Below are 144,179 nucleotides of genomic sequence, written 5' to 3'. Positions count from 1 at the left end.
GTGCATTAAGTCTGAGTGTGTGCTATCTGATGCCTGGCTACTTCTTTTTTGTCTTTGGTTGGAATGGGGTTTGAACTCAGGGCTTCCCACTCGCTCTACCACTTGAGCTACACCTACATCCATTTTGCCTGGGTTGTTTTGGAGATGGGAGTCTCACAAACTGTTTGCCTGGGCTAGTCTAGGGTTCTCCCAATCTCAGCTTCCCAAGTAGTTAGGATTACAAGCATAAGCCACAGCACCAGGCTAAGAGAGGCTGCTTAATTGGCCTTTCTAACCCCCTTCTCAAATTTTTTTTTTTTTTGCTCCTTACTATAGAAAATGAAAAGGCCAAAATTCACTTTCCCAGACCCCCAAAGCTAAAGATGACCTGTCTTTGCTCAGTGAGAACCTATTGAGGGATTCTGGAAGCTGTTTCCCCTGCATAATGAAAGGGAAAAAAGTCACAAAACAAGGTTCTGCCGCCTTGGACCTGTGCTCTCTTCCCAACCTTTGACTCTTGTCACAATAGTGCATGATTCCAGGAGCTATGGCAGCCATGTTGTAACCAAGAGGCAATAAGCCTAAGAATAAAAATAAATCATGATAATGAGGAGTCCTCCCTTACATCCTGGGGCTGCTATATCTACCTAGAGATACTCTGAAATCTAACTACCAAATAAATGTCTTTCGAGTTTAACTTAGTGGTTCTCAGCTTTAGCATAAGGCCACGGCCCAGCCCTGAAAAATCAAGAACCAGTGGTTTATTTTTCATTTTTTTGGTATGACTGGATTTTGAGCTCAGGGCTTCATGCTTACAAAGTGGGCATTCTACTGCTTGGGCCACACTTCCAGTCTATTTTGCTCTGGTTATTTTGGAGATGGGATCTCGTGAACTATTTATTGACTGGCCTTGAGTCATGATCCTCCTGATCTCAACCTCCTAAGTAGCTAGGATTATAGGTGTGTGCCACCTGTACGCAGCTTCAGAACCAGTGGTTTAAGCCAGTGCTTCTCAACTGCTAATTGCATACAAGTCACATAGGAATTGTGTGAAGATGTGCTCCCTGATCCACTGGGTACAAACTGAGGCCTGGGTGTACTCTTAGCAAGTCAGTGAGGCCAGTCCAGGGGCCACTGTTACTCTGGCTGAAGGCATCCTAACTGGTACATCCTCTTTCTGAAAGCAAAGGCCATCCTGATGTCATGGTGGGGCAGTGGGGGGGCAGTGGGGGGTAGTTCGCTGGAACTGTGGAGATAGCAGGAAAGGCTCCTCTTGGCCAGAGGTCTGTTAGCTGCTCTGTGTCACCAGCCCCTAGCTGTAGCCCCAGAGTTCAGAAGTTACCAATCAGCTGGTGGTAAGTCGAATCCCTGGTCACCAGGCTGCAGGCTGCTTGCCAAAGTCCTGTCCTGCTCTTGCTGCCTTAGCCAGGCCAGCCCTTCTGACCCAACACCCCAGGACTACCAGGCCCAGGCCACAGGGGTGCCATCCAGAGCTCCTCCTTCCACCCAGGCCTTGGCCAGCTATGTGCTTAGCTGGCCATCGGGGGGGTGGCCCTGCAGGTAGCATTCTTTTTCCTTAGTTCTGTTGGTCATGATTAAAAATCCAGCATCTAAAATTAGTGGTGGGAGGACAGGAGGGCAAAACTGGTCCTGTTTGGGGGTTGGTGCCAGTGGGGTATGGGAGGAGGATATAAAGAAAGGATGTAGGAGGGTGAACATGGTGAAAATATTAGGTACGCATGTATGAAAATGGAAAAATGAGAACTGTTGAAACTATTCCAGGAATGGGGGAAGGGGAGAATAAAGGAGAATGATGGAGGAGGTAAATTCAAGTAAGATATATTGTAAGCACTTTTGTAAATGTCGCAGTTGTACCCTCAGTATAACAATAGGATAATAAAAATTTAAAAATAAAATGAAATCGGTGGTGATGAAAGTTTTGGACCAGCAAGAAAGCATTCTGGCAGAGGCCTCCCCATCCTCTACCTGGTCCTTGACTCCCTCTTCCAGCCTATCAGGGAGGCTGTACCTGCTCCTGAGCAGTCCAACAGCCCAGTCCATCTGCTCTATGGTTCTAAACATCCCAGAGAGGCCATCAGTGATCCCCTGTGCCACCCATGACCTCTCCTTCTCCCCCGCATGTCCACCTCCACCCAGCTGTTCCTTCTATAGCAAAATCTTCCAGCCAGACTTCCCATCCCGTCTCCACTCCCCTGTGCCCATTCCCTCCTAGACTCCTAGGCCTGGGTCCCAACCACCCTCCAAGCTGCACTGACCTCCAACTCAAGTCTGCACAGTTCAGGGCTGTCCTTGGGTCTCTAGACCCACCGGCCATGGCTGGCATAGGTCAGTCCCCTCTCCCCACCTTTCCACACACCTGCCCATGGGCACTTGCAGGACCGGCCACTGGTTTCACGCTCAACTCTGTGCACCCACTCCTCTTCTTCAGCTTCCTCCTCCTGACCTTTGCTCCTCTGCCGTTGTGACTACCAGCCACCGTGGACCTCATGTATCCAACTGAACCCTGAACTTGCCCTGCCGTCACCATCCACTCAACTGCTCACAAGAAGTTCCCCTTGATTCGTCCCTTCCACTTCACCCTTAAGTCCGTCAGCTCAACTTTCAAAATACAACAGCTTCTTAATCCATCCCTTTTGGTCACCTCCAAAGTGACTCCCCTAGCTGTCACCTCCATTGTGACCTCTTGCAGTGCCCCTAACTGGTCTCCCCACTTGCCCCCAATCATCTGTTCTCCACTGGGCAGATAGAGCAATCCTAGTAAGCCTGTCACACCTCATCCCTCCTCTGTCCTAAACCTCCATGGCCTCCATCGGTCACAGAAAAAGGTGGACCCCACAAGCCCTGGTGGCTGGCTCTGCCTGCCCCTTTCCCCCAATCACCAAAGCCCTCTTCTTGCTCTCTGCATTCAGGCCCTATGTCTCATACATGCCAGATCCCCTCTGGACTCAGAACCTCCGTGCTTGCTGTTCCTGGTGCCTGAAATGTCTTTCCCCTGAAGTGCCCTGACTTCATTCAGGCCTCTCTCTGCTCTGTCTTCTCTTCAGAGGACTTCTTGACCCCTCTGCAGTAACTCCTTGCCCCTAACTCACTCCACACTTCTGTTAAATATTAACTTCTCTCTCTCTCTCTCTGTCTCTCTCTCTCTCTCTCTCTCTCTCTCTCTCTCTCTCTCTCTCTCTCTCTCTCTCTCTCGGCAGTACTGGAGTTTGAACTCAGGGCCTCATGCTTGCTAGGCAGATGCTCTACCACTTAAGCCCCTCCACCAGCCCTGTTCTTCATTGGGTATTTTCAAGATAGGATCTCATGAACTATTTGCCAGGGCTGGCTTCGAATGGCATTTCTCCTGATCTCTGCCTCTTGAGTAGCTAGGATTACAGGAGAGCAGGGCCTTGTCTGTCCCATTCACAGCCAATGATAGGGCCCAGCACAGCTCCTGGCAATGGCAAGAAGTGAGTGACCAAGTGAGTGAACTCACTGCCTCAAACACTATGAGGAAGGTGCCTGGCCCAGGCTGATGACCCAGAGGCCACCTGTGCCCCTCAGTACTGCCTCTGGGGAGGAAGCAGGGTGGTGTTCCAGGGATGGTTCCATAGTCACTTGTGTCATGGCTGTTGCTCTTGTGTCCTGGCCCCCGGGAACCCCCTGGGCCAGCCCCGTGGGGGGCCCAGGTCTCCAAGGCCTAGAGATCAGGGCTTCCCCACCTCCCCAGGTGGAATCGCTGGGCTAGGGGTAGGAGCCCTGGGGAGGCCTCTGAGGACTGATGGCTGCCCCATGTCCTCTGCCACTTCGGTGCAGTTTCCCTGGTGGGCAGCATGAGTCTCTGCATGGTCCCCTCAGCCCACTGCTAGGGACTGATTTGTATCCCTCTAAATTCCCGTGTCAAAGTCCTAATGTTCAATGTGACTGTTTTTGGAGGTTGGGTCTTTAGTGAGTGTTCAGTGAGGATTTAGAGGTGGAGCCCTGATCCGAGAGGATTAGTGGGAGACGCGAGAAAGAGCAAGGCATTCCCTGCTCTTCCTCTGCCTCCTACCCTCCTCCTCCTTCCTGCTCCCTACCTTCTCTCCTCTCATCCCTCCCCCTCTTTGTCTCCCCTCTTCCCCTCCCTCACAGAAGAGGCCACCGCAAGGTAGCAGCTGCCTGCCAATCTAGAGAATAGACCTTAAAATGAAACCTACCTTGCTGGCATCTTGACCTTGGACTTCTAGCCTCCCAAACAATGAAAAATCAATCTGTTGCCTAAGAATCCAGACTGCGGCAGCCTGAGTAGACCAGTGCACCCACCTCGGAGGCTCAGTCGTCCTAGGGTGAGAGGAACCACCCTGGAGTGAGCAGGGAAAATAAATAAAGAAACACATACTGCCCCTGAAGCCCTACCCTTGGAAATTCACTGGTGAAGAACAAGAAGGATGTGATGCTCTATCTCCTCCCAGAAGCCACACAGGCCCAACTTACCTGTTCTTCCCCAGTGACCCCTCCCTCAGCTAAGGTCCTCTTCAGCCCCCAGCCCTCACCTCCCCCATGGCCTGGGGAAATCTCTCACTTCCCCCTCCCCACACACACACTAAATGAGGTGTCTGTGGCAGCTGGTTTCCTCCAAGTAGCACAGATTCCTTAAAATTTACTAGGGACAAAGTGAAAACAAAGGAAAGAAATCAGGGAAGCTGGTTAGGGAGCAGGTCCTGGGAGCCATCCCCAGAGCCTGATCCATTTGGTTTGGGCCGAGGCCTGGAGCCTGCATTTTAAGCAAAACATTCTGGTCTTTTCACACTGAAATGACCCTCAGATGACGCTATGAATGAGACCGCAAGGAATGCTGATGCCCTGGCTCTGGCAACCCCTGCTTTCTCTGGTCTGGGTGAATCCTGGACATCAGGACTCAAAAGTCCTCTCCCCAACTCCAGTTCTTTCTCTCTGACTCTGCTGTGCAGCCAGGGTTGAGAGTCACAGCTTACCAGGCACTCTGGGAACAAGTGTTGACCTGAGTGAGTGGCTGGGTCGATTCTAGCATCTTCTGGGGAGGGGTGAGTCATGGCTCCATATTGCCAGCTGTGAACAATTCGGTCTGGCGGCGTCTCCCTGGGCGCCCCAGCCAGGCCTCTGCTGGTTACTGGGAAAATACAAAGAGACATGGGCTCTCTCAGAGTTTCCACCCCATGGAAGCCAGCACTGGGAAGTGGTTTGCAGCCAGGCTGGGCGACGTGATGAAGTGTAGGAAGGGGTTGGGGAACAGCTGCCAGCCACCGGTATCCACACTGTGCCAGGCTGGCTCTGGGCACAGGCTGTGTCTAGGCTGGCCGAAACTTTCCATCAGATCTGCTTGGAGAGTGTCATGGGTGAGAGAATGAGGTACACAGAATTGAGGTGCCCAGCCTTGAAGGCAGGTGTATCCAACCTCGACCAGTCCTGCCTCCAGGAACTGCATGGTACAGAAATAGGCTCCAGGATGCAGCCCTGGGTTTGCCTCCTGAGTTCTGTGGGGGGCTGCGGGAACATGCTGCCCAGGGGTAGGACCCCTCCATCAGTGGGATGAAGGTGAGCCCCCTCATACACACACACACACACTCAAGCCTCTGTGTCCCATTTCACCTGCTCTGGCCTGACCTCACCCACCAGACCATGAGATCCAGTAGAGGGGACAGGCAGGATTCCCATCTCACTCACATTTACTGCTTACTCCCACCTCCCCAGGACAGAGCAGGGGCTGTGAGTGGTAGGGAAGACCTGAGGTGGCCTAGTGGCTGCAAAGTCCAAGGTAGCCTGGGATTGGAGAGACAGCAGAGAAGCCAGTGGTCCAGACCTAGCTGAGCTGCCATCAGCTGTGCCTGGGGATCCTCAGCTGCAAATGGAGAATCCTATCACATGGGTCCAGGAGCATCGCTCTGAGGAGCAAATGAGACAAAGCACCACAATAAATAAATGACCAGTCATTGTTCTAAGGGTTACTGTCACTATTGTCATTACAGTACCATTGCCTATTTCCCAGTTTGGCTCTGGACCAGTCCCAGTTACAGATCTTAAACTTTGAGATTGGGCTACTTACTCCTCTGGGCTTCTTCAGCCTCATTCTGGGGAAAGTCCAACTTGGTGGCATTTATAATAAATGACCTTGGTGGACCTGAGCTATGATAATTGTTAAGCCAGTGATGTTCAGCCTTGGTTGCATATTAAAATCACCTGGGGAGCTTTTTAAAATTCCAATACTCCAAAGCCGGGCATGGTGGTACATGCCTGTAATTCCAGCACATGGGAGGCTGAGGCAGAAAGATGAGAATTTGAGGTCAGCCTGGACTACATAGTGAGACTCTATCCCAAAAACCAAAACCAAACAAGCAAAAAGATCCTGATGCTCCAAAATTATAATCCCTGGGAGTGGAAGCCAGACACAGGCATTTTTGAAGCTCCCAGGAGACCCCAGCCACCAAACCTGGGAAGCAGTATTCTAAGCGACTCTCAAGCCTCAAACCCAGGACAGGCCACCCTGCAGTGGCTGTAGAGTCAGGGGAGTTTGGCTCCTGTCCTATCAGCTATCTGATTTTAGGATTGCTCACACTCTTAAAATGGAGAATGATACCCACTTACAGTTGGGTTTTGAAGACTAGCTGTAAATTAAATAGGGTGCTTGACATATAATAGACATTTATTGTACATAATTATTATAGTCTACAGCTCAAAATCCTTCAGTGATTGGGTCTTTTTCCAACATGTCCAACACACTCACACACACAAAGACACACACACACACACACACACACACTACATTTTACATACTTTTTCCCGAGATTACCTAAATCCTACTGTAAGCCTTGCCAAAAATGTATCCCCCAAAAATGCAAACTGGGTATCACCTCTGAACCCCTTGCAGGTCATCTTTAGGTCCCATTCACAAGGTGCTGCCAGAGGACTCTGAAGGGCAGGCTTTTCTCATGGGAGTAATCAGCTCCCTGGGTTAGGAATGGAGAGGGTCACCAATGGTCCACCCACCCAAAGCTGCACAGTCTGATTCAAATGTTATGTTTCCTGGCCTTGATGCTGATTGGAAGCTCTGGCAGTTGAATGCTTTTGACTAATTAAGATGCAAACATAAATCAATTATTACTTATTAAATGCATTTGTTTTTCTCAACAAACTTCTCAAGTATGAGTTTTCTAGAGAAAAATCCAGTCAGTACAAAGGATCACTGCTAATGGCACATCAGGGACCCCAACAGGATGCGACAGACCACAGGTGGTGACCCTTGGGCCAATTCATCTTCAGACATTGGGGCTCAGGTCAGAAGCAAGACACTGGGGCTGCCCTGGTGGGAGGGGATGACTTTGTGCTCTGAGCAAGTGGCAGGAGGCCATACCCACAGAACTGGTCTCTATCCTAGACCAGAATGACCTTCTAAGGTGAGGGTGGGGGCTTTAATGTTCCCCAGACAGAGTGTCTTCATTCAAAACCATTTACTGAGCCCTCATGTGCTCAGTCCCCAATGGCAGGATGGTATTCAGCAAAGCTCCCCACCCTCTGTCTCTTGGAGTCACAGTCTAGAGGAGGGGGCTGATCTTACTTGGACAGCCACAGGTCAACGTAGCAGAATGCTTTCAACTACATGCTGGACTGAGCTGTGCCAGACAGCCCTCTCTCCCTGTCTTGGAGAGACAAGGCCCCAAATACAAGGACAATACTAAAAGACCCACAGATGAGCTCAAATGAAAGGAAGGAAGGAAAATTCCAGATTCCAAAGAGCAAGATCTACAGCCAGAAAGAGAAGTGAGGCTGAGCCTGGGGCTGAGTGGAGGCTCATGGCGTTTTCAAAGAGAAGAGGCAGCCCCAGACGTTTGAGAGGGAGCCAGAACTGATGCCCCCAGTAGAGCATGGGGCCTTAAGAATGCCCCAGTCAGGGAAAGTAAGGCTGGAAAAACTCCCAAGCAGGCCTGAAGAAGAAGCAAAGCCCCACCTCAGCCCAGGGCTCCTCCACATGGAGGAGAGATGGACTGTCCCTCTGCATTCTACCCTGGCATGTCACCGGTCCCAGGATTCCTGTGCCAAAAAGTTCACATAACAATCCAGGACCTCCAGTGGCTCATGTCTGTAATCCTAGCTACTTGGGAGGCTAAGATGGGGAAATTCATATAGTTCAAGACTAACCCAGGCAAATAGTTTGTGAAACCCCCGTTTCCAAAATGACAAGAGCCAAATGGACAGGAGGTGTGACTCAAGCAGTAGAGCAAAGTGCAAAGCCCTGGGTTCAAACCTGTCCCCCCACCCTCCAAAAAGTTCAGGACTTAGGCTCCTGACAGAAGCAAAACCCAAAGTATTCTGATGATAGGTACATACCCAGGGCTCACAGAGCCCCCCCCACAGCAAAAACACCCCCAACTGAGCCCCCAACCCAAAAGGGAAACAAACCACTATAAGAGATAGTCAGTAAAAACAAAAACAAAACAATCAAACTCAGAGGAATCACCCTTGAAGAAGTGAAAGTAACAGAGAAACCTAAAAACATAAAATAAAAAGTTAAATGATTGCAAGAATTTTTTTTTTTTTTTGGCTATCCGTGGTAGCAATCCCAGCTACACAGTAAGCTGAAGCATGAGGATAGCAAGTTCGAGTCCAGCCTGGGCAGCTTAGTGAGACCCTGTCTCAAAATAAAACAGAAAAGAGGGAGGTGAGGGTGTAGCTCAATCGTAAAGTGCTTGCCTCGCGTGTACAAGGCCCTGGATTCAATCCCCCGTACTGAAAAATGATTGTGAAGGAAAAAAATAAGAACAGGATAATACAACAAACAAGTTGATGGAAAACTAGCAAAACAAAGTTCTAGAAATGAAAAATAAAATGTAAAAATGTTTTTATTAATATTAGTGAATTAAATAGCAGAAGGAGAAGTAGCTAAAGAGACATTTAGCAAACTGAATGACGCCTCTGAAAAAAATCACCCTGCCAGCAGCACCAAGGGAAAGAAAAGAAAAATACAGAATGCTATGGAAATAATTGTGGTTAAGAGACAGGGAGGAAACAATGGGAGGACCTGATACACCTTAGCTAACTAAGCATTTCTAGAAGGAAAGTAGGGAGAGAGTTGGGAGGGGGCAATATTTAAAGAGATGATGGCTGGGAATTGATCAAAATTGAAGGAATATTTAAATCTTCTGATTGCATGAACACTTGGAGGCCTAAGACTATATAACACATGTTCATATGTTAAAAAAAAGTGAGACATATTAAAATATGAAAGGGTTTATTTGAGCACACAGCAACGCATAAGTAGGGCAGCCCCAAATCAAAAGGGCTTGGGGTTCTGCCACAGCTGCAGGAGGGGAAGCTGAATAAAGAAACCTCCTGGTCCAGGGGACTGGTGGAGTGGCTCAAGTGGTAGAGCACCTGCCTAGAATGCATGAGGTCCAGAGTTCAAACCCCAATACCACCAAAAAATAAACAATAACAACAACAAAAAGAAACCAGTGGGTTGGGTAAATGTGAGCAGTTGCCTTACTTGGGCACTTGGAAAGTCTGAGACAACATAACTAATGCCTGCTTGGGTATCTGTGATTCACTGAGCGTAAGTTCTGTTTTCTTTGAAAATCTGAGTTAGGTTTTGTTTTATGCACACGGGTACAAACCAACCAGCATTAGAGCCACCTGAGTCTACTGGTCCCCTTAATCGTAACAGGTACTCAGTGAAATGTCTGGAGATCAGCAAAAATGAGCAGGCAAATATAACAGTGTCATGAATAAGTAAGGGTGGGGGAGCTGCTCCTCCCTTGGGGGGAGGGGGGAGTTAATATTGATGTGTCACCTGGGCTTAGCTCTGGTACCCACCTGTTTGGTCAAATGGTAGTTTGGGTGCTGCTACAAAGGTATTTTTATGTGATTTAGCATTTATAGTCAGTGCACCTTCAGGTTAAGCAGCTCACCCTCCATATTGTGGATGAGCCTTGTCCAATCAGGTGACGAGCTTGAGAGCAAAGGCTGCTGTTTCAGGAGAAGAAATTCTGACTCAAGATTGCAGCATAGAAACCTCACCTTATTTTACAGCCTACTGCCTTGAGTATTTTGAACTCGAGGCTGTATCTCTGGAGAGTGGGGGTGTAGCTCAGTGGTAAAGGACATGCTTAGCACACGACAGGACCTGGGTTTGATCACCAGCACCCCACCAAAGAAAAGTCTGTGCCAGAATCTTGCTGGGATGCAGAGAGTTTGCCTAGCATGTGCAGAGGCCTGGGCCTCCATCTTTGGTGCCACAAAAACAAACAAATAAATAAACAAAACTTGCAACTTCAAATCAGCCCCTATTGAATTTCCATGGATTTGGGACTTGTCAGCCCACACAGTCATGTGAGCCAACTCCTTAAAAGCAAAATCTTTCTGTCTGTCTGTCTCTCTGTCTTACAGAGCCCTGAAGGCAGAGGAGTTAACTATCCAGAGAGGGCAGAGCGCTTTGTGAACAGAAGCAGTGGCTGGGGTCCAAGTCCTGAGTCTGGGGACAGATCGTGCTGAACCGTGAAAGAATTTGGGGCTTTTTCCTAGGAGCAAGTGGAAGTCTACTGGGATTTTTGGAGGGGGATTCCACAGTTCCGGAGCTAGATGACCCAGGGCTGGATCTAAACCCAGGTCTTCTTGACCCCAGCGTTGATGCTTTGTCCCCAGTCCCACCCCACCTAGACAAGTTGGGGATGTTTGTTGTTAATTGGGGGCCCAACATGTATTTTACCCTTCTTTAGAAAGCAGCACTCAGGCCTGGAGTTGTGGTGCATACCTGTAATCCCAACTGCACAGGAGATGGAGACAGGAGGATTGGGGTCTGAGGCCAACCTGGGCAAAGTTAACATAAGACCATATCTGATAAACCAAAAGCAAAAGGACTGGAGGCATGGCTCAAGTGAGCCTGCAAGCTCAAGACCCTGAGTTCAAACCCCAGCAACCCATGCGCACACCACACACACACAGTAGCACTCATAGTCTCATATTTCACTTTTAGGGAAGGGTTCTCTCTCAATTTCCCTATCTCTCTCTCTCTCCCTCTCCCTCTCCCTCTCTCTCTCTTCTTCTCTCTGACTCTCTCTCTGTCTCTGTGCACAGTCTTGCTGGAGCTGTCATTCCAGCTCCCTTCCCCAGGCCTCTGAATCCTGAGCAGAGAGACCAAAGATGAAGGCGGATTGTTATAAACTGACCTGACACCTCCTCTCTCTCTCAGGCACAGCTCCTTCCTGTATGATTTTCCACCACGCGTGATGCAACTGAGGCCATTACTAGAAGCTGAACAGATGTCAGCGCCATGCTCTTGGACCTTCAGAACTGTAAACTAAATGTATTGCTTTTCTTTATAAATTTCCAGTCTCAGGTATTTTGTTACAGCAACAGAAAATAGACTGAGACAGTCTCTGTTACACATAAAAATCAATCTCTGTCAACCCATAGACTGATTCTGTGTGTAAGGGTTAAGACCACTCAGTGAGAGGAAGGTAGATTCTTCTGCAGCAGTGTGGGGACTTCCAAGCAATCATCAATCTCAGCTGGGGACAATCCTGCTTGCTGCAGAATTGATTCCACTCTCTTTGAGAGTCTAATAGTTCATGGATATATTTGCTGCTGTGAGGCCTGAAGGGAATGCCAAGAGGCGAGTTCAAGGCTGCAGCTGGGCCCCCCGTGTGCATAATGGGACTGCCCTGGTTCCTCTCCTCCACCCGGGTGGCAGCTGAGGACTGGGGCCAGATTCCTGAGAAGATATCTCTTTGCAAAGGAGGCCAGGAGCGCCTTCAGGGAGCTGGATTTTATCATTCTCCTGTTCGAGTCACTATGACCATGCCCAGACACCAAAGGGCTCAGTGCAAAATGGAAGGGAGAGAGGACGAGTGAAGGGACAGAAGGAAGAATTTCCTCATTTTCTTCCTCGGAGAAAACTAGAAACCCACAATTCCCTGGGCAAGGCTGACGTGTGGCCAGAATGTGTCAGAATTATTTAAATATTGAAAGGCTTCCATCCTGGTTTGTTGGTAACCTTCCTCCCACAAAACCCCCTCCAGTGCTCTGGCTGCTCCTGCCCCTACCTCCAGGCCCCTGCCCCAGTCCCTCCAGCTGCAGTCAGTTCTGTGTGGTTAGCACGCATGGGTGCCAGGTGCTATGTGGTCTGTCACCTGTGCTCACAGAGTCTTCTGTGCCTATGAGAGCAGCTGCTTTCTGGATGACAGGTTTGGCATGGTAATGCCCATAAAAACCACTCAGCTAAGACCACAGGGGCAGATGCATATGGGGAAGTGTATGAAATCAAGTGGCACTTGGCACTCCTGCCTGTTCTTGTGTGCAGGTAGTGGCTGGCACAGTGTTTTTGGGGTGCCACGCTGTCTGGGCTGTGTCCGAAAAGCCTGTGACCTCAGAACCACAAAACCCTGCCCTGACTCTGTATGCCTAGCTGTGTGACCTTGAGCAACTTTCTTAGCCTCTCTGAACATCTATAACCACCCCCCGCCACCACACAAGGTTGCTTGAAAGATAAACGTATTGAAAATTTGGAGCTCAGCCCCTCTGCTCAAGGTCCTGTGCTGAACCAGGACCTGTAAATATAGCAGTGAAGAACCCAACCCTGCACACTGGCTCCTGCTGTTCCCAGGACTCTGGTCCCTGGTGATGGTTACCAGGAGGCTGGGCTGTAACTAGGAGCCCCCTCCACCAAGGAGAGCTTCCCTCCTCTGCTGTCCTGGGGATGGCAAACAGGCACAGGGCTGGGGGGGCTCTCTTCCTGCGGCCTCTGCTCTGTCTGGTTTCTGGGGAGTGTGGCTTGTTGCTCCACTAGGACTCATCAGTGTGTAGACGGCCCACTCTTCCCAACTCCGTCTCACACTGCACTTGTTCTGTGTACACACGAGCACCTGTCACACATTCACACACACTTGCATATTCATGCATGCTTGCACACGAGCTCTACACACATACACCCCCCTCCACTCACCCACACATGCATGCTCACATCTACTCCCAAGAACATGCAAAACCCAAAGTGCATTATGTAAATTATTTTAGGTCGATCACACACAAGTTTAACTTTTTAATAGAGATTTATGTTAATATGTAACAGAGAAAAATGACAAACTTATCAAAGTAGGAATTTCACAGCAATGATTGCTTAGGATAAGGCTTGGTTTTTTACATTTTTTTTGGCGACACTGGGGTTTGAACTCAGGACCTCACACTTGCTAGGCAGGAGCTCTTACTGCTTGAACCCCTCCACCAGCCTAAATATAAGGCTAAAGTGGGAGGGAGAAAGGAAAAGCAGGAGTGAGTTCCTTTGAAGGGAAAATCAGGATTGGGGAAAGCACAGCAAAAGTTGTGTGAATGACACCCAAAGGCTCTCTGCTTGAGGAACATGGTGGTGGGAGCAGGAGCTGGGGACCCTGCATGAACAGTGGTCAGCAGAAGGTGTTAGCACCTCTGGGTGCCACAGGCCATGAGGCCAACAAGAGACACCAGGGACCTGCCTAGAAGAGGGAAGTTTCATGCATTTATTCTCATTGCTTTCTGGGCCTGCTTAAGAAATTTTTGCCCTCTCCTGGCTTGTGGAGATACTCTCTACATCTTCTAGAAGGTTTTAGAGTTTTAGTTTTTATGCAGAGGTGTGTAAAATTTTTTAAATTAATTTTTGTGTATGGTGTGAGGTAGGGATCAAGATTCATTTTTCTTTTATTTAATACAAATAACTAGCTGTTGCAGCACAATTAGTTGCCATTCCTGTCCTTTGCCCACTGAATTGTCTCAAAGTTTTTATTGGAATCAATGGATTGTATTTTGTGTGGCTCTCTTTCTGGACTTTTGTATCCTGTGGATGTCTTCATGTATGTTTTGCCAGTATACTATGACGATTATCATGGTTTTATAATGTGTAAGTCATACAATTTTTGCTTCTTTTTCACCATTATTTTGGCTTCCTTACGTACTTTGCATTTCTATACAAATTTTAGGACCAGTTTGTTCTGATAAGATTTTGGTTAGGATTGCACTGTGAATCTATTATATTGAATTTAAGAAACAATATATTGACAATGTTGATTCTTTTTGGGGGGGCAGTATGGGGTTTGAACTCAGCACCTCATGCTTGCTAGGCAGGCACTGTACTGCTTGAGTCACTCTGCCAGTCCAACATTGATTCTTTCAATCCACTGAAAATAATATAAAATACGTAGGAATAATTAAAATAAAAGATATGCAAGATGTATTTGTTAAAAACTACAGCTCATTGTTGAGAGAAATTAAAGACCTAAATAGACAGCACGGTGATATATCATGTTCACAGACTGAAAGAATCAATCCACTCCCACTTTGGTGCCTGGCCCCCTTCACACACCCACTCCCACAGCACTGACTTCCCAAGTAGAGCTTTAGCCACGAGCTGAAGTGTCACTCAATCTCAAAGATTCAGCATTTTAATCTATAAAATGGAAAATGGCCTATGTGCCTTGATTTATTTACTTAAATGACTAGACATTAGGCTATCCTCTGAGTTGGGGACCACAGTTCTGCCTTGCTTTAGCTCCACCAAATTCACACCTGGAGTCAATGAGGACTTCTGATGGACTCTGGTTGGTTGGTTGGTTGTTTTATATGGTACTCTGCTTTTTAATTAAGAAAATTATTTTATTTTTGAGACAGGATATATTTAATCTTGGCTAACCTTGAAATTGAATTCCTCCTGCCACAGCCTTCTGCTCCTGAGTGCTGGGATTATAGACCACCACATTCAGCACTCTGGTTATTTAAAAAGTTCAGTTAACTCCAACGTGGGGACTGATGATTACTGAGACTATACCTTTTGGATTTGATACATGTGCATGGATGAACTCTTCAAACAAACAATTTTTGTAAATGAGGTCAAATAATTTTGCCAAGGCCACAGGGCTGACAAGTGGTGGAACTGGATTCCAGTGCCAGTCACTGGGCTCCAGAACCGCATGCTAACCATAATGCTTTGCGACATTTTAGGAGCAGCTGTCTTCCAGCCTTAAGAACCATGAAGCAAGGACCATTAGTAAAAATGCCACCAAACAGAGGAGGGCCTTTCAAGAGGCAGAGACCTGGCCCTGTTGGGACTACATTTGTCTAGTGATGGTGACAAGTGAGACAGACGAAAGGAGAGAGCAGCATCTTTGAGCCCAGAAGAGCATAGCTCTTTCTCAGTCCAACGTTATCAAGGAAATCACTCAGTCCACAGAGAGAGCAGAGGAGACATGATTGACGGCTGAAACCCGTGGAGGGGGATTATCTCCAGCCACCTTGCTGAGTCCCGAATCCCCTTCTGTCCTACTCGTCACTTCCTAGATCCAACTGTTTAAACTGAGACCACGTAAAGGACTGCTCCCAGGCATGAAGCCGGACCTAAGTCCACGCGTTAGGCACCTGCTAGGTCATGCATTTGCCCCCATCACCAGCTTCCTGGCTGGATCACAGCAGCCACCTCCCAGCCACTTTCCCCACCCCAGACCCTGCCTCTCCTCATTCACGCTCTACCCAGCAGCCAGGGTGGCTCTGCTAAAATGGTAGCCCCATCAAGTTATTTCTTTGCTCAAAAGGCTGTGTCTCCCTCTCACTCAGAGCAAACCCCCAACTCTTCCCAACAGCCTGCAAGACCCAGAAGAATTCAGATCTCTACTCCTAGATCCCAGCTCCCGCCAGTCCTCTTTTACCCTACCACAGCTGCGCAGGCATCCTGGTTCCTTGAACTAACACCAGCTGCACTCTTGCCTTCGGTCCTCTGCACTTTCCGTCCCTTTGCCTGGAGCCCTCTTGCCCCAGAGACCTGTGTGCCTCACTCCATCACCTGCTTGCACTTTTCCTAAAGTGCTACCTTCTCACAGAGGCCTTCCATCACTGCACTATTTGACAACTGAGTCCTGTGCTTGTCTGTTCAGGCTGCTATACAAGCTAACATAGACAGCCGGGTGCCAGGGGCCTGTAATCCTAGCTACTCGGGAGGCAGAGATCAAGAGGATTGCGGTTCAAGGCCAGCCCTGGGAAGATAGTTTGCCAGACCCTATCTCAAAAATATTCAACACAAAAAAGGGCTGGTGGAATGGCTCAAGGTGTAATCCCTGAGTTCAAACCACAGTACTGAAAACAACAACAAAATAACACAGACAACAGACATTTATTTCCAAGCTCTGGAGGCTGAGAAACCCAAGGTTAAGATTAAGGTGCTGACAGATTGGTGTCTGGTAATGGCCCAAATCCTGGTTCGATGGTGGCAATCTCCTTTCTGTCTCCTTAACTGGTGGATGGGGCAAGATTGCTCCCTGGGGCCTGTTTTGGAGGGACAGCTTGATTAGGCCCTTATGACTAATCACTTCCCAAAGGCCTCACCTCCCAATACCATTCATTGCCTTGGGGGCTAGAATTTCAACACACAAATTTTACCTGTAGCATCCCCCAACATTCTCAACTTCCTACTTACTTTGTTTGTTTGTTTATTTATTTGTGGTGCTTGGGTTTGAATTTAGGACTTGATGCTGTCATTTGAGCCACACCTCCATTCCTTTTTTCCCCCTGGTTATTTTTATAATAGGAGATTTTGCCCCAGCCAGCCCAGACCGAGACGAGAGGTCTCTTGAACTTTTTTGCCCAGACTGGTGTCTAACTTGATCTTCCCAATTGCAGCCTCCCAAGTAGCAAGAATTACAGGCATGACCACCAGGGCCCGACTTTGTTTTTGAGTATATTTTATAACACCACATAACATATCATAGATCTTATTTATGTTACGTTTATCATCTGTCTTCTCTCCTAGCACATACCCTCTATGAAGATGGACATTTTTATTTCCTTTGTTTTTGTGGTACCCTAGATACCTAGTACAGTGCTTGCCACACACTATGTTCTTGGAAAAACATGCTGGATTAATTTGTCATCTCACTTCACCTTTACAAACACCCAGAGAAGTAGACCCTGTCATTTCTAATAATCCGTGGTGAAGGGGTTATGTGGTTGTTGAATTTGCCCAAACAATTTGGTTTATCTGATCAAGAAACTTTCCCTAGTAATCAGAGTTGAAAATGCATCTTAAATTCAAATGCATTACCTGAACAGGTCATCATCAGCTATCAGCACCTTGGCCCAGATTAGCTCATGAAGTAGAATTCATTTTACTGGAACTTTGTTGTGCTTCCTCCATATAGATGAGCTAAGCACCATGGAAGCCAAAAAGTGAGTAGGATATAGGCCCTACCTTCCAGGGTCTTCCTGTCTTTTCAGATTAGACAGGTCCCACAGTCGAGGGTGTGGCTCAAGTGGTAGAACACCTGCCGGGCAAACACAAGGCCTTGAGGAGTTCAAACCTGCCAATAAACAAACAAAAAAGCCATTGCTAAACAAGTCTGGCACTTCCCACAGGAGTGCAATCCCAGCCTCTCTGAGTCCAAAGCCTGGGTGACATATTGGTTCCTTAATGCCTCCATGGCAGAGTGGAGACTGGATATGCTCAGAGCAAAGGAATGGCAGCATGGCTCCTCAAACTTCCTCACCCCGTGCCTTAGAAGGTTAAGAAAGAGGCTGGTGTGTGGCTCAAATGGTACACACCAAATGCCTAGCTCTGAGTTCAAACCCCAGTACCACCACCACCACCAACAAAAAAAAAAAAAAGATCAAAGTTTGGGGGAGTCTAAGGCAGCTATAATTGTAGGGCAGTCTTCTTCTTCCTTCTTTCTTCTTCCTTCTTCTTCTGCTCCTCCTCCTCCTCCTCCTTCTCCTTCTTCTGCTCCCTCCTCCTCCTTCTCCTTCTTCTCCTCCTCCTTCTTCTTCTCCTCCTCCTCCTTCTCTTCTTCCTTCTCCTCCTCCTTCTTTCTCGAGAGCTACCTCAAGCTCTGTTCCTCCTAACCTAACTGGGGCAACTGGAGATGCAGAAAGGACAAATGATAGAAGATAGACATGCATAAAGTTGGGGCCAGGTGTGTAGGGTGCTCAGATGAAGATGCACAGCAGCCTCATTGCTTCTTTTCTCTATTATTCTCTTCTTTTACTTTGTTTCTTTTCTCTTATTCTTTAAAACCTTACTTCTAAAGTCTTTCTTTTTTTCTATTCTTTACAGTCTCTTTCCTCACACTGTCCCATGTTTTCTTTAATCTCTCTTAAAGTCTCGTTGCTCAAGCGTGCACAGTCCCATGTTTCCTCTAATCTCTAGCATAACTCAGCAGCAGCAGCATCATTCTCTCAAGCAGCCCACCAATCAATCAACCACCATCAAAATCCCTTGAGTCCTCCTTCAGCAAGACTTTATATATACCGTGGTGAACAAGGAGGTGAAGCAACAGTTCTCAGGGAGGGGCGTGACATTGTAACAAGAGGAACCTGCCTTCCTACTTCTCTGAATGTAAACAACTTAGGAAAAGCAGCTGTGCTGCATTTTGCCTCTCCCTCTCTTCTGCAGCTGGGGCTGTGTCAAACTCAGCCTGCAGATCATTGAGCATAGCTGTGCTTATGTCAAGTTCTCATAGGCTTTTCATAATCCACTCCCCACACTTCTTCTCTTTTTGATTTTTTGAGACAGGGTCTCACTATGTAGCCAAGGCTGGCCTGAAACTCATGATCTTCCTGCCTCAGCCTCCCAAGTTCTGGGATTACAGGTATGCACCACCATGCCCAGGAAGAGCTATCTTTGAAGGAGAGCTAAATTTGCCTTGGAATTTAGTTCATCCCCAAAAGAGCTTAAAAACAAGTCTTGAAGAGATTGAACTAATCTACTCGTGACTTAACTGTCTGCCAGAATCCATTACTCCTTAAAAAAACTAAAACAAAATCTGGCACTCTACAATGTCAAATTCATAATACCTGGAATGTAATTTAAAAGTTAACATATAGACTGGGTTTAGTGCACAACTACAGTCTTAACCACTTGAGAAATGGAGGTGCAAAAAAATAAAAGTAAAAAGTTCTCGCCATCCACAGCCTCCAGATGGTAGAAACCACAATACATGGTTCATCAGTTTTCTTCCTTCAACTTAAAGAGTTAAGCTCCTTTATCTTATTTTACCTTTGGGGCTGGTAGAGAGGTTCAAGTGGGAAGCCTGAGGCACTGAGTTCAAATCCCAGTGCTGCCCCCCACCCAAAAAAGTTTATTTCACTTTAGCTTTTGAAAGGTATTTTCACTGGACATGATATCTAATTTATCATTGTTTTTTCTTTCAGCACTGTAAAAAATATCATTCCATCTTCTCCTGGCTTGTATAATTTCCACAAGGAATCTACTGTACATCTTACATTTGTTCCATTATCTTTTCAAAAATGTCTGCATACCTCTTATTGTTGGCTACTTTTTTTTTTTTTTGGTAGTGCTGGAGTTTGAACTCAGAGCCTTTCTCTTGCTAGGCAAGTGTTCTATCTCTTGAGTTACTCCCCCAGCTCTTAAGATTGTCTTTTTATCATGAGTTTTTGCTGATGTTTTAACAATATTTGTTATCCCTCATTCCTCAAAAGTTGAAGGCACTCATTGCCAGAACTGTTAGAGGCTGTCCCTTAACAGATGGCATTTGGACTCAGTCAAAGGAATATAGAGCATATGACATGTCAAAAACCGAGTGAATGTAACCTGTTTTTCCATCTCATTAAAATAAAACTTCCCAAAGGAAATAAAAATAATAGCCAAGTATTGTGGCTTACACCATTTGTAGACTGTATCTGGGGAAAACTGGAAGTGTACTCTCTTTAGTCTCACATTGCACATGAACTGGTCCAAAATTTATCAACAGTAAATGGGGTAAGTCAAAGACATATGTTGTAAAATCCAGAGCAATCTATTTTAACAATAAAAACAAAAACAGCTAGCTAAAGAGGGACAGTGGGGAGAGTATGAATCATAAAAATGCTCCATTAATAAACATAACAAGGCAGAAAAATGAACAAAGAAAATGTTTACAGTAAATGTCTAAATATCCCAATTGAAGGCAGAGGCAAGAGGATCAGGAGTTCAAGGCCAGCCTGGACATCACAGCAAGACCCTGTCTTAAAATAAAACAACAAAGGTAAACATAGAGTTACCATAGAATTTAGAAATTCCACACTCTAGTACATACCCAAGAGAACTGAAAATACATGCTCACAGCATTACTATTTATCATAGCCAAAAAATGGATACCGCTCAAGCTTCCAACCTGATAAGTGATAAACACCGGTGGGGCACATGCATACCAAGGAGTATTAGTCTGAAGTAGAGGAAATGAAATACTGATACCACATACGTATGGATGAACCTTGAAAAAATTATGCTAAGTGAAAGAAACCAGACACAAAAGGCCACATATTGTGTTATTTCATTTCTATGAAATGTTCAGAATAGGTTAATTTGCATAGACAAAAAGTAGATGAGCTGTTAATAGAGAGTGGGAGGGGTATAAGCTTTCTTTCTGGAATATTCTGGAGTTAGATAACGGTGACATTGCACAATATTGTGAGTACAGTAAAAACTTCTGAATTAGAAACTTTAAAATGGTTAGAGTGGTGAATTTTATGTTATGTGAAATTTATCTCAATAAAAGACGTTTAAAGTAAATTAATGTAAAAAAAATCTTCCCACAAAGAAAAAGGTCCCAATGCCTTCAGTGGTAAATTCCACTTCAATTTAAGAAAGAATTAGGACCTATTCCACACAAACTCCTTAAAAATGAAGGAAAAGTGACACTTCTCAGCTGAGTTTTGAGGCCAGCATTACCCAGATAGTCAAATTACACAAAAGACTTGATTATAAGATTACAAGAAAAGAAATGAATCCCTAATGACCACAGACACATAGATACTTAACGAAATTTTAGCAAATCAAATCTAGCAAAAGAGAGAAAGGGAAATGAGGCATGACCAAATCAGGTTTATCCCAGGAATGAAAGGTTTGTTTCCACTAGAAAATCAATTCACTATATTAATACACATTTTAAAAACTATACGATCATCTCATTAGTGTTCTAAAAAGCATATGGATTGGGGCGTAGCTCAAGTGGTAGAGTACCTGTCTAGCAAGTGCTGGGTCCTGAGTTCAAATTCCAGAACCACCCACCCCCTCCAAAATTTAACAAAATTCAAAACCTATTCAATGAAATAAAAATAGAAGGGAAATTACTTAACTTGATAAAGGATATCTATAAAGCAATACTTTCCCCTAAAGACTGGGGAAAGAGCAAAAATGTTAGACTTTACCATTTTTAAATACTTTGCTGACTGTCCTAGATAGTACAAAAGGCATGTGACAGAGGTAGAAGGCATACAGATAGGAAAGAAAGCCAGGCTCAGTGGTGCTCCCCGAGCACTTTGGAGGCTGAGACAGAAAGATCATGAGTTGGAGGGTGGCCTGGGCTGCATAGTGAGACCCTGGCTCTAAAACAACATCAATAAAAACCGGTTAGAAAAGAAACTGCTCTTACTGAAAGACAACATAGTTGTCTAATTTGGAAATCTTAAGGTACTTACAAAAAAACTATCAAGCTGGGCCCCAGTGGCTCATGCCTGGAATCCTAGTACTCAGGAGGCAGAGCTCAGGAGGATGTCAGTTTGAAGCCAGCCCTGGGCAAATAGTTCAGGACCCTATCTTGAAAAAACCCAACAAACACACACACACACACAAGGGCTGGCAGAGTGACTCAAGTGGTAGAGCGCCTGCCTAGCAAGTGTGAAGCCCTGAAATCAAACCTCAGTATTGAAGAAAAAAAAAAATTAAGAATTAAATGGACGGTGCAGGATAGCCCAAGAGCTAGGTCACAGGGGTGGGGCTTCCAGCAGCTGGAGCTCTTGTCATGCCAGCCTGTGTGCTGCCACTGAGCATCATAGGCTCTAGCTTTTGCCCAGCTGGGTTTTCATCTTGTTTGGGTCCCATCCTTCCTCCCCCCACCTTTTTTTTTTTTTTTTTTTTGTGGTACTAGGATTTGAACTTAGGGCCTGGAGCTTGCTAGACAGGTGCTCTTTTACTTGAGCCACACAGCCCACCAGCCCTTGTCTTTTAATGGAGAAACAGTGTTTTCCAGACATGGTGATTGAACAATTTGGTGTTCATATTTTTTAAAAAAGCAGCTTCAACTTGTACTTCACACTATCTACAAACATTAACTAAAAATGAATTATAGACCTAAAGATCTTAAATTCTAAACCTTTGGAATAAAACACAGGAGGAAGTTTTTGTGATCTTGGGTTTGATAGATTTCTTAGATGGAACACTAAATGCACAGATTATAAATGGAAAAAGTTTGAGAATGCCAAGGTGGTGATGGTGCACACCTGTAATCCCAGCACTCAGGAGGCTGAAGGAGAAGGATCTCAAGTTTGAGGCCTGCCTGGGGTACATAGTGAGACTCTGTCTCAAGAAAAGCAAAAAGCAGCAAACAAAAACTTAAGCATTTTATTTTTTGAAAGAGACTATTAAGAAAATGAAAAGGTGCTGGCGTGGTGGTACATGCCTGTAATCTCACCTAGTAGGGAGGCAAAAATAGGAGGATTGGGGTCCAAGGCCATCTGGGCAAAAGTGTAAAACCCTATCTGAAAACAAACTAAAAGTGGGAGGACTGGAGCCATGACTCAAGTGGTAGAATACTTGTCTAACAAAGGTAACACCCGGCATTTAATCCCCAGTACCACCAAAAAAAAGACAAGCAACAGACTGAGAGATAGTATTTGTAATGCATCTATTTGAAAAAGGATTTATATCCAAAAGATATAAAGAACTCTTACATTCAAAAAATAAGAATTCTTAGATACACAACTCGATTTTTTTTAGATGGATCAAGTTTTGAGCAAAGATACCCGGAGGAAGATAGACAGCCGATAAAGACACTGCATATCATCGGCCATCAGGGAAACATGGACTATAACCACAGGAAATACCACTGCCTACCCACTAGGAGTGCCGAAATTACAAATACCAACAACACAAGTTTTGGCAAGGAGGTGAAGCTGGTAGACATGTAAAATGGTGTGACAACGCTGGAAAACAATTTTGCAGCTTCTTATAAAATTAAATGAACACGATTCAACAATTGCACTCTTAGGTGTTTATCTAAGAGTTTGTCCATACAAAGACATAAGTATTTATCTTATATCTAAATCTTTAAGTATTTAATGTAAATACGTAAGTATTTAGCTTGATTCATAATAGCCCAAACTGTAAACAGCCCAAGGGCCCATCAACAAATAATTGATAAGTAAATCAGTATATTTATATCATGGAACGCTGGTCAGCACCAAGAAGGAGTAACACTGTGGATGAATCTGAAAATACGAGAGAAAGAATAGAAGCACAAAAGAGGTCATACTGGAGGGTCCCATTTATTTGGAACTCTAGAAACAACAAATCTAATCTGCAGTGCCAGTGGTCAGTAATTGCTTGCAGAGGTTAGGATTAGCCGAGAGATGAGGAAACACCTTGGGATGATGGAAATGTCCTATATCGTGATTGCAGTAGTAATGTCACCAGTGGGTCACTGGTCTGGGGGCTTGATCCCATTGCTCTGAGAAAGAGTTCAAGGACAGACGCAGAGGAGAGTTAAGCAGGAGCAGGTTTGTTAATGCAAAGCAGAGCCAAGGTGCACCCTACTGATGGGAGGGTGGGCAGGCTCGAGAAGCAGACCTAAAGCGTTTATTGTGAAGACTGGCTCATTCATCATCAGTTCTGCCCATGTATCATGTGGGGGGAGTTCTTGGCCTTGGATGGTCAGACCAGGGTTTTTCACTTTTTTTGCAGACTTCAGGAGCTTTGGGTCAGCTAAACCCTGTTGAATCATTCCTCTAAGTTAGTAGGCAAGGATGCTTTTTTTTTTTTTTAAACCAATATCTGAGTCATCACTGTCAGACATCAGGTTTCCTAATTCTCTAATGCCTACACCATCCCTGTTCTCATCAAAGGGTCCGGTGACGTGGGTGCCAAGTTCTTATAATTTTTATGAGCACTCTTGTAATCAGAAAAATTGTGGTAGTCGGATACGGGTGGCTCATTCCTATAATCTTGGCTGCTTGGTAGGCTGAGATAGGGAGGATCGAGGTTGGAGGCCAGCTGAGGCAAATAGTGTGTGAGATCCCATCTCCAAAATAACCAGAGCAAAATGGAGGCTTGGCTCAAGTAAGAGGGAGTCTGTTTTGCAAATGTGAACCCCTGAGTTCAAACCCCAGTTCCAACTCCCACCACCACACACACGAAAGAAAAAAGGAGGAGAATTGCTGTGCAGTCTTAGTCCTTGGGTGCATAATTATCTGGGGCCAGGCCTGGGAAGTTGTTTTGACTGTGTGTAATTCCACTGGGAGGGTGTGCTGGGAAATAAGTGTGCGTGAGCTTGGTGGTGCAGTCTGCGGTCAGAAGACTTCCAAACTCTTTGTGTCCCACTTGGAAGAATCCATGGCAGGATATGTGGGTGTAAATGGAGTTTATTAAAAGTCAGGGAAGGCCGGGTGCTGGTGGAACATATCTGTAATCCTAGCTACTCAGGAGGCAGAGATCAGGAAGCTCGCAGTTCAAAGCCAGCCCAGGCAAATAGTTCGTGAGACCCTATCTCGAAAAACCCTTCACAAAAAAAAAAGGCTGGTGGAGTAGCTGAAGGTGAAGGCCCTGAGTTCAAGCCCCAGTACCGCAAAAAAAAAAAAAAGTTAGGGAAGGAAATTACAAGAGGGAGCATAGCAGGTGCAGGTGGAATCTAGCAGAGAGAGCATGCTTCTCTTTTCCAGGTGCTTTAAAAACCTATGCTGACCTATGGGAATGGAGGAACCAGGTGGTTTCCATCCAATAATGATAAGTGGGAGGGGCATTCGTGGTTCATGGGCCAGGTGCCCAGGAACACACACACACACACACGCATGCACACGCACGTACGCAAACACGCACACGATATTAAGTCACGTATTTTTTATGAGTCCTGAACTTTGCCTAATTCTAGCCTGCCTCAAGTTTCCTAACAGATTATCCAGTTTCTAACTCCTGCTTTTGGCTTCCTTTGGTCCCCATGGCATCACTCCCTATGCTAGCCTCCCTCAGTAACACAGGTGTGTACATTTATAAAACTTCATTGTACACTTAAAATTAGTACAATAAATATTTTCAAGACATTGGGCCAGAATACCTTGGTAGTCATATTTAAAAAGCAACCAAGCAACTTCAACTCTTGACTTACACCGTATTCAAAAATAACTAAAAATGAATTTTAGACCTAAGGATATGATCTTAAATTCTAAAACATTGGAATAAAACATAGGAAAAAATTTGTGCGATCCTGGGTTTCACAGGTTTCTTAGATGGGATTAAAACTGTATATAGGGACCAAGGTCATAGCTCAGTGATACAGCATGTTTGATGTTCCAGCACACAGAAAAAGAAACTATTGTATTGAATCCTCCCCTCAAAATAATACATTATTACTACAGAGAATTTAGAAGTTAGAGAAAGGTAGAGGAAAGAAAAGACATTTCAGAGTCCCTCCCAAATGCATCGGCTGTTGTTCCAATTGTATGAAAGGTTAATTGCAGTTGTTTACTGAGGGTTGATGAGGGCACACTTGGTTAAGTGTCAGCAGTTTACGCGCGTGCTTTCATTTACTTCTCTAACGCTGTCGTTTATGGTCATCGCAGTACATGAAGGACATTGTAGATATGAGCAAATACTGAGGCCAACAACCATGTCAGTGCACATATGATGCGAAGGGAGCTGATCACCGGGGCACCAGGGATCACAGCATGTGACACGCCCTTCTCACATTATTTCAACTATGCCAGGAGGCAGGTATCATTTCTCTTCCATGGTGAGAAACCTAAGGGTCCCAAAGGCCTGGGCTCTCAGAAAGGTGGGTGGAGAGCGCAGAGTCTAGAATCGCGGTTCAGGTTCAAAGTCCAGCTCTCTCACGTGTTACAGTCCTGTACAGAAATGAGCAACAGCAGTACCGGGTATTCTGCTACGAGATGCACTTTACAGGCACACGCTTACAGTTATAGCTGTAATTAAGTTAGTGACGAGACTAGATCAAAAACTTCCAGGGGTTTCCACCAGAACGCCATAGGATCTGTGCCCAGAAAGGCCATCCTAACCTGCCTAGGGCCCATGCCCGTTATAGGATTTAGGGATCTACTATGGTGCTTCCATGGCACCTGACAGTTTATAAAACACTTTTGTATACACTATCACGTGAGGAAGACATCGTTACAATGACACTTTAAAGTATTTTAATAACACCCATTTTACAGATGGAGAAACTAAGGAAGTCAAGGGAGGCTATTTAGCTAGTGAAGGACTGACACCCAAGGTGTGACACTCCTGATCCACATGACTTTGAGGCTGTTTGGCAGAGACCAGGGCTGTCCTGCCCGGTCACACTTGCTCTTCTCCTGAACATCTGTGCCTAGTGGTCAACAAGGAGGGAGGCCTGGGTGGCTAGGCTCAAAGTCAGGGTATGTGGTATGTCTGATCTAGAATGAGTCCCACGGGTGGTGTCCTTGTTGAGCCAGCTGTCTGCACAGCTGGTCTTCCTGGAGTCACCAGCATAGAAACTGGGAAAGTCAGAGCTGAGTCCCCCTGGGAGGCTTTACATATATATGCTATGAAGTTAGAGAACAGGCTAAATGCGTAAGTGGTGCTAGGAATCAAAGGATGGTTTCCTGCAGATTGGGCTGGGTGTGATTAGGAAGGGAAAGAACAGAGGGAGGGCCTTGGGGTGGCAGGATTGCTCCAGGTCTTATTTGGGGCTATGGTGACACAGGAATATGAAGATGTAAAAATCACTCAAATTCTCACTGGAATTCATCACCCAAAGTTTTGTGCATTCTATTGTATATAAATTATTCCTCAATTTTAAACGCAAAAAAAGAAAAGACAATTTAAAATATTGTTACAAAAAAAGATCAGCTTTCCAAAAAGCATCTTCTATATCCCTTAACACTGAAGTACAGGATTTAACTAACACTGAGAAGTTGAGGATTTCCGTTATGAAGAGGGTCACTTTGAGGGTGGGTCTAGAAGCCACCCGCCATGAGTCCTAACCCTCCCCTGCCCCGGGGGCCTCAGCGTGCTGAGAACCTCGTGTGTGCAGGGAGCTCTGTGGGTCCTGGACGCAGTGGAGCCTTTCCAGGTGACGTTATCTTCCTCTAACACAGTTTAACTGTCACCATGGGTCCCGGAAGGAGGGTTTTGGCCTTTCATCCTTTCCAGTGAGGGCTGAAATGGCAGTTTCACTCTCCACATTCATTTGCAAGGACTGGCAATTTTCTGAGCCCGTTACCATTTGGGCTATGTTGTTCCATTCTAGATAAAAATAGGAAGGAGACTTTCATCAGCAGGTCTGAGGACTGAATGGGTTTCTCTCCGGATCTATTTTAAACTTAAGTGCTTAATAAACACGAGTTTACCGGCAGCCATAAACCTACGTGCACCAAACAAATAGCGACTAATTATAGATGGCAAAAACTATTTTAAATGCAAGGGGAAGTTTACAAAATTAATGTAGGATGTTTTAGTTTATCTCTTTCATAATTAACCAGAGGTAGTCATTAAAAAAAGAATTATAACAGATTTGAATAATACAATTAAAACATTCAATTGAAATTACACACATATTTGTCTATTGAATAAAAGAGGCTGTAATAAGATATTTTCAAAAAAATCAATCCTATTTGAGATTTGATTCAAAATAATAGGAAGAATATTAATGAAGCAAACTTGACCATGAGTTCACAATTGTGGGAGTTGGGTGAGGAGGACACGGAATTTAATGCAATATTCTGTTTTTGTACATATTTAAACTTTTCCAGTATAAAATGTTTTGAAATGATCGATCATACTTATATATGAAAAAAAAAGCTTAGTAAAAATTTAAAAGTAGAGAGTAGGCTTATCCTCTAATCGTAATCCAATAAAATTAAACACAAAAATAATTTCCAATATTCTAATTACAGTCACCCTTCAGAAGCTCAGTGGGTTGGTTCCAGGATCCCCCAAGATATCAAAATCTGGGGATGTTCCAGTCCATTATATAAAATAGCATAGAATTAACATAATCTGTGCACATCGTCCTGCGTACTTCAAACCATCTCTAGGTTACTTAGGTCAGTCGCTTTTCCTCACTGTGACAAAATACCTAAAAAAACAATGTGAGGAAGGAAGGATTTATTTTGGCTCATGGTTGGCTGCCTGCATTGTCTTTGGGCCTGTGGTAAGGCAGGTGGAACATCATGGCAGAGGTGTGGAGGAGCAGGGCTGCTCACCTCCTGGCAGCCAGGGAGCAGAGCACGTGCAGGCACTTGAGAAAGAGCTGCCTGCCTCTTTTGTTCCATCTGTGCCCCTTACCTATTGGATGGTGCCACCCTGTTCAGGGCATGTCTTCCCTCTTATTTAATCACCTCTGGATACATCCTACACTCACACACACACTGAGGTGAGCTTTACTGACTTCCTAGGCATCTCTCAATCCAATCAAATTGACGATCAAGATTAACCATCAGAGCCTATGTAAATAGTTGTATTCCGTGTTGTCTAGGGACTGATGACAAGGAGAAAAGTCTGCACATGTCCAGTACAGATACACTTATTTTTTAGTTTCAAATACTCAATTGGTTGAATCTGAGAATGCAGAACTCCCAGATACAGTCTATTATATATAGAAAATTAACAAACACACCTAACCTTTGTATAGGAGAGGAAATGAAATCTAAAATTAAAAATTATCTAGAAAACTGCTGGGTCCCGGAGGCACACGCCTATAATCCTAGCTACTCAGGAGGCAGAGATCAGGAGGATCATGGTTCGAAGCCAGTCCAGGCAAATAGTTCCATGAGACCCTATCTCGAAAAACCCTTCACAAAAACAGGGTGGTGGAGTGGCTCAAGGTGAAGGCCCTGAGTTCAAGCCCCAGTATCACAGAAAAAAAATTATCTAGAAAACAATGGCAAAGAGAATACTTCATTCATTTATTCATCTATCCATGCATTCAGCTGCCTGTATTGAATACTCTCCATGTGCCTGGGACTGTGAGAGGGCAGAAGAGATACCAAGCCTTGTCCACGTAAAGCTCACATTCTCATGCTGTAGTAGACAAAACCTATAAATAAGTGACCCTATAGACAGCCTCATGAAGTGGTATGTGCTCCATAAACCAAGCAGACTGCAGGAGAGGGCCAGCAGGATAGGAAAAGCAAGGTGGGGTGGAGTGAGAGGTTGGCTTATTTAGTCAGGTGGACAGGGAAGTCCTCCTGGGAGGGGTGACATTTGGACAGATTTGTAGAAGGAAGCCAGCCGGGAGAAATGAGCCTAGAGCTCTTGGACACAGGAGTCCGTGTCTTTTCACACCAGTGCCAAGGGCTGTTTGGAATCTGGGCTCAGAGCAGGAGCAGGAGCAGGAAGAGCAGGGGCTGAGCCCAGGCCTGTCCCTCAGAAAGAAGCCTGAGAGAAGGGGTCTCTCCAGGATGGGGGTTATAATGCAGGCTGTAACTTGGGGCACTTCAACTGATTTTGGTAATGGGCTGGCTGCCTGGGAAAGCAGGTGAGTGTATCTGGTGGAGTGATGCATGGGAACCACTTGTCACTTCCCTGGGGCAGTGGTGACACCAGCACCTACCTGAGTCCCACACTACTGGGACAGAACACATTTCACTGCATGATACGTTATATATTCATGTATTTGTTGTCTGTGTACTGAGAACCTGAGTTTCTTGGGGATGGGGACTCTTGGGGAGCAAGCGGGTGGCTCCAGCTTTCATATGATGAAGTAGCTGTCGAGTCTCCAGCTCCCACAACACTGTGAGCACCCTGGATTCCTGGGAAGGAAGGTATGGGGATGGGCTATGGCCAGGCACAGAGATATTTCAGGCTCTGGGAAAACACTTGAGCAAGGATGATTCATGATTCTCCCCTCCAACAGTGAGACTGGAGACTCAGTTATACATGCTTTCATTCTCACAACTTCCCAACAGGGTAGATTATCCTATTCTCATTTTCCAGATAAGGAAGTCCCACTCAAGGTTTAGGTAGCTTGTCACATGACTAATAGGGGGCAAAGCTGCTTCTATCCAAGACCCCATATCTTTCTTTCTGCTCTGCTGAACATGGTCCCAGATGCTCAGAGTTGAGCTTCAGGACATCCCTTGTAGGTATGGGCAGTCCTTACAGCAATGGGGCAGGATGGAAGAGGACAGCCCCAGTTAGTTTTCAGAGTGGCTATTGGTTTCTTTTAGACACGGGGAGGGTGAGGGGACACCTTGGGTAAGAGGGGACACTGGGATGTCCTCAGATACTGCCTCACACTCAGGCAGCATGCTGCCCCAGAAACACAGCTGCTCAAATATCATGCAAGAGGTGGCCACCAGGGCCTTGCAAGTTTGATGCCAACCTAGGCTACAGAGTGAGACCCTGACTCAAAAACCCAACCAGACCAAAAAAAAAAAAAAAAAAAACCCAAACAACCCCCACGTGATCAAACCCCAAGGTGATCAAAGTCCTCCTGCCCAAGGTACATCCATTCAAAGAGCAAGAATATCCTGTGAAAGGGACCCATTAGCCAAGAGGAAAAGTCCCAGAGCACCTATGGACTCCCAAGTGCTCGGCACACCCACTGAGTCATCAGAGGTTAAAGTAGCAGTGTGTCTGACACATAGTGGGTGCTCCATCACTGGTTGCCGTTAGTATGATGAAGACCGAAATTGGTTATGCAGAAACTGAATTAGAAGCTGAATTTCCTTGTAGGCCGAGACCAGGAGAGTTCTCCAGGGCCCAGGCTGTGGGAACCAGATGAAATCTGTTCCTAATGGGGGTTCTGTGGAAGCTCAGCAGGTCATTCTATCAAATTAGCAGGCCCAATGGACAAAGGGAGCAGACTTCTTCCTGAGCCTGGGCCCTGCCATCCCTCGTCCCCTGGAAATCAGATTATAGGGAGGGCAGAGCCAGAGAGGAAACTGAGCTAACACGATTAGCAGCCCTGGCTTGTCCTTCTCAGACTGGGAGCAGGGCAGAGAGCAAAGAGGAAGCCAGAGCCTCTCTCAGGACGTGACAAATCCAGGGTGGGCCAGGACAAGCCCACCCTGGCCTCGCAGTGGGACCATCCTGGGACTGATGTTAGTGGGCTCTTCTCTATGGTGTTCTCACAGAGTGCCAGTTACAGAGGCCCCAGCTCTTCCTTGGAGATCAATGTAGCCATTTCTTTTGTAACTATGATGTCGTCACTCTGGCTCAGTCTCCCTGGTGATGGGGTGTTGGTTACCTGTCAAGACCTTCTGTGTCATTATTGATTCAAAAGCAGCTGACTGGACTGTCCAAGACTGCTGACAGCTGGTCTTGGATTTGCCATAAGCTAGGTATTGAACTGTGGGAGGTCTTCAGCTCCAGCCTTTTCACCTGTAAATGAGATTTAAGATCGTGTGGTAGGCATTGAGTTAGTGTTCTTAGCGTCCATCCATCCTGTTCCATTATCATGATCTTACAGATGGGCTCTGATTTAGGAGAACTGGTTAGCCCAGCACCACATGGGCCTCTTGCCCTCGTGGCTGTAGGAGCTGTAGTCCTTGCTCTGGCTGTGGGGGTCCAGGCAGAGCCACTCCTCAGACTGTTCTTCAGGGATTACAGGAAGCTTGTCTTGCTTGTCCCCAGATGGGAATAAGGCAGTGTATTGTCCTGACTGATGGTGCCGGCTACTTCAACACCTCAGAGGGAGCCAGCCTGAGACAAAGCAGAGACTAAGGCTGTTCAGGAAGTGCTAGCACCCAGAGAAATCGTCCGGAATTTTTGAGTTATGTTGGAAAGTCACTGTCATTTTTCATGCAGTTTGAATTGCATTTTCTGCCACTTGTCACCACCAGTATCCTTATGCACCAAGACTTCTTTCAGGCTTCAAAGACCTCTGATGGGAAACTGGCTTCTGTAATCTCCACCAGTGACAGCAGTCACAGCCTGTGTGGCTCACTACTGGATGCACTGTTTCCACAGGAAAGGAGGCTCAGAATCTGTGTGGCGATTCCTCCCATTCCCCACCCATGTCAGGAAGCCGAGAGGCATGGGAATTTTTCTTGGCTGGACAGCAGAAGCCTGCCCTCAGAAAATGATGCAAAGGGGGAGGACAGCAAGGTCCAATAACTCAACTCAGGGCGCCACTATGTTCTCTTGTTGGCTACTGCCAGTTCAAATTTGGTTTTTGATGCTTGCACCCGAGGCAGCTGACTTGTAGAACCATTTTATTTACCTTTGTTTCCCAGCATTCAACACTGCCTGGCAGGTAGAATTTCAACCAAAACTAAGACTTTTGAGCTGGTTTAGGTGGCACACACCTGTAATCCCAGCACCCAGAAGTGAAAACTTGTGAGTTTGAGGTCAGCTTGGGCTACATGGCAAGACCACGTCTCAAGAAAAAATTATGACTTTACGTTTCATGATCTGAGCCCTTCTACCAACTTCCCCAAACTTAAGGTTGTATTAGAATTTTTGCTTGTCTGGTTGGAGGAACAGGTTAGGTTTGGGGAATTCAGCAAACGCTATGGTACTAGGTTTTCACACATAGTTCCTCATTTACAACCCAAAGCTGCTCTAGGTAATTTTTATGCCCACTTCCTGGAGAAGGAGATTAAAGGTCAGAGAGGGTAGGTAGCATTTTAAAGTCGCTCAATTAATACTGGCAACATTAGGAGGGAGACTCTTAATCTTCCACTCACACTGTTGATGATAAACTTCTAGTGAGGTGACAGAACACCAGAGGCCCTGAATGTCCTTTCCAATCTCCACTGTGCTGAAGTCTTGACGGTCTAGTAGCAGAGGAAGAGGTCTGGATGCTGACAGTAGGTAGTCAGTCAGTCCTCCTCTTCAGTCAGCTTTGAACCAGTTCCAGAGAACCCTCGCATTTCTAGCCTGAAGGGCCAGAAGCAAGTGTGCATCATTTGAGGGCAATGGCCCTTGGGCAGGGTCAAGGTAGGTGACTTACCCAGCCAGTTCCTGTATGAAACCAGAAGTACCCAAGGGTAACTCATGTGACCATTCTCTCCCCTCTTTTTCAGTTTTTCTTTTTAAACATCTTTATTGAAATATAGTTTGTATACCATATAAAATTCAATCACAAGACAATGATTTTTAGTATATTTACTAAGTTGCTACAATCTAAGTATAGACTATTTTCATCACTGCCTCTCCCCCCAAAAAAACCCATATCCATTAGGAGTCCCTCCCTATTTCCCCTCCGGGCCCTTCCCCTTTTCTACCCTAGGCAAACCTAATCTACTTTGTGTTTCTTTAGATTTTCCTGTTCTGGACATTTCATATAAATGGAATCATACAGCATACACTCTTTTTGTGACTAGTTTCTTGCACTTAGCATATTTTCAAAGTTCATCCATGTTGAATCAAGTATGAGCATTCGTTTCGTTTTATGGCTGCATAGTATCCTTTGTGTGACTCTGCCACATTTTGCTTATCTTCAGTTGATGGACACTTGGGCTGTTGCACACTTTATGGGTGTTGTGAATAATTCTGCTGTGAACATTCTTGCACAAGCTTTGGTGTGGTCTCCTCTTCTCTGGACTTTCTTTTTTGTATTGAAAGTGACAATAAAGTTTATTAGGAAAGGCATAGACTAAAAGCGGGTCATTTCTTGAATGAGCATGAAGGTGACCTCTTCTCTGGACTTAGACATTCATCCCTGACTTCCTCACACAGGTTATAGCTCTAGTACATGTAGTAATATATATCCTTTATTTTATGCATTTCTGAAAAAATGCATTCCTTCTTTGTGTGTGTGCACTTTTTATTTCCATACATGGTAGTGTGATTTAGTTCTTATTCTGTATCACTCACTCCCTTCACTGTTTTTAGGACCCATTCATGTCGCTATATGCTTTGTCTGATTGTTACTTTCAATAGCTCGTGTGGCCCCTGGGAACGGGTTGCTATATTTTGCATATCCACTCTCATGAGGATGAATATCTTATTGTTCCAGCTCCCTGCTACCACCCACAAACCCACAATGGACATCCCAGCCCAAGTCCACTATGGGATTAGGTGGAAATGTCTAGAACACGTGTCCACAGGAGTGGACAGCTGTCTCATAGAATGTGTGGTCACCTCCTTTGAGGAATAATGAATTGTGAAGTCTTTCACCTGCCAACAGGCAAGACTGGGGACACAAGGAAGGGAGAGAATTGTTGTTTCCATCCATCCATTTTTCCACACAGAAATAATAGCTGAAACACACTCTCTATGCAGGTTTAGAACCCAGGGCTTCCGTGCTGGGACCAACTGGCAGCTGAAGGATAGAGACAGGCCCATCTCTTTGTTTCACATCTCACATCACTTTGCTGAGTGCCTGGAACTTTGAATCCCTTTAAACATTCTGGTCTTGTTAAGTGACTTTAGTTTGTGTGTGTATTTCTTTTTGCAGTACTGGGGATGGAACCCAGGGCCTTACGCCTGCTAGGCAAGTGCTCTATCACTGAGCTGCACCGCAGCCTTTAAGTGATATTGCCATTTCTCCCTCAGTTTTGAAGGGAAACTACTGTTCAAAGAATTTACTTTTGTTCATGGGGTGTGAGGACCTGTGGCCTGTAGTGACCATTTATGTTTCATAACTGGGGAGAATGGATAGGGAGGAATTCCTCCCCAGCCCTCAGGATTGCCAGGGAAAGGGAAGGAGGAGAACTGACATAATCTTCTGGGAACATTTACCTCTGAATTTGGATTTTCTTTTTTGGTAGCACTGGGGTTTGAACTCAGAGCCTCACACTTGCTAGTCAGGTGCTCTACCCCTTGAACATTTATTTACCTCTGAAGGCTGACAGCTTCCCAGAGAGATTAGTATCCTCCTGGGTAGAGGTGTCCAGACATTTCTTCTTGTGGGGGAGGAGTTCCTATATTTTGGGATGATCAGCCATCTTGAAGAGGCTTGGGAGTTCTCCCATCACTGTAAGCCTCTGAAGAGGAGTGTCTTCTTCAAGGTGCCATCTTCGGAAGTCTTTTGCAGAGACTACATTTGCATGTAACGTGATTCCCTTTGTCCTCATTTTGGTTTCGTGAGTTTGGATGTCTCATAATAGGCTTTTCTTCAAGTGAAAGTCATAGTCCTGCTCTGCAGACCACAGCCTGAGAGTGAATGAGGCAGTGCCTGGACATCTCAGTATGCCACTGTCACCAAGAGGCCGGCTGGAGTTGGCAAGGGAAGCAGTGGCTGTGAGGGCCTAGGGTTCCCTCCAGCTGCTGCCACTTTCTTCCCTCCCAGCTTCTGGTTTTTAAATTCTAGCTCCGTGGATCAACTTCTGTGGCTGGCTGTACTCAGAAGTATTTAGGACAAAAAGGGAAGCCTGATTTCACAAATGGTGCTTCATCTCCATGCACGTTCTCAGAAATGCTGAGAAGGGATAGATTAGCAGAAGGAGATGACGTTTTTAGAGAAGTCACCAGGACTCTCGTGACTTGTTTGTCCCCAACATTTTGTTTAGTGGCAGCATTATGCACAGTGGAGCCATACGACCTGAAAGATGAGGTGGTGGTGATAATAACAGCAACTCTTTTTACCCAGCCCTGGTTGCACGACGGGCATTGTGCCAGGTACTTTGTGTTTCCAGGAGTCCATACAATAACACTGCAAGACAAGTCTCATTTCAAGTTCATATGAAGAGATTCAGGTTCAGAAGACAAGTGACTTGGCCCATGTCAAAAAGCAGTTTACCTGTCTCTCTGGCTTTTATTTTTGGTGCTGGGGATTGACTCAGGGCCGTGCACATTCTAAACACATGTTCTACCACTGAGCGCCACAGCAAGCCCTCTCTTGCTTTAATGGCCATCTCCCTCCTCCTACTCCATTCTATCCAGAACTGCCACTGTCCATCCCTCTGAGGCCCTTGTCCCTCCCTGACTCATTACTTCTATTCTTCTAAGGCAACTGAGCTCTGACTCAGAGTATGGGGGAAGGTTTCTTGGAACCAGAACAGGGATAACAGCTCTGGGAGACAGTTTGTGGAGTTGGAATAAGCTTGTCTGCTCCCTTTCTATGGGACCGAGGGACAACAGCAGCTTAGATCATCAATGCCCAGAAATGGTGGGGAAGGGTGCTCAGGCACGGTGCAAAACTTCTCAGTTTTACCCTCTGATCCCACTGCCCCCTCCCAGAGTGGGGCCCACAGGGTTTCCTCAAGGGGGGAATTTGAACAGCAGAAGCATTCCAGGAAACTGGGCAGCTGAGCCCTTCCTGATCTACAACGTCCCTCTGAGGTCTGAGAGAAGTCCCAGTAACAGAACTGGGCAGGTGTCCAGGGATTCGTACTGGGCTCCTGAGCTAGCTGGTCATGGGGCTAGAAGAGGGGAAGCAAGGAAAACTGAGTGGAAATGTGCAAATTCTGGGAAAAGCCTGGGTGTCCTTACCAGGAAGGTATGTGGGAAGAGGAATCAAAGAGGAAAGGGAGCTGGGGGGCAAGGATGACCCTTGCAGGACTGGCTGCAGTTTGCCTCCACAGTCCTGGGGCAGCCTGACTCACTACACAGACTGCAGGAGCCCAGCAGTGCTGCCCTCAAGTGTCTAGGGGTCATCTTAGTGGCTTCCTGTTATTCTAGATTTTGAAGGTGGAAACCCGGTAGCTTGAGGAAAGTGGAATTCCAGGAATCAAACAGGCTGTCATCTGTCATGATATCTATCAGGCACTCAAGGTAAGGGCCTGCCAGAGATCTCCTTCCTGCCTGTCAAAACCTTGATCATGACCCTATAAGCAGCTAGGGCATCATCACTGGATTGGTGATCCCAAGAGCTAATTCCAATGAGAACAGAAAGTCTAAATTACCTTATTTGACACAAATTAGCTGATCATCTTAAAAGAAAATATAGCTTGGCTTCTTATGCCTGCTGCTCCAGCAATACCAGTCTATTCCATGTTTGACTTCCTTTCAAAGAAGACCCTAGCCATGCTAGCCATTGGTTCTCTGACTTTGTGGGGTGCCTACCCTCCTTCAAGCCCCAACATCAGGATCAGTCAACCCACCATCCTTTCTTTCCTCTCTCCCTTCCCTTCCAGTGAAATACCAAAACTCACCTTTTCCCAAATTCCTCATTTCATGTATATTAGCCTGAAGGATGAAGTGTAACTGTAGTGTTTAGCAAGCTCTAAAGACCTGGTCCCTGGGGCAGATCTTAGGAAGTGAGTTTGCCTCCTGGACTTCAAGTCAGGGGAGGAGAGTCAGTAGATAGAATGTAGCCACTGGCTAGCCTCAACTGACTTTCTGAGGAATACACGGTATGCCATGATGCAGTGGGGACCCACACCTGGGACATCTCCATGGGACTTTCCACAGGACAAATTCAGGGAGTTGTGATTCTGACACTGGTCCTACAGTCAGCCAGATGTGGAATAAGGCAGAGTCCAGGCCAGCCGTACACCTGCTGACCCACTTCCCTGCTAGGCTAAGCATGGCAGCCCCTGCCTGTGGAATCCCAAATCCTGCAGCTGCTTGAAAAGTAGCTGCTGGCATTCCCTTTGACCCGGATAAAGGGATATGAGTTGCAACTGCTTATCACAGCTAGCTTAAGGGAAAGATCTTACCAGGATCCAACAGTCAAGAAAACAATGCTTTGGGCTTGCAACTGGGCAGATTCCATTTAAAACTTGTCCTTTCCTCTTCTGGCTCTTTCTTATAACTTGAAAGGCATTCTAAAGCCCCTGCTTACCTAAAACCCAAAGAATTCAGCTCCCATCCTCTGGTCCCTTTTATCTTTTCTTCCAGTCCCCAGCATACTTATTGCTTCTCTGAAAGTCGTCAGAAGGACTTATTTCCGTCACCTAGATGCTGAAGCACTAGGACAGCATTCAGCAGCCCAGGAGTGGTGCGGTTGGTAAGGGAGGTAAAGGTAGAGTGGAAGGCCCTTGTGTTGATTTTCGCAGAGGCCTCCACCCAACTCAACCTGCCTTCTTACAGCCCTTGACACTGCCACATATTGTAACCAAAGCCCCAGCTGTAGTCATACTTGGTAAGGGTGAGGAGGCCAGGTATGCACCTCTCCAGGAACCCTCTCCAGGAAGCAGCAAGATGTGAGGAAAGCATTAGCCTTAGAGGCCAGGTCCACCACTAACTGGCTTTGGCCTTCTGACCTCTAAAATGGAACGGAAGCAGATAATGGAGCAACCCATGCCCTCTCTCCTTCAGGATCAACTCAGAAAAGCTTTATTAGGCTTTGACTCGTTGTGTCCTGTCTCCTCTGCTAGCCATGCTCTGGCTTCTTTTCTGGAAGATGCATTTTATCCCCCTCCCTCCCAGTGTAATTCTGTTGCCTCTTTTCCACCAGCAAAGCAAAACCCTCCCCTCTCACATTTCTCTGCCTGCCAGCTCCAAGTGCTACAAGTGCTCCTACATCTCTCATCAAGCTCTGAGGACTTAAGGGTCTGACAGTGAACTCACTCTTCCCCTTGGCCTAGCCAGACTTCCTTGTTTTTTTGCTTTCGGAGGCTGAACTCCTCATGCTTGCTAAGCAGTGCTCTACCACTTGTGCAATGACCCAGCCCTTTATGCTTTATTTTTGGATAGGGTTTCTCATTTTTGCCCGGGCTGGCCTTAGACCTCCATCCTCCTGCCTATGCCTTCCCACACAGTACACACCACCACACCTGGCTTATTGGTTGCCATGGGGTCTTGCTAACTTTTTGACCATGTTGAGTGACCTCAAACTGTGACCCTCCTGATCTCTGCCTCCCAAGTAGTTGAGATTACAATCTTGCACCACCATGCCCAGCACCAGGTTATCTTCTTGAATCAGATGTTACAAAGTATTTCACACACACACACCCCAATCCTGCATGGTCAACACTTTTTTTTTGGCACACATGGGAAGCTTTCCATGGCTTGCCCCTTTCTTGTCTTGGTTCTCTTGGGCTAGCCCAGTGCCAAGTCAGAGAATTTCAGCTTTGAAGGCCAGAGAGAAATTTGCCATCCCAGCTCCTGAGGTCTGGGTCATTTCCAGTAAAATCTGCCCCTCCTCACCTCAACCCCTGCAGACTTGCTGTCATAAGCTAAGATCTATGAGGCCTACATCAGGCCTGGCTTTGTTTTAAGCTCTAAGTCCGCTGTCAGAGTTGGCTGTCCAAGTCAGAGGTGGTACCAAAGGCCCCAAACTCACCCCTGTCAGGTCAACTATAATGGTGGTTTCAGATTAACACTTGCAAATAAATAGTAAATTCTTTCTCTGAAGGAGAACTTACTTCTTATATTCCTTGGCAGATCCCATCCAAAAATGCCTTCTATGTGCTGTGCACATTGGCATCATATAAACCACTAGAACAACAACAAAAAAAAGGTATGCCAACAACAGCAAACACTTCTGTGCTTTCTAGATATTGGCTACTGTTCTAAGCTATACACACGTGCGCACGAGCACACACACACAGATTAGTATAATTTTTTTTTATATTACATATCAAACATATATAGCTACTATGTGCGTATATATGGCATACATATACTCATTAGATCCTTTGGACAACTCAGGCACTCTTGTCTCAATTTATAGAGGAGATTGAGGCTCTAAGCAGTTGTACACTTGTCAAAGATCTCGGCTCACCAACTGGTTCTGATGGGCACTATGAAGAGATGTCTCAAGAATGAGAACACAGCTGAGTGTGGTGGTGCAGGTCTGCAATCCCAGCACTTGGGAGATGGAGGCTGGAGGATCGTGAGTTTGAGGCCAGCCTGGAATACATAGTGAGACCTTGTCTAAACCAAATCAAACCAAACCAAAAACCAAAAAAAGCAACCCAAGGCCTGGGGTATAGCTCAGTAGTAGAGTGCTTGCTTGGCATGAGTGAGGCCCTGGGTTCAATCCCCAGAACTAAAAAAAGAACTCACCAGAGTGGGTTCTACAGACATGTACATACAGGTGCTAGAATGGAAGAAATCACACCTTAGATTTAATGGGATTCTGTTTCAGTTCCCAAGAGCATGGGTAGCTTGCTCAAGACTCAGACAGCTACATCATCAAAGATCCAGCATAGAATCTACCTCTTGCCAGTTCTAAGCTACTTCTACTCATAGATCTGCTTAAGGAGGGAGTTGGAGAGTCTTGAAATGTTAGAAAACATTGACTCTTAAGAAAGTGAAATAAAAAAAAAAAAGTGAAATAAAGAAGTAGGACAGGTCCTAAATCCAGTCACTAACCAGTCTAGGAATAGTCCAAGTAGTGAGATGTTACCTATGAAAACCTATGCGAATTACTAATAGCCACACATTCTTCTGTTTTAGGTGCATGTTTAAGCAAGCTCATGTTCTGGTCACAATACAGTCTTTTTTTTTTTTTTTTAATGCATTCTAGCAAAATTAGGGTTTACACTTGGTGATTTCGGCTGGAGTTTTCCTTTTGTGGTACTGAGGATCAAACCCAAGGATTCACACATTCTAGCTAGCTCTATTAGTGAGCTACCTCCCCAAGCTGGTTGGAGAAATCTTGATGACTATGTGTTTCTAAGGCGAATCCCAAGGCATGCTGAGTGCTAGCTGTAGGATCCAGGAAGCTGCTGAGCCCACCTAGCACTTCATTTCTTCACTGCAGTCTTCCTCTCCCCCTTCCCTAATATGTGCCATCTAATTTCCCTACACCACAAGACTTTTCTGCCCAAGGATTCTGCGTGGATAATAGGGTATCTTAGCATTTTCTTGTCTTTCCCTAGGGTACTAAAAGAAGCAGATAAGGGAGAGGAAGCTAGCATTCCGTAGTTCAGCTGGAATCATCCATGAGCTCATGGCTTCGGGCCCACGAAAGAAGCCATTTTCTAACTTCAGCAATTTGAAACACTAGATATCCCACTTAGTCCTTACAATAGGTCAAGCTCAAGTAAACCCTGTTGTGAGATCAATGAACTTTTCCTGCTTATTCCTGGTGGCAGGGCCATGGAAGCTTATTTTTGCCTCTAAGCTTTCATCCTGAGAAGCATCATACCAACCTTTGTACTGACAATGAAGTATAATTAAGAGTAAACATGGGTCAGAGTCTCAGTTATACTTTCATATAAGCAGCAATGGTTCTTTGAAAAAATTCAAAATTCCTTTTAATTTGCTTAATTTGTGTTATTTGAGTGCTCAAGACAAATGGAGCACTCTGACTAGAGAATCTCACCTGAGAGAACCATACAGCTATCCAAGCCATCATCCTGCCAGGGATGGTAGCATCCCAGCACTCAGGAGACTGAGGTGGGAGGATGGCAAGTTCCAGGGTAATCTACATAGCACAGCTGTTTTACCTTACTTCAAAGATGAAACAAAATTAAAACAAGTGACAACCCCCCCCGCCCCCCCCCCCAAAAATAAGGGGGCAAGTCTAGGACTTACTGCACCTTACTTCACTGTGGTGTTTCTCCCTGGCACCTAGCCTTGGCTCAGGTCATAAAAGAAGGACATCCTTCCTTTGAAGTGTGTTTTCCTTACAAAGTCTTGATTGACAAAAACTTTTTTCAGTTAACTGTAGGAGGCAGCTTTACAGGCAGGATATGAGTTTTGCTTTTTTTTCCCCTCTCCCCTTTTAAGGAAAAAAAATTGCTGGGTGTGGTAGCATGTGGCATATGTCTGTAATTCTAGTACTCAGGAGTCACAGGCAGGAGGATCTGGAATTCAAGGTCAGCCTGGGCTATATAGCAAGACCCTATTTCAAAAAAAAGAAAAAATTTGTACTCCACACCTGGGACAAGCCAGGAAAAGCAATTTGATATTTGAAAACATTTGTTCCTTAAGTTCTAGGATCTCCCTATTCTTAGTCCCTGTAAGCCTAGTAAAAGAGATCAGGTAGATGCCACCTCCTTACTATACCTTTTGTTGTCAGATATGACCTTTGTCCCAATACCTGACTATTGTCATAGATATGGAGTTTGTCTGCTAGTCTTCAGCTTGGCTTTGAATCAAATTTCCAATGGGCAAGAATTAAAACCACAATGAAGAAAAGGAGAAGGGGTGTCTAAGCAACGCAGTCTTCCCCAGAAGAGAAAAGGAGGACGGGAGGAGTAAATAACAGGTTTATTTGCATATACACAAGAGAATAGTCAGCATTGCTGGGTGAGGAGAGGCAGGGCTGTGAGGAGGTAAGGCTTTAGCAGAGGAAGGCACCTTGACAGACAACAAGAGACTCTTGGCTTATTAAACCGAGCACAATTGCAAACTTCATTTGCCCCAAGCCAACAACTCATTTAACTTATTTACCTTCTGTCCTCCAGAATCATTTACAAAACCAGGTGGGAGATAAAAGAGAAAGGGTTGTGTATATCTGAACCTGCCACTTAAAACTTTATGTACAGAATGCACAGAAAAACAAAAAAATCCCAAAAGTATAAGAGGTACTTCCAAATAGTTCTTAATCTAATCAGGGCCATCCACCCTGCTAGGAAAAATACCTCTCATGAAAGAATCTGGGTATTAAATATGTTTCCAGAGTTGGGGCATCAATTTCACAAGGGCAAAGGTAAAGGGACCCTGGAAGTAGTTCCTGCCAGGTTTCCAGGACCATGATCACACACACAAAATCTCTGGAAATGAGGGTGAACAGCTAAAACTAACATCCGTTTTCCAGCCTGCTCCAGTGGGGTATTGTTGCATGGGACTGTTTCTAGGTGAGCTGAACCCGTGATGCTGGACAGTCTGTCCCAAGGATGGAAGGCCACCTTCTAAAATGGTCTTTCTTGACTTCTACCGTTATCCCAAATGAACTCTTAACTTTATGAACTTCTCTGTTAAGTACCCAAACCACATAAAGGTTCTTAGCCTGAAAGACCAAGCTCTGCATTTGGGAACTTTAACTACCAATAGCTAGTTCCCAAGGGAATTTTGCTTCTTTTTGTCCAGAAAGATACATGTATTGTTAGAGAAGTCAAAAGAGGCTACCCGCTAACTAGATAAAAATAAAATGTAAGGATTAGGTATGCTGACTAAGAAGGGGAAGAGAAACACACACTGAGTGGTTATATCATTTTTGTATATAAAGGATTAAAAAAATTCCAATTTAATACATTTTGGAAAAGCAAATGTAAAATGACTTGGGCTTATAAAACCAGAATTTACAATTATCTGTGAATAGTCAAAGACAAATTATAGAACCATTTTGATTACAAATTCAAAGTAATCTAATGTTAATTACAGAATTACTGCCCCACTTCCCCAGTAAGAGTCCAACTGTTGAATTATAAACATCCCCACTCTACTGACACTCCTCCACCTCCTGTTAAAACAGTGCTGTCTTACGCCACATCACACATACTAGGCACATCTTTCCTTCAGCAAAGCTTAGCAAGATGTTATCTCCTTTGGGCTCACACCAACCACCTTTATAAATAAACCAGTCCCCAGCTCAGGACTTCATCCATTCTTCAGCCTCCACAGGTGGTCTCCTCTTGGTCCAAGTTCCAGCAGGACAGGTCCTTGTCTAAAAGTAACACTGGGTCAGTGAGGTCACACTAGCCTCACTCCCACTAGGTCCTCCCAACTGCAGTTCTAGCTGTCTAGCACCTTTGCACTCAAGAAAACTATTGCTCTCTTCATTCCTTGCCAGTATTCTGCTTTTAGTGACATCTATACAACACAACATCTGGTCATTCCTTGGTCTTCCTGTCTTATATAACTCTTCATTGTCAACCAAGGACTATAACTAACACAGTGCTGAAAATCTCTTGGTCTTTTCTCAATCCTTATCTACTACCTCAATAGAACTGAGTCTCTTCTGGAACCTGGAGTCAAATCAAAGATCTTCACACTCTCTGCCTAATAGATCTACTTGGTAAGAATCTGTCACTTTGAGATGCCTACTACTTTGCAAAGTTCAGTCAGAACCTTACAACCCAACTGTAAGCCTGAGGGAAGATGCTAGTCCCATCAACTCTGACCAGTGGTTTTGGGTTGAATTAAAAGAATACAGTACCACATTCCACTCTTTATTCCACTTCTTCATTAACACACCTCAAATATCCACTTTAGTAGTTTGAACACAAAGCTCCAGAACTGTCTTTTCCCTTCTTTCTATATGCTTAGACTTCATCACATGGAGCCAAGGAATCACCTGCTGGCCTAAGTTCCTCTTGGGAACTAGCATCTAAATGGCTAAAATGTGCTATCCATACCTAGTCATATTGCCTGGCCTCCATATACTACATATTGCCACACCACTCAGCTTGCAGAGTGCAAGTGATCAGGCATTTATATGCTCTTAAATCTGATCTTAAGTGCAACCTCTCAATAGCATCAAAACACTTCACTTTTAGCATGTCCACATTAAATGCTCAATGAAGTGTTCCTTACAGAAAACATGGAAGATTTCTTTAAGATAGGAACCATGCTCTCCCCTCCAGCACAGCCAGTGGGCTCAAGACCTCTTTTCTGTTCTCCTCTTCATTCCCCCAGCATAAATCTATGACTCTCTTGTAGCAAAATCTGATCTAACAGGTGCTCATCGTTAAGACCATAACTCCTATTGGCATGTGAAAGGTGAGATGGCAAAAATGGCAGATCCGCAGGTTCTTGCTGATGGACAACTAAAAGAACTTGTGAGACAAGGAGCTCGCACATACACACATGAGAACAAGCCAAACGTTGCAACAAGGATTCCCTTTCAAAGAACCTTGCACAGGTGTACTATGCCCCCAATCTCACGAGAGAGGAGCCACTTGGATGTTCCCCCTCTCTTAACACAGCACAAGCCAATGGCTGGCTAGACATTCTGACCCAATGGTGAATGGTGAATACAAGGGAGCAGCAGCAGACACGAAATTTCAGGCCCTGGTTTTATGTGCCTTTAATACTTTTTTTTTTCTCCTTTCCTCTGTGTTCACTAAACAAGAAAAAAAATCGTAAGGCTACTTTTTGTAGCTTTTTGTTTTCCCTTTATATTTGTCATGTTTTTAATTTCTTCTCTGAGGAGGAATTCTCTGAATCTGTGTCTTCCAATTCAACTCGGTGCCTTTTGAGGCCACTGTGGCCATAGACAGCCCTACTGCTATCTGTGGCTGAGGGGTCAGTGGGGTCCTCTTTTGTTCCAGCACTGGGGGCCTCACAGGCCATTTCAGACCCACAACAATCTTTATGCAGGAGAGTCCCTGACAGAGATGAGTTATCATGGTCAGTGTCTGAGCGTCCTGGGGAAGAGTAGGCCACCATCTCCAGTTCTCCAAAGTTCTGCCCATTGTTGTGGGGGTGAGAGGGCCGGGGGTGTAAGCGTCCATTGTTGTGGTTTGCACAGATGGTTTCGAGGCTTCTCTCCTCACTGTCATCAGACTGGGTCCTAGGACAGTTGCCAGACCCGCTGTTGAGAGTAGTACCAGAAGACTTGGGGATAGGAGGAGAGGGTGGCTCCTCAGCCCGGCTGCTCAGAACCTTGCTTAGGGCCTTTCCATTCAGCTTCTTGGTTTCAAAAGGGTGTTCTAGAGAGCCTCCACTGTTAGTGTCTTGAGAGGTGCCCTCTGGTACCTCTGCCCAAGGGTGGCTACTGTGTTCAAGGGTTGGGCCACTGCTGGGATTTCTAGCCAAAGTCCCTTCTTTAAAAGCATCCTTGCTGCAGCCTTCAGGGGGCAGGTCCTGGTTCCTCTGGGGCACTGTTGTGTTTAGACAGGCTTCCATACTAGAAGAAGGGGCTGGGTTGTCTTTGTGGCTGGTTCCTGCTCTCCCTTCATCTGCCTCTCCTGTCACTAGGGAGGTCTCTCCATCTTTGTTATTCGAGTAGGAGATATAGGAGTAGCGGAGCCATTTATAAGCTTTATAAATCTTTCGCTCAACGGATTCTATGTCAGAAGCTGGTGATGCCCGGCTTGGTTGAATCTCCAGAGTAGAAGTGCTCCGCTCAGGCGAGGAGGTGGGGGAGGAGGAGAGGTCATCCACTTTGATCTGGGGGTAATCATAGTTGTCTTCACCAATGTAGGTATTGGTAGGCTTGATTGGGGCACTGGGCCTCTCTTCTCGGGGTGTCTTCTGTCGTCGTCGCATGGCATTCCGTTGCCGGGTGGAGGCTCGGCGTTCATTTAGTTCCTCTTCATCCTCTGAGCTGCTGGAGCTACTGGAACTGCTGGATTCATCTTCAGGGCTGGGTGACCGTGGCCGGGGGAAGAGATCTGTGTCCAGTTCAACCTCACAGGCGTTTTCTTCAGAATCAGATTCATTGGACAAGGCCAGGAGGCGTTTGTCCTGGTAGCGCCGCAGAGCAGACAGGCGTTGCTGGCGAGAGGCTGCATCCTCACATGTGGGTGTTGGCGGGGCTGGTGCCACTGTATTTGTGGTGGTGACCCGCAGGGGCCCCAGGTGGAAGGCATTGTCGGCAGACTCATCTACTGTGGGAGGTGGGGAGCGGGGCAGTGAGGCTGAGGATTCTGAATCAGTGTAGCCTGAGCGCTCACTGACTCCTGCATGTAGCTGAAGGATAGTACTCTCACTGAGGTCACTGTCTGAATCAGAGCTCCAGCCCTCAATCTCTCGGCGTACCAGAGAGTCAAAGAAGGCCATCATCCGGGGGTCTTCCTGGACCGATTGGTTAGCGTAATCATGGGACAGGCCACTCCCACTGTTCAGCACAAGACTGATATACTCTTCATGGGTGTATAGGCAGCGGGAATCATCCTCAATCCGACCATCAAGGTCTCCTGTACATCCTGGCTGCTTGTATGGGCTCCAGATCTGCACAGAAGATAAAAAAAACAAAAGCAACTAGGACTGAATGGAAAGTGTTCTAAATCCATAATAATAAAAACCACTAAGTCAGAGCTTCCCCAAATTTTCCCTGTCATTTTAAAGTCACCAACTAAAAACATTTTCTTTGAACTAGCGCCAGTGGCTAACACCTATAACCCTAGCTACTTGGAAGGCTGAGATTGAGGGGACTGTGATTCAAGGCCTGCTTGGGTAAATAATTCTTGAGGACCCCCCCCACCTCCAAAATAATCACAGCAAAACGGGTTAGAGGTGTGGCTCAAGCAGTAGAGCATCTGCTTTCCAAGCTTGAAACCCTGAGCTCAAACTCCAGTGCACAAGGGGAAAAAAGTGTGTGTGTATTTATATTTATATTTGCCAGATGTAGTGGCACATGCCTAAATATCCCAGAAATTAGAAGCTGAGGTAGGAGGATTTGCAAGTTTGAAGTCAGCCTGGGCTACATAGCAAGATGCTATCCGCAAAAAACCAAAACAAAATACAAAAGTGCTTTACCAGACGGATCATGTGAGTTGCGTATGAAAATGGAGGCTTCCAGAGTCAGAAGTGGGAAAAACCATGGTTTAGGATATAGAATTAGCAGTATGTCAGGAGACGTAGATCCTGTCTCTAGGTCCAGGAAAACCATACCTTGTCTTCCTCGTGATTCCCCTCCATTCAGTTGCCTCTGTTAGTAGTTTGGAAATTATAATCCTATTCTAAGAGGCTGCATGGAAGAAGACTTGAAGATGGGCAGTGTGTTAAAACACTCAGAAGATTAAAGTTGTGCCACAGAGAGGTATCGCTTTTCTAGCAGACAATCCTCTGTGAGAGTTAATATTTTAGCCTATAGCTCCACTTCTCCCCAGCTGCAGTATTTCTGTTTTTAACCAATGAGAATCACTCATTGGAGCTTGATAAGAATAGCCAACTGCCTACACTACAATTCCCTGTTGGACACACAGACTTCAGTTACCCAGAAAACGGGCTTCTTTTACCCAGAGAGCTGTTTGGCTTGATCCCCAACTCTTCTGTTAGTTGCAGGACAGGTAAGACACACTCCCGGAGTGATGACTGCACCTTCATCTCTTAATACCTCTCTACTCCATGGTTAGGGGTATGGGTGGCAGAACTAGGATTCTAACTCAGGTCTATCCAATTCAAAGGCACAACAATTTTACAGGCTGGATAAGTTTGCAAAAATCAAGTTCAAAGTAATTAAGCTGTCATTGCAAGGGAGAATGATTAGCTCCACCTGACTGCCAGACTGGTCCACAGAGCAGTACAGAGAAGCTCAGTTACATCAGCCTGTAGCCATGGCAACTCAATGATAATCTGGCTGATTGTTCTTGCCTGACAGGTTGGTGTCTATCTTTAAATGACATCTAAGCCAGAGAACAGTAGTTCCTCATTCCCCATTCTCCATCAAGTCAAAGTGTGTTTCCTTGAAGCTATCTGTGAATAAATTCACCTCCTTGTGGGAACTTTCCCAAGTCTCATTTCTGCTGTGAATTACTTAGCAATTCCTAGGAAATGGTATCTCTTTGGAGGACGTCTAGTTCAAAAGAGACTGAAGAAACCTAGAGTAGCTTCTCCCCACCATTCCCAACTCAGGTTCATTCTACCTTCAGTTTTGCTCCCTGTCCACAACTCCTCAGGCATTCTACTCTGTCTAGTTTCATAATCGTACCCCCGAGTTTCAAAGAAGTGATTCCCAAACTTTAGAGTGCTCAAGAATCACCTACCGAACAATTACAGTGAAGCACTATTATTCTGGTGGAACTGAGGTTTGAACTCAGGGCTTCACACTTGGAAAGCAATTGCTTGGAAAGCAGGTGCTCTACCACTTGAGCTACACCTTCAGTCCATTTTGCTCTGTTATTTTGGAGATGGGGTCTCCCGAACTAACTGCCTGGGCTGGCCTCGAATTGCAGTCCTCCCAATCTCAGCCTCCCAAGAAGCTAGGATTATAGGCATAAGTCATCAGTGCCCGGCTGAAGCACTACTGTTAAAGATTTGGCCTCAGCCAACAGGAAAAGGGGAACAGGTACTAGAGAAAAGGTGAGATCAAAAAGAATTAACCTAGAAGGTAACACCCACGCACAGGAAATCAATGTGAGTCAATGCCCTGTATAGCTATCCTTATCTCAACCAGCAAAAACCCTTGTTCCTTTCTATTATTGCTTATACTCTCTCTACAACAAAATTAGAGATAAGGGCAAAATAGTTTCTGCTGGGTATTGAGGGGGGGGAGAGGGAGGGGGTGGAGTGGGTGGTAAGGGAGGGGGTGGGGGCAGGGGGGAGAAATGAACCAAGCCTTGTATGCACATATGAATAATAAAAGAAAAAAAAAAGATATTAAACCAAAAAAAAAAAAAATTTGGCCTCAGTAAGTCACAGATAGGTACCAGGACAATGTAGTTTAAAGAAGCACTCAAGAGGTAAATAGAGGTGAGTCAGTTTGAAAAAACACTAGAATATAGCTAGGATAAAATAAGCAGAAAATAAAGGATTTGTCTGAAGAAATTTTCAAATTCTCTGTGAGACTAATGTTTGGGAAACATTTAGACATAATCTCTAAGATATAAGTGATATCTGCAAACAGATGTCTAAGAAAATAGTTTGGTGGCTTAGAAAAGAAGATGAAGTGTCTAAAAGGCAAGTCCCTCAGAATGTTTCTTGAGGTCTTATTCTTAATTCTAAGCCATGTCTCTTATCTCCCCAGTTTAAAAATGTACTTTAATATGAAAATAAATCTACTTGTCCTTCATAGGTCCCAGAATCTGTTAACAGAAGTACAAAATAATAATGGTGAGATGCTGGCCTAACTACTTTGCAAACCAGCTTTAAAGGTTCCAATCTACCCAGCTTCCTCCCTCCACTTTCTCTTCAGGAATGAAAATCATAACATTAAAAGCCAGCTTTTATTTGGGCTCTGGAATGTATTAAGCTGAGGTAGACTGTTCATTCCTGAAACATAGAGTAATGGAACAAATCAGAATCAAGAGGGTGAGTTCCCATTCAAACCTTAGCTAACTGGTGACCTCAGTGAAGCTCAGCTTTTTATCTAAACAGTGAAATTACATGGATCTCATCCAGTCCTAAGATTCAGAGCAAAACAAAATTCCCATTGCAAATGACTAGCCTGAAGGGGCTGACAGTATAGAGCTGCAGGAGCAGGTAGAAGTCACCACTTCTACTTTTGCTTTTGGAAAGCCTCTGTTTCCCACCCGCTGACTAAAGAACAATGAAATGACATAGGCTGTATATCTGAGCACCAACAGACACGGTGTTGTCATTTCTGGTTGGTGATGGAGCCCCACAGACAGAATCTATAGGCCCATCCTCAAAGACTCTTTTCTCTTTTGTGACACTGGGGCTTGAACTCAGTTACTACTTGAGCCAAGCTCCCAACCCTGTCTGCTTTTAGTGATAGGGTCCTATGGTTTTGCCAGGGCCAACCTCGGACTGCGATCCTCCTACCTTCCCCTCCTAAGTAGCTGTGGTTACAGGGTATGCCATCATGTCTATTCCTCAGAGAAACTTTCAAGCATCAGAAGTACTAACTGTCCCTATAATATTGGTCTTTATCCTTAAAGCATCAATTTCAAACATTTGTGAAATTGTTCATTGTTTTTTACCCTGAACATCAACAACTCAAAATCAAAGCAATGAAGAAGACAACTTCCTATTACCTATTAAATGTGGCTGGGCATGCCTCATCATGGAGCAAGGTTCTGAGAAAAGGAGGAGTGCTGAGTAGCTTTCTTCCTAAGCCTAGTGAAGAGTTGGCTTAAGCCAGGTACTGGTGGCTCACGCCTGTAATCCTAGCTAACAGGGAGGGAGAAATCAGGAGGACTGTGATTCAAAGCCAGCCTTGGGCAAATTGTTTGCAATACCCTATCTTGAAAAAAACTATTCACAAAAAAGGGTTGGCAGAGTGGCTCAAGTGGTAAGTGTGCCTGCCTAGCAAGCATGAGGCCCTGAGTTCAAACCCCAATACCGCCAACAAAAGAGTTGGCTCAGGCTGCTTGAGGAAAAGGATGATGTTCATCCTTCTTCAAAAAACCCCAACATTTTCAAACCCCAGTGCTGCCAAAATAAAAACTACACCAGTATTTTCCATAAGCACAATGCCTGGTATAGAGTAGGTGGTGAATACTTGTTGATCCAATGAAATAAATAGCCTTAGCTATTCCTTTACTTGGAATATTTTTCCTGTTTTTCTTTTGTCTTTCCTTTTGAAGTCTTTATCTGCTCTTTAAAATCTAGTTCAAATATTAACCTATACTGCGATTACCCTGGATGAGAAAAATTTCTCCTTCCTCCTTCAGCACTTTATGTCTCTTGGGCATCCACTGCATTTCTCATCTCTCCTACTGACTGGGTAATCAGTTCTTAAGGAGACTTGCTACCTTTCTTCATCTTTATGTTCCCCATGGGGTCTTGCATGAATGGCACACAACAGGTATGTTTCAAATACAGGATGAATAAACAAATCTTTGGCTTAGAGAGAAAAAAACCCCAGAATCTGTGCCATCCCCCACATGTTTTAACTATAAAACTTTTACCAAGTGTGGGCATTCAGGGAGATAGAAGACCTGTTGTAAGCGAGAAAAGGCTGGCTCTGGCAAAAAGAATTCTTCTCCAAGTGAAAAAGGTGACAGGAAAGGATAAATACAGGGAGAAGGCAGACTGAGAGAGAAAAGCAGGTCTCATGCCACACAAGAACATGGTAGGTGAAGTTCTTTGAGTCACTGACCCTTGAGCCACTAATCCTTTTAAAAGCAGCAAGGAGGAAAGTGACATTTATTTTAATAGCAACTGTCAGGGTGGCAAGTCCACACTTAACATATGGGAGACAGACCCAAGGGTGCTGAGACTCAATGGCCTTTCAGGATGATGTAGGCACAGTAATTCCAGTAGATATATGAGGCTAACATTGAACTTGATGTCAACCCTCTCCTTCCTATCTCCCCTCCTACAAATAGCCCAGCCTGGCCTTCGAACTCACTATGTAGCCCAGATTGGCTTCAAACTCTTGCCTCAGACTCCAAAATATTGGGATTACATGTGGGTGCTGCCACGCCTGGCCTACAGTGCTTTTAATGCCATGCCATTCCCAACCAGATGGTAATTGGGGAAGACATCTGTGGAAGAGCAAAGCTGAGAACTCCAGAGCTTTTTGCTTTCCCTGTTACTGTGGTCATCTCTGTAGGACTTAAGTTTCAAATAGCTAAATGTACCTCCTGGTTCCTATGGGAACTTGGGAGCAGTGAGCTCTGTAGCTCAGTCTGGATAACCTCACAGAGAAAACATTTTCTTTTTTTTCTTGAGAACTTGGCTAGTTTCCAACTTATGACCTTTAGGTTAAGGACTTCAGTTGACTAAACAATAACTGGGGAGACTTAGCACAGAAGCATCCCAGAGTGCATAGCCAAATAGGAATTTCTCTTCTAAAGGAGATGCCCAAGGAGAAAGCTCTCTGAGAAAGAGAATGATGTCAACAGGCCTAGACAGGACATGTTATGGTGCCAACTCATTAGTCATAGGCCAAAGGAGAGAAGAAAGCAATGTAAGGAACAGGGTGATTTCAATGACTGCTCAAGTGAAGGACTACTTAGATGATCAAATCAAGCTGCCTGCTGCCTTCCTAGTAGCATGGCAAATGTGGTGGGATAAAGCACAGAGCTCTATGTGAGCTTTACCACTAATTAACTATGTGACCTTGGACTGTTAATTTATAATTTAAATTTCAGCAATTGCAAAAAAAAAAAAAAAAGAAAGAAAAAGTTGGAAAAATGATGTAGGAGTCTCATTCTAGCTCTCTGGGGAAACAAGTACAACCGTGAAAGTCAGACCTGATCCCCAGGACTAACAAAGCTTAAACTGACAAATAAATATTCTATTTCTGATAGCTATCTACTGTCATCAACTTAATTCCAGATAGTTAAAAAAGAAAATTACTAAATCATCACAAATGAGTTTTTACTTTTTCTCTGAAAACTGTCTCAGGTTTTGTCATTTTAAGAAATGAATTAACTTAAACTTTTGTGGGGAGCATCATCTTTCCTTAGTGATCACAGGGTCCTAACGATTCATCATTTTCCCTGAAATCTTATTTCTTCTGATGTAGAAAATGGGTTACTAGCAACTAGAATGTGAGTGATGGGCAGTAGGTTATCTTTCTGTGGACACAGGCTAAGCTGGGCCCCTCTGTTGCAACTATGAAAATATTGCTTGGATGAGGTGAGTTCATTCAACTGACATGCAACTAATGTGCTATATTCACACCCAAGTAGCCTCAATCACAACCACATGCAGTGTTTGATATCTATCTATCTATCTATATCTCCTAAGGCAGCCATGGTTCTGACAATCAGGTAAATCTGTGCCAAATTAGAACAGCGATTAATTCAAAGTGTACAGCAAGTAACTGAAGGGATAGTGACTCTCTTAACCTCCAGGTGAGGGTAAGAAAGTTGAATTCATCATCCTCATTAGGAATGTCATACAACATACAAAGTAGTGTCTAGAAGACACTATGTTTCAAAGCGTGATGACCAGTTTTGAAAATGGTCTGGGGCCATAACCCAAGGCCACAGGGAAGCCAGGGGACTTTGGACCAGTAGCCCTCGGAGGTTTAAAGATGGCTCTGAGGTCAACAATTATAGGTTGAGACCTATATGGCCTCCTCCATAAAAATAGCCATGTTTGATAAATAGTTACCTATGTGCATATGTAAAGTGATATTGATAGAATATATATAAAGCATACACATAACCATTTAAGTATGCATATATGTAAAATACAGAAATATATTCATGTACATATGTACTCACTATCTGGAAACCTTTACTATTAGTAAAAGAAAAGCCATTTATGCTTTTCTGTGGAATTGTGTATATACACAAATATATATTTCTAATATACATATATCAATTTATTAATCAACATATTAAAACAGTTCTGAAAGGAGTTTAATTGCTTTTAAAATATCAACTTTTTTCTTTGAGAAAGGGTCTCACTATGTAGTCTAAGTTGCCCTCAAACTTGCTACAAAAGCACAAGCTGGCCATGAATTCACAATCCTCTTGCCTCAGACTCCTGAGTGCTGGGATTACCAGTGTGTGCCACCAAGCCTATCACTCACTGAGAATTTTGATAGATCTTTAGTATGTTTAGATATGAGATCCCACATATACTATATGGAGGACATACACTGTTTTCATTTCTAACTATGAACTGTAATAATTTTTCAGAAAGGACAGAAGTGAAAAGTGCCTCACCTTGATAATCTTTTCCACACCAGAAGAGCAGATCATGTAGGTGTGGGGATTAAATCGGACCTGGTTAACAATGGACCGATGCCCTTTCAGCACCATGAAGGCTCCGTTGACCACCCTGCCAATGCCACCTAGGAAGACAGAAGGAAACAAAAACCAAACTATAAAACAAATGAAAGTCAACAAGTTCCAATAAAGGCACACAAACAGCTATGAACAGGAGCTGAGATTTTTTATTAACTATGCAGAATGCTTAATCTTACAGAGAAAGTTGTGATGGAAAGAGGGATAGACGGATGAGACACCTCTCAGCATATGTGCTCTTATTTAGTTTGCAATCATTGCCCACACTCACCCACTGCAAACTCTATTGTCAATGAAACCAAGCCACTTAAAATATTCCTTAAGTTTTTGATTGCCAAGTTAGAATCCAAGTGTTACCTAAGAAAAAGATAATTGAGCAAAATGAGACAGAACTGCTTGGGACTAGTAAGCTATGAGGGACATGCAAAACCAGAAGCATGTGATGATTTAAATGCACAAAAGACATCTTTGATCCTTTTGTCCTCATTTCTCATGAAGACAGGGAAAGAATAAGGAGGAGGAGGGGGAGGAGCAGAAGGAAGAAGAAGGAAGGAAGAAGAAATCCCATTGGGCAAAATTTGGTTCTCCCCCTAATAGCAGGAAGAACCAAAGATAAAGGATATTTGGATCACTTTCATAATAAGCAGGGCCCAAGTATTAAGAATTTGAGCTAGAAAATGTGTAAGCTGGGCACCAGTGGCTCATGCCTGTAATCCTAGCTACTTGGTTGTCTGAGATCAGGAGGATTGAGGTTTGAGACCAGCCCAGGCTAATACTTTGTGAGACCCCCATCTCTAAAATAACCACAGCAAAATGGACTACAGGTATGACTCAAGTGGTAGAGCCCCAGTTTTGCAAGAGGGAAGCTCTGAGTTCGAGCCCCAGTAACCCCCCAAACACCACCAATAACAAAAAACCCAAACTATGATGTATAAATTAAAATCAACAGCCTACTGGCAGAAAGACTGACTGATTGATTTGGTTCGGCTTTTTGAGACAGGGTCTTACTATGCAGCCTAAGCTGGCCTGAAACTCACTATTTAGCCCATTGGCCTTAAACTTGTGATGATTCTGCCTCAGCTCCTGAGTGCTGGGATTATGGGCATGAACTACTATGCCTGCCATTGTAAAACTATGTTTTAGAAACATCCTGTAAATTATTTTAATTCACAGAATGAGAAAAGTACCAGAATACTGGACATTTTAACAGACTGAAGATGTCATTATTTAGGAACCTGGGAGGTTCAACTCCACTGGTCATGACATCACACTCACACAGACCACATGCAACCAACCAACCTACCTCTGAACACCATTACTTCTTTGCAGTCATCAAGAGCTGAGTACACATAAAGCCAACTATGCCCCAGCTAAGAGGCAAAATGTGACAGATGCAGACACAAACAAATGAGTATTCATTGACTGAATCCATGAATGCCTTCATAGTGCACAGCAGGAACCGGCACTAAGTATCAGTAGGCACAATATCTGCTCCATGTGCCTCCATCCTACATCTAGCTCCACCTTTCTCAAACATTCATTTCAAACATTTCTCCATGTCTCAGTGCCTAAAGGAAAAATGACCTCAATATCCCTTCCCCTCAAATAAACAGTTTCTAGAGATATCTTCTGCTTTTGGCTTCCTGATACAACTTCTCTTTTGCCTCATGGGAAGAGATACCCCTTTATCACCATAGATATCTTTTGTTTATTTTTTTATGACAGCAAAAGGTTTCAGACATACCTATTTGCTCGTTGGTGGTGCCGACAGCTTAGTTGCTTACTCTATTTGGTGGGTGACAAAAGACCTCTTTGTCTAAATATTTTCCCATATATGAGTTTTATTAGTATTTTTATCACACAGGATGGATAATACATTTAAGCTATATATATTACAGCCCAACACCATCAACTTTGCAAATAAACCACAAAGGAAAAGAGACTAGTACATAGGATTAGAGGGTTTTTAATAGAGAAAAAGGATCAGAAAAGGTTAAGCTATGAAGTAAGCTATCACGGTGGGAATCCAAGTGCACTGGGTTTCTAGGGTGGGAGGAGGGCACCATGCCCTGGGCCTAGTCAAAATAAATATAAACTCAAGAAAATTAGAGAAGAAGGAGCCATCAGAATCTATGGAGCTAAAACAGTTGCCTTGATACAGAGATCTAGGAACTCCCGAAGAGTTACTTTGGGTCTATTTCTTTACTAGATAAGGTTGACTTGACCAGTAGCATTCCTGTCCATGCTTCTCCTCTGAATTCTAGTCCTACCCCTACTCCCACATTGGGATGGTCACTAGCAAAAGAAATTTTGGGCTAACACAAGTATCAATCTCTTGTATAATTCTACTGCTTCAGAAAAAATGAATTTAAGTGACTTATCCCAAGTCATGCAGTTAATATAACAGTGGTACAATGCCTATAAGCTTTCCATCATATCAACTGCCTTTAGGGGACAGAAGGGTTTGAACAGAACTGGAGGCTGATAGCTGATTTCTACATCTTTCAGGAAGTTATCAAATAGAGTGGCTTTCTTTTGACATTCTAAATTAAAGGGGAGTGAAAGGATTCTATCCAATTATCCTAAGCACAAGCTCTAGTGTGTCACTAGGGGACATTTCATCACACTCAACACTGAATACTCCATGAAAGTAGAGATGGATCTCTCTTAGTTACAAGGAACAGTACTTCTAGAACCAAGGCACAGCAAATGTAAAGCACAGCAGATGCTCAGCAAATACTAGCTGAGAGTGTAATTTAGAGTAAGTACCCAAAGAAAGTCAAATACAGGGCCTCATATCTTAAAGAATTGGCTACACAGAACTAAAGTCTATTGGCCAAATCAATCTTTCTGTCAGTGGTTACTTGGAACTCTTTTAAGAATAATAAGGAAGTATCAATGCCAGAAAATTCAGACCATGGAAACACTGTTTCTTTTGCTAGTTTGTCCATTGTGGTCTCATCTGAATTCTCTTCTTGGCAACATTTTTTGTTTTTGCTTTTTGAGACAGGGTCTTGCTATATAGCCCAGGCTGGCCTGGAACTTGCTATGTCCTAGTTTAACCTTAAACTTCTTTTTTTTTTTTTTTCATTTTTCTTTTATTATTCATATGTGCATACAAGGCTTGGTTCATTTCTCCCCCCTGCCCCCACCCCCTCCCTTACCACCCACTCCACCCCCTCCCGCTCCCCCCCCTCAATACCCAGCAGAAACTATTTTGCCCTTATCTCTAATTTTGTTGTAGAGAGAGTATAAGCAATAATAGGAAGGAACAAGGGGTTTTGCTGGTTGAGATTAACCTTAAACTTCTGATCATCTTGCTTTTTGCCTCCCAAGTGCTGGGAATACAGGTGTGCACCATGCCCAGCCTCCAGGAATTTTTCTCCCTTGAGGAAAGAGTCTCACTATGTTGCTCAGGCTAATCTTAAACTCATGGGCTCAAGCCATCCTCCTTCCTCAGCTTCCTGAATAGCTGGGATTATACACAGGCACCACTACATCTGCCCTTGGCATCAATTTTAATAGGAACTTTTTTTCTCTTTCTTCCCACCCATACTGGTACCACTGGTACTTAGGAAATCTACTAAAGACAACAAAGTCAATACAGCCAAGGCATTGATAGTGAGAACAGGCACAGGAAGAATTATCGCTGCCTTCTGTTTAAAGTAACCAAGGCTGTAGTCACAAAATCATAGCAATGAATGGGCATGAAAGAATATAGTGTTGTTCCTGGGTTTCAAAGGAATGAATTTGGCTGCTATTATACAATGTACAATTTATATACAATGACTGAGAATAAAATTTTATTAGTCTAGGATATTTGTATAAACCAGTTTCTGCATTAACCTGAAATGGCTGAAGTGAAGATGCTACTTATCAGTTAGGACCCGATGTCTTCTTTCCTCCATTACCCTGCCAGACCACCAGACCCTCTGATAAACAGCAGGGTCAAACTGGAATGAGCTAGACGGGGAATTTTTTTTCCCCAAGAACTATTATAACCTACACAATCTTTCTTTAGGGTCATCTCTAAGGTTGTGGGTGAAGGCCCAGGTGAGGCTCTGTCTTACCCCATCCTTAGGAAGCTGAGTAATACCTAATCATTAGTAATGAGTACCAATAATAGAATAGCACACACCCAGAAAAAAGGACCTGACTCCTTGCTGAACTGCCATTTGTTCACACAGTTCTATAAAATGGTCATTTCTTAGGGCCATCTGGCTAGCTAGCTTAGCTAAATATGTTGGCACTCTTTTGTAGGTTTCATTCAAAGGTCAAAGCTGGAGTTCCCATATAGTCATCTTTCTTTGGTTTAGAAGGGATGCTAGAGAGGTGGGAAAGGCTATAAATTACCTTATCAATTCTTTTATAGACCTGAGAAAAGAAAAGAAAAGTAGGCTATTTCACAGAATCCAGCATTAGTAACTCACTCACTACCTCAGGGGACCCCAGGATCTAAGCAACTCAGAGAAAACATCTTGCTCAGAATCTTAACAAAGACCTTTCTAAAATGTCATGCAGCAAAGTGACCTCCTCAGAGAAGAAAGTGAGCAAAGCAGAAGGTCCTAGTTTTAATTTCTTCTGCTTATTCTCCTCTTTTCACAACTTTCAACCAGGTGTCTATCCCCTTAAGCCTCTCAAGGGTCAGAACAACACTCATTTCTGGCCAGCTTCAGTCACTTCTTTCTTGCCAGTGTCACTGGTTTCACAAATTTCTCCAAGAATGACTGTGCTTTCAAGTTAAAAGATAAAAGCAATATGGTCAAGATTTCTTGATGCCTTCATCTAACAGCAACATATCAACCATGCTGGGCAGTTGTCCTCAGTGGCACATGTGGCTATAGAAGAGGGCACTTAAGTATCTTGTACTGCCTGGGTACCAGTGGCTCACGCCTATAATCCTAACTACTCAGGAGGCAGAGATCAGGAAGATCATGGTTCAAAGCCAGCCCAGGCAAATAGTTCTGTGAGACTTTATCTCGAAAACCCTGCACAAAAATAGGGCTGGTGGAGTGGCTCAAGGTGATAGCCATGAGTTCAAGCCCCAGTACCTGGGGAAAAAAAAAAAGTACCTTATACTGAAATCAATCCCAAATGCAAACTCAATAAAATTCCATCATTGATTTTCTTGTCAGTGTCTTTGGACTTCCCTTTTCTGGTAACCCATGCATTCTCACAAATGCCTTTGTGAGAATGGGAAGGAAAAGTGCTGAGATTAAGGAGGGGAAAGTATGAAGGCAGCAGTGAGGGACAGAGATCAGACCACATGACTGGAAAGGGCTGGTGGAAGACAAAAAAAATTAAGACAGCTGACCCACCTGGACTACATAGGGAGAACCTATGTTTAAAAAACAATTAAGACAGGCGATAAAATATGCATTTCCAACCAAGAGCACTGGCCCTTGTGAAGAGGGAAACTACCTTGCTCTTTCAAGATTTGGATGCTGACATATTCAATATAGTAAGAATAGAGTCAGATGTGCAAGAAGGACTTGAGAAATGATTGTTAAATGGAAATTAGTGCAAAGTAACTGTTGGGAGTGGCAAAAACTTATACTCACATTAAGAAAGAGAGATTATGGTAGGAAATGCTTCCAGAATTGCATGGAAGAACCTTATCTGGTAACTCTAGAATGAGGTATCAAAATTCTATAAAACACAGTGATAAGACAGTGAGCAAATATGTAAAAACGTGGTACATTATAGGAGAACTTGAAAAATCAGGTAACAGTTATTCAAATGGTATAATGGACATCAAATTTCTATAATTCTTTGGGCTTAGGAAAATTCAGCACATGATATTCATCAAAGAATCCAACCTAACTCATCTTACTTGACCTATGTAAGATTCAACAGCTGCCTCCTCAATTTTCCTACTACCTCACTGGTTACTCCTTATTCTTTCTGTTGTTTTGTTTTTGAAGCAGGATCTCAATCTACTTTCAAATTGAGTATGTGTATATGTGTATCTTGTGTATGCATGCACATGTGCATACACTCCCTTTTCTCATTCCTTTTATATTGGAATTTTTTCAAGTCAAGAAAGTGTCTATTGGCTGGGGATGTTAGCTCCATGGTAGAGCACACACTTAGCATGCATTAAGGCCCTGGGTTGGATACCAGCGCAGCAAAGGGGGGGAGAAAAAAAAGAGTGCTCCCACCCACCCCCCATACTGGGGTTTGAACTCAGGGCCTCATGCTTGCTAGGCAGGCACCTTTACCATTTGAGCCACTCCACCAGCCCTTTTTTGTGGTGGTATTTTTGAGATAGGGTCTCATGAACTATTTGCCTAGAGCTGGTCTCAAACCCTAATCCTCCTGATCTCTGCCTTCTGAGTAGCTAGGATTACAGGTGTGAGCCACTGGCACCCAGAAAAAGTGCTTATCTTTTGAAGGCTTGTACAGCTTTGCATGATGCCTTATCTAGGGAACTCAGTAAATGAACAAATTGAGGTAAATCCCCTCATCATCTTCTCTGGAACAAAGCTTGAAGGAGAAGGCTAAAACTATTTATTACCTGCTAATTAATTGTAATTAGCAGTTGAGATACTTAATTTATTTTGTTCTTACTCTTAATCTGGTAGAATTAAGAGTTTATTACTGTGAGAGGCAAAGGACTCTTTGTGTTCATGGTTCACTTAAGAGAAGTGCCCAAACAATCTGTTAGCATTTCCCAAAGGCCTGAGTGAACAGTTACAGGGTCTTCAAGTGTCAAACATAAAGAGAAATACAATCAAGGATACTGACAACAGAGAGAGCAGTGGCTGCCTCTTGGTGACCATGTAACTACATAAGAGATGAGAGAAGCCAGATGGGGACAGCCAGTGCTGTCAGTAAAGCTCAAAGAGCTCCAGAGGCAGTAAGGCTTAAGTGTACAAAAAAGTCAATTATACTAAGCTCTTTCATCATATGTACTTCACATATGTTTGCAACCAACTACTTGTGACCAATTAAAAACAGTTGTTTTTCCAATTACATGTGAGGAAAAAACCAGATGCCTAAGCTTAACTCATTGAGAGTGAATGCATGTCTACAACAAGGAAGAGAGACACACAGCTCTTTCCAGCCTTCTTCCCCAACCTACTGCCAGTGGGGGTAGCTGCAGTGACTTGGCAGTGGAAATGCATGTTTCTCACTTCAATTCAGGGAAAAACTTGTCAAATAAGGGAACCCCTTTAAATTACTCATCAGTCAAGAGCAGTATTCATATAAGAACTCAACCATTCATTTAAGAGGGCACCAAAGGACAATATCTAGATCGCTAAGTTATTGAAAGAAATGCTTAAAAACAAAGTTCTTGATGAGGAGTAACAATTAGTGAATAGCTATGAAGTACTCTCACAATAACCCCAAGAAGGTAGATGCTATTGTTCTTGTTGATGATGTTATTATTCATATTTTACAGATGAAGAAACAGTTTAGCAAGATTAGGTCATTTTTCCGAAGCCCCCAAGTGCAAGATGAATGGACCAGGAATTTAAAACAGGGCCTACTAACTCTACTACGTTATATTTCTTTCCATGAATAGTTAAGGTCTTTGAGGTATATCTCAGAGAAAGCTACACTCTCTGTGAAAACCTTAAAACCTTTTCTAACAAGAATTAGGGGAGACAGAAGGAAATATAAATATTTTCAAGAGATACTCACCTGCCCTTTACTTTGCCAAATCCATTACTTCCTTACACCTAAATTACTTGAGAAAAAACATTTTAGAAATCATGGATCGACACTGACCTTACTATTCCTAGTGATAACAATGTCTTGTATTTGAATACATGTAGCTTTTAGAAAGCTTCCAAGACTATTAAATCACTAAACATAAGACAAAAGTGGGGGGCATTTTACAGAAGAAACTCTGATGATTATTATTATGGAACCCACCTAGAATTGCTCTTCTGGTTGGTGCCAGTCTGGTACCTGGACTTAACTGCAGGTATGATTTCAAGCCTTCTAATATACCACACTGGCTCTATATGTAACTTGAGGTCTTCTTTATTTTATCTTCAGAATTATAACATAAAAACAGAGGCCCTTCCTACCTACTTCAGAGGTATAAAACATTCTGATGGGTTTTTCTCTGCCACACCAAAATTTCCAGTTCTATTCCTTCCTCTGATTTTTAAAGGGGATTTCAGAAGGAGTTTTTATTTGATATCAACTAAAAAATGGGACCTGATCTTGCCAGGTAGCAAGTCTTAACATCTAGAAATTATCTCATCAGTCCACTCGGAAGTCCTGTGTGAATTACTTAGCCAATACAGTAAGTCAGAACTGTTTATATAATAAACAAATCTCATCTCTCTGGAGTTTGTGAATCATTAAAAAAAAAAAAAGACCAATTAACAGTCTTTCTGAACAGGAGAGTAGAAAAGAAAAAGATGCCCTTGCCTTTGGCTCATACTCAGGACTCTCAGTATTTGGCACACACTGTGAAGCACACAGCAGGCGTTCAATAAATGCTGACTACTTATTATCTAGAATCAAGTACTGGTTCATCTACTAAGGTACAATTTTTAGCCTGCCTTAGTATCATTTATTCAACAGGTCCAAATAGAGACATGCTTATCTTTGTCCATAATTAAATGCTTAAGTCAAAGAGGGAGGTAGACTGGATTAGGAGTTTTCAGACAGGTTCTTCTTAACTGAAGCACTCAAAGTAAAAACTCAAGGTCCCCAGGTCCCTCAGATGTTTGACTTGTTGAACTTTGCTAAATAATTTTTTTTTAATTATGAGTTGCCAGTTTTTAAAAATAGAGATATTACATATAAAAAAGAGACATGTCAAGTATTTCAGAAGCCAGGATAGAGGGGTTGAAAACATGTATAAAGAGCAGTCACTTCATCATACTCCTCTCCTGAGCCCACCTGGCCAGGAAATTGGCTTATACTACACAGTTGGCATGGGAATTGCCAACTGAAGTTGACTAAAGATGTTTTAAAATGGGGACAAGGCACAGCTGGGTGAGGAGGAGGATTAAACAAAACTCTGTAAATTATCAGGTGTTGGTGGCTCACGCCTATAATCGTAGCTACTCAGGAGGCAGAGAGAAAGACTGCGGTTCAAAGCCAGCCCAGGCAAATAGTTTGTGGGACCCTATCTCAAAAAACCCTTCACAAAAAAAATAGGGCTAGTGGAGTGGCTCAAGGTGAAGGCCCTGAGTTTGGGGCAAATAAAAACCCTTCACAAAAAAAAAATAGGACTGGTGGAATGGCTCAAGGTGAAGGCCCTGAGTTTAAGCCACAGTACCACAAACAAACAAAACAAAACTCTGTAACCAGATCTACAAGACCCACAATTCCATTCCCCTACTTGGCTCTCAGACAACTTTTTTTTCCTGAGGCACTGGGGTATGAACCCCTACTTGGCTCTTAAAACCACAGTTTAACTGCCAGACAAAGAGCTCACACACTGGAGACCGAAGATTCCTCTTTTGGGAAACTGACTGATTTCAATAGTAGAAAGTCAACAGAGAATGTCATGTCCAAAATTGAAAATTCCAAAATATTTTAAGTATGTTAGAATGAGTGGTAGAGGAAGACTATATTTTAAAGTAAGCTTTACAATATTATTTGATTTAAAACTATATATACATATTACTTTATGAAAAATAAATAATTACAATAATAGTAGAACTAGAGAAAAAAGAACAAGAAGCATAGAAAGAAAGCAGAAAGATTCACAAATAAGGAAAATGACAAGAACCTGGTGGGTTCTGTCAGAATAGCGGCAAGAAGGTTAAATTCCCAAATGAGCTGAGGTTTGCTATAAATAATCAAAAAGGCGCATTTGTAATATGTAGAGCAAGATGATGATTAAAGAGACAGACTTTCCATGATCGATGATGTAATGCTAAAGAGAGGTACAGAGAAAACAAACTCCTCAACTACCAATTAGTGAAACCAACAAGAGGGATAATCATAAGGTCCTGTCCTTCTCTGCAGAGAAACCCAAGCACCAAGACCAGCCATAGCCTGTGTGGAAACAATGGGCGTCTAGCCAACTCAGTATAAGTAGGTCATGGGTTCTATGGCCTCCAAAACAGCTTATGTGATACTGGGTGTACTTTCTGAAATACCACTTTAGAATACACAAGCTAAAGATTTTTCTTTAGAACACATACTCTAAGATGCATGAGTCAAAGCTTTTTCCTGGCCTAGTCAGACTACATTACTGAATTCATTCAGTTAATCCTTAAACAGAGGTAGGACAGGTTCAGAGAGAAATCAGTGTATCAAAAGAACCAGCATCATTTCTTTGAGAACTACAAAATAAATCTGAGGTTACAACTCTGAAGAACATTTAAAAAGGACATCAGCGCTACCTTATAAGAAGAGGGATGTATGCGCACAGAGAAAGATGGGAACACAGCAAGATAGTGGCCATCTTCAAGTTAAAGAGAGGGGCCTCAGGAGAAACCAAAGCTAGTACTCTGACCTTGCAATTCTAGCATCTGGAACTGTGAGAAAGTAAAGTTCTGTTGTTTAAGCCACCAATTGGTGGCATTCTGTTATTGTAGCCCTGACAGACTAAGTGGCCCATACCCTAAGGCAGTACAGATGACCAAGGGTGGGGAGGGACAACCTATTACTAATTCTTTCCACGTTTTTCTTTATATAAATATGAAAAAAGACTGCAAAGAGCAGTCCTGCAAAGAAGGGATAGGATTATGCACTTTCTATTTTAAAAGTCACACTGACAATAATTAAAAGTTTTCAGGGGCTGGAGGCATGGCTCAAGAGAGCACCTGCTTAGCAAAGATAAGGCCCAGAGTTCGAATCCTAGCACCACTGTTAAAAAAAAAAAAGAAAGAAAGAAAGAAAGCTTTTTAGGTTCAGGTTAAAACAAAACAAAACAAAACACCTAAGCCCAAAGATTATTTCTCAGCTAATCAATCTAGGATCTGTAGGGTAGGAGACTTAATCTAAAACTACACCCTTCAGGCAGACTACTGCTGTCCCATCTGGTTGTGCTTCAAAGGTAAGCTGCACAACCTTTACAAATCTATCTCAATGCTTTACAAATCTAGAATGGGAAAGCCCTCTGTAATTTGTTTAGTGACTAGAACACAGCAACTGGACAGTTACACCCAAAGTGGGCCTTAAAAGATTTTAATAAAGGTATTTGGAATTGTCACAATGAATTCCCCCGTATAACGAATATATCCTAATAAAAGTGAAAAGCAAATTTTAAAAAAAGGTTTTAAAAGACAAAAATCTGATAACAACATTATTATTTCAGCAACAGGCAAAACTTTCTTCAACTCTGAACACTAGGCACAGTTTGTGTCCTATACTTGTCATAGCCTTCAATTATTTTTCTAATGGCCATTTTCCAGCACGTATCACCCAGAACAGATGGCTGTACTGAGCAGTCTTCAGCATAAAAAATAAACATCTTCTACCAGTAAATAACACTAACTAGGTAAGGAATTAATATAAAAAATAAAATTTGAAAGTTTAGATCCAAATTTATGGAGTGCTAAAGGCTTTTCTCAGAATACATTTAGAACAAATGAAGAAATATAATTTCTTTGGTATCTGGGGTTACCAAAACTCCAGCAAAGACACATGTCTATTAACAAAGTCTCCCTTTAAGTTAATATCACAGGGAGGCCTACAGAAGGGAAAGGCTCTTCTTTGTAAAGTAACAGCCAGGATATAGAGATAAGTAATGAAGAAAAAAAGAATATAAAACCAAGACAAAAATATTCCACATATGAAATAGGAGAGAGGAAATAAAGGAGATCTATGAGGTCTACAGAAAGGTTCTTAGGAGGAAAAAAAAAATCTAAGCACCATTTATGACAGATAAGGTTGTAAGAGATACAGTTAAATTTGGCTTATAATTTTTATTTTTAAATTCCTTTGGTCACTTTTCTGAGAAACTGCTGATTTGTTAAAAGAGAAATATCTTTCTCTATTGTGATGGATCTGTCCTCTCAGGCACTGCATGCCAAAGGCCAACAGAGTTAACCACAGCAGTGGGTTTCTCCTGGGACATACTCACCTGCTTCTGGATCTGCAGGAATTCTCCACATGTACAGGTTGAAGTCATCAGAGCCTGAAAGGATATACTGTTGGGACAAAAAATATATTATTTTATAATTGGATATATAGCTATCCAATTATAATATATAATAATAAATATGTAATATATAATAATAATCATATAGAATTATGATGTATCTATCCGTAGAGAAAATTAAAAAATAAACAAGACCAAGAGGTATATATTTATAAGGCACCATACAGCAAATATCCTCATAAAAATACTTGCACATCAAACAGCTTGTTGGCTAAGACTGTCAAAAAACCAATCCAACTTAAAAGTGGGCAAAGGATTTGAACAGACATTTCTCTAAAGATGACATACAAATGCTCAATAAGTACAGGAAAAAATGCTCAATGTCACTAATAATTAGGGAAACCAAAGTCATAGTGAAATCCACTTAGGTATTTCACACCCATTGCATACCCTTAGGATGGCTGTTACCAAAAAAAAAAAGAGAGAGAGAGAGAGAGAGAGAGAGAGGAGACAATAGTCTTGGCAAGGATGTGGAAAACTTGTTACTAGTATTGCTAATAGAAAGGTAAAATGGTACAGCCACTGAGGAAAACAGAGTGGTGATTCCTCCAGAAGTAAACATATAGCTACAATCTAACCCAGAAATTCCAATCCTAGGTATATCCAAGAGTTGAAACCAAAGGCTCTAACAAATATCTGTAAACACATGTTCATAGCTGCATTAGCCAAAAGGTGAAGGATACCCAGTGTCCATTGATGGAAGAGTGGATAATATACATGGCATTACATACAATAAAGTATTACTCAGCCTTCAAAAGGGAGTAAATTATGACACATGCTACAACACAGATAAACCTTGAGGATATTATACTAAATAAGGTACACATAAAAAGACAAATATTAAATGATTCCATTTGTATGAGGCACTTAAGAGTAGTGAAATTCATAGACATAGTAGGTAGAATGTGGTTGCCAAAAGCTGGGGTAAGGAGTTGTTTAACTGATAGAGTTTTGGTGTGGGATAATAAAAAACATGTGGAGCTGGATAGTAGCAATGGCTGCACAACAATGCACGTACTTAATGCCATAGACATGTATAGTTTTACATTATTTATTTTTAGTGCTGGGGATTGAACCCAGGACCTTGCATGTTTCAAAAACACACTAAACCACTGAACTGTATTTTTTGTTTAGGGACAGTTTCTCCCTATGTAGCCTTGGCTGGCATCAAACTTGCTATCCTCCTGCATCAGCCTCCTGAGTGTTGGGAGTATATGCATGTGCCACCATGCCCAGTTGAACTGTATAGTTTTAAATAGTAAATGTCATGTTATACATATTATACACCACAATTTGAAAAAAATTAACGCAGAAAATAAAAACTAGGTGCCTCCCACAGAGCTTTTATTTTTAGTTTTTGCGGTACTGGGATTTGAACTAAGGACGTACACCTTGAGCCACTCCACCAGCCCTTTTTGTGATGGGTATTTTTCAAGACAGGGTCTCGCAAACTATTTGCCCAGGTTAGCTTAGAATTGCAATCCTCCTGATCTCTGCCTCCCAAGTAGCTAGGATGACAGGCGTGAGCCACTGACATGCGGCTCCCAGAGAGCTATCAAGGCCAAGCATCCTGTACATCCCTGCTACCAGCTGACATCGTTGAGCAGCACGCCATTGCCAACCCAGTCACAAGTTAGTGCCATGGCAGAAGTAATCTCCTTTTATGTGGCAGCTTCAAATTGCTTGATCTGAAAAAAAGACTACTGCCACATCTATTCTAATTTACATTTATAAAAGCACTGTCTAATGTATATAACATTAACAAGTGAGCAATTCTAGGACCTCATGTACTTCCAAATATTAACAAACAGTTTTACTCTGAGGTCAAGATTACTTCCTGTGTTTTGCTTATTTTTCTGCAGAAAAAAGAAAGGCCTACAGTTTTCTAAAGAAAACTTACTTGAAAAGTACATCGTGAAATTAAAAAAAAAAAAGTATAAGCTCAACATACACATAACTTCATGCCTAACACAAATACTTTACTAAATACCTTGGAATCATTTAAAGGTCAATTTACTAGCCTTTAAAATACATGTAGGAACATGAGAAAAGAGGAAAAGGCAGGTAAGTTTAAAGTTAAGCAAATGTTATCCCATAAGGGATAGGTAATCAGCCCAGGGCACAGGAGAAAAAGCAGCAGGCTCAGTTTTCTCATCTGTAAAATGAGAGAACCAGGCTGATTGTTCTCTGAGGACCATCTAATTCTTAAGATTTTTTGATTACTTTCTGAAGGCATGGTTGACATGAACACGGACAATATGGACTCATTCATGTCAAGACTTGATGATGTTACAATGCGCCAACAAAGGAAGCGAGAGCTTGAGGCACACACAAGGGTGTAACCAATCCATTATGCCGCAGAACAGCACATGCTGAGTTGACACTGTAAAAATTGACCAGCTATTCTCAGCCACCAGAGCACACTTCTCTGCATCCTTCACCCTTAAGCAGTATATGTCAGCATCAAGGGACTATTCCTGTGTGCCTTTCTTTGCCAGCCTTCTTGCCACTCTTGGCGGGGACCTTCCTTGGTTGTTCTGGATCTCCCAAGTTGCAGCACCAATCCATTGGGACCAGTACCTTCTAGCTCTGGCCACCTGCTACAGGTCAGACGCCCACTCCTGAGTCCAGTTACCCTGGTCGCCTTTTTTCCCTGACAACCTTACTGTGGACCCGAGTGATCCCAGCAGGCCTCCGCCAGTGAGCTTGCTTCCTCGCTTTCATGAGAAAGCTCTCCTCCTTGCTTTCACGAGAACCTACTTTGGGTCTCTGATGCTTCTGCCAAGGATCCCTTCTCCTGTTTGGTGAGTCCTTACATGTACAACAATTCGCTCAATAAATGTATGAACTGAACTTGTGGCTCTGGGTCCTCCTTCCGATGTGTCACCAGCCAAGTGTGGCTGAACACCACGACTGAGTATACACTTTCATGGGCCTGTTCACTACAACAGTGGAAGCCAGATGAGACCTGAAAGTTCTAAGCTGCCAGCCCAAGTAACTTGATAAATCACTCCACAAATATGCTCAAGACAGGTAAACGCAAAGGTTATCATGTTACACTTCAATTAAGAAGTTTTCCTAGAGGCTGGAGGTAATGGCTCAAATGCTAGAGTAGTTGCCTAGTAAGCACAAGGCCCTGAGTTCAAACCACAGTATGGCCAAAAAATAAAATGAATTAAAAAGTTATTTAAAAAAAAAAAGGAGGGGGTGGGGGCAGGGGGGAGAAATGACCCAAGCATTGTATGCACATATGAATAATAAAAAAATACATAAATTAAAAAAAAAATACATAAATTAAAAAAAAAATCACTCACACCTGTAATCCTAGCTACTCAGGAGACAGAGATCAGAAGAATCCCAGTTCCAAGCCATCCCAGGCAAATAGTTCAAGAGACCCTATCTTGAAAAAAAAAAAAAAAAAAAATCTTAAAAAACCAAAAAGAAAAAGAAGTTTTCCTAGGAGTTGAGGATGTAGCTCAGTGTTAGAGTGCTTGTCTAGCATAAGGGAGGCCCTGGGTTCCATCCCAAGGATCACACACAGAGAAGAAAATGCTTCCTTTACAATAACAAAAAACCTAACAACACAACTCTTAAAAATGGGCAAAGGACTTGAGTAAACATTTCTCCAAAGAAGAAATATACCATGGCCATATACAAATGTCCAATAAGTACACAAAAAGATGGCTGACATCATTAATCATTAGGGAAACACAAATCAAAATGAGACACCACTTCATACCCATTATGATGGGTATCAAAAAACCAAAATAATTCCTCAAAAAAATTAAATAGAATCACTATATGATCCAGCAATTTTGGGTATAAATAGAAAAAGGACTGAAAGCTGAATTAGAGATATTTGCAATCTGTGTTTTTAGCAGCACTATTCACAATAGCCAAGAGGTGGAAACAAACAAAATACTGTTAACATGGATAAACAAAATGTCATATATATATATACAATGGGATATTATTCAGCCTTCAAAAGGAAGGAAATCCTGCAGTTAGGACACAGATGAATATTGAGGATATTATACTAAGTGAAATAAGCTAGTCACAAAAAGATGAATAGTGTGCAATTCCACTCATATGGGGTACTAAAATAGTCAAATCACAGACACAAAGCAGAATGGTAGTTGCCAGGGGTTGGGGGGAGGGGAATGAGGAGTTAGTGTTTAACCTATACCTGATGTGTGTTTTGAATGGTGAAAAAGTTCTGGATAGGAATGGTGATGATTCTTATACAACAATGTGAATGTACTAAATATACTAAGCTGTATACTTAAAACCTTTTTCCTTCAAAAGAGAAGAAAAAAAAAAGGATGAGTCCTCATTGCCCTGATTTTCTGGACTCTCTAATAACTCCCTGCAGTTTATGACACTCTCTGGTTGAAGTTATGAAGGTTAATTCAGGAGCCCAAGGGTTTTTCTCTCATAGCCTGTTTTGCAAAATAATCTATTAGTCAGGGGAAAAGATGTATTCATTACACATTAACCCAGACTTATTTTTATTTTGTATGTCATATACTATGATGCTTTCAAAGACAAGTAAAGGCAATACCTGAGTTCCCAAGGAGCTTAAGTCAAGTAGAAAATATAAAACATGTATACAACAACCACTCCATGAAATAGAAGTCACTAGGTGCTATCAGGAGAAATAAGCCTGGTGATTCACAGAGGAGTCAAGACAAGAAGATTTGCACACTGAGACAGCTTCAAGAGAAAGATCTGGTTTAAAAAGTGAAAGGACAGAAGAAGCAAAGATAAAGCAATAGCTCTCTTATAGTCTACCATTTCTACAGGAACAGGAAAAGTACAGGGCAGCTACCTTTGACACTCTGCTCATATCCCTCGGTCTTACTGCTTTGTACACTTTGCCTGATCTCCAGCTGCCAGTATCCACACCTCAGCTTGAGGGCTTTTCTCCAAAGCCCATGCTCTGCAGACTATCACAGTGATTGAATACTGTAAAGGAGCAGCCCCCCACCACCAATGACTGAGGCAGCAGGTGTAGCAATAGCCCAGCTTCCTTGTCTCTGATGGAATCTGGATGTTTGTGTTGTATTCCCTTCCCCCTCAGGATCAAATTCCAACAGCCCACAACTGTAGCTCTCTCACTAAATCTTCCTTTCTGTCCCAGCTTCACTTCTCTATTCTTCTGCTATTGTTTACTGCATTTCTAAATAAACAAGCTGCACCTGAAACTTATACCCAAATTAAAACAATAGGGAGGGTATACAGAACATAAAAGAACCACCCACTAATTATATGTATATATGATATATAATTTCTTTGTTATTCAGCATCTCATAATTTCATGCTTTGTTTAAAAGAGGCTGTGTACTTCATATAGATTTCCTGCTATCCTGCCTCCTTCCCCAACCCTCCACAAACTAAACAAACAAAAACTACACACTAAAAAAGAGTGAGCTAAGGCTGGGCTTCTCAGAGGCTTTACTATTTCATTGTAAAGCATTGGCACTTTCCTATTTGTTTAGCTACTCACCAGGGCAGAGCCCTGAAAAGGTAAAAGGGAACCCCCAGGCAGAAAGAAACCCCTTCTGATTCAGAAGATGGCCTTAAAAGGAAGAAAACTCTCCCAGAGTTAAGGTTAGATTTAATATGACAACTCCTTAAATATGTAGAAAATGCTTAGGATATACAGGCTTTCTCTCAGGGATAAGGCAAGTTGTGATTTCTCTTCCTCTTAAAACATCTCTTCCACCTACCACAAGAGAACAGCTCAGGATGATTTCCAAGGAGTGGGTCTTTGACCCACTGATGTCTACTCAGACTGTTTAAGTATTCACACACTGGAATCACACTGCTCCGAGGAATTCATTTATGGCATTTCGTGGTTGTCTGCTGGACCCCTGCCAGCATTAAAAAGTTGGCTGCCTAAGATACTGCTGACTGTGAGAGACTGAAACAAAAATGAGTTCATTCCTTTATCTATTAAACAAATATTTACTGAATGTCTACTATTTGTTGGACATTGTTTCAGGGAAAAGAATACAGAACTGACCAAAAGAGGTCCTATCTCTGCCATCATGAAGTTTACACTTTGAATGGGAGAGGAAAAAGTATGATCATATAGGTATGATGTGGATAAAGGGGAAAAAGTTAACAATAACAAAAATATATATATGATGTGCCTAGTGGCAGTAAATGTCAAAAGAAAAAAACTAAGCATCAGGTTAGGGCATACAGGGAGTGGTGGGGGTGGTTAATTTCCGTTTCATATATGTGGTGCTAACAGAAGGCCTCTCTGATAAAATGGCAGCCCTGAAGGAAATGAGGAAGCAAGTTATATGGATATCTAGGAGAATACTCCAGGAGGAGGGCACAGAGTTCGAGGCTATTTTAAAATGTTAAGTAGCCATTTTTTAAAGCTAAGCAGAAGTAAAAATTATTTCAAGTGGGCTCGGTTAGAGCTACATTTACCATCATCAGAGCAGGTGGATAAAGATTCCTCTCCTAAAGCTATGCTAGAATGATCACTTCCTCCTGTATGTGGGCTGGATTTAGCCTTGGCCTAAGTGAGGCATGCTACTGATTAATGCTCAGGAGGACCAACAGTCTTGTCTTATCTCACAAATATTTTTCTGTGGAATACAAGGGAAAATGAGTAAGAAAACAAAGACAAAAGAGTTCCAATGTCAATCATTACCAAAAGAAACCCAAAGTACATAATCAAATTAAAATTTGTAAAACACAGTAAATTACTCTAATTAACCATAAAATTGAACTTCACAGCTAGGTGTAGTGGTACATGACTATAATCCCAGCTACCTGGAGGTAGGGGCCAGAGGATCACAAATTCACACCAACCCAGGCAAAATCAGTGAGACTCTATCTCAAAAAGAAAATAAAAACAAAAGGACTTACGGGCATGGTTCAAGTGGTGAGCATGCCTGGCACACATGAGACCCTGGGTTCAAAACAAAAGACCCACAAAACAAAAGACTAAATTAAGCCTCACCTCACCTCAAAAATATGCAGCTTTTTCTTGCTATCTCTTCTCTTTTATCTTGGTATCTAATTTTAAACAATATCTGCACATTTTTGCCCAGGAAAGCTGTTGTTTGGGGTCCGAAGCTGACCCAAAGTAAAGGGGATAGATAGCAGAAAGGTTTGGCAACCAGGTAGTCCTCTATAAGTAGGCAAGTTATAGAAACATATTAGGAAAAATGGTTACCCCAAATTTAACTAACGGTGACATTTAAAACACATCTGTGATGGGATGTGGTCACACACACACCTGCAATCCCAGCACTCAGGAAGTTAAGGCAGCAGGATTGGGAGTGCAATGCCAGTTTGGGCTACATAGCAAGATCCTGCTTCAAAAAAATAAAATATTACTGTGAAAAAAGATGTAGATTATTATTCAGTTTTAGAAAACGCAAAAACTGAGCCGTGCATGGTAATGCATGCCTGCAATCCTAGCACTCAGGAGGCTAAGGCAGAAGGATCACAAGTTCGGGTCAGATTGTGAAGAGACTGTCTTAACAAAACAAACAAATAGCCATAAAGAGACTGTCTCAACAAAACAAAACAAACAAAACAAACAAAACCCCTAGAAACTAAATAAGGTGGAATTAATTTTGAGGCTGGATGCAAAGATGGATATGAAGAGTTCACTGACCTTTTCTAAGTCCTCATTGTAAAGAGTAAGGGGTAAACCATAAATTAAATACTTCAGGACTCAAGTGGTAGAGCACCAACTGCCTAGCAAGCACAAGGCCCTGAGTTCAAACCCCAATATTCAAAACCAAACCAAACCTTCACTTAATATGAATCTTACCCAACTGAGTAGAACAGGGAAAGCTCTAAAGAAGGAGACTGTTTCCAATACTCTGTTATCTAGGCAATTGAGTCCCCATTTCCCCAAATGCTCTGATCAGAAGACTTCGTCTCTGTGGGAAAAATGAGTGGTACCTATGCAAAAACGAGCATGTATTATTGTGTGGATCCATATTATTCACAATCCTACCCAGATGGCCACAAAGCTTGATGGCTGGCCACAGTGTGACCATCTTACTGCTCATTCATTCTGGAGTCCAAGAGGGCAATTTGTTTACTGATATGAATACAGTCTGGACATTTTTAGTTAATCTGAGAACACAGCATGGTAGGCTTTTATCTAATTCATTGTCAGTATGGAGATATTAATTTGATCAAGCACAGAGAGAAAGAGAGCAATTACAGCTCCTTCTCAATAGATTTCCAGAAGGAACACACCATGACCACTACCAGAAACAACAATGCAAAGAAGATTACTGCACTGGCACTCTGTTTCTGTCTCATTTGCTCAGATGTTCTCTGTCAATGCATTAACCTCCACAGGAAAACAGCTGCTCATGCCACTAGCCAGGAGGTAGCTGGGGCAGATCAGCAAGGCTGTCCAGTCATGCAGCTTCAGGAGAGACTGGGGAAGGGCAGTATTAGGGCAGCTCCTGAGTTGCCAGAGGTGACAGGACACCCAAACTAAGACAGAGAGCTTCGGCTGGAGGCTACCTGTTTCCCATGAGGCCTCATAAGTGCACACATGGAGTCAGCTGCTTCAGCTAGAGGGTCAGTGGGAGCCCAGGCTGCTGTCAGCTCTCATGGCCCAAGACTGTGCTCCCCAATTCCAGTAGCTCCCATGGACAGGGTGGGTCAGGCCTGGGTAGTAGTCATCCAGAGCCCAAGTCCTCCCTGGGGGCTACAAACTGCACACCTAGAATCTGCCTTGAAAGCCTGAAGCAGACATTTCCTCCTGTTCCACAGCCTCCTGCTCCTCAAGAGTAGATGCCTCTCTTCTCAGCAGCCCTGTCCCTATGGCCATTCCACTTCCCAGGGTGAAGATACCAGCCCTATGTTAGTTAGGGGCAGGACTCAACGAGGTCAGAGAGCATGACTGGCAAAAAAAAAAAAAAAGAGGAGGAAGAAGAAGGAGGAGGAGGAGGGAAGAGAAAGAAGAGGGAGGAGGGAGGAGGGAGGAGGAAAGAGGAAAGAGGAGAAGGAGAAGCAGCAGCAGCAGCAGTAGCAGCACATAGAGCAACCCAAAACAAAAAAATTCTAATGGCTGGAAATTTCAAAGAAGGATCTAAATGTGGTCTGCTATAGAAAAAGTGCTTAATAAACAGAAGTTTTCTGGAAAAAAATTAATTGGTACTATCAAGTAATGTAAACTATTTTCCCCTAACAGCTTTATTTAAATCTTAATGGTTAAACAGATCAAAGAAAAGACTAATTTGGAATACATATATAAATCCCTATCATTTATTTTATAAGTTTTGTATGGTTTAGAAATATGGATATGAACAAATCCTCCCCCACCTGAATTAAAAAGAAGAAAATGTTCAAAAGAGGTAAGTCATCCACCTGAAAAACTCCAAGAATAACTCAGAATATGTCTCAACAGGTCCTCTGCTAACAGAAAAATCCATTCTGCTCCCTTGACAGATATATACATAGATGGACTGATGAGTGAACAGATAAAAACACAACGAAACATGTGTGTATGTTTGCACAGCCTTTGATATTCCCAAACATCTTAAGGAAAAGGAAACATACCAGTCAGTTACTGTTCATTGAGTACTGATCAACTTATAGTTCTCTCCAAAGGCTCCTTTCACGCTGACTGATTAATTATTCTCTAGTAAATGGTATGCACGTCTAATTAACTGTATTGACTAGAATAGAAAAACCAGATGTCTCTGTAGCCTGGATCAGTAACAGAAGAGACTGCTATTTAACATTTAAATCAAACTCAGTTCTTATTTCCCCCTGACCTTTTGTCAGAGGGGAAAAAATATGATGGAACAACTTTGTGATGCTCTCCAGAAGACCACTTCCAGAAGGATTTGCTAACTGCTATAAAATATACCTTTGATCCTATCATTTATGCCTAGAGCTTGTCACAAATAGTATTCAAGGCAATCAGAGCAAATTTTTTTTGGAAATGGGCAAAGCCATATATGTGTTTTATTTGTGGTAAGAGAAGTAGAATTTCACTGGCTCCAAAGAAAGCATGTACCCATAAGATTAACACTACTTATGCATGTGAAGTCACATTAATTCTTGCTTCTTTGGATCATTTGCCATTTCAGCTCCATTAGCTTCCTAGAATCCTTGTTTATTAAAATAAGCAACCTTTATGGGCTCTGAGTAGGAAAAAATTCTATTAATAAGGAAATATTCCATAATGGCAGCCAATAATAGCCAAATAATTGGTAGGAAAGAAATTTTTTAAAATGCTCTAAATCACCAACAGCTGCTTTAACAAAGTAGCCTGCATTACTTAAAAATGAGTCTTTATTTGGCAAAATTCATTTTGAAAACCTGGGCTTGGACTGAGGGGCCACCAACCAAATGGCCTTCATTTCTCAGTATGCCCTCTGTGGCCTTGAGCATGTAGGGACTGAGAAGTAGGGAGGAAGCATCACTCAGTTCAGTCCCCTGTGAATATTTACACTCTTCATTCAAGCAAAGCTCTCCAAGAATTCTGAGTAAAGATTATTACTTTCCATTTTCTTCAAAACTTGGAGATACCCAAAAAAGAGGCAAAGCTACTGAGAATTGTATCTCTTAGGAGTCTGGCAGGTAGAGAGAGCAGGTAGAGCAATCTATCCACTTTGATTATGTCTATCTGAGTTTTCCTAGGGGGGCCCATACTCCTAGCCAGGAGCTACGAACTAAAAGAGAACTATTATTTCATGTTACCGGATCATAGCAATTCCATTTATTCTTAACCTAAGAAGATATAGGATGCTTAGCTTTCCTTTTGAGTCAATCAATTATAAACCAGACCATTTCTAGGAGGCCTGCATATACTTCCAAATTTTCCATGCTTTCTACATTCCAAAACTATATTAGTAAATGCACTATAAGATGATTTAACCCAATGGAAAAATGTTAATCTAGGATTGATAACTGAGCTTCTAGGTTCCAGGAGTCCCATAAATCCCTTATGATTATATGCAAAACTATATGGATATGTGTATTTTTCTGAGTTTAGTGTTCATTGCTCTTTGAGAGGTCTAGTGTTCTAGAGGTAAAAATGGCTGATTTAATAAACAAGTTATTTTCTTTCACTCATTCATTCACTCTTTCATTTTGGTTTTTTGAGACTTGCTCTGTAGCCCAGGTTGGCCTTGAACTCCTGAACTTCTTGCCTCAGCCTGCCAAGTGCTAGGATTATAAATGTGTACCACCATACCCAGCAACAAGTTATTTTTTATTTATTTATTTATTGGTGGAATTGGGGTTTGAAATCAGGGCTTCGCCACTTGCAAAGCAGGTATTCTACTGCTTGAATCATACCTCCAGACTGCTCTGGTTATTGTGGAGATGGGCTCTTACCACTAATTTGCCAGTGCTGGCCTGAAACTGCAATCTTCCCGATCTCAGCATTCCAAGCAGTATGATTACAGGTGTGAGCTACTGGTGCCCAGCTAAACCAAAGTGGGGATGGTTTTTTGTTTTTGTTTTTGTTTTTCGGCAGTACTAGTATTTGAACTCAGGGCCTTGCACTTGCTAGACAAGTGATCTACCACTTGAGCCATGCCTCCAGTCCAACAAGTTATTTTCTTTCTTTCTTTCTTTCTTTATTAATTATTCATATGTGCATACAATGCTTGGGTCATTTCTCCCCCCTGCCCCCACCCCCTCCCTTACTACCCACCCCATCCCCTCCTTCTCCCCGTCACCCCCTCGATACCCGGCAGAAACTATTTTGCCCTTATCTCTAATTTTGTTGAAGAGAGAGTATAAGCAATAATAGGAAGGAACAAGGGTGTTTGCTAGTTGAGATAAGGATAGCTATACAGGGAGTTGACTCACATTAATTTCCTGTGCGTGGGTGTTACCTTCTAGGTTAATTCTTCTTGATCTAACCTTTTCTCTAGTTCCTGGTCCCCTTCTCCTATTGGCCTCAGTTGCTTTTAAGGTATCTGCTTTAGTTTCTCTGTGTTGAGGGCAACAAATGCTAACTAATTTTTTAGGTGTCTTACCTATCCTCATATCTCCCTTGTGTGCTCTCGCTTTTATCTTGTGATCAAAGTTCAATCACCTCCAACAAGTTATTTTCAATCTACCTTTATTTAAAAAAAAAGTCTCCTAAAATATTCACTCCCTAAATATATATGAAGAATTATACTTGCTACAACATCCTGTATTTAGCACTTCCTCATGAGCCCAATAACACAGGTGGCAGCATGCCTATGAGAAAGAGGGCACAATCATAAGCAAGCAACTGACTTTAATCCTGGTTTAGTCCTACTACCATTCAATCAGCCATTTCAGATTACTCTGTACCTCAGTTTCACAAGAGGGTAAACCTGTCCAACTATACCTAAAGGTCTCTTAAGAGGATTCAATTGTAATTAATAGTGGGGTGGGGGGGGAAGGCAGTGAGATTAAAAAAAAATAGTCTAAAGTCACAAAACAAATCAAAGGATGGAACCTAAGAGTTGAATTTTCCCCCTATTAAAAGTATATTTTTATTTCAGATAAAGGAGAACATATGGTATTTCAGGCCTTCAAGTGGGTGTCACCAGACTGAATGGAGTCATAAAAAAAAGAAAGAGAAAAAAAATCAAAGCTATAACTTTGCAGGGTGCTTCTCTGGCCTGGAGAGCACTTACTGGTGCATTCCTGCCCCTTTGGATCTATCCATATACCACCAACACAGAATGGCTGAGTGGTGATGTAATATCAAAGGCCACATAGTTGGATTCACATGGTACAAGTCTGCCCTTTGGGGAATGGGACAGGATGACTTCATTATCATGATTTTGGAGGCCCTGCAATCTGTCATGTTCAAAAAAAAGCCCTGAGATTCCAGTATTCAATCTTTTAAAACAAAACAAAAAACTTTGGTTATATTTTCTGTTTCCTTTTCTATCCCTCTTTCAGCAAGATGTAGAGACTATTAGATAAGCCTAAAGCAAGAAAAAATTTTAAAGTAGTCAGCCTGTCCATTGCCAGGCACACATGGCTCTAGCTTTAAAGAATAACTTCCCAGAAGTCTGAGCCACTCTGCTGGACTGACAATCTAGGACAAGGGCCATTTAAGGAATTGTGATAGAAAGGGAACAGAAGACTAATGCTGTTTTGTAAGTATGGGCCAGAAAAGCTGACAGGTGGAACACTGACATTCTTTTTTAACCCTGTTAAGAGATTTGTTCACTGAGGGTATAGCAGGAGTTTCATGAAGCTTAGAAGACAGAATGTATTTAGTCAGATTTCAGGGGGATAATAAAACAAAACAAAATTTAAGTAAGATGTGAAAGAAAAGAGGAGAACCCTTGGGTTTAAGCATCCTCCAGAGAAAAGATTTTTACTGAAAGATTACTCACTATATTGCAGGATTACAAGACGAGCTGTCAAAACAATAAAGCTCACGGAGTTAAGAGTACAGGTGTGCCTGTAGGTCCTGCTGCTCAGCAGGCTGAGACTAAACAATCCCTTCATGAGCCCATGAGTTCAGGGCCAGCTTGGCAACATAATTAGACTCTGTCTCAAAAAGAAAAAAAAAACAAAAGTTCAAGCCTTTAGTTGAAGCTGTTTCTGTTGAGACCCAGTCAACCTGGTATCATTTTCTGTCACCTAATCTGATGGCATACATCTTAAAATATTATACTACAAATAAAAACACCATGTTATTTGTACTCCAAAGTAGGGAAGCCAGATTATATGCAGAATTAAAAAAAAAAATCTCAAAAGTGAGTACATATGGCAAGGTCACGTGAATTAGTCTACCACATCATCGAGGGTATAGTAAATGCTCAGTAAACATCTGCTTTCTTATTTTAAAAGATAGGGGGTTAAAAAAATAAAAAAGCATGAAGTTAGGAAGGGTCAGTAGGAATCAGGAAGAACCACTCACCCCTGAATCAGTGGCAAACCATGAAAATAAACATAAGGAAATACCACACTGCTGATGTTCCAAGCTAGGCAGAATATATATAGTACATGGAACTGTTTTATCCACACAACAAAGTATAAATCTGTTACAATAATTAAAAATATGGAGATGTCACATTAAAAAAAACCAAAAAACAAAAAACCAAACCTACCTTTCCCTTGGGAAAAAAAGTCAGAACCCTGGCCACACAGAGACTCCTATGACAATGGCTGAAGCTGAGTACAAACTGCCCCACTTTTTTTTTCTTTTTCTTTTATTATTCATATGTGCATACAAGGCTTGGTTCATTTCTCCCCCCTGCCCCCACCCCCTCCCTTACCACCCACTCCGCCCCCTCCCTCCCCCCCCCAATACCCAGCAGAAACTATTTTGCCCTTATCTCTAATTTTGTTGTAGAGAGAGTATAAGCAATAATAGGAAGGAACAAGGGGTTTTGCTGGTTGAGATAAGGATAGCTATACAGGGCATTGACTCACATTGATTTCCTGTGCGTGGGTGTTACCTTCTAGGTTAATTCTTTTTGATCTAACCTTTTCTCTAGTACCTGTTCCCCTTTTCCTATTGGCCTCAGTTGCTTTAAGGTATCTGCTTTAGTTTCTCTGCGTTGAGGGCAACAAATGCTAGCTAGTTTTTTAGGTGTCTTACCTATCCTCACCCCTCCCTTGTGTGCTCTCGCTTTTATCATGTGCTCATAGTCCAATCCCCTTGTTGTGCTTGCCCTTGATCTAATGTCCACATATGAGGGAGAACATACGATTTTTGGTCTTTTGGGCCAGGCTAACCTCACTCAGAATGATGTTCTCCAATTCCATCCATTTACCAGCGAATGATAACATTTCGTTCTTCTTCATGGCTGCATAAAATTCCATTGTGTATAGATACCACATTTTCTTAATCCATACGTCAGTGGTGGGGCATCTTGGCTGTTTCCGTAACTTGGCTATTGTGAATAGTGCCGCAATAAACATGGATGTGCAGGTGCCTCTGGAGTAACAGTCTTTTGGGTATATCCCCAAGAGTGGTATTGCTGGATCAAATGGTAGATCGATGTCCAGCTTTTTAAGTAGCCTCCAAATTTTTTTCCAGAGTGGTTGTACTAGTCTACATTCCCACCAACAGTGTAAGAGGGTTCCTTTTTCCCCGCATCCTCGCCAACACCTGTTGTTGGTGGTGTTGCTGATGATGGCTATTCTAACAGGGGTGAGGTGGAATCTTAGCGTGGTTTTAATTTGCATTTCCTTTATTGCTAGAGATGGTGAGCATTTTTTCATGTGTTTTCTGTCCATTTGAATTTCTTCTTTTGAGAAAGTTCTGTTTAGTTCACGTGCCCATTTCTTTATTGGTTCATTAGTTTTGGGAGAATTTAGTTTTTTAAGTTCCCTGCATATTCTGGTTATCAGTCCTTTGTCTGATGTATAGTTGGCAAATGTTTTCTCCCACTCTGTGGGTGTTCTCTTCAGTTTAGAGACCATTTCTTTTGATGAACAGAAGCTTTTTAGTTTTATGAGGTCCCATTTATCTATGCTATGTCTTAGTTGCTGTGCTGCTGGGGTTTCATTGAGAAAGTTCTTACCTATACCTACTAACTCCAGAGTATTTCCTACTCTTTCTTGTATCAACTTAAGAGTTTGGGGTCTGATATTAAGATCCTTGATCCATTTTGAGTTAATCTTGGTATAGGGTGATATACATGGATCTAGTTTCAGTTTTTTGCAGACTGCTAACCAGTTTTCCCAGCAGTTTTTGTTGAAGAGGCTGCTATTTCTCCATCGTATATTTTTAGATCCTTTGTCAAAGATAAGTTGGTTATAGTTGTGTGGCTTCATATCTGGGTCCTCTATTCTGTTCCACTGGTCTTCATGTCTGTTTTTGTGCCAGTACCATGCTGTTTTTATTGTTATTGCTTTGTAATATAGTTTGAAGTCAGGTATTGTGATACCTCCTGCATTGTTCTTTTGACTGAGTATTGCCTTGGCTATGCGTGGCCTCTTGTGTTTCCATATAAATTTAACAGTAGATTTTTCAATCTCTTTAATGAATGTCATTGGAATTTTGATGGGAATTGCATTAAACATGTAGATTACTTTTGGGAGTATCGACATTTTTACTATGTTGATTCTACCAATCCATGAGCATGAAAACTGCCCCACTTGATGGACTGTGGACTCCAGTTGGCTACAGATCCCACCACTACTAATTCTGTATTCCCAGACCAGTTCACTCATTTTTGCAGTGTGCCTTACTTCAAATGGCATTAAGTTATAACCATTTATACAGTGAAAAAGAGCCCAAAAATCTGAGTTCTAGTCCTGGCTCAACTAAAAGCTTGCATATATAGCAACCTTGTGTATGTACCTAATCTTCCTGAATCTGTTTTCTCATCTGTGAAAATTTGTATGAAATAAACTCTAGTAGCTCTATGATTAGAATTAATTTATAATAGTGGCAGTGAACATGGAGAAGACACAAAGTAGGCTCAGCATATTTCATATTTTATTCCCTAATTTCTTGAAATGTTAATTTCATTTTGAGACTAACAAACTATCTGGTGAAACTAGGATAGTAAAAAAAGAAGTACAGGCCCTCTAGCACAATATCTAGACCTATTTGAGTAGCCTGACTTATCTCTTTGTAATTAAAAATTAGAAGACTATCTCACTCAGAGACTGCTTTCCATGTTCATTCCTATTTTGGAAATTCTCATATTCCTCTCTGGGATGCTTACCCAGCCTATCACTAAACGAAGAGTTGTAGAACAAAGAGTCTTAGGTTGTGGATATTCTAGAGTATACAGGAATTAGGTAAAATATAAAGACCAGCTGGGCACAATGGTACACGCCTGTAATTTCAGCTACTTGGGAGGCTGAGGCAGGAGGATCTCGAGTTTGAGGCCAGGCTAGGCAAAATGGTGAAACTGTCTCAAATAAATAAGTAAATAAATAAATATCAATATACAGAGTAGGCTTTAAGTCAGCAAATAAGATCCTGTATGGACCAGTTAAAGAATATGTCAGTTGTGCAGATCAAAGTGCACTGTGGCAGCTGCCACTTTAGTTCTGAGTATGGAAAGTTAAAGGCTGTAAATCACCTTTGAAAGACAAGTTCCAGGGCTGAGACAGGAGGTTTGGCCTCCTGTGCAACACTATAAGCTCATTTAACGAGTTTCACTGTAATCCATTCTTTAAATTCATAAAGGCCCCTGGAAATTAAATAGGAAAAATGATACTTATCAATCCTGATTTACAGTTAGAGAACACTTAAGCCCAGAAGCTAAATACCACACATTGACCAAATCAATTGATACTCTAGATTCTCTTCAACATATGTTTATTGTGCTTTCATTGTGTACCAGGATCTGGGGGCAAGACAATGATTAATTAGCCACATTTCTTAGTTCCTAAGGAGTGAACAGAAAAGCCAAACATAAATTTCTATACTTCCTATTCCCTAGGTTAGATGTCTCTGATTTTTTTATATGAACAGGCTGAAGACTAACTCTGACTTCTTCAAAGCCAGAGTCAAGGGGCTGACACTGTAGCTCAAGTGGTAGGGCACCAGCCTAGCAAATGTGAAGCCATAAGTTCAAACACCAGTAGCTCCACCCACCCCCAAAAGCAAGAGTCAATGATCTCACATTCTTCATCATCCAAAAAACCCACTTTAACACAACTAAAAGGCAGTACTGTTTGTCAGAGAATATAATACCCATAAACTCCCCCTTAGGACCCAGAACACAAATCACAAATAATAAATTAGTCAAATCTGAAGAGAGACTATTAAAAGGCACTCAGTGTTAACTACCTACCTATCTACCTACCTACATACCTACCCATCTTATAACCAGCAAGGCAAAACCAACTACAATGTTCATATGCAAAACATACCCAGAACAAAATACCCTGCATGGCTTTGCCTATGGCAATACTTTCTTCAATGCTTCTGGGCAAGATATAATCCACATCAGAGATTCTCAACCAGGGCCAATATTTCCCCCAGGAGACATTTACCAATGTTTAAAGACATTTTTGTTTGTCTGGAAGACAACTGAGATTGACATTACTAGCACCTAGTGGGGAGAAGTCAGGGAAGCTATTATCTACCTTACAATGCACTCAACAGAGGAAAAACTTATCCAGTCAAAATGTGCTAAGTCTGAGAAACCATTTTGGCCAGATGCCTTTGATCTGAGTGTTTTAAAGGCTTTGTGTAGACAGTCTAAAGAAAATATAAATCCATCTTCCTTCACCTCTTTCACCTATCCTTCAGCCTGTATTCATGGCAATAAAGTCAACCTATCAAATGAACTATGTGCTCTTTATTATTCAATGAAATATGAATTACATGCATAAGATGTTAACAGAAGATAGGCAGGGGGAGCAAAGGAGAATGAAGGAAAAAAGAAAATGGCAGAGGAAGGGGATACTTGGTTGCCATTTCCACAGCTCTGTGAAGCTACATCAACTATTCTGCACAACAGACAATTATCTGTTCTGTTGTGAATCTGATCATCTCTCATCTCTTAGAACCCAATTCTTCCTACCCAAGAAACAAATTGCCTGTAATACCACACAGGTCAATAAAATCTAAGTCATTTAGGCTTTGTGATCTCCCCAAGCAGATATCACTTATATTACTGAGGCCATCTAGTGATCTTCAATGTAGGAGAGTCTAGGGATCTCAGGCCCTAGAATTCCAACTTGAGGATAAATCCTGAATTTGGATATATATGTGTGTATATATACACGTATGTATATATACACACATATATATATATATATATTCTCTATAAAAGAGAAGTTTTTATCTTGGAAAATTTAAAAGAATATTCTCATCTATATACATGCAACTCAATTCAACAAGCATTTATTCTACTTCTACTAAGTGTACTAATCTTTAAACTACCTTAGGGAACCCCTAGAAATCTCAGCTGCGGGGAGGAAGGGAGAAATTCCTAACTTCTGCCTTTAAAAAAACAGGACAATAGAAGATTTTATGCCTTTTCCCCAGAAATAACCCTAAAGAGGTAGGGTACAGTCTCTGAGAATTACATGTCAAAATTTGACATAGTTGATAGGCCCAAAGATGAGAATAGTAGGCATCAGCAAGAAATCAGTTTCTCTTTTTTCCAAGTAGCAATCATATTCATTACCCCTAGGAAGAAAACCTATTTGATCAATCTTTCTCTATATTTGTCTTTACTCAGCTCAATTACTGAGACTAGTTCAACTGACCACTGACGCCTACTTCAGAACTTCTATAGCCAAGACAGCAGATTCAAGAATGTCAAGTGCATTTAAAACTGTGAGCTTTAAATCAACATCAGAATCTCCATTTCCAGTGACATGGAGAAAAGGCTAGAAATTCACAGCTAGGGCTCTATTGCCTCAGTTATGAAGCTGGTGGTAAAAACAAAAAGAACCAGCACCTGGCTCACTAGCAAACAAAGCTGCTCAACCCTTTTCTTCCAGGAAAAAAGATGCCATCCCAAGAAGCCATTCAAGATACTTGCTTCTTGGCTGGTACTTACGGTGTTTCAGTCACTGCTGTGTTTTACTGATACAAAAAACCTCCCCAACTGTCTTTTACCAAAGGCTAATTTTCCATGACTCTCTCTTTCTCTTCAGTAATGGCACATTCACAGACTACTAAAATGTGTCACAAACATGGTGGAGCTGGGTTGCTTGGAACCACATGATAGCCAGCCTTGGTTTATGGGTGTCTCATATGCATCCATTGGCAACTGGAGAAACTCACTGTGAAGCCAGAATGTCTCCAGACTCTCACTGATTCCCCTCAATAATTTCTATCTGATGTGGTGCTGAAGAGAATAAAGACCAGTACAGAAAGATGCAAGTGTACAGGAGGCACAAGGCACTGACCTGGTCACGATCTCCTGCAAAACAGCAGCTTTTCATAGTGCATGAGTTGAAGTAACCCTGATTGTCAAACTGGAACACTGGCAGGCGGGAGTGGATGTCATAGAGCACAGGGGGCAGGCGCCGCCGCAGAGCTAGGAGCTGGGTCCCATTGCTGTTGAATCTCACACTCATGGCACTTTGGAGAGACAGATTGCCACCATAGCGCAGGAGAGAACTGGACGGTAGAAAGCACAGGGATCAGGTATGAGGCAGGCTGAACAAGAGTCTACAAAACACACTGAATTTATTTTACATATGCCCAGGACATCTCATTAGGCTTGTATATAAAAACTTTAAAGGGTATTTCTACTATATGTCAAAATTTGACATAGAAAACTGGGTGCCAGTGACTCATGCCTGTAATCTTAGCTACTCGGGAGGCAGAGATCAGGAAGATTGTGGTTTAAAGCCAGCCCCAGGCAAATAGTTTTTGAGACCCTATCTCAAAAAATCCCATCACAAAAAAAAGGGGGGGGGGGCTGGTAGAGTGGCTCAAATGGTAAAAATGCCTCCCTAGTGAGCATGAAACCCCAGTGCCACAATAGATAGATAAGTAAATAAACAGATTAAATAATTGACATAGCTGATGGGCTCAAAGATGAGAACATTAAGCATTAGCAAGAGACTAGGGTTTCTCCTTTTTCCAATCTGGATATAAAATAGCAACAAGATTCATTAGAAGATAATAATTAGGATAAGAATGGCTCCTTGGATAAATTAACATAAGTTGTTTAAAATGTCAGGTCTTTCTTCCAATAACCAAAGAAAAGGATATCAAAACATCTTGAAAAAAGACATATTAAAATCAATAGTTACTTTATTCACCTAAGCTTAGTGCACAAAGATATTTATCAAGACCCTGAGAAGGGAGTTATAACTCCCTTCAGTTATTAGTCATAACTGGCTAATTGTGGATAGTATTTAAGTGATATATTTACCCTTTGTATTAGAGACACAAGACCCATCAGCAAGAACAATAGATACTTTATTGCTATGGACTCTGGATGTTTTTCAATAATAATAATTACTTAAGCATAATAAGGATTTATTTTTTGAATTTTTAATCTGTTGACAAAATTTTTATGCTCTATGGCATAATGAATATTAAAGAAAAAAATAATTTAAATGCACAGCACAGAAGTCATTTTCTCTTAAAGATTTTTATTTTAGTTATATGTTAAATCTTGTGTTACCTTGTCTCCATCTTTTTCTTAGGTAAGGATAACCCAAGAATGACCCTTTTGGGACTATGATGTTGTTTCTCAATAGGCCTAGTATAATCATGGGAACAGGGTTGCTGTATGCTGAAGGTCAGATGGTAGCTCTTAGCCTTGCCTATCTTAGGTAGTCAAATGCTGTGCATTTTTTTAAATTGATGTAACATGTTTGATTCATCTGATACCTTAAATTTGGAGTTTTTCTGAGAAATGGAGCAGTAATACAGCATCAACTTATTAAAATACATTTTAAGCTATTTTAAAAATAAATAAATAAATGTACAGCACATAGTGCTTGCTTCCCTTTATAAATCTCAATTTTATATTTAGCTTTGAAATATATTTTGGTTAATAAACATGATTTCATTTCTCTAGCTGTACTAGGGAATGGTATATTCTGGTTCACCTAATATTCTGCTATAGTTTTGTAATGTCTGACATCTTTCTTAAAGTCACACTGTGTTGTCGTAAATAATTTTTTTGATGAATGAGAAAAAGACTTTCCATATTCTAGTAAACCACAGTGGTTATGAACATTAACAATTATGCAGTAGTCATTTTTAAAGGGTGACTGTTTCATCTTCCTTTGATCACTTAGAGCCTGTATTATAGAGGAATGCCCCATAACCAAGCTCTCTTTTGTTTTTCAGGTTTATTCCTGGAGCACTGAATTACTGGTAGGAAAGAAAGTAAGGTTAAGTATGTGAGTCAGGGGTACAGCAGAAAGGAGTTGTATGTCAGAGCTAATAATTTGCTTTGCCTCATAGGTTGTCATGGAAAAGAAGTAATCCAGTAGTTTTAGAGAAAAAACAAATTTTATAAACTCTAGTAATCACAGAACTGGAAACGGCTTCAAGATTAGTGTCTAGAAGACATGAAACACTTTTCTGAACAAGTTTTAATAGCATGTTACCAAGTAAAAGACTAAGAGCTACATTTTACCAGAACAGATAACACATTTTATTTCTTCCCCTCTCCCTCTCTCTGTCCTGTTTCTGGCAAGAGAGTGATGAGGGAGATTAAGGGGACAAGGAAGGAGATATCTGTGGAAAAGGATCCCTGAAGCTGGGGGCCAGTGGCTCACTCCACTCAAGAGGCAGAGATCAGGAGGATCGCGGTTCAGAGCCAACCCTGGATAAACAGTTCGTGAGACTCTTAAAAAAAAAAAAAAAATCATAAAAAGAGAAAGAAAGAAAAAGGAGCCCTGAAAAATCACAGCTCAGGGGCAGATGCCAACCTGCTATGTCATAAAAACACCCTGCACTAATACAGCCACAGTCATTCCTATGTCCCTCACCTCACCAGTCTTCTAACCACAGGGAGGAATGCTTTGCTGCTGCAGTTATGTGTACAAACAAGGCTTGTGCATAATAGCCTGTAATCCTCTTATGACTGGAATGAAAGGGAAGAGAGAAGAGACTTAGAAAACCATCCCTAGAACTGCAGATATCAAGAGAAGCCAGGTACCCCTGAAGTCCCCAACTAATAATCCCTGCAGAGTAATGTTCTTATAATGCTCTAAACACAAGCCACACTCACTCTCATTCAGAGAATGAATGACAAGCTGTTAGAGCCCAGGCATTTCCTTTATAAGGTGCCCTGGCCACCACAGGCATGTGGTGTTATCTAAACACTGAGCTCAAAAACAACAAGAGGTTTTCAATCTAAGATCAGCATGGAATGTGCAAATAAACCAGCATCTACAGGACTGAGGAGGGGTGAGGGATGGAAACAACACTTGACAGAAAGTCAGAGCAGCAGGGTTTGCATCACCCCAAGCACTCTGACAGGAAGCTGGGCCTCTAGCAAACACCCTTTCCATTTGTTAAAAGGAAATTCCTCTGCCCATTCTATTCAAGCCTGTAGAGGAATCTGCCCAGGATCTGCATGTGGACCCACTCTATCCCCTACCCAGGATCCTTGACTCACCATTTGCAATCTGACCACACTATAGGGATCTGTTGTGGTCTCCAGAATAGTCACTAACTTTTCTCTTTCGCCTGTGCTTATGGGCAGGGAACCTTGACTTCTCACGCAAAGAGGGTGTATAAGGAATCTTGCTCCTAGAATGCTTAGGTACAGAGCCATAGCTACAACACCCAATACTTCATGTTTGGGCACAAAATTTGATTCCTTCCATTGGGATGGGATGACACCTGAAACCCAGAAAGCAAGTCATGTTAACTGTAACTTCTCAGCAAGGGTTCTGCAGCTGGCCACTTCTGGTGAGAATAAGGATGATCTAATTTACCAGGGAGAAAAAGCTTACAAGTATTTTGTGTTCATGGTCAGGATACAAAGATAACAGTCAAAGATTTTATAGTTCATGGTTTCAAGAAATCATCTAGAGTCATGCATGGTGGTGTATGCTTGTAATCCCAGCACTTGAGAGGCTGAGGCAGAAGGATCACAAGTTTGAAACCAGCAGGGCTCATGCCTATCTGGGGTAGTGGGTCATTTAGAGCCTTTCAAAACATAGGATCTCAGGAGTCACCCCCAGATATTCAAAGACAATCTGCAAAGTAGGCCCAGGTATCTGAATTTAATGGGCAGTCCCAATTAATTCTGATAAGGGGGCTTTCAAACTACATTTTGAGAAACACGATTCTGTTCTGGAATTTGGAGGTTGAGAGTGGGGAGAAAAAAACAAGATTGAGAAAAGAGAGATTACCAGGGTCTTAGTAAAATGCTAACTACACAATAATGGCATTTTTTTACAGTTCCAAGTCTATTAATTGAAAGACTCCAATTCCTTTTAAGATCAGAGTGCTCAGTCCACCAACACCACCTGCAATATTTCCCATCCCATCTCCCCACTGTCCTCAAGAAAGAATGTCCCTAAAGAAGAAATTTCTCATTCCTCTGGGAGAAATAACAATACTTGTATACAAGAATGCCTCAATCTTGCCTTATTTTCAGGATGCTGAGCTTGTTGACAAAGATGCCACTGTCTTCACTTCACCACAGAAATGGTTGCCGTTACATATACAAATGATGGGAAAAGCATCTTGAAAGGACGAGCTAAGCAAGTAAAAATGAGTTCAAACAAAAACCTCCCTATAGGAAGAATAAAAGAAATGCATCTGTTCCCAACATATCTTCAATCCAAAGGTCAACATGTAGAAAAAACTAGGAACCTCAGGAAAACAGTTCTCACTACTGTGCATTTTGCTTGCTTGTTATTGTTTGTGTCTTACTATGTTGCCCAGCATGGCCTTGAACTGCTGGGCTCAAGTGATCCTCTTGCCTCAGCCTTACAAGTAGCTAGGACTATGGGTATGCACCACTGTTTCCAGCTTTTGTTTTTCTAAAATAGTACAAAAATCCTCAGTCGCAAGATTGAAACTTCTATAAAGAACTATTAGGAAAAAAAAAAAAAAACTATCAGACAACCAACTCAAGAAAAACAATTGATCTGTGACTGAATATATTAGCCCTTAAATATGATTTACCACTAAGCCTTTCAGACTTGAAATATATTCTGAGTTTAGTATACTTTTTGACTATCCAGAAATTTAAGTTTGAGGTTGAAAGAAGGATCTGACTCAATTTCTGAAAAAGAGATCTTTAAACGATCAAATGGCATATCCAGACCAGGCGCCAGTGGATCACGCCTGTAATCTTAGCAACTTGGGAGGCAGAGATCAGGAGGATCATAGTTTGAGACCAGCCCAGGCAAACAGTTTGTAAGATTCTATCTCAAAGATATCAATACAAAAAGGATTGGCAGAGTGGCTCAAGTGGTAGAACGCCTGCCTAGCAAGCATGATGCTCCCAAGTTCAAACCCTAGAACCACCACCCAAAAAAAAAAAAAAAGAGGCATATCCAGCCCATCCATGAGGCAAACATAGACAGCAGGCACAGCAGCATTTCTTATCTTCACCTTCTACAAAAGGAATGTGTACAGAGCTCAAGTGTTCTAGAGCCCAAGTGTTCACTTTTGGCTAAAAGCCACACAGAATCATATCTCAAAGTGAATTAAGAGGTAGTGCTACAATATATTTCTTACATGACACTAGAAGGATTAGGGACTTGATATTTAGTCATTTGAGTTCGTCAGATGACCTGGTTGATCTGAAACCCCTCTTTAGGGCTGGGAATGTAGCTCAGTGGTAGAGTCCTTGTCTAGCATGGATTCAATCCCCAGCACTGCAAAAACGAAAACAAAACCCTTTTTTGTCACCAGCTTTGTGAAACAGAGAAGCATTTGGTAAGCAGTCAGTTAATCTCCATCTCACATAGCAGCCTTGACCCCAGTGTAAAAAACTGGGGAAAGAAAGTTCAATGAAGTAGTTGGCAGGAAGAAGAAAAAAGCAAGGGGAAGGAAGGCAATTGAGATGACAGTTGCTATAGCAACAATAACAGTGTAGGAGTGGGTGGGAAGATACGCAGGTAAATACACAGTCACTGAGTCAGGAGGAGAAACTGGGAAGGGGTGCACTATGTAGTAGGTGACAAGGCCACAAACCTAGGGGAATGTTACAGAGAAAAGAACCAATGTCTACAAAAACAAAGAGGGCAGAAAACAAAAATTACAATTTGGTACTTTCCAAGAAGAACCCTTATGCAAAGAGTTGAAAACAAGAGAAGAGAAAGAAGACCAAGTAAAGAACTCTTTCTTTAAACTGTTAACTGATGATTGAGACTTGATAACACAGGAAGGGAGCCACTGACAATACATCCAAAACCAAAGTCACTTTGGCAATAATATGAATGCTCCACAATGAAGGTTTCAAATGTTTTTATACTAACCTTTTGTAATAAACACATTTTATGCTATATCACAGTACACCCACATTATGTAGCATATATTTACTTAACAATGTTCACTACCTACTGATGCAATGCACTGATTTTTCTATTCTGTGTATTTTTTGTATTTAATTAATACTTGTGGCCATCTAAATTGATTTCATGACCCATTGTATTACTGAGAGAACCTGTTATTTAGTCTCCTTGCTTGACCAATGCTCCAGCTTATCCTGAACAAGCAGTAAGAGAGATCCTGAACCATGAATCCAATCACAGCATTCCTTTGCTGAAAACCCTCCAGTGGCTCCCTATTTCAACAATTGTAAAAAACAAATTCATTACAATGGCAACAAGGCCCTAGATGATCCCTCCTACCCCACCCCTTACAGCACTGCCTCCTAGTACTCTCCTTACCTTACTCTACTTCAATCACATGGAGCTCCCTTTATTGATCAGCGAACATGCTAGGCATGTTTCTGCTGCAGGGCATTTGCATTTGTAGATTCTACAGCTGGAATATTCCTTCCCAAACACGAACATGGCTTCTTTCCTCTTTATTCACATACCTTCCTCAATTAGGCCTTTTCTGACATCCTATGCAGAAATGTAACTTCTCCAATTCTGTATCTCCCTTTCTCCCTTCATTTGCTTCTCTGCATCAATCACCATCTTACATACATGCATCTTTACATGTTTCATATTTGTCTTTCCATTGACCATTAGCTTTTATATATTCTGCTTGGGCAACCCAAATGCTTGAACAGTGCTAGATACATATTAGGCATTTAATAAATAGGTGTTGAATAAATGATTTAATAGATCATAAGCAGCAGTTTGCAAAACTCTGACTTAACATTAAAAACAAAAAGCAAAAGGCTTCATCAATTTGGCTGCATATGACGCTTGATATTTGCCTGCTCACAAAAATCTAGCCATAGCTATATAAATAGTGAGTTCAAGGACAGCCCGGACTATGTAGCGAGATGCTGCTTTAAAACAAAAAAAAAAAATATTTGAGCCATGCACTGGGGGTTCACACCTATAATCCTGGCTATTTAGGATACTGAAATTGGGAGGGCTGCTGTTCGAGGCCAGCCTGGGCAAACAATTGGCAAGACCCCACCCCCCAAAATAAGGAGAGTAAAATGGACTGGTGTCATGGCTCAAGTGGTAGAGAGCCTGCTTTGCAAGCGCAAAGTCCTGAGTTCAAACTCCAGTCCCACAAAAAAAAAAACACAAAAACCACAAAACTGGGTGTGGTGACCAACACTGTAATCCTAGCACTCAAGAAGCTGAGGTGGGAAGATCTTGAGTTTAAAGCCAGTCTGGGCTACATAGCAAGTTTGAGGTTGCCATGGCTACATAGTGAGACCCTATCTCAAAAAAAAAACAAAAATGGTAGATGCTTCCAGGTCTCTTACCCATTCACTAGACATTGCCCAGATGCTGTGATCTGAAGCAACAGTTCTCAAGGAACATTTGTGTTTGGTGTGAAGGAATGAACAAAGGAAGTTCTGGCCTAAACCCAAAGACCATGGCTCTAAGTAAGCTTGGTAGCAAATTCAACAGGGATTACTCTGAATAACCACAGCTTCCATTGTGCAAGATAAACAAAGTTGCTAAAGCACTTAGTATATCTGTTTAAAACCAGCAGATTCATAGATTACACTCCAGGGCAACAATCCATGCTTTGGGTATGGTCTTCAGGAAACAAAACCTTAACCAGCTCCCAAGGTGATTCTGATGTTCCTTAAAGTTTTACGATCACTAGAACACTGGGGCCTGGAGTCCTCCAAATGGGCAAAACTAATTCAATAGCTCCATCTTGTGGCTTTAAAGCTAGAAAGCAACTTCACCAGGATACCAAGCTCTCTGCCACATAACTGACAGGTGTTCAAAGCCCAGCAAGAACTCTTACACATCCTCTAAGGATTTTAATCCATGCCATTACACTTAGAGATCACAAATCCAAAAATGTTATAGAAAATTAGCTTTAAAAATGTTATACTGGGGAGGAGCATAACATTATGCATTCATTTTATATATCTATCTATATTATATACACACACCTTTTATAATATATACATTTTATGTATGCATATATACGCAAACATATATATAAAATGAATATATACACATATAAATTTTTTTTCAATACTTGAGTTTGCTGGGCAGATGGTCTGTCACTTAAGCTACACTCCCAGCCCTTTTTTTACTCTGGTTATTTTTCAGATACGGTCTTGCATTTTTGCCCAGGGCTAGCCTCAGACACTAATCCTCTTCCTGCCTGTGCCTCCTGCATAGCTGGGGATTACAGGAACATACCACCAGGCCCAGTTTTTTTTTATTATGAGGTCTTGCTAACTTTTTTTGCCCAAGTTGGCCTCAAACCACAATTCTCCCCAGTAGCTGGGATTACAAGTGTGAATCACCACTCTCAGCTTTCATTCAATATTTAATAAGTTTCTATAATGTTCTAAGCATTGTGCTAGGCACTAGAGATTAAAGATAAAACATGGCCATGTCCTTAAAATTTCATAGAAAAACACAAGTAATGGTACAGATCAGTACATGTGCCTCTTTTCTGAGAGGCAGTCCCTGCACACTAGGAAGGACATCAAAGGTTTAAACTGGGTTAGCTGAAGATAAAACATAGTTATTTAATAACTAATGGTGACAAAAGTGACCACTGCCATACACAACATAATACCAAAGAACATAAGTACTTTTCAGAGATTCTGAAGAGAAATCCCTTCCTGAAATATTAATGGCTTATTACTAATGATTCATTATAAATTGGGGTCAATTTCAAATGTGTCACTGTATTGATGACATGATACGAATAATACATGACAAAAAAAAATCTTTTCCCCTACTAGTAAGGGTAAACTTCACAGGCTGAGGCAGGAGGATCACGAGTCTGAGGCCAGCCTGGACTACATATCAAGACTATCTCAAAAAAAACGGAAGAAAGGAGAAATTCTTCTCTGTGTATGTTTACATGTGCTGCATTAGTACAGGGGGAGGAGACTAGCACAGAGAAAAGGCAGACTGTTTGCTTAAGCAGTTTGATTTTATCCAGTGAAGTAGGCATACATTCATTCCCAAACAATTTTTTTCTTAGAGCATCTCATAGTATAGTTTCTGGGGATATGGAAGTGAATGAAGATAACAAGAAGCCACTAAAACTCCTGGTAGGGCAATAGCAAAAATGATGTTTAAGGATATGTGCTATTAATAGGCAAGTTAAGGAGCCAATGCAATTGGCACCCTATGAAAAGAGTGAAGTGGAGCAGAAACTTTATGAAAAGAGGGGCCAGTGACTAACACAGAGCAAGGCTGGCTACACCAGAGGGAGGAATAGATAAAAGAGTTATGTGGGACTTTGGGATTTCAAACATGATAGTGAGGTGATATTAATTCTGAAAAAGTTAAGAAAGGAATACAATGCTAGGGAGAAAATAGGGTTTTAGTAGGTGTTTCAGCGGATAGAACACTTGCATAAAGTACTACATGGGTGTGTGATAAAGATGAGTGAAAGGCGAGAAAAAGCAAGGAGCAACTAACAGCTGTCCTCTGCCTAGAGCTAAGCATCCCAGCACCAGTGTTTTTTGTTGTAGTTTTCTATAGCACCATCTAAACTGTTGGGTTTTCCTGATTCTCTACCTTCCTCTTTGTTCCTTCAAGTCACTTCCCAAAAGGGTTGATCATGTTGCTTCAGAACTCTTGGAATCATGGGGAAGAAGGTAAATACTCAAACTTAATTTAAGATATAACACAGTAGCTGGTGCCAGTGGCTCATGCCTGTAACCCTAGCTACTTGAGAGGCTGAGGTCAGGAGGATGGCAGTTCGAAGCCAGTCCGGGCAAATAGTTCTTGAAGCCCCATCACCAAAAATAACCGGAGAAAAATAGACTGGAGGTGTGGCTCAAGCAATAGAAAGCCTGCTTTGCAAATGCAAAGCCCTGAGTTCAAACTCCAATCCTATAAAAACAAACAAAAAGATATAACATGGGCTGAGGGTGAAGCTCAGTGGTAGAGCACTTGCCTAGCATACATGAAGCCCTGGGTTCAATCCCCAAAATTACAGAAAACAAAAAGATATAATACAGTAAAGTACACTTTAATTCCATATTTATAGTTCACTAAATTTTTACATAAATGTACAACCACCTAGACCTAGCTCAAGATAGGACTTCAAGCTCAGTCAACTATTCTGGCATCTATCATCTGCTCGCTATGTATTTATTGGCAGTACTGGGTTTGAACTCAGGACCTTGCACTTGCTAGACAGTTGCTCTACCACTTGAGCCATACCCCCAGTCCAGCCGGTTCTTGCACATCATACAAATGGAATTATACAATATAGACTTTTTGTATTTGACTTCTTTCATTTAACATTATGGCTGTGAGGCTTATCCTTGTCAATGTGTATATCTACAGTTTATTCTTTTTTATGTTTCTGTAATATCTTATTGTATGGCTATTCCATAGTATATATTTACCCATTTTTCCTTTAAAGGACATTTAGATTGTTTCTAGCTTTTAGCTGTTAAGAATAAAGCAGCAGGAATATTCTTGTCTTTGGTGGAAATATGCAGTCATTTCTCTTAGGCATGACTGCTGAGTTGCTGAATCATGTATGTTTAGCTTTAGTAGATGATGAAAAATGGTTTTCCCTAACAGTAGTACTAATTACTAGTACATTAGAACTACTAATGTTCCCTAACATATAGTAGCCTAAACTATTAAGTTTCATTTGTTCCACACCCTTGTCAACACAATCAGTCCTTTTAATTTTAACCATTCTAGACATATAGTGATAACTCATTGTGGTTTTAATTTTCAGTTACCGCATGAGTAACAAAGTTGAATACCTTTCACATGCTTATTGGCTATTTGGATATCTTGTTTGGTGAAGCACCTGTTCAACATTTCTGCTGGTTTTAAAAACTGAATTATCTATTACTGATTTGTAATTCTTTATATAATCTGGATATAAATTCTTGTTCAATATATGTATTATGAGTATAATATTTGTAGTTGGCTTTCTTTTCACTATTTAATGGTGTCTGATGAACATTAAGTTCTCAATTTTAATGAAATCAAATTTATCAGTTTTTTTCTTTCCTATTATATAGTGCTTTTGAGGTCTTGTTTAAGAAATCTTCATCTACTCTGATAACCTTGCATTCTGAAAGGAAGGAGGTCAAGAGAGCCTCAGTCTTTAAAGTTTAAACAAACATCAAAGCACAAGGTTCCAGCCTTTGATCTTACACTCCGGGGTTCTAATTTCCCATAATAGTATGAGCAACCCTCAAATGCAATATGGTAGAAATTGCCTGGCTTGTACAAAAGGCAAGGAGTTATATTTAATTTGGTCTTTGCAGAAGACGGATTGGCATAGGACCCAGACAATAGACATTTAATCTAGAGCTACCCAAAGCCAAACAAGACCTAAGAGCAACTTCCTCTGATAAGTGTGAATTTGCACACACTGCCCATCTTCTGATGTGTCATTTACATAGGCACCATCTTATAAGGTAAGTCTTTGTAGCTTTCTGGCTTGTCCTAGTTTTATTATTATTAAGTAGGAAAGAACCACTCTCTCTATTATCCTTGTCAAAACAAGACATTGTTACCTGTCACAGACCTAATAGTTTCTGACAGAAGCTAAAAGGTTAGAAGGGAAAGAGATGGTGGCTGAGCAGACAGCTAAAATAGGCAATGAAAAGGGTGAGACAAGCAGAGTGACAGCAGGGAAACTGCTTTTCATGAATTCTTTAGACATTAGAAGGCCTCAGTTCTGAAAGCTGTTCAGAGGACACTGCAAAAGTCTAAGCAAGATGTAAGTAGATGTTGGCAGTGACACAGGAGACTGGTTTTGAAAAGACATCAACAAAAATAATGTAAATGAAATATGACACCTTCTTTAATTATGCAATGTATCCTTGTATATGTATTCTCTCCCTTAGACAATGATACTCAGGTTTTCTTCCCTATGGACCACTCATCATTACTAAAATCTCTAAAGCTGACCTTTCCAACTCCGGTGTCTAGAGAGTGAGGCCAGTAATGTAAATGAGGGGCTTTACTGGTATTCAAACATCAAGAGGTTGTGGGACCACTTCAAACATCAAAGGTTAAAGGAAAACCTGTAACTTAATTTTTACTGTTACCATATGAGAAAAAAGTCCAATAATACCAGATCTTTTGACTTTTTAAAGAAATGTTAGAAATTACAGTTTTTCCATATAATTTTCCAAACTCTATTATACCATGTAATCCAAAGTATCTTTGTGGGTTGAATCTAGTCCATGGGCAGCTAGTTTCCAACTTCTGTTCCAAAGCTTCACAGGAAAAATAAATAGAACATACAGGTTTCCAGGGTGAGAAAAGCCAGAAACTTGGGAAGCCTGCATGTAGACAGAGATTGAGCCATGAGACAGTGAAAGGAGGTTAACTTTTAAGACTAAGTAGTCTAAAGGACTCAGATTGCAGAGTTAGATAAAAGCGTACTGGAAAAAAATCTGACAGGAATTCTGAAAAAGTTCTACTAAAAGGTGGCATAGGTGAAAGCAAACTAGAATGTGCAGGGACCCTATTTAAGAAAAAAGGGAAGAGGGGAGGAGTATGCTGTATCTATACACAAACACAATTACATACAAACACATGTTATTTCACCTTTCTATGCCTTAATTCCCTTATCACTAAAATAAAAGTAATAAAACATACTTTATAGGACAGTCATTAGGATTAAATAAGGAAGTTATTCATATAATTGCCATTACCCCCTGGTAATAAGAGGCAAAGTAACTTGCTTATGGTCATATGGCTATTAAGGCATACTGCCTGGATCTGTATCTAGGTTGCATGGCTTCAGAGCCTACATGCTAAGCCATAAACCTCTTCTGCCTCCCTTCCATTGCTAGGCTTATTCTTAATCTGTACAATGAGGAAGTCAGATCAGATGACAGCTAAAGTCTTTTTACTGCTTATACTTTATTCTGCGATACAGCCCCCTAATCAGCTTATTTTAGGTCAGCAGTGGGACAAAAGTGACTCTGTTCTCATGCCTACAATTATACTGAAAGCCTGGTAAGGAACCACAATAGATTGTAAACCTACAATCTTCAGGACACCAAGCAATTCATTCTTTTGGGGCCAAGGGTCTCTAAGAGAACCTGGTAAAAGCTCTCTCGAGTTCCAAGAAAAAAAATCCCGTATATACCAGCTGAGACAGATGAGCATACTACTTTATCTTCAATTACAAGTCCATAAAGCCTCTAAAATCTCTCCCTGTACTTTAAGTATCCCTGAAATAGATATCCTGTTCCAGGCTTGTCCTCCCAAGGGACTCAGATTTCCCCCAAGAGCTGGGTTGGGTATCTAGGCAGCTATGCTCAAGAGACAAATTATCAAATGTGACTCAGCATAATTAATCCTACATGGAAAAGACAAAAGGCCCTCTCTCCCTCCTCCATACCAACATGTACTGGGGGAATTCAAACACAGAAGAGCTGTAATTTAATATCCAAACTCCAGTGGATATGAAACTAAAAAGTGTTCTAAGACTATTTCATTCTTCTTTTCTACCTGATACCCATAAAACTTTAGAACATTAGAAGTGTTGAAATAAACGGGTAAAAACATCTTAGTTCCTATGGAACTGTGCTCCTCCATTTACTCCAAAAACAGAATCAGTCATGATTGCCAATTAGCCTTATTAGATGACTTTTCTCCCATATGGGCTTTGAAAACTACAGGTTACCAAAGAAACCTCAAAACCTCAGTCATAAATGAAGAAGAATTTAAAATAAGAAGATACGGGGTTTTTTCCAGAAGACTATCAATGTTTAAATGTTGGTAGGGGGTCTGGAGAAACGCATGGCCTCAAATATAACTGGTAGGTTTGTAAGTCAATATGGCCTTTGGTGGTAGAGGTACAAGTTAGCAATTTCTATCAAAAATTTTAAAACACACCAGGTGTGGTGGCATGTGCCTGTAATCCTAAGTGTTACTTAGGAGGCTGAGGCAGTAGGATAGAGAGCTCAAGGGCAGCCTGGGCTACACCGAGGCATCCTGTTTCAAAAACAACAATAAAAAAAGTTTAAAAGCAAATATTCTTTGACACAATTCCTTACAGATATTTTACAAAAGTAAGCCAAAATAAATGTGCATAAAGATGTGATGTGTCTTAGAAATTTTAAAAAGAATGCAACCAGGTCAAGTGCAATAGCTCATACCTATAATCCTAGCTACCCTGGAGGTGGAAATTTGGAGGATTATGGTCCAGGCTAGCCCAGGCAAAAAATTAGCAAGACTCCATCTTAACCAATTAAAGTTGGGCGTTATGGTGCATACCTGTCATCCCAGTTACAGAGGAAGAATAAATAGGAAGGTGACGGTAAAGGCCAGCCTGGGCATAAATTTGAGATCCTATTTGGAAAATACCTAACACAAAAGGGCTGGAGATGTGGCTCAAGTGAAAGAGTGCTTGCCTAGCAAGCATGTGGCCCTGAACTGAAACTACCAAAAAGAAACCATGTTCAATGAGGAGGTTAGTGGAAGAGAGGCCCCTACAGTAGGAAACTCCTGGAGGAGACTGGAAGGGAATTACCACTTGCACTCTTCTCAAGACACTGCTGGCATGAATAACTCAAGCTTTCCACTGAAGATAATAGCTTAGTGCCCTACCCCAGTTGTTAGCTATTCTTTGCAATTATAAATACAGGAGACAGTAGAATGGGAGAAGGTTGACATAGTTAGTCCAAATCCTGCCTTTTGTAATATAGATAAGGCAGAACACTTGTTCTAAGTAGTCTGAAGCGACAGGCAATACTACTGCTGAACCTAGAAGATGGTCTTCTTACAGACAGCAAGTGTCCTCAGGCACAGCCTAAAGGCACAGTAGAGGGTCTGCCCCTACATGCAATGGAAAAGCAAGAGCCAGGTACATATGCAACAGAGAGGGCAGGAGAAATCTCTGCTACGCTGTGAAGCCTCAGGGACCCCTGCTCAACACTAGGGACACCCTTCTAAGCAACACAGATTTGCAGTAATAGTTCCAACTCCCCCTGACTGCCCCATGAAGACAATCAGCTAGGAGTAAAAATCAAGCAAGATAATCCTCTGTGCTTAACCACCTCTTTCATCTGAGGCCCATGAAATAAATTATAGCCTTGCTTACTTTCCATGACAATTTTCTGCAATACTGCTTTACCAAGTGGGAAATTACTTCTAAGTAAGATTGCCACAGGAGTTTACTGTCTTTTATAAAACAAGGCCAACTTTATGTACATATGCCATAATAGGTCATCCCTCCCTCAGGATTTAAGGAACACGAAAAGTTTCTTACTCATACCTATTCCCACATCCCTGAAATTCCCTCATTAGTACTTCATATCACAGGATCAGGATTGTCCTGAGTGTACTTGTTTAATAATGAACAGAGAAGGAGAAACACATTAGGTTCCTAACACCATAGTGTATTGGCTCTTAACCTTTTGTTAAGTCATGGATCCTTCTCAGAAACTGGAGAAAGCAAACAAACTTCTTCTCAAAAAAAATACATGAATGTATAATATATAATTTCCATGCAATTTTGGGGGCTCACAGTTCTCTTGAAGTCCATCTAGGAACCATCTCCAGCCTGGGGTTAAAAAACACTAGCTTAGTAGCAATCCATTTGGCAAGTCCTCCCCCTAGAGCATGAGCCCCTGTGCATATGGAGAAGGCTAGGTCTCAACAGAAAAGGCAAGACTGAAGGGTGGTTCTCACTACTTCATGCAACTGCCCAGAACTGACCCTATGTTTAGTCCAGATTGCAATTTATGACTCCCTCTCAACAAGGAGTTGAGAATGAGCTTGGAAATAGGCTCTCCTGGCTTCAGAGAAGCAGGGCACGTTAAGAGATGCCCAAATGAGACTGGCTGCCAAACAGGTTCTCACAGCACTTGCAGGCTGATCACACTGAAGGAGAGAAAAGTTTGCACACCTTATGAATCAAAGGGACTCACCTCTGAGGTTTTCGGATATCCCAGAGTCCCACTCCTTCCTTTGAATTGGCTGTGGCCAATAACCTGGGCTCCACGGGGTTAAACATGACGCTGTGAAAGGCTGATGGATAGTTTGCCAGACAAAAGGGTTCTATAAAAAGAGAAATTATGATCAGTTCACTCCAGACACTTTGGGTCAGTGGCAGGCAGATGAGCAAGAATATGAATGCCCTTTTTAATAACCACCCTGAAGGGCCACAACCCAACCTGTGCATACTTCACTGGGCATCCTTCTTTAAGGTCTCCCTGAGCCCTGCACACACTTTCTTCATGCAGAAAGTCTGACAAATTTTAACACGTTTAACTAAATTTTAAATCAGGAATCTATACAGCACCTGAAAAGGGGAAGGTAAGCTGTCTTACAGCAGTAAAACTCAATTTCACAGAAGCTGAAAAACTTTGCAATCAATTCCTAGTGGAATTATTATACCTTTAATCCAAATGTATTAGTTCAAAAAATTGTATATTTTAAACTGAAAGTAGATTTAACAGAGACAAAGCAAAACAGTGAAAAAATTAAGGCAAATCAGTAGTGCAGTTTTCCCTTATGGTCCAAAATGCTCCCCAAATGTCTCAGTGTAGAATTTTATGAACGAATATACAAACATATACATACATACATACATACATACATACATACATACATATATATATATATACACAGTTGGGTGTGGGTGTGGTGGTGCATAACTGTAATCCCAGCCCTCAGGAGGCTAAGGCAACAGGATCACAAGTTAGAGGCTGGAGTGGGCTACAAAGCAAGATCCTGTTTCATAAAATAATAAATAAAATAAACACACAAAAAAAACCTAGTACTTTTTCTAACTTCCCTTGCATCCAGCCAGTTCCTAGTCAAGTTCACCTAGAACTCTTGCACCCCTCTGCATAAATTTTTAGGTTCCAGATAAGGAAATAATCAGTTTGCTACCTAGAAGGACATACATCTATGGAACCTAATGAGTCAAAGACAGAAAGCACCTCTCTGTGATTTTCATGCAGTCCTGTACAGGGCTCTAGGTAGGTAAAGCACTCAGTCATCTCAACCATCAAGCAGGGCAGACAAGGGAAAATCATACCTACCAAGCACACAGAGTCTCAGCCACAGTGCTATTTGCTATAACCAATCCTGCCTGTCTCTATGGACAAGCTTCTCTGAAAGCCTGAATCTTAGTAATGAGCACAGCCCAGCATGTTAAATGCTTAAAACATGGGAAAATAAAAGGACCCAGATTCTACGAACAAAGGAGGCAGGAAAGCAACTCTTACATAGGCATGATTGTTACAAAGCCAAACTAAGACGGGAGATAGGCATGCCAATGGAAAGAGGGTGGCACTGGAGGAAGGAACCTGTGAAGACAGAATTACAGAAAGAAATCCCTCTGCATGAAATGAGCTGAGAAGATATATTTCCTTAAAAGCTTCAGAGAAAGTAAACTTCGTTTCACATGTCAGAGACTGAAAGAGCACATTTGGAGAAAGCACTCACTGACAATTCCCTTTGCACAGAGAGACTCTGACACCATTTTATAATCCTAACATAGGTAAGGTGAGGTTCTGTGGAGTTTTTTCAACAAAAGATCAAACCTGCAACTATGGCCACAAGAAGGTGCTAGCACCCTCATTCTCTATAAACATCTAAGAATACATGTATGTCTGCAACACACAGACCTGGCCCTTGGTGGCTATTTATACAATGAGGCACCACATCTTTTGCTCCTAGGAACCACTAATCATCAAGGTACAAGGTGTGGGAATCTCCACAAACCCTTGGTGGTTGGGGAAGGGATGGCAAAAGTGCCCCACTTCTGACTACTTATAGCAGGATGGGACCTTCAAAGACACACATCTATGCCACATGTGAGACTCTTGTGTTTCCTCTCATCACTCATACTCAGACATTCAAGACATAAACTGAATCTGCAATGAACTTGACATTAAACTGTTCAACACAATCCAACAGTGACCCTACCTCCATGGGGTGACTCTCGGATGTCCCAAATGAGAACCCGGCCATCATCTGAGGAGCTGGCAAAAATGTTGTCATTCACAGGGCTCACTGACAAGCCATATACTGCATCTTCATGAGCAAACACATCCAAGGTCTCACTGCTAAGAAACAGAGCAAGAGAGGCACACAGGCACATAGTGCAGAGTCCCGGCCCTCCTGTACTTGGTGTGCGGTAACTTTCATTCCCAGAAGAAAGGTGATCTATCCAAGCTCTGAAGAATATTTCCTAAAAGGTCAGTATTCAACTTCTGAAATATATACCCACATATACCCACACACAATATTAAAGGTAGTATTTTGTAGGTTTCATAATTTTCACATTAAGTGAGCATATTTAAAAGTGACTCGGCAGGTGCACACCTATAATCCCAGCCCTTGGGAGACAGAGGCAGAAGGATTTTGAATTTGAGCCCAGCCTGGGATACATAGCTAGACCCTGTCTCAAAAACCAAAACCAAAACCAAAACCAAAAACAAAACAAAAAAAGTGACCCAATAGCTGAGTTCTGTGTTTTTATTTGTTACAGAATACAACACTTAAATCCAGATTTGAGAGTAGTACTTGATTTCCAAAAGACAAGGGAAAGCTTTAAAGCAGCCAGATCTGAGGACAGGAGAACAGAGAGAGCAATGAAGAAGAGGATCTCTAAACAAACTGGCATGGTGATCAAGAGCATAGCTCTGAGTCAGACATTTCTAAGTTCAGATCTCAGCATCACTTGGTCTTAGTTAACTAACAACTCTGTGCTTTCATTCCCTCATCTATAATGGAGATCACAATAGCACACCTCATAAAATGATTGTGAGGGTCAATGAATTAATCATACAAAGTACTTAGAATACAATTTGGCACATGATAAAGCTCAATAAATATTAGCTATTGCTACTATTAAATAGTACCTCCTTTCACCTTCCAATCTCTCTTCAAATTTTCACCTAAAAACTACAATTTCCTACCAACTTTACAAAATTTCTTTTTATAAATCAAAATTTTATTTCAAAAACTATTATAAGAATCCTTTCAAGGCTGAGAGTGTGGCTCAAGTGGTAGAGCACTTGCCTAGCAGGTGTAAGGCCCTGAATTCATACCCCAGGACTGCAAAAATTTTTTTACTAAAAAAACCAAGAATTTATTCTTGTTATAAATTGTTATAACTGGTTGGTTCCATGTTATTTTCTTCAAAAACTGAAAACTATTTTGGACTAAACAGAGATTTTCCTCTCTTCATAAAAAAAAAATATGAATCTTCACACACCAATAATCTATTTACCTTTCAACATCATGGAGGATAACCTGCTCATCATTTCCTGTAAAGACAAAAAAAGCAGACATTTGTTAATTCCTAAAAGTTGGTCCCAATCTGCATAACAATGTAACATTTTAAAATTTTCAGGGAAAGTATCATCACAGTCATTATTAATACAGATTAGGAATATTAGCTAGAAAAAAGATTTATAAAAATAATTTAAGAATAGGACAGTATATTATAGAGCATTTAGAAAACATAATAGCAATAGACATAATGAAATAACAGTTCCCAAAATGTATTAGCCAGGATATTAGGCAAAAAAACTTTGGCCATTTAAGGAAGAGTAAATGATCAAATAATTCATTCTTTTTTCTTTCCTCAAGCAAAACAATCATTAATTGTGAGATCTGTAATAAAATCTAATATTTCTAAGCGTCAGGTGTTTACCTGAAAACAGAGATAACAGTTCTATGTAGGCTACTATGAGGATAGGAGCCTATAAACCCAAACCAAGTAAGACTGAGTGAGCACTTGAAAAGCCCCCAATAAATGTTTACTATTATTCCTGTCCTCATCATCTTTTATAGTACTAAAATCTGACGACTATGTCATTCTACATGATGGGAACATTTTTTTCCACATTTTTCTCTTGCATTTCTCATTCCATTAAGGAATCTAAAAATACTATATTCAATGATAGGCTTTCAAATGGTTTATATAGTCAAAAAAATTAAAACCTGCATATAAATACCCTGATCTACACTTAAATACACAACCAATAGGCAGGCAGAAAGCAAAAGTCGCAGTAAAGGTCTGGCCAAGGCCATACTAAATTTCAAAGTCCCAGCTGTAAGTTCCACTGTGGGTACATCACCAGTGACATAGGCAAACTCATATAAATGCCTTCCAGGTGTCAGGCACCGTGCTAGGTACTAAGGATGAGAATCTTCTTTGCCTGGTCCTTGAGGAACTGATACTTCAACTGCACAAACTAATAGCAACAAGATGTGTTCTATAGTGATGTGGTTTAGCTCTGGGGACAATTATTTCCTTCACGTGCAGGGAAAATGTACACGGGAGAATGAGATATTTGAAGAGATACTCAAGTCTCAACTCTTACCAATGGAAAATATATGGGAACAGGTGGAACTGGGCAGCTAAGGTGGAAGAACAGCCTGAGCAAAAGGCACAAGGGTAAACAGTGCACTGTAGTGTATACCTAAGATGGCAAATAGTTTAGAGAGCTACAGCACATGTTGATGGCAAGGGAAATGAGACCACACAGAAGATCGGGGTTTAGACTTTATTCTGTGGACACTGTTGGGTCAAAGGTTTGCCTAGTAAAATCTTTATTTTTAAATAAAAATCTGTGTCAGCAATGAGTTGAAGGAGGGCTAGAGGCTTGTAGCAGAAATCACAAAAGGCCACTGCAAAGTGGAGACCTAAGATAAAAACCTGCCCTAGGACAGGGCAGTGGGTATAAAAAAAAGAACAGAAAGTAAAGGATGAATATGAGAGCGTGCAAGATAGCTCTAACAGGCCTTGGAGACAGACTCCATAGAAAGAAAGGCAAGTTGGAGGATGGCTTCAAGATTATTATTAAGAGAAATGACCCAAGCCTTGTATGCACATATGAATAATAAAATAATAATAAAAAAAAAAGAAAGGCAGGTTGGAGGATGGCTTCAAGATTACTATTAAGAGCTGGGGATGTGAATCACTGGTACAATACTGACTTAGCATGTGCCAGGCCCTATAGTCAATCCCCAGCACCACACACACACAATTGCTATTAAGATGCACCATGTAAAATGGCAAGTATGTCAGCCATTTCTTTTATATTGGCTTTAGACTTGTTGCTTATTTGGGGAAGGGGAGCAGTGATGGGGACTGGACCCAGGGCCTTGCACATTCTATACAAGCACACTATCACTGGGCTCTGTTCTCAGGCCAATTTGTTGGATTTAAATTGTTTTTGGAACATAGGCAAATATCCAGTAGGGTAATCTGCAGCTCAGGAGAGGTTAGGGCTAGAAATTTGGTTGTTAGAAAGGAAGTGGTTGATGGGAGCCATCACCAGGAGGTTGGCTTGAATACTACTCGCTTCAATCGTACCCTAATAGAATGCCTTACAAATAGGAGTCATCCATAGGTCATGACATCAAACTGAATCACAGTCAACTCACGTCTTTAAAAATGCAATAAAATAGAATAAAAAACAAAATCAAGTGTATACTGCATAAAGTTAAGTATTATTTTAAGTGTGTGTGTGTGTGTGTGTGTGTGTTTCTGTGTACCAAGAAAAGTATTCTGTCAGAGAAAGAAAGTGAGGGAGGGAAGGGGAGAAAGCACAGAAGGAGGGAGGGTGAGAGGAGTGAAAGAGGAACAAACCCTATCTTGCACACCTAAATTGCTGTAATACACAGAAGACAAGCTATTGGGAAACCAGTAATTCCATAGTTCAGTAAGATTTATGAGGAAAAAAATGAGTTATTTAATTTCCCAATATGGAATCTCTATCCTTCTCACCTCCAGAGAATACTTTGGTGTTCCCACTGTTGAAAGCCAGGCAAAAAATGTTGGAGTGGTGCTCTCCTTTCAGCTGTATGGGCTTGACCCTGGAATGGATGGCTTGCTCCATGTGCCATAGCAGAACCCGACGGTCATCTCCTCCTGGAGAGGGGAGTAAGAATCTAGGATTAAAACAGCTAACATTGCAAGGTTGACAAATTTTGCCATCCTCGACTCCCATCCTTTCAAAAACTGTACCTCCCCAACTCTACATGATTCTACCGAGGCACATAAACTCAGCACATTCCCTCTTTAATCACAGGGACATGACCTCAGTCTACTCACTCTTCTGGGTATAACACCCAGGAATTATATCTTAAAAAGATAATACAGAAACTGAAAGGAATAATCAGTGATATTGAGACACCTTCCCCAAAGCCATCTGTTCCTGTCTTTCTAGAAGCCCAGGTGTTGAACTTAAAATAATTATTTCTAGCATAAGTTTTCAAAATAATCTTTTGATGTAATCTCATTGACTATTGGACAGTGTACAAATGACAACTAAGGAATTACCTAATCTAGTAGGAGCTAGATGGAACAGAGTTCTCATGAAACTTGGCCTAGCTCTTACTTCTGCATAACTTTCAAAAGACTTGAATTATGAATGTAATATTACATGACAAGAGCTAGTGGCAAGAGAATCAGAATATGTATGTTTTATATATTCACAGACATATGACAGACTGTTAATAAGGGTTACTTTTAGGGAATAGAATTAGAAAAGAGAAGTAGAGGAAAAATTTTTTTATTTGTTAATGTTTGTATTTTTTTTTTTTTATTTCCTATCATAGGAACTGAACCTAGGACCTTGTGCATGCTAGACAGGTGCTCTACGACTGACATATACCTTTAATTCTGTTTGCTGACAAGCCAAAAATATGTTCTCTTCCTAGTAAAAGAATTAAGTTACAACAGCAGCAAACCAGCAAACCATAGCAAGCTCTGTACCTCTTTCTCTCCTCCTCTATTTAAAAAATACAATAACCAGGCTGGGATGTCACTGGGACGTAAAGTCTGTGCTTAGCATCTGTAAGACCCTAGGTTCAAGCCCCAGTATTACATTGAAAAAAAGATACAACAGTAACAAAAGGTCATGCCATGAAGCATTAAGTCAGATCTCTAAAAGCTAAGCAAAGTCGGACACAGTGGCAGATACCTTTAATCCCAGTACTTGGGAGGTGGGGGAAGGAGGATTGTGAGCTTGAGGCCACCCTCAGCCTCGGCTACCTAGTGTGACATTATCACATTATTGAGAGAGAGGTGGGGCGACAGAAAGAGACAGAGAGAGAGCACTAATGCAAAGGAATGTCTAAAAGTCTTTGTTAAGAAAGAAAATTAGTTACAAAACAGTATCGTATTCATTTGTGTAGAACAAAATTTTAGAAAGCTCCACAGCAGCAGGAACTTCTATCAGTTTTATTTTGTGGGATCCCCAGTTCCTAAGAGTTCCAAAGAGTAGGCACTGAATAAATATGCGTATACTTGCATGTCTATGCTTGTATCTATACAACCATATTTAGATGGCTACACAAGAAAATGTTTATAGTGCCCATTATAACTGCTTAGGCTGGTGTTGGAGACACCATTCATCCCCTGATGCAAATTTGGGTTATTTCTGTCTTTATGTATTGTGAATAATGTTACTATGAACATGGATATACAAATAGCTGAGCCCCTGCTTTCAATTATTTTGGATATATACTGTTGGGAAACTTTCATTTTTATTTTATTTTATTTTTTGCCATACTGGAGTTTGAACTCAAGGCCTCGTGCTTGCTAGGCAGGCACTCTGCCAGCCCTTTTATGTGTTATGTTTTCAAAATAGGTTCTCTCACAAACTATTTGCCTGGACTGGCTTTGAACCACAATTTTCCTGATATCTGCCTAGGAGTATAGGCATAAGCAACCAATGCCTGGCAACCTTAATATTTTGTTTTGTTTCTTTTCTTTTTTGCAGTTCTGGGGATCCAACCCCGGGCCTCAAGCAGGCTAGACAAGCACTCTAGCACTGAGACACATCCCTTATGTTTTAATTTTCACTTTATAACACCCTGTATTACTTGGCTTTTTCTTTTTTGCCATGAACACGTTTTCTTTAGAATACAAATTAATGTAAAGTATAGTAGCCAAATCATACTTGTCCTTCTTGAAAGAAGTTATCTTTGTACCTTGAGTTCCTTTGTTTCTTGAGTTCTTTCTTCCTTCTACTGTTGGTCAAAATCAAGTTCTGTGTCCTCCAAAGTATCACTGTCTACTAGATTCATCCCTTAATTGTGGCCCACAGTGTTTTATGTTTATGATTTGACCATTTCACCTATGAGTTCTCTGGCCTGGGATGTTATCTAGATCCTTTTACCTCTTTCAAATTTACCACTTTGTAAAATACCAATTTAAGGACATAAAAGCAATGGTTTGGGCTTTTGTTGTTGTATCTTATTCCAATGAAAAATTTAACAGTTTTTTTTTTTGGCCTTACTAGTAGATTTAGACATGCTTAGGCCACCTCAGCTTGCCATACCCTGCATTCTTATCGTATCCCCCAACACTGAGGTATGAGTCAGAGACTTATCACTGTTTTTATGATTTTTAAATTAGAGAAGTATCTTTCTATACCCCTATCTCTACCAAAAGTGGAAACTTAAATGACAGGCACACATAATTCTTGTATGTGCTCTTATTTCTGATCTAATCTCTCCATGCCTCAGTTTAATCAAATATAAAAATGGGAATTAGAATAGCTCTCTTGTTCTTAAAGGTCACACAGATTAAAAGCCAAATACAAGGGAGTTAAGTAACTTGTCAGGAGCATGCATTAAGAAAAGTGGTTGAGCAAAGATTCACAAGCAAACAAGATTCCACAGCCCCCACCCTCAACCACTACTGTATATTGCCTACCTTGAAGAACAAAAACTGAACTCTGACTGGTAAAGTGAACTTATCTGATGGACAAGTGAAGAAATTCTCAGCCTTGGTAGGATAACTCAAAAAAGTCTAGATAAGAATGAATGAAAGAGCACAGGAGAAAAACGAAGCAGCCTTTACTAGAGTAAATTGAGGGGGCAGGATAGAACTGCCTGAAATTATAAAATTCTTACAATGGATTACCTACAATATATAAAGAATTCCTACAAGCAGTGTTTAAAACTCCAAGAGTAAAAGAGGCAAAGAATATGACAATTCACAGAAGAAGAGACCCAAATAGCAAATAAGAGCTCTCAAGCTTTATAGTAATGGGGGAAGAACACACAATGTAGACATCATTTCATACAGTGGCATAAGGAAATGTACAAGAATGTTCACTATATCACTACTCATAATAGAAAAATTGTAGACAAAATAAACATCTAATCCAATTTTTAATAAATAAATTCCACTGGAATACAAATACAAAAAAAAAAAGAGAAGGAGAAGAAGAAAAAAGAAAAAAGGGTATGCATGTAAATGGCTGTAGTTCTTTTATCTAAGGTAAAAAAGTGAACTAGAGACGTGTACTAACGTGAATAAATCTTGAAAACCTAGTGGATGAGTAATAAGAGCTTCAGAAAGACATGAACAGGCTGGATGTGGTGGTACATGCCTGTAATGCCAGTACTTTGCAAGACTGAAGCAGAGGATTATGAGTTTAAAGTCAGTCTGGCTTACACAGTGATACCCTGCACTAAAAAGTAGTAGGACAAGGAGGAGGAGGAGGAGTGATTACAGTAGTTTCAGGATATAAGATTGCAAGGTTAATATACAAAAGTCAATCATTTTCTTACATACCAGCAATAAACAAGTAGAATTTGAAATTAAGAACATATTACCATTTGCATTAGCATCTAAAAAATGAAATACTTAGGCATAAATTTAACAAAATACATACAAGATCTATATAAGAAAAACTACAAAACTAACACAATCAATGAAGAATTAAGTAAATGGAGAGATATTTCCTGTTCATGGATAGAAAGGCTAAACTTTGTGGGGGTTTTTTGTTTTGTTTTTGAGGTACTGGGGTTTGAACTCAGGGTCTATACCTTGAGCCACTCTGCTAGCCCTTTTTATTGTGGTGGGTTTTTTTGAGACAGGGTCACTTGGAACTACTATTTGCCCAGGCTGGCTTCGAACTGAGATTCTCCTGATCACTGCCTCCTGAGTAGCAAGAATTACAGGTGTGTGCCACCAGTACCCAGTGCAACTAAGTATTTTTAAGATGTCAGTTTTTCCTAACTTGATCTATGATTTTGATACAATCCAAATCAAATTCCTAGCAGGTTATTTTGGGGATTCTGATAAAGTGAGTCTCAAGTTTTCTTGTTTTTGTTTTATATATATATACATATATATGTGTTTTCAAGATTTATTCATGTTAGTACACATGTCTCTAGTTCATTTTTTTAACCTTAGATAAAAGAACTATAGCCGTTTACATGTATACACTTTTTTCTTTTTCGTCTTTTTTGTTGGTTTTTTTGGTGATACAGGGGCTTGAGCACAAGGCCTCATGCTTCCTAGGCAGATGCTCTACCACTTGAGCCATTCTGCCAGCCTGTGTGGACAGCAAACGCACAGAACAGTCAACAGGATATTGAAGGATAAGAGCAAACAAAGTTGGGCCAATGCTACCTGACTTCAAGACTTACCATAAAGATACAGAAACCAAAGCAGTGTGATACTGGCAAAGGGACAAACATCAATGGAACAGAATGAAGAGGCTGGAAATAGAGCCACAGCTGATCTTTGACAAAGGAGCAAAGATGGTCTTTTTTGTTTGTTTGTTTTTAATGGGACTGGGGTTTGAACTCAGGGCTTTACCTGAGCAAAGCAGGTGCTCTACCGCTTGAGCCACTCCTTCCAGTCTATTTTGCTTTGGTTATTTTGGAGACAGGCTCTTTTGAACTATTTGAGCTGGCTTAAATCGTGATCCTCCATATCTCAGCCTCCCAAGTAGCTAGACTTTGAACATATGCTGTTGGAATAACTGAACATCCACATGCAAAAATAGTAATAAATTTAAACATAAAACTTACACCTTCTATAAAAATTAACTCAAAATGCATCATAGTACCAAATGTAAAGCACAACCCATAAAACTCCTAGAAGACAACACAGGAGAAAATCCAGATGAACTTGAGAATGATGACGATCTTTTAGACATAACACAAAAGGCATGCTCCCTGAAATAATCGAGAATCTGGACTTAATTAAAATAAAAAGTTTCTGCTCTCAATGTGAAAAGAATGAAAAAACAAGCCACGGAGCAGGAAAAAAATATTTTCAGACACATCTGATAATGGACTGTTTCTCAATATATACAAAGAACTCCTAAAACTAAAAACAAATAACCTGATTTTAAAATGGCCCAAAGTCCTTAACAAATGCTTTACCAAAGAAGATAAACAGATGGAAAATAAGCACATGAAAAGATGTTTCACATCATGTCACCATGGAAGTTCAAAGCCCCAGACAAATAGTTCTCAAGACCCTATCTTGAAAATACTCAACACAAAAAAAAAGGACTGTTGGAGTAACTCAAGTGGAAGAGTATCTGCCTAGCAAATGGTGAGGCCAAAGTCAAACCCCAATTCCACCAAAAAAATGAAGAAGAAATGCACTATAGAGCTATGAAAAGACATGAAGAACCTTAAATGTATATAATTTAGTGAAACAAAGCCAATCTGAAAAGGTTACATACCATATGATTCCAAATATAAAATTCTAGAAGACAAAATCATGGAAATAGTAAAAAAAAAAAAAAAAAAATTAAAAAAAAAGTCAGCAACTGCTAGGAATTGGCAAACACTATGAATACGTAGAACACAGGATTTTTAGGGCAGTGAAAATACATTGATATTATAATGACGGATATATATCATAATATTTTTGTCCAAATCTATAGAATATACAAAACCAAGAATGAACCCTAATGAAAACTATGGAATCTAGGTGATGATGATGTGTCAATTCAAGGTAACTGTAACAAATGTACCACTCTGGTGAAGGATATTGATAATAGAGGAGACTATGTATGTGTGGGGATAAAAAGTATATGTGAAAACTCTGAACTTTTAATTTTCCTGTGAATGTAAAACTTCTCCTAAAGTCTTTTAGCAAATAAAAATACATTGTAATTAACAAATTACCAATATCTTATCAAATCCAATTGGCATTTCTCTATATTTCTTTAAGTATTTCAAATTCAGGAAGTATTGCTGTATCTCTTAAATATAATAATGGCATTGTAATTATGTTTAAAAAAAGAAAAAAAATCCCTTATTCAGTGATGCATATACTGAGGTGGGTGATATGAGATATACCTGGAATTTCCTCTAAAATAATAAAAAAAAAAAGTGGAGGTATAGATAATTAATACAATGTGGACAACTGTTCTAGATGGGTACACTATACTGTTCTACTTTTGTGTATGTTTAAAGAGTTCTGTAATAAAATATTTGGGATTTTTAATGCTCGTGATAGAAAAAGAAAACAAGGCTCTCCAAGATGGGCTGGGATATTTATGGCAAAAAAATACAGTAACTGAAGGTACCTCTGTATTTAGTCACTGAGACCTCTGCCAGGCAGCATAATCTGTCTCAAATTAGAGCAGTTTGAGAAAAACTGCTCAATTAAAAACAGAGTATCTATCCCTTTGCACTCAAAGTCTTGGCCTAAGATTTCCTCCGTCACCTAGACAACATTACTTTTAATGTTCATTGTAGACATTTAGGGGATGATCTAATTTTACCAAGTACTTAGAAATTTTAAAATGTATGGCTATTTGTTGAGTGCCTTGGGATTATTTAAAATGGCATGTATCCTTAATGTTTAACAAATGATGAAGACAGCCCAAGACCATGGGAGGCTGTAATCACTGAGGCGAAAGTGATGGTTGTGGCAGGGCCTGCCTCTTTACTTTGCCCTCAGGTAAGTAGGAGAATAAGTAAAATGCTTCCTCCCCTTCCCGCCTGCCCACTTCCTTAGGCAAGGTATTAAGAACCCACCCCCACACTCCCAAAAGACAGTACTTTTCAACTATGTGTTGGCAAAGAAACCCAGCAGGCCCAAGTTGAGGCCTAAACTGAAACTGCTTGACTGCTTTTAAGCCCTCAGAGGGAGTAGAACAGCCAGGCCCAAGTCTCACCTCACAAAGCAAAGGAGGGCTAGTGAAAGAAGGGTTAAGTCAGCTCTATAGTTCTATCTCTTGAATAACCTAGGCAATTTTAAAGGGTAGAGATTTATTGTACAGTGCCACACACAGACTGGCTGCCCTGCAAACAGTTCAAGTGAAGAACATAATGAGTTAAGGCAGCTCATGAGCCTGGCAGTTGGAATGCTTATGTGGTCAATCTCAGTAAAGAAAGGGAACCCAGCCCTGTAGGGTCTGAGGCAGGACATAAAGACCTCTCAGGAAGGCAGGGACTTAGGCTTACTACTAATGCCAGTACCAGGCAAGGGACAAGCAAAGGCCAGGCTTTCTAAGCCAGTTTCCTTACACTTACTTACCTTCAACTCAAGAGAATACAACTACTGAGTCTGTATAAGTGGGGCTAATTTTGCACTAAGATCACTAGTAAATCAAAAACCATACAGTAACCACATTGTAGAGGCTGCTTTGAAATTGAGCATCCTTTCCCAAAGGGTCCTGAGCAATAAGCAAAAACTATGCACACCCTTGACCACACAATAAGAAAAGCAATTGGTTAGTATTCTTATTTTATACCCCAGAAAAGGTAAGGCACAGAAGGAGAGGGTTTACTTTCAATTTCCTCGACAAGTCAGCCACACACAGGACAGGGCTGTGGGAGCATTCTGAGACTCTGGACCAAATGCTCCCATTGCACAGTGTTGCTTAAAGATCAAAGGACTGACAATAATTTAATGCCCATCAACAGAAGTCTAGTTAAAATTATTATTCAGGGAAGTAAGCCAGATACATAAGGATAAATACTATATGATTATTTATTTGAGATTTGTAGAGTACACAAATTCATAGAGACAAAAGGTAGAATGGTGGCTACAAGGAAGAACAGGGAATTAGTGTCTAATGGACAGTTTCAGTTTTTCGAGATAAAGAAGTTTTGAAGATGGGCGATGGTGATGGCTACCCAACAATGTGAATGCACAAATACCAATGAACATTAAGTACACTAAAAATGGCTAAAGGAAAATTTTGTTACATATAGCTCTGCCTGTACTGACATGGAAATAATCTCTAAGATACAAAATGTTAGTGGTTGTTTTAATTATTTAAAACATTATTTTCCTTTAGCAAATGGTACCATGGGTTTAGATCCACGGTTGGGGTATCATCTTTGAGAGGTAAAAAAAGTAATGCTAGATTACAAAAGGACCTGAATTCAAATCCTAGTTGCATCATCCATGTATATTTGGGTGAGTTATTCCATTACTCTAGCCTCAACTTTTATAATTAGAAAATAAAGAAAATACCAACTATCTCCCAGGGTGGTTGTGTGTATTAAGTGAGGTAATATGTATAAAAGCATTAAACATATATTAGATGCACGAACCTCAAAACATCCTGGCTTCTTTGAAGTATCATCCAAAAATTCTTGTTTTAGGTAACATAAGAGTATGAATAGCATGATACATTTTAATAAAAAACTATATACAAACTTATACATGGTAGGGTAGATGCAAAATGGCTAGCAGAGTTTTGGGGATAACAATTTTATATGTTGTTAACTTTTTTTTTAATCCTGTAAAAGCAAAGAAAAATCAATGAGTTTACTCTGTGAAGCCATACCCACTTTGTATTGGCCATACCCCTCCTGAGCTCCAAAAAGAAGCAGTATCATACAGAGGCAATCTGTGCACCATACAGCACAGCTGCAGGAAGACTTAGGAAATAAATCTGTTACTTTTCCAAAGCTGAAAGGAATGGACATTTGTGCAGAAGTTCATTCAAATACACAGCTCATTTAATCCTTACTTATGAGGTGAAGACTGCATATATCCCTTCTCTAACAGGGACCAGAGAGTCACCATGATTTGCCAACAATGCAAAAAGCTGGTCCTAGACCCTAAAACCAAGTTGTATCCATTCTACCAACATGCAGAGGCCAGAATACCACCTAGAATTCCAAATAAGAATGTTTCACAGATTTATGGAGGAAAGAAAAGCATTTTCCATTTCATCTACAATGTTATTTTCCTAGAAATATCTAACATTTTGCTGGCTTTTAAAAAAAAACTTTTGACCATTTTTAGGTGTAAGGTCCTGTAAAGTTCTGCAAGAACTACATTCACATTTTCACAATATTGCATAACCATCACTATTATCCATCTTCAAAACTCATATCAAACTGAAATTTTGTATCCATTAAATAGTCATTCTCTGTGCCCCTGACAACCATACTTCCTACAGAAATACCATTTCTATCTCTTTTTCATTTCTTTCTTTTTCTGGGTATCTTACATAAGTGGAATCATACAATATTTATCCCTTTTGTGTCTGGCTTATTTCACTTTGCACAATGTCTTCAAGGATCATCCATGTTGTAGCATATGTCGAATTTCATTCCTTTTATAAGGCTGAATAATATTCCATCATATATAGAGAGACCACATTTTGTTTACCCATTCACTCATGATGGACACTTGAGTTGCCTCCACCTTTTGTCTATTGTGAATAATACTGCTATGAACATGGACATACAGTATCTGTTTAAGGGCTATGGCTCCAGTGGTAAGGGCTGTGGCTTCACTGCCTTGAAAGCATAAGGTCAATAAGTTCAAGCCCCAGCATCACCCAAAAGAAAAAGAAAACCACTATCAGCAAACATCTGCTTAAGTCCTTGCTTTTCATTCTTTTGGGTATATTCCTAGATGTGAACTTGCTGGATCATATGGTAAGTCTATGTTTGAGTTTTGAGGATCTGCCATCCTGTTTTCTACAGTGGCCGCACCATTTTACATTCCTACTAGTAACGCAAAGTGGTTCTAATTTCTCCAAATACCAGGAGTAGTACTTGTAACTTGGCTTTTGTTTTAGTTCTTTGTTTTTGTAATAGTCATCCTACTGGGTGTAAAATGTTTGATGGCCTTTCTGACTTTTAGATAAAGAAGTCTAAAATGATTCTCAAGTCCTTATTGAATATCTTGGCACATACCATTCTACAGGTAGCTCATTATTTTTCTTTATGTATTAATTTACATTTACTTACCCTAGGATTTAGTTACTACTTTTTTGTCCACCCATTCCACCCAGACAAAAAATTACCTGCGGTTTGTCCCCATTGCTTCGTCATTTTATCACCTGAAGGAACTAAGTTCATATACAAATTGGGGAAATTTTATATGCATTCTCTCCTCAAATCACTTACAAAAACATTTAAGAGCACTAGTCTATTTACATAAGCCTGACACTTCTGTGATTCAATCTGTTTTGGAGGTAGGTGTAACATGGGGTAGCACAGGACAGCACAGCACCTAAAATCCTGGGTTTATAACACAATATATAGGTCCAACTCTCATTGATGCTATCACTCACTAGCCATGTGCCTTTAGGCAGGTTACTTGAGCTTTCTAAATTATAAAGTTGAGAAAATAACTCTATGTATCTCATCGGATTACTGTTGGGATTAATGAGATAGAACTGCATAAATAATTTGACCTATTTCTTGATACATATTAAGAGTTACATACTAACTAATTATTACCACATATAGCAGCTCTTCCAATCATCTTAGTGACCCCAAGGCCCCATGAAGTAGGTACCGTTGTTATCCTCACTATGCAGATGAAACTACAACAATGCTATATAACCTGAGGGTACACTGTTGTAGAAGCTGGGATCTGAAGGCAGGTAACCTGGCTCACACATGTAACAGGGACCAGGCAATGAAGATTAAATGGCAGAATAGAGAACACTAACTCTTTTTAGAGGTCAAGCCATGACTCAGTTCTAGCTAGATGGTGCCATACAGGAATGCAGTTCAAGGTTGCCAATCACCTAAATTTTCAAGAGAAACCAGCAGCCTAATTTTTGCAGGCTGAATGGAGGCCCAGTGAAGGATATATTTGGCCCATGGGTAAGTTAGGTTGGGTATTTGCCCAAGGGACAAGACTTCTGTTTAATGGCACTTCCTAAATGGGGGCTGAGATGAAATGGCAAGTACAGTAGGTCTGGAGCAATAAGGCAAAGTGGTTTCATACTGACTTGCTCCTCACTATAGAAGGAACCAGAGAAGGAATAATATCTACAGATACTAACTTCAGTGGGCACCCTATCTTTATCTAGTACCTTTCTCATGAAAGCTGAGTCCACTTATTTACCTTTTATCTCATTTTTCTATATCATTAACTAGGTAAGAGGACAGAAAAATAATCCTCATTTTAAAGATGTCAAAACTGAGGGACTAGCATGCCTTAGCTCTTAGTTTGGAGCACTACACATTAAATAGGAGGTATTAAAGCACAGCCTAAATTAGGTAGCTAGAGACCCATAGGGAAAAAGTTTTGTCCAAAATCAGATGACTAGTAACAATGAAATACAGGGCTTTAAAATCCTAAATCCGGGCTGGGGGGTGACTCAAGTGGTAAAGCGCCTATTTAGCAAAGTGTGAGTCCCTGAGTTCAAACCCCAGTACCATCAAAAAAAAAATCCTAAATCAAGAATTTTCATTTCAATAGTTGGAAGACACCCAAGAGCATTTTCTCCAATGTCCTTTGTATGCCAGTTAGGTAACTGAAGAGGTTAAATTCACCTGTCCAAGTAGAGGATACTACCAGTTAGAGGAAGAAGGGGATTCAAATCTACGAGGTCCAATTCCAAAGACCCTGCTCTTCCTAAACTGTGGTAGATACACGCCACTGGATGATTTTAGACAGTGGAGAAATGATTTTAATAATGTAGTTTAGGATTTAATAATATAGTTTAATTATGTAGTTTAAGATATATTAGCACAACTAGCACTATCAAACTCATGACTTCATAGACATTATAGCAACATAAGGTTTCCTTTTAAATATTGTTTTAAAGGGAGAAAACTTTGAAAAAAAGTTAATAGCATAGGTGGTACTCATTAAATATGACAAAAGTCAAAAAAGTGGGGTTCAAACATCTAAGATTCAGAGAATTAGGTTACCAGCTACCTTTACTACTTCCTTGAGAGGATCTCTAATCTAAGACTGAGATAGGAACCCAAATGCAAACAGTGTAACAAGGGAATAATCTCAGAAGGCATTAGGCGAATGCAACTATTTTAACAAAGAAAATTATAACATAATCAGTTGCACTGTAATCAGACCAAAAGAAGACTAGAAAATGGCCCAAACTGAAGATAAAAATATTCAGCCTCACTAGTAATCAAGGTCAATATATGAGAATTTAAGTAACAATACACTTACTAAATAATACACTTACTAAATACCATATACTGCTTGAGGTGGTAAATAGCCATCCAGCAATAGTCATGATAAAGTCTCATACGAAACCAGTACACAAGTATAAGCAAGTTGGTTCAACCATCTTGCAGAGCCATTTAGTAACATATACCAAATGTATTTTTAAAACATAAAAAGTATTCATATTCATTGACTCAGAATATTTGTAAAGCTTCTCTTCTAAAGAAAAAAAATTGCATAAAGATTTAGCTACAAGTATTATGATAAAAGCAAAAATCAAATAGAACAAGACAGAATTGATTAAATTCTAACCCAGACACTTAACAGGGTACAATGCTGCCAAAACAGCATGCTTTAGAACATTTGTTCTCAAAGTGTGCACCAGGGAAAGATCTAAAACTCATAGATTAAGACTTAGTAAGGGCCTTGTGATAGTATATGCCTGTAATTCCAGTACTCAGGAGGCTGAGACAGGAGGATCTCAAGTTGGAGACCAGCCTGGGCTTCATAGTGAGTTCATGTTTAAAAACAAAAATCATGAGAATGGATTTTAAAGTAAGAGACTAAGGAGAGGAGGATAAAGAAGAATGATGGAGGGGGTGAATTATAAGCACTTTTGTAAGTGTCACAAATGTACCCCCAATACAATAACAATATAATAAATTTTTTCAAAAGAAAACTAGAAAGAAGCTAAAATAAATAAAATAAAATAACAGACTATGACAAGTTCTTTGATATGGTTTTGGATTCCACATTAGAACTGATCTAAGAAACGTCTATCTGTTGAGTTTTGACGTAGTATCAAAGAATATCCAGTTATCTGAGACATTAAAATACTCTTTCCTAACTATATATCTAAGATTAAATTTGCTTCATATACTTTGATTGTAACTCAAAATGGATCAAGGATCTTAATATCAGACCACAAACTCTTAAGTTGATACAAGAAAGAGTAGGAAATACTCTGGAGTTAGTAGGTATAGGTAAGAACTTTCTCAATGAAACCCCAGCAGCACAGCAACTAAGAGATAGCATAGATAAATGGGACCTCATAAAGCTAAAAAGCTTCTGTTCATCAAAAGAAATGGTCTCTAAACTGAAGAGAACACCCACAGAGTGGGAGAAAATATTTGCCAACTATACATCAGACAAAGGACTGATAACCAGAATATATAGGGAACTTAAAAAACTAAAATTCTCCCAAAACTAATGAACCAATAAAGAAATGGGCATGTGAACTAAACAAAACTTTCTCAAAAGAAGAAATTCAAATGGACAGAAAACACATGAAAAAATGCTCACCATCTCTAGCAATAAAGGAAATGCAAATTAAAACCACGCTAAGATTCCACCTCACCCCTGTTAGAATAGCCATCATCAGCAACACCACCAACAACAGGTGTTGGCGAGGATGCGGGGGAAAAAGGAACCCTCTTACACTGTTGGTGGGAAGGTAGACTAGTACAACCACTCTGGAAAAAAATTTGGAGGCTACTTAAAAAGCTGGACATCGATCTACCATTTGATCCAGCAATACCACTCTTGGGGATATACCCAAAAGACTGTTACTCCAGAGGCACCTGCACATCCATGTTTATTGCGGCACTATTCACAATAGCCAAGTTACGGAAACAGCCAAGATGCCCCACCACTGACGAATGGATTAAGAAAATGTGGTATCTATACACAATGGAATTTTATGCAGCCATGAAGAAGAACGAAATGTTATCATTCGCTGGTAAATGGATGGAATTGGAGAACATCATTCTGAGTGAGGTTAGCCTGGCTCAAAAAACCAAAAATCGTATGTTCTCCCTCATATGTGGACATTAGATTAAGGGCAAACACAACAAGGGGATTGGACTATGAGCACATGATAAAAGCGAGAGCACACAAGGGAGGGATGAGGATAGGTAAGACACCTAAAAAACTAGCTAGCATTTGTTGCCCTTAACGCAGAGAAACTAAAGCAGATACCTTAAAGCAAGCAGATACCTTAAAGCAACTGAGGCCAATAGGAAAAGGGGAACAGGTACTAGAGAAAAGGTTAGATCAAAAAGAATTAACCTAGAAGGTAACACCCATGCACAGGAAATCAATGTGAGTCAATGCCCTGTATAGCTATCCTTATCTCAACCAGCAAAAACTCTTGTTCCTTCCTATTATTGCTTATACTCTCTCTACAACAAAATTAGAGATAAGGGCAGAATAGTTTCTGCTGGGTATTGGGTGGGGGAGAGGGAGGGGGCAGAGTGGGTGGTAAGGGAGGGGGTGGGGGCAGTGGGGAGAAATGAACCAATCCTTGTATGCACATATGAATAATAAAAGAAAAATGAAAAAAAAAATATATATATACACTTTGATTGTGTGTGTGTGTGTGTGTGTGTTGCTGGGAACTGAACCTAGGGCTTTGAGCATGCTAGGCAAGGGCTCACACTTAGCTACATCTCCAACTATCTTCATATATTTTGGCTAATCAATATTTTACAGTTAAATATAAATGTCTTTTATTATGACAGACATCAAAGAGAAAATGTAACAATGGCACTCTTCTCACTTTTTTTATTTTGGAAAATATACTTTTTAATTAAACTATTATGTTAAAGTTTATTATTGCTATATGGCCCATGCTGACATCAAACTTTCAATCCTCCTGCCTCCACCTCCCAAATTGCTGGGATTATACACCATTAAACCCTGCTCTATTGCTAGTTTTAAATGAATGAATTTCTAAACTTTTTCAGTTTTAAATTCTAATATAATAAAAACTCATAGATAAGACTCACATAAACAAAAGTTCTTTGAGGTCTTCAATGATTTTGAAGTTCTTGAGACCAAAAAGGTGAGTCCTGTTGCTTTAGAGCAGTGGTTTTTACCCATGTATTTTGTTCTCTGGAGGCCATTTGGCATATTTTTTATTATCACAACCGGGGAGCTGCTACTGGCATATACTGAGTAAAGGCCAGGGATGCAGCTGAACACCTCATAATGCACAGAGTAGCCCATGATAACAAAGACTTGTCCAACCCAAAATGTCACCACTGTTCAAGTTTAAAAACAGCACTGTTTTAGCACTGGTGAGTCAAACATACCTGTAATCCAAGCTACTCAGGAGGCAGACATCAGGAGGATTGCAGTTTGAAGCCAGCCAGGGCAAACAGTTCATGAGCCCCTATCTCAAGAATACCCAGCTCAAAATAGGGCTGGTGGAGTGGCTCAAGTGGTAGTGCATGAGCACCTGAGTTCAAACCCAGTATTACCAAAAAATAAATAAAATAAAATGAAAAATAAAAACCCTGCTTTAGAAGAATATTCAATGACATATGAAGAAAATACTATTTTTTAAGTTGAAAAGGTTACACAGCAGCAGAAATGGTCTAATTCCAATTTTATGTTTAAAATATGTTCACATACATACCAAATAGGCTAAAATGTTATAAATGTTAACAATGGTTATCCTAACTAGGTAGGATTACTTTTTCTCCCTTTAAATAAAACTTCCTATCATTAATACATATTTGTAAAAATATGAATGGAGGTTGGGGGAAGTAATTCAGTGTAGAGTGCTTCCCTAGCATGTATGAGGCCCTGGGTTTCATCCCTAGCACCATAAGAAAAATAAATAAAGTTACTAATGGGTGAGAGGTCTGTCTTGTAAGTGTCATGTTCTGATGACTTCTTGTATAATTCAACAAGACATTCCCAATTGTAAAGTATGGAATTAGTAATATGTCAAAGAATGAAAACGAGGCTAGAGGCATGGCCCAAGTGGTAGAACACCTGCCTAGCAAGCACGAGACCCTGAGTTCAAACCCCATGCCACCAAAAATAAATAAATAAAATAAAACCTCCTTCAACAGAGCTAGAAGGACACTAAAAACCAATTCTCACTGTCTAAACAGTAAAGATCTACAGAAAAGTTATTAAGATAGTGGATGATGTATTGTAAGGCATTTTCAGACCACAGGCTGTTTTTAATTCCAATCTCGCCTCTTCTGATAACATCATCTCTTATTTTGAGCAGTTTCTGGTTTTCTTATTTTTGTATATAAAAACACTGACTGCAAAATCCCTCATTAAAGTAAAATTAACAAAATAACAAAACTTTCTTTCCTCTCCTTGTGCAGTTCTGAAATGACTGAAGAATGAGGCCCACTACACTAACTCATGCACCAGCAGGTATAAACAGAGATGTCAACTCTGAGACTAAATCAAAGGCTGCTTGAAGGTACTAGCTACCAAGCAGCCAAATTTCAGTTCTTTCTTGCCAGTGTATCTAAGGCAAAGCACGTTCTTCAGCCATCTGTGGCAGCAAATAATGAAGTATCTGTGTAAGCCATCAAACTTAGTCAAGACATCTAAAAACAAAACAATCTTCAGAGGTCCCAATTAAGTAGTAGGGCCAAATGATACAAATGCCATTTACGTTCAAGACTTGAAATTCAGAATAAGAGAATCTGTGTTACACGATTTTGACAGGCATCTGGATTTGCAAAGAATTCCTCCTTCTGAGTAGACTTTCTAAATTAAGAATTTACAGCAGGCTAAGAATTGAAACTAGAGTGACAGTCTGCCTCCACCCTGGAAAATCTCTACTTACTCATCTGTAAAATAATGGGGCATCACCAACTTAATCAAAACAACTATTTTTAGGGACAATGAAACTGCAAATAGAATGCACTGGGAAAGGGCACCCACTTAAAGAGTTTAACTTGGGGGGAGAAAGGATAAAGGAGAATGACAGAGGAGGTGAATTCAACTATGACATACTGTAAGAACTTTTGTAAATGTCACAATGTACCCCCAGTACAACAATTAAAAAAAAAAAAGAGTTTACCACTTTACTTGTCCAGGTCCTTTTTGTTGGTTGATTTGGGTTTTTTGTTGTTTTGTTTTTGAGAAAGGTATTCCTATGTAGCCCAGGCTGGCCTCAAACTTAAAATCCTCCTGCCTCAGCCTCAGGGATGCTACCAGTGCTGGGATTATGGGCACAAATTATCATGTCCAGTTTTGAGCATGCCTCTCTCTCTTTTTTGGGCAAAACTGGGGTTTGAACTCATGACCTCGAGCTTGCTAGGCAGGCACTCTACCACTTAAGTCACGTCACCCAGTCCTTTTTGTGCTTTATTATTTTTCAGATAGGGTCTTGTGTTTTTGCCCAGAGCAGCCTTGGACCTCTATCCTCCTAGTTTTGGCTTACTCCATAGACAGGATGACAGACATAGGCCACCAAGTCCAGCTTATTGGTCGAGATGGGATCTCACTAACTTTTTTGCCCAGGCTGGCCTTGAACTTTGATCCTCCTGATCTCACAGAGCTGAGATTACAGTCATGAAGCACTGCACCCAGCTAAGCAAGTCTTTATATTATAAACATAGAACTTCATGATTTTCCCTATTGAGAGAATAGATCAGAGGCCTTAATTTTAATCTTGATTGTACTACGTACTAGTTGTGAGTTGCTGGGGTGGACAAATCATTTTATTCTTTTGCCCCTTTGTTTACTTATATGGGCTAAGAATCCCTTATGCAAAATGCTTGGGTCCAGAAGTGTTTTGGATTTGGGGTTTTTTTTTTTTTTCTCTTTTTGGATTTTGGGGTATTTGCATATACATAATATCTTAGGCATGGCATTCATTTATGTTTTTTGTATATCACATACTTTAGCCCGAAAGTAATTTTATCAAATATTTTTAGGGCATCTGCATTTTGATTGTGACCCATCACATAAAGTCAGATGTGGAATTTTCTAGTTGAAATACCATGTTAGTGCTCAAGTTTTGGATTTGGGGGCATTTCAGATTTTTGGGTTAGGGATACTCAACTTGTACACAAAATTTAAGAGTCTAGCTACATGATCATTAATCCTTTCCAAAAATGAGATTCTGTGATTCTAAAAGACAGACTGTTTTTCTTTATCACTTTTTTACAAGTGATTTTTTTAAGCTAACTGAATCTCTTTAAAATTTCTTTAACCATGGTATTTCACAGCATTAAAAAGACATTCTATAGGCAAACTGGTCATTAAAAGAAAAAAAAAAACCTTCTGAGAGCTATATGTTTGAGAGGCCAACTTTTATCCCACTTGTACTCTATTGCTGGACATGGTATAGTTCTTATATCAACATCTACTTTTGGTTAAAACTCTTGAGAGCTGGATGCTGGTGGCTCACATCTGTAATCTTAACTACTCAAGAGGCAGAGACCAGGAGGATCACAGTTCAAAGCCAGTCTGGACAAATAGTTCATGAGACCCTATCTCAAAAAAAAAAAAAAAAAAATCACAAAAAAAGGGCTGGTGGAGTGACTCAAGGTGTAAGTCCCGGGTTCAAGCTCCAGCACCACACACAAAGAAAAGATTCTCAAAGAAAGTTAGACATGGTGGCACATGCCTGTAATCCAGCTACTTGGGAAGCAGAGGCAGGAGAACTGTTTAAAACTAGGAGTTTCAGTCCAGCTTGGGCAACATAGTGAGACTCCATCACAAAAACAAAAAGCAGAAACAAAACAAAACAAAAAAACACAGAGAAAAGATCTCAACTCAGTTGAGAACCTTTCCTTAAAATGCTTTTCCTTGCTGGGCATAGTGAACAGGAAGATCAAGGTTCAAGGCCAGCCTGATCAGAAAGTTAGCAAGGCCCTATCTCAACAAAACAAGCTGGCCATGGTAGTTCACATCTGTTATCCCAGCTATTTGGGAGGTGGAGGTAGGAGACTCTCAGTTCAAAGTCAGCCCTGGTCAAAAAGTATGAGGCCCTATCTGAAAAATAGCTAAAGCAAAAAGGGCAGAGGGTATGGTTGAGTGGTAAAGCCCTTGCCTAGCAAGCATGAGGGTCTAAGTTCAAACCCCAGAACCATCAAAAAAAAAAAAAATCAATTCTCCAAAGAACATAACACAAGAAGCCTTAAAAGGTACAAGTGAATAGTAGAAAACAGAACTAGGAGAGGATATACACAGAAAGAAAGGAAGGGATAACTTAGCTTCTGAACCTATCATTCTCTTAATGGTTCTAGCCTTTTTTTTTTTTTTCTTTTTCTTCTTTCTAATGAAAAGATAGTGAGAGGACAATGGCTATCCAACTGGGTACTTTCAAGTGGCAGCTGAAAGACTGGTAATGGGGAGAATGGTGGCTTGGAGGCTTATCCATTAAGAGGCATTCAATGGTGAACTTGAAGAGTTAAAGAGACTAAGGCTTTGGTTTTATGTCAATACTAGACAATCCAGATGATTATAAGAATGAAAGGAAAGCTAATAATTACATCAGGACAGTGGGAAATTTAGGACATTCTCAAGTAATCAAGATATGGTCATCTTAACCATGAAGTACCAAGAATGAGACGAGACAAGCAGGAGGCCTGAGTTACTTTATCAACCATGTAAGGTAAACTTACCTCACTTTAACATCAGGCAGGACCCCAGGAGGGGCAGAAGGAAAGGTGGGAATCAGCCTTTCTGACAACACCCTCTCTCCTTACATGGCTCTATTATAAACCTCAGGTGCTTATGAGGGCAATCTAACCAATGCACAATGCAAGGCTATCTAGAATTGTCACAATGAATCCCTCCATACAATGAATATATGCTAATAAAAATGAAAAAAGAAAAAAAAAACCTCAGATGCCATTTTCTTATTACCTCCTACATATCCCAGTCCTCTGCAGCATAACTTTCATTTTTATTTATTCTTAATTTTTGTACTGCTGGGAAATTGAACCCAGGGCCTCACACACGCTGGGTAAGTGCTCTACCACTGAGCTACATCCCCTTCCTTAACTTTCATTTTAAAATTGGCTGAAGTAGGAAAACAGTACTAGAGCACACAGACTTAAACTCCAATGAGTTATCAACTATACACCTGAGAGAAGCATGATAGAATCTCTAGCATTTAATACTGCAGGGAGCAAGGAGTAAATAAAAATGGCTAGGAAAGTGTGAACATGAAGGTATGGGAAATCAGATAACCAAGGTGGCTAGCAACTACTGTCAAGGCTTCCCTAAAAGACCTGACTGATATAAGAGCAAATGAGTCCAAAGACCAGAACCTACAGAGCAGCCCCCCTTGCCTACCCAATCAATGAATGACCCTAGAAATAAAATTCATTTTCACAGAAGCCGAATGAAGTTGTTGGTGATAGAAGTAAATTTTGATGCAAGAACACTATGCCTCAAGTTTATTAAGGATTAACCACATTTTTCATCTGGGTCTAGGAGTTACAGTTCTCTTTCCAACTGCTGTGTCTGTATAAAAGTGCTTCCAAATGACTTACCATCACTCCCTAGGCAACAGGCCCATATTACAAGTTTATACCTTCTTCTAAAAAGCACTTTATTCAGAAGCACATTATTCATCTAAGCCCCAGTTAGTTTCCCCCATGTATAATCCCATAAGGAAAGATATCTACTTCTATTAGTTAGAATTCAGCCATATGTATTAAAGCAATCAGTATTCATTCTGCAGATACCAAACTCAAATTACAAGCTCCAACTTACTGTTGGTACTTTTAGATGGGCTAAACAATAAGAGCCAACTCAGGAACCAGAGCCCACTAATAGTTAGTCTAAAGTATGTGAGTTTAACGCAGCAGAAGCTAGTTGCATGGTATATGTAAGCAAGTGTGGAACACTCTAAATGGAGACTTCGGATGACTACAAAGACCAAAATCCAGGTGAGGAGACTTCTAGCATCAAGAAAGACCTGCCTGAGGCTGTGACCAGAACTATGCTAGTGGCTCCATACCCATCGCTCTATCTCCTCAGTCCCACTCCCTTTCCTCCACTTAAGCATAAAGGGGGAAAAAACAGTTAGCAATGTGTCAGAGTGTAAGAATCAAGAGATGAAAATAAAGGGGGAAAAAAATCAAATCCTTTAAAAACGCTCATATATAACATGGTAAAAACCTCAGAGCAGTTGACAGTGTGTCTCAGAGCACATGCAGACCCAACCTGGAAATCCAGCTCCATCACAAGCTATGGGACTTCTCACAAGTTACTTAGAGTTCTCTTAGCCTCATTTTAATCATATGTAATATAAGGATAATAGTACTATCCCTAAGCACTAGATAAGATCATGTATGTTAATATGCCTGTCACAGGAAATGCCTCCAATAATATTTGACAAATGACATGCTCAAATATTAGCCATTTTTACTGTAAGCCTTTATTATTATGAACAGCAATGTCTCAGTTGATCCCTGAGTTAAGGCATTCCTACTCAGACAGGTAGGCACTGGGGAATGCTATAGATTTTTGAGTGATAAGCAGGGGATGTGAGATAATCAGAGTTTAAGTTTGGGAATGCTTATATTATAACATCAGTGGTGACTATTAATTATAAAATCTGCAGAGCAGAAACTTGGGAAGCAGTTGTTGGAGCTGGATTTTCTACAAGGACCAAGGTAATGAAAATCTTTTTCCACTCTTAGAATTTTATTTCACTTCGTTAGCCACAATGAATTCTAATACCTATTTTCCCACTAATGCTTTGCCTGTTCTCTGTGTCCTAGAACCCTCAGCAGTCATTTGTCAACGTCCTTTCTTGATTCCTTAGTACTTACTTATAACAATTAATACACAATCTTTACACCCAGAAGGCTGAGGAAGGAAGACCACCTGGGCTACATAGTAAGACCCTTGTCTTGGGGAAAAAAAAAAATCTCCTTGTATGTATTACATGCTAAATAAATGTTAAATAATAATTCTTATGGGAGGAGAGTTGTTTGTTTTGAGACAGGGTCTTGTATGTATAAAGTCAAGGCTGGCCTGAAATACTTGATCTTCCTGCCTTAGCCTCCCAAATGCTGGGATTATAGGTGTGAGCCACTATTCCCAACTTCTTACTTCTCTTTTTCTTTTTTTAATTTTTTTTTTTCACAAGCCAGTTATCCCTATGGTAACTTTCCTGACACCTCCTACTTAAAACCCAAAAGGTCAGAAGGATCATGAGGCCTCACTTTCACGGACTATATTCATTCGTATTGAAAATCAAGATCAAGCAAGCTTTTGCCCTTCTGCTCCACGGGAGCTTTCTCTCCTCCCTGAGCTCACCTTAGCTTACTTTTCTTATGGTTACAAATCATACATATGCAATAATTTTTAAATTAATTATTTATTTGTATTTTGGTGCTGAGTATAGAACCTAGGGCCTCACTCATGCCAAAGCATGCACTCTACCAGAACTATACCACCAAGTCTAACAATTTTGCGGGGAGGGAAAGAAGGACGGGGTCTTGCTATGTTTCCCAGACAACCTCAAATACCAGGGCTGAAACAATCCTCCTGCCTCAGCCTTCCAAGTTGGGTCTACAGTGCTGGGCCTACAGTGGCACACCACAAACAACTGCTGCCAATAAATATTTTTAATGAATAAACCAGCACCTGCCTGGGAGCCATGAACTCTACCTAAGTCCTGACTGCCAAAGACAAAACAGGCAGCTCTAGGCAACTGGCCTTTCTAGATCACAGATTTCTCTGCTGTACAATGAAGATTTTTCCATCTCTCTGATTCCATGAGGAACAAAGAAGCTATAAAAAGGTTACCTGATGCATGGATTCCCAAACTTCAATCTTGATAGCCCTGGGCTTTGCCACATCTACATAACACATTTACCATTATTTTCTTTAAATTGACCTTTTTTTTTTTGGGTGGTATTGGGATTTGAACTCGGCCTCACACTTGCTAAGCAGGTGCTCTACCACATGAGTCACTCCACCAAACTGACTTTTTAAAGTCTACTCTCACCTTAAGCAAAAAATTCATTAACATAGTATTTATTCATGCTAGTTAATTTTTCTGTGAACATTTTTTTTCTCAGTGTTGGGGATCAAACCCAAGGCTTTGTGCATGCTAGACAGGTAAGTATTCTATAGTGCACTGTTTCAACCTCAGTCTCACATGCTGGTTATTTTTTCTAATGGATATAAAAATATATTATCAACATTTAATATTCACCCAAGGATCACATAAATTCAGCTTATATACCCAAACTTTGGCAAATAGTAACCTAATCTTTATAATTTTTTTTTAAGTATAACCAAGGCCTCAAGCATAATATGCAAGTGCTCTTCCTCTTGAGCCATAACCCCAGCCCTTTTTGTTTGTATTTTGTCTGAGACAGGTTCTCACTAACTTTATCTGGGCTGTCCTTCAACTTGTGCTATTGTGTCCACCTCCTAAATAGCTGGAATTAAAGGCATGTACCACCACATCTGACTCTAATCTATATAACCTAAAGTCGAAAACTGTAAAGGACAGAGAATTGAATAAAAGAGAAAAGAAATGAAATTTCATGTTCTCAGAGTAAGGATTAATCTTAACAGGCTAATTTAGTTATAAGAAGTGTGTGTGTGTGTGTGTGTGTGTGTGTGTGTGTGTGTGTTGCTGTGTATGCAATAGTACTAGGATTGTGAACTCAGGGCTTCCCACTGAAGTCCCCAGCTTGGCCCTGGGCAGGCCTCAAACCATGATTCTCCTACCTCAGCCTACTGTATATTACAGACTGGGATTACAGATGTCTACCACTATATCCAGCTTGTTTTTTGAGATAGGTACTTTTTGCCTGGTGGCTTCAAACCACAGTCCTCCTATCTCTACCTCTTGAGTAACTAAGATTATACAGGTATGTAACACCATCCCCAGTCAAAAATGTAGGAAAACAAACTGAAAATAGAATGGATGCCTTCTTAACCTACATAAACCCCATCTAAATTATAATTTTATTTCCTTTAATTTTAATACTTTTTTGTGTGTGATGGTACTGGGATCAAACCCAGAGTCTTAAGCATGCTAGGCAAGTCTGGACAACATAGCAAGACTGGGTCTCAAAATGAAACGTAGGTAGGAAGGAAGTCAGGCAGTCAAGAAGGAAGGAAGGCAGGCAGGCAGGAAGGAAAAAAATTAAGCACCATGTTTATCAGCAATGTAAGTGCTCTTATAAATATGTTCTTTGCCTTGCTCAATGCATGAGGAAAAAATGCACCCATTTCATAACTTGGAATTCAGAGATGTATCCATAAGTGTCAAGTTTTACTAAGTAAAACTTCCCCAATCTAAATCATGCCTATGATACTTTAAGAGCAAATCCATCAATAATCAGTGAATGGGACTGGGGGTTTAGTTCAGTGATAGAGTGTGCTTAGCATATGAGAAGCTCTGGGTTTAATTCCAGCACCAATAATAACAACAACAATAATAATAATCAGTGAATAAACACATGCTTGAACTTGAGCTGGCACTTCATTTAATGTGGTGGCAGGAAACATAATAGAAGGCTACCGCTCTCCTTAGGAACTGTTAGCAATCAAAAAAAAAAAAAGAGAAAACAAATCAATAATGATCCTTTGAATAATACTGAACACAAAGCCAACTTTTTGATGTGTTAAAAATAATGTCTAGCAGAGTACAGTGGCTCACATCTGTTATCCCAGCTATCCAGGAGATGGACTTTGGGAAAATCACAGTTTGAGGCAAGCCCAGGCAAAAAATTAGCGAGATCCTACCTCAATCAATAAACTCAAGAGGCAGAGATCAGGAGGATGGGGTTCAAAGCCAACCTCAGGCAAACAGTTCTCGAGACCCTATCTTGAAAAAAAACTCATTACAAACAGGGCTGGTGGAGTAGCTCAAGTGATAGCAAACATGAGGCCCTGAGTTCAAACCCAGGTATCACAAAAATAATAATAATGTTATTGACACTGACGAACATCAGTTAAACCTCATTGTGTTAGTTATTTTAAAATAGAAGTGACAAACCTGAGTATACCAAATTTGCCAATCTTTGATAAATTAGATGAATGAAAAATAAGTGGGTCAGATATGGATCTACAAATATTCATCTTACTTCATCCTTGTGGGACTTATCATATGAAAGTCCCCAAAGGCCATCTCTATGTGCCTTCTTTCCCACCAAACCTCTCATAGGCAAGAGCATTTTTGCTATATTAAGTACGACAAACCAGAGGGAAAAGTCAACCATCTATTAAAGTATCATGAGGCAGAGGGAAAGATTAAAAACAGTCATGCACTGTTATAAATTAGAATGAGAACAAAACACTCCTACAACAATTTTGAGAGCATAATTTATATCTGATTCATCATCCCCATTCTCATAGCTCCTATCTTATAAATAGTATGTACTCAAGAACTATTTGCTGCTGGGTGGCAGTGGCTCACACCTGTAATCCTAGCTACTCAGGAGGCAGAGATCAGAAGGATCGTCACGGTTCGAGGCCAGCCTGAGCAAAAAAAGGGCTGGTGGAGTAGCCCAAGGTGTAGGCCCTGATTCAAACCCCAGTCCGTAAAAACAAACCAAACAAAAAAAAACTAGTTGTTGAGCAAGTAGACCAAAGAATAAAATTTAACACCTTCATAGTAATAACGGATTATCAGTAAACAGAAAATCCTAGAAGCAGCCAGGTATAGTGGTACACATATGTAATCCCTGTACTTGGAAGGCAGGAGGACTGGAAGTTTGAGGTTAGCCTGGACATAGTAAGACCCTGTCTCAGAACAGAAAAGAGGGGAAAGGAAGGGAGAGAACAGAAGGGGAGAGGAGGGGAAAAGGAAAAGGAACAGGGAAGGAGGAAAGAAGAAGGAAGGAAGGAAGGAAAGAAGGCAGGAAGGCCCAGAAGAAAATTTAGGAATGGAATGCCCAATCACCTTGTCAAAATGTGTATGCTATGATAGTTTTTGTTGTTGTTGTTTTGATGGGATTTGGGTTTGAACTCAGGGCTCCACACTTGGAAAGCAGGTGCTCGACCTCTTGAGCCACACTTCCATTCCATTTTGCTGTGGTTATTTTGGAGCCGGGGTCTCTTGAACCTCTATCCTCCCAATCTCAGTCTCCCAACGGACTAGGATTACAGGTGTGAGTCACCAGCACCTAGTTTTAGGACAACTTTTCAAAGGCAGAAATCTGCCCCGTTACTGGCCATATTTCTCCTGATAACTAGCCACTGGACCAAGAGACTCATCCTACTTAAGCACATGAGCAGTTTTAAGTCAGACTTTAACTGGCTATAAAGCCAAACACTTTACCTATAGATTATGTGCATTGAGACTAACTTATAAAAAGAAAACTGACTGCATAAAATGTGATGTAACTAGTGATCAACAGGAAATGACCATTAATTAATAGGTCAAAACAACCATGGTTGCAGGGGTGCTGCTGGCTCATGCCTGCAATCTTACCTACTCAGCAGGCAGAGGTCAGGAGGACACAGCAAATAGTTCTGTGAGACCCTATCTCAAAAAAAAAACCCTTCACAAAAAAAAAAAAACTTCCCAAAAAAGGGCTGGTAGAGTGACTTACGGTATAGGTCCTGAGTTCAAGCCCCAGTGCCACAAAAAATATAAATAAAATTAAAATAACCATGGTCAAAATCACCACTATTACTTGATCCTTAAAAATACTCTGATGACAATACTATGGTGAAGCTTACTCACAAATCATTTTTAACAGTTTAACGCACAGAGATATTTCTCAGTTTGTCACTTTGTACTGTGTGTCATGTGCAATGAATGTGAGATGGTGTCAGTCTCCTAAAAGCTTTTTATTAGATTCAAGTAAAACAACAGAAATGGTTGGAGCAGCAGTAGCACCCAGAGCAACAGCATGGGCTGGGCTGTTGTCTGTGAGGTACTGTTGTCCTTACATGGATGAGGAAATAGACACAAAGTATAAGTGACTTATCAAGGTAACCCAGTTAGCAAGTATGCTGGTATTCACCCCAGGCAGTCTCCCTCCAAGGTTTATAGTCTTAATTGCGTGACTTAACTACGGATCCCTATAATAATCAATAAGGTATCTTCCTTTATAAAATACTATGACCAAGCACCTAAGTGCCTCTTCCCATTCACAAGTTCTATTTTATTAACACTCTGAAACAACACAGCTGTTGAAGCAGCATAGCTACTATTTGAAAAGCTTCTGAAAGTACTTTTCTTACTTTTAGTCATAAGCACAAAAAAAGAAATCATCTCTCTCAATGTAACTCAAAACTTCATACTTATGGGTTATTAATCTGCTAGCTCTACGGGTTCCAATGCCTTAAACCTCAATGAAGGGGAAATAATATTATAGCAAGTCTTATCCCCAAGGAGCTGAACCTTTATTTTTGTTTATTGCTAAGATTCTGTTTTCATAAACTCCTTATAAGATATAAAAAGACAGATTTACAATCCAAGTCAGATGCACACAGAACAACTTTTGACTGGTCTTCCAATCAAGTCCCTAAAAAGATGTTCGTCTTCCCAAAGACCTCAAATTAGGGAAAAGGAAAAGTAGAGGAGGCAGTGAAGGCAATGTAAAGTACATACTAGGGCTGGAGGTATAGCCAAGCAGGTGTGAGACCCCAGGTTCCATCTCCAATACTGCAAAAAAAAAAAAAAAGGGGGGGGGGCAGTGGTGGGACTGGGAGCCTGGTCCAGTAGTAGTGTGTGCTTAGCATGTCTGAGTTCATTCCCCAACAAGGCAAATAAATACATAAGCAAAAGCAAATAAACAAACATATTAGATGCAACCAAACAACTAAAAAGTAAACCCAGGCTATCCCCCTAAATACATGTAGTCCCCTAACCTCCTTAATATTGTTAGGACCTCTTTCAAGGAGCATTTTGATCTAGTGCTGTTTGTCCACCCCTTAAATGACTAATGCTCATGTATGTTCTAAGAGACTGTAATTATCAAGCATAAGTTAGACTTACAGAACCAAGCAGTTTATAAAGCACTTTCACATACATTTCACTGACCATTCACTACCATCCTGTCAGGTAGTTATGGCTATCATTCCTATGAATAAGGAATGAAGTGATTTATGTAGCTATGTACAATTTGTTATGGATAGAGCCCCAACTCAAATCTTGTGACATCATATCCTAGGTACTTGCTACACCACACTGACTGTTCCTTTCCCAAAGAGTAACAAAACTATCCTATTTCTCAATTTGCACAGGTCTAATACCAATACTGTAAGAACAAGTGTTGGTTATGAATGACACCAATATGTCAATATAATATGAGCACAAAAAAGGAAACAAAACTTAGTTTTTACTCTGAAAGCCTCTGCTTAACCCCAACCTAATGTAGTTCTCACAACAGCCTATCAGGTAGGCACTGGCATTCGCAGTGTATCCCTCAGGAAACAGGCTCAGAGAGGCTGAGGAACCTGACTAAGGTCACACATTTTAAATGACTTAGCAATTATTCTAACCACAAATCCACTCTCTACACTGCCCTGCTTGGTATCATAGTGCTGTCCTTTTCTGGTCAACAATAAAGAATGAAACACTTTTCAGATTAAAATATTTTCATGTTTTAAAGTGTCAAACAACCATTCTCCCACTTGTTGCTGTTATAATCCCACTTCCAGCAGAGAATCTTTCCTTGGTTCTGATTTTTTTGTTTTACAGTACTGGAGTTTGAACCCAGGAATTCTCAAATGCTAGGCAAGTGATCCACCACTTAAGCCATGCCCCCAGCCCTTGTTTTATTTTTGAAACAGGGTCTATCTGTTTAGCCCACGCTGGCCTACAACTCATGATCCTCCTGCCTCAGTCTCTCAGGTTGTTGGGATTACAGGTGTACACCACTACACCCAGCTTCAGTTCTGATTTTCTGTTGACTCTTAATATCTGCAGGCATCACTGTGCCTGGGAAAGAGGATAGCTGTTAAGAGAGAAAAGTGATATATCCTTAACAGCATGTTATAAGGCCACAAGAATCACACCAAAATTTTTTCCCTGGTCTAAGTTAATTCTATCAAATAGCATGTGTGAGTTAGCAGAAATGTAAGCCTGCCCAAATAATTAGTAAATAAAAACAATGACTTATGAATAGTCTATCATTTTAATCTCCATTCTCTAAAGGGCTTAAACCAATCCACAAGACACAAGAACAATGAAATATACAAAAGAAATCTTACCATTCAGGAGTCTGATATCGCACTATACTACTGTGAATTATTAGTGACAGAGGCGTTAGCCTGAAAGCATCATGTGCTTCCCCTCAGGTGGTATTGTTAATAAGGGATAATGATAGATTTTTTAAAAAACAATGTAAGCATGACACTTCAAATAGTTTTAAACTTGGAAAGATTACTGAAGGATTTCCCAACGGAATTTTTTTTTTTTTTTGGTAATACTGGGCAGGGCCTCACACTTGCTAGGCAGACACTCTACCACTTGAGCCACTCCACCACCCTGTTTGGTGTTAAGTATTTTTCAAGATAGGACCTCATGAACTATTTGCCAGAGCTGGCTTCGATCTGCAATCCTCCTGATCTCTGCCTCCTGAGTAGCTAGGATTACAGGTGTGAGCCCCTGCCACAAGCAAACTTTTTTTTAAAATTAGCTTTAACAAGTTAAGGTATATTACAACTCCCATAGGAGGCTTTCTTATCAGAAGCAAGCAGGAAGTTGTTTCTCTTAACACAAGCTGTACTCATAATGGAAAGTGAGTAGCCAAGGGGGAGAAATGGTCCAAACAATGTATGCAAAAATGACTAAATGAATAAAGAAAAAAGTAAGTAAAACACCGGTATTTTTATCACAAAAAAAAAAAGAAAGAAAGAAAAGAGAGTAGCAAAAACTCTTTTAACCAAAACTCTTGTTATGGGAACAAAAAAGAAAAGCTAGGTCTATCTTAGCCAAACTGAAGGGACCAATGGAAAAACCTGCTAGAACAAGGGCAAGAGTAGATAAAAAGAAAACAGGAAGAACTGAGCAAGAAAGAGTGTGGGGGGAGGGGAGAGGAGCAAGGCGCAAAGGCGGCAGGAACCCAGGAAGTACTAATGGAGATGGGTAACCCAGGTCTAGTAAAGTAAGGAAATGAATGCCTAGAGCCAGAGCCTGCCCTGTGCAAAGAACCCTCCTCTTCTGCAGGCTAAAATTAAGCTAAAGGAAACAAACTGGCCTGGACAAGAGAAGGAGTTCATTTGAACTATAAGGGAAGATTCTGTACCAGGATAAGGATAGTAGCTCAGGGTTTGTAAAGCACAGGCTGCACAAGGCCCAGGCTTAGCTCCCCAGCACCGCGAAAATAAAAGGTAAGAAGAGCAGTAACTGGTAAAGAAAGGAGGGAACTTTTTAGTGGGTTTTTGTTGTTGATTTATTCACATGTGCATACATTGTTTGGGTCACTTCTCCACCGTTTTTAGTGGTTTTTAAAATACTTTAAATGGGTCAGCAGGGCGTGCTAGTCCACACCTGTAATCCAATCAAAGCAGTCGTGGCTGTGGCAGGATAGAGAGTTCGAGGTCAGCCTGAGCTACATAACAATAGCCTGTCTCAAAAAACAAAAACAAAAGCAAAAAAAACTTTAAATGGATTAATTGTAAGATGGAAAATTATATCCCAATAAGTGTATTTTTAAGTGTGCTAAGCTAGGCCATGTGTGTGCGGTTATGATTTCATTAGCATGATTGATTCAGCTGTCTGTAAGAGTACCCTCGTATTCTCTCCATCAGTAGGTAGAGATGACTCGTGTCTGGGAACATCTCTACTGCAATACATCAGTCTCAGAAGGCAGGAGTATTATGAATACAGAGGCAGCATTAGGGGGGAAACTAGGAGCTCCCTCTTCAAAGAAGACATCTTCATTTTTGCCCTTGAAATTTACTAGATAGAAATTTATTTGGTGGTGTGGGAGAAAGAAGCTTTTGGGTAGGATCTGCCTTGAAGTGGAATATCAGGGTTCTTCTGGAGATGATCTAGGACCAAAATCTATCCAGTCAAAGAGAAAACGACCTGGGGTGGAAAAGTGAGGCCAGTTCTGGAGAAATCCCAGAAGGTTCATCGTGAAATGATCACACAGACATATCCCTGCTACCCCCAAACTGGACCGCAAGCCGGGTGTCACTTCCGCCTGTATCTTGGGAAGACAGATGCTCTGCCATGATCCCAGAAGTTTCTGGCGAGCTGCCCACTGACGCAAATTAGAAAGCCATTGGGGATCCACCTGGCGAAGCTACATGCCACGTCCAGAGCTGGGCTAGCCCCCACCTCGCTCCCGAGGCAGTGAGGGACAGGGACCGAGGAGGGAGAGCAGACGAGCGGGAACCGGGGTCTTCGCCCTCCTCCCCGAGTCTTCGCCCTCCTCCCCACAGAGGGGTTTCGGGGAGGAGGGCGAAGACCCCTCCCCCGCGCACGCCGAGCCCCGCCGCCCCCGCCTTGGGCAGTTACCCCAACGGCGGAGGAGGGGGCAGCAGCGAACGCCCCCGCCGGCGGCAGCCGAAGGTCCCCGGGGCGGCGGGCGCCCGCCCGGCCCAGCCCGGCCTCCCCTGGAGCAATAGGCTATCGATTCAGCGGCCTGTCGCTAGGAGCCCCGGGAGAGCGAGGCCTACATAGCCGGGCCGGAGCCCCGGCCTCGATTTCGCCACTTTGCCCACACCGGAGGGGGACCCTGGGGGCAGCCAGGACCAGCTGAGCAGGACAGAGTAGGCGAGCGGACCACTGGCAACAGCGGGAGCGGAGTGCGGGGGCCGGGCTTCCGCCAACAAGTCTCCGGGGGGTCCCCAGCGACCCCCCGGCCTGGCGAGTGGCGCATTCAAGTTCACACTGGTGCACCCCACCCCCACCCCCCACCCCCGGCCCAGCCCCTCTCGGAACCATCAAGAAAACAAGACGCGGAAGAGGCAGCCGCGCGAACCGAGATGGAGCTGGGCCCTTGGGGCGGCCCCGGGGGGCGGCCGGCAGCGGCCCGCCCGCCCGCCTCCTCCCCTCCGCCGACCCCGCCAGCCCCGCGGCATCCCGCCGGCCCTGTCACCCGCGCCCCCCTCCCCCCGGCCCCTTCTCCACGACACCGGGGAAGCGGGCTCGAGCTCCCCCTGGCCTCGGGCGCGCCTCGGCCTCGTCTCCCTCCGAATCCCCAAAATGCCTCCCGCACCGCACCTTTTATTAAAGTGTGCGGAGAGTTTGCCACCCAACTTCGTCCAGAGGGAGCCTCGCCCCCCTCCCTGCCCGACCCCCCACTTTCGGGGCAGGCATGGGGAGAGACGACTTTGCACTTGGGATAAAGCGCACTGGGGACCTGTCAACCATTTTAGGTCTTTTTTTTTTTCTGTAGGAGACATCCTTCCCTTCCCCTCATTCCCTCCCTCCCTCCCTTCCCCTGCAATGGTTTTAATTTGACACCGAATCTGCCCAGCGCTGGAGAGAGGGGTGGAGGAGGGAGGGGGTGGGGACGAGGGCAGGAGGAGGGTGGCGAGGGACCGCCAGGGGCGGCTGGAGGGGACCCGGGCCGCGGGGAAGGAAGGGAAGGGGGTTTGATTTACCTGAGACCAGCCACTGGCCTCCATTGTTGGAGAATTCAATGGCATTGACACAGCCGAAGTGGCCGAGGAGGTCCTTCTTGTAGAGGTTTCTGCAGCCCCGCAGGCGTCTCCTCTGAAAGTCCTGAGTGAGCAGGGGGTCCCCATGCAAGCCCCGCTGGGACAAGAAGCCCACCACTGACCTCATGCTGCCCCCCAGGCCAGCTCTCCTCTTCATGCTGGAACCGCCGCCGCCGCCGCTCGCGCCGCCGCCCCTCCCTCGGCCTCTCGCGCGGCCGCCGCTCCCCCCCCCCCCGCCCGGCCCTCCCCCCGACTGCGATCCGGATGGTTCTTTAGCCAGCCATGGCAGACAGAGCGAGGTGTGTAGACGCTCGGTGGCGTTCGCGGCTTCCTGACGGTGCCCTCCTCTCTCCCTTCCCCCCGCCCCTCAGGCTCCTCCCTCAGCGGCTCCGCCTCCTCCAGCAGCTGATCCTCAGCTGCGGCCGCGCTTCCGCGACGCGCGGCCCTTCCGCCGGCCGCGGCCGAGGAGCGCGGGCGCCCGCGGCCCCTCCCCCAGCGCGCTGCTGCCGGGAGACCGCGGGGGGCCGCGGGGGCCGGGAGCGCCGCGCTCAGTGAGGCTGAAGGCGAGTAACAATCGCCGTGGCTGCGGGCCGTGGGCTCGCCGTCCTCCGGACGCCGCCAGCAGGCCCGGTGCCGGGAGGGGTTCGGGCCAGGGCGACCCGAGGTGGCCCAGAAGCGGGGGAGGGTGCGGGCCGCGCGCGGGGCCTCCTCCCTCCCTCGGCTCCTGAGCCCGCTGAAGGAAGGGGACCCGAGCCGGGACTGGGAATTTGTCAGTGCACCTGCCCTCCCCCCACCCCAGTCAGTTCTCTAATCTCCCTTCCGCCAGCCCTTCAGTGAAGAGGGCTCAACTGTTCAATCTGCCGGGCGGGAGAAAGGGATTAGGAAGTGAGAAGCGGTGGGGGGAGCTTGGTGGTGGAGCACGTGCTTAGTTAGCACGCTCGAAGCCCTGCCATCCGCCACCATCCCCACCACAGTGAGAGGGAAACTGCCCAAATGGACTTGAGAAAGTTCTGCCGGGCACCCATTCCAGATGCATTTGCAGGATACGGAAGCGTTTTTGAACACAGTTATGGCTGTTAAACGGGGAGCCATGGCCCCTCTTGGAGGTCTTGAGTGTGTGGCTTCCAGGTTCACAGCTGTTAGCCGGCAGCTGTGGTCCAAGCCAGAAGTGGCTGCCTTTCCCTTCAGTAGGATAGGTGTCCCAAAGGTGACCGCAGTGAGGAAACTGGGTTAAGTGCTTCGGAATTTTACCAGAGTTAAAAGTCCCCTTTTCAGTGCAGTGCTTTTCCTCGAAGCTATCTTCTGTCACCAAATGGTAATTAGCTACTGAAAGAGGCAGGTGTCAGTTTTGTCCGTTCCCTTTAGCAGGTTGTTGAGAAAAAGCACCGCTGAAAGATGGGCTGAAGAAAAACAATTTTTAAAAAAATGGACTGAACAAGAAGAGGTTCACCTGGGGCTGGTGGAGGGCCCAAGTGGTGGAGCACCTGTCTAGCGAACGTGAGACCCTAGGTTCAAACACCAGTACCGCCAAAAAAAAAAAAAAAAAAGTTCACCTGTCAAGCAAAATTACCTATTTTTGTACATTGACGGTGAAGATTAATCATCCTAATAACAAACATTGGTAAACTTATCAGAAATTCAACAAATTGCAGAAATTAGAATTTTAATGGAATAGTATTCCCTTAGGGGGAATACTTTCTTTCAAAAAGTCTTATTCTCAGCAGGGCGCTTGTGGCTCACACCTGTAATCTTAACAGCTTGAGAGGCTGGATCTGGAGAATGGAGATGTGAGGCCAGCACAGATAAATAATTCGAAAGACCCCCATCTCTAAAATAACCAGAGCAAAATGGACCAGAGGTGTGGCTCAAGCAGTAGAGCACCTGCTTTTCAAGTGTGAAGCCCTGAGTTCAAACCCCAGCCCTACCGAAAAAGAAAAAGTTTTATTCTCAAGATACTTGATCAAGTGTTTATTCTTTATACCATGTAAAGCCTAATAGCAGTATACTAGCTTGATTAAAGACTTAGATCACCAAGCGTCTTTCCTTCACAGCAGTGTCAATGTGCAATTGATCATTTATTTTGGTGAGTATGTGATCTTCTCCCCCCCCCCTGCTGTAAGCTCTCTGAGAACAGGGAGAACAGAACATGTCTGTTCTGCTTCGTTGTATATTTCTTTCTTTCTTTCTTTCTTTCTTCTTTTAAGTATGGAACGCTTCACGAATTTGTGTATCATCCTCGTGCAGGGGCCATGCTAATCTTCTCTGTATCTTCCAATTTTAGTATATGTGCTGCTGAAGCCAGCACTCTGTTGTATATTTCAAAAGCCAACACATGCTGGCACTTGGTGTCCACTTTAGTATTTGCTGATTACATGAACGAAGGTAGCAAGCGGGGCGGGATTTGGAGGAGAAGGTAATGACTTTAGTTTTGGATGTGTTGACTTGGAAGTGTCTGCTTCATCCCAGTGGGTCCATTCATTGCCAGACCAGGTTCCCATCACACTGTTCTTTTGCATGACATGCTCAACCCATCCATTCAAAAAGAGAGTGATCTGGCTCCTTCAGGTGAATGGGCCATCATTTTATCCCTGCCCTATTTGCCTGGGGTGGGGGAGGTGGACATAGTAACCGTATGTTAGAAGTGGCCTTTACTGTGCCTGTGTGTCACACACACCCTCCCATCCCCTGTTAAGTACATAGCTTTTCACTGTAATTTTAAACATGATCTCTTTTCCACAATCCCTGGAAAAACTGTCCCATTCACCTCAGTGTAAAAATAGCCTGGAACCAATTCTAAGACTTTGCTGGAAACTTCCTTAACTTGACTGTTCAATAATCAAACAGGGCAGAAATGTAGGACCAACCAGTCTATTTGTCCTACTGCTACTCTGGGCAGCTTTTAGTAAGGAGAGGGAATAAAGTCTCTTCTATAATTAGTGCCACCAGATAAATTACAGGATACTCAGCTCAGTAGGAATTTCAGGTAGACTGAATTATGTATCCCTTTTGGAATATACTTATACTAAAATAATTGTTCCTTGTTTATCTGAAATTCAAACTGAGCTGGACAGCCTGTATTTTTATTTGTTAACTCTGGCAATCCTACCTATAACATAAGCAATTTCGGAAAATCAAGCGCCATGGTGTCTATTTGCCTTTATTAAGAATTTTATGCAGCCTCTCTCTCTCCTTGCTTCCTGGTTGCGGCAAGACAAACAGTTTTGCTATACTACTACATGGTGATTCTGCCTCACCACATGCCTAGAAAAGACAGAGCCTGGTAAACATGGACAGAAACCTCTGAAACCATCAGCCAATGAATCTTTTCTCCTTTAAAAAAAAAAAAAAAAAAAAGGAGGGGGTTGCAGGGGATAGGACTGGAGGCTTGGTGCAGGTGGAAGAACACCTGCCTAACAAGCATGAGGTCCTGAGTTCAAACCACCAAAACAAAATAAAACAAAAAACCCAATGTTAAAAAGAAAGAAAGAAAGAAAAAGATACAGGTTTGAGGCTGGAGGACTGACTCCAGTGGTAGAGTGCCTGCTTAGCAAGCTCAAGGCCCTGAGTTCAAACCCCCATATCTCCAAAACTGGGCATGATAGTGCACTCCTGTAATTCCAGTTACTTGGGAGACAGAGGCAGGAGTTCCAGACTAGCTCAGGCAAAATTAGTGAAACCCTGTCTCAAAAACAAAATACAAACAAAAGGGCTGGGGATATAGCTTAAGTGGTAGAGCATACTTGCTATCATGCTTGAGGCCTTGAGTTCAATCCTTAGTACTTTTTTTTTTTTTTTAGTTTTAGCAAGGATTTATTTTAGTGTAACAGGATA

General features: G+C 41.7%; 1 protein-coding gene and 1 non-coding gene across 4 annotated transcripts; both read right to left on the bottom strand.

The window, feature by feature from the left end:
- Positions 1–44,607: 44,607 nt before the first annotated feature.
- Dcaf5 (DDB1 and CUL4 associated factor 5) lies at positions 44,608–140,574 on the bottom strand. 3 transcript variants are annotated; one of them, XM_074067706.1, is made up of 9 exons: positions 140,471–140,574; positions 107,640–107,783; positions 105,132–105,168; positions 103,823–103,962; positions 101,815–101,944; positions 85,787–86,000; positions 65,918–65,984; positions 53,830–53,957; positions 44,608–46,528 (listed from the first exon to the last, which is right to left on the bottom strand). In XM_074067706.1, the coding sequence occupies exons 2-9, from the start codon at positions 107,749–107,751 to the stop codon at positions 44,759–44,761; spliced, it is 2,598 nt and encodes an 865-aa protein (XP_073923807.1). In that variant the 5' UTR covers positions 107,752–107,783; positions 140,471–140,574; the 3' UTR covers positions 44,608–44,758. The 3 variants fall into 3 exon arrangements, with proteins under 3 accessions (XP_073923807.1, XP_020018753.1, XP_073923806.1); XM_020163164.2 differs by having other exon boundaries at positions 140,292–140,556; XM_074067705.1 differs by lacking the exon at positions 140,471–140,574 and adding an exon at positions 135,340–135,362.
- A 1,973-nt stretch (positions 140,575–142,547) lies between these two features.
- LOC141422001 (U6 spliceosomal RNA) lies at positions 142,548–142,653 on the bottom strand. The gene has a single exon (XR_012446670.1). It is a non-coding gene; the product is annotated as a U6 spliceosomal RNA (small nuclear RNA).
- Positions 142,654–144,179: the final 1,526 nt, after the last annotated feature.

The sequence above is a fragment of the Castor canadensis genome, chromosome 3 (assembly GCF_047511655.1).
Source record: "Castor canadensis chromosome 3, mCasCan1.hap1v2, whole genome shotgun sequence".
NCBI classification, from domain to species: domain Eukaryota; kingdom Metazoa; phylum Chordata; class Mammalia; order Rodentia; family Castoridae; genus Castor; species Castor canadensis.
The sequence above is the reverse complement of the archived record's forward strand: the minus strand, read 5'-3'. Positions and strand labels throughout refer to the sequence as shown.

Excerpts from the sequence above, each read along its gene's own strand:
- Dcaf5 (XM_020163164.2), bottom strand. The coding sequence starts at position 140,505 with ATGAAGAGGAGAGCTGGCCTGGGGGGCAGCATGAGGTCAGTGGTGGGC. Across the intron at positions 107,784-140,291 it reads AGGCCAGTGGCTGGTCTCAG|GAGGAGATGACCGTCGGGTT; the intron begins GTAAATCAAACC and ends TCCCCTCTCCAG. Across the intron at positions 53,958-65,917 it reads TCCTGCAGATCCAGAAGCAG|GTGGCATTGGCAGGGTGGTC; the intron begins GTGAGTATGTCC and ends CTGTCTTCCTAG.